The following is a 123,474-nucleotide window of genomic DNA, read 5'->3' on the forward strand; positions in this document are numbered from 1 at the left end:
AGGACCGATGCAGTGTCTGGGGACAGGCACAAGTTGAGACACCAGAATATCTGCAGGCATCCTGCAGCTCACAGCACCTTTCCCTCCCTGCTACAGTTGACATTGGATGGAGCAGCAGCGTGTGTACAGAGTATGGAGCAATAGTGAGTGCAGAGCATGGAGCAGCAGCAGCTTGTGTACAGAGAATGGAGCAGCAGCGTGTGTACAGAGAATGAAGCAGAAGCGTGTGTACAGAGCACAGAGCAGCAGCCTGTGTACAGAGAATGGAGCAGCAGCGTGTGTACAGAGCATGGAGCAGCAGCATGTGTACAGAGCATGGAGCAGCAGTGTGTGTGCATAGCACAGAGCAGCAGCCTGTGTACAGAGAATGGAGCAGCAGCGTGTGTACAGAGCATGGAGCAGCAGCATGTGTACAGAGAATGGAGCAGCAGCGTGTGTACAGAGCACAGAGCAGCAGCCTGTGTACAGAGAATGGAGCAGCAGCGTGTGTACAGAGCATGGAGCAGCAGCATGTGTACAGAGCATGGAGCAGCAGTGTGTGTGCATAGCACAGAGCAGCAGCCTGTGTACAGAGAATGGAGCAGCAGCGTGTGTACAGAGCATGGAGCAGCAGCATGTGTACAGAGAATGGAGCAGCAGCGTGTGTACAGAGCACAGAGCAGCAGCCTGTGTACAGAGCATGGAGCAGCAGTGTGTGCAGAGCATGGAGCAGCAGCATGTGTACAGAGCATGGAGCAGCAGTGTGTGTGCATAGCACAGAGCAGCAGCCTGTGTACAGAGAATGGAGCAGCAGCATTTGTACAGAGCATGGAGCAGCAGCATATGTACAGTCAGAGCATGGAGCAGCAGCGTGTGTAGAGAGAATTGAGCAGCAGTGTGTACAGAGCTTGGAGCAGTTCTGGGGAACTTAATAGATTCAGGTATGAGCACAGCCCTGGCCCTGCTGTGTGAATGCTTTACTTTCCCCTTCATTACCAATGTCGGCTGTCCTCATTTTCTGTATCCAAACTGCTCCTGATCGATCCTGTTGTCGATCGGGAGCAGATCGGACATTTAGGAAGTAATTGTCAGATCCTGTCAGGGGGATGGGAAATTGCATTGTGTGTACCCAGCATGGCGTGCTACCTTATTATTATACTGTATTGTGCGTGGCTGAGGGAGAGCTTCAGGAAACCCCCCTTGAAAATTCTGGGTTTACCCCTGATGCTGTTGCTTATCTTTTAGAGCAGAAAGGAAGTCTTGAGTTCAGGTCCACTTTAAAAAGAAATCTTCCTGTTTGGCAAATTGGTACCTTCCAATATTGTGACATAAGAAAAACAACAACGTTTATTGTTAGCTTGTAAAGGAAATGTAACCTTGACCTGAGGCAAAGTTACCATAGATAAGCCTAGAGGTAAGTTCATGCTGTATCCACCTATATTTCTATGTTGTCTGTTCCTCCTCATGTCCCAAATACCTCTGTGTTTACCTCAACTAGCTTTGCCTCAGGCCATGTATACTTTGATTCAGTATATTTTCTTTATTCAGTTAGCAGATTGGCACCACTGTGTACCATGCTAAACTCAGCAGCTCATCTCATCCACTTCTTGTTTCACCACGAAAAGCACTAGCGATTTTGGAGCGATTTTATAGAGACTTTGGTGTAAAATAGCCCATAATATTTCATTGCCCAGGTGCTTTTCAAAACTCTGTAAAGTGCGAACGATCAGAAAAGCTCTTCAAGTGTTCTTGGTGTGAAAGAGCTCTGCTATTAAATACAGTATTTTTCGGACCATAAGATTTTTTCCCCTCAAAAAGAGGGGGAACATGTTGGTGCATCTTATGGTCCAAATGTGTTGCCACAGACCGTGCTTTCCCTAAATCCCTGGCAGTTTAGTGGTTCCCGGGATCCCGTCCTTCCCTACCCTCTGGAATTGTAATATCCCCAGGCTAGATTCGGATTGGCTTTCCTCCCTCCCTCCAATGCATACCAATGTCCCTGGGCTAGACTCAGCTCTCCTCTCACCCTCCGCTCCGCACATGGAAATGTCCCCAGGCTAGACTCGGCTTGGCTCTCTTCCAGGGCCGGGCTGAGGCAGAAGCAAGAGAGGCTCCAGCCTCAGGGTGCAGTGTAGGAGGGGGTGCACAGCTCAGCTATCATTCCCCTACTGTGTTTGAAGCAGGTAGAAATAAGAAAAGGGGATACATAGCAGTGACTGCAAGCCAGATAACGAGATTACGGTGTTGAGGTTTGAGGGCCCTGGGGCGCCTGTTAGTCTGATACAGTGGGATGCGAAAGTTTGGGCAACCTTGTTAATCGTCATACTTTTCCTGTATAAATTGTTGGTTGTTACGATAAAAAATGTCAGTTAAATATATCATATAGGAAACGCACACAGTGATATTTGAGAAGTGAAATTTTGGATTTACAGAAAGTGTGCAATAATTGTTGAAGTAAAATTTGGCAGGCGCATAAATTTGGGCACTGTTGTCATTTTATTGATTCCAAAACCTTTAGAACTAATTATTGGAACTCAAATTGGCTTGGTAAACTCAGTGACCCCTGACCTCCATACACAGGTGAATCCAATTATGTGAAAGAGTATTTAAAGAGACTTTTTATTTAAAAAATGTGCTTAACATCTTTGCCCTAACTAAACCGCCGCATTCCCGCCGCTGAAATCTATCTAAATCCCCCCCAAATTCTCCCTCCCTCTCCCCTGCAAAATCTACGACTTTCTTGGTTGTGGATTTTGCTGCTGTTGGAGGCAGAGCTATGAGCAGCAGCTCTGCCTCAATCCCCCGTCTATTAGCAGCGGATCTCCGCCTCTCCTCGCCCCTCTCAGTGAAGGAAGACAGAGGGACGGGGGAGAGGCGGCGATCCGGGCTGACAGACGCACTGAGAGGCAGAGCTGCGGCTCATAGCTCTGCCTCTCACGGAAGCGCTGCCCGGATTGCCCCCCCCGGCGAGTTAGTTAGTGTACAGTGGCAGGAATGCGGGGGTTTAGTTAGGGCAAAGATGTTAAGCACATTTTGTAAATAAAAAGATTGTTTTCAGGAGACTTCAGAGTCTCTTTAAGGGGGTCAATTGTAAGTTTCCCTCCTCTTTTAATTTTCTCTGAACAGTAGCAACATGGGGGTCTCAAAACAACTCTCAAATGACCTAAAGACAAAGATTGTTCACCATCATGGTTTAGGAGAAGGATACAGAAAGCTTTCTCAGAGATTTCAGATGTCTGTTTCCACAGTTAGTAACAGACCAAGAAAAATCTTGGATAAACAGAAGCAACGAATGGTGAGAACAGTCAGAGTCAACCCACAGGCCAGCACCAAAGACCTACAACATCATCTTGGTGCAGATGGAGTCACTGTACATCGTTCAACCATTCGACGCACTTTACACAAGGAGATGCTGTATGCAGGAGTGATGCAGAGGAAGCCTTTTCTCCATCCACAGCACAAACAGAGCCGCTTGAGGTATGCTAAAGCACATTTGGACAAGCCAGCTTCATTTTGGAATAAGGTGCTGTGGACTGATGAAACTAAAATTGAGTTATTTGGGCATAACAAGGGGCATTATACATGGAGGAAAAACAACACAGCATTCCAAGAAAAACACCTGCTACCTACAGTAAAATATGGTGGTGGTTCCATCATGCTGTGGGGCAGTGTTGCCAGTGCAGTGACTGGGAATCTTGTCAAAGTTGAGGGAGGCATGGATTCCACTCAGTATCAGCAGATTCTGGAGACCAATGTCCAGGAATCAGTGATAAAGCTGAAGCTGCACCGGGGCTGGATTTTTCAACAAGACAACAACCCTAAATACTGCTCAAAATCCACTAAGGGAGTCATGGAGAGGAACAAGTCCACGTTCTGGAATGGCTATCTCAGTCCCCAGACCTGAATATAATTGAAAATCTGTGGTGTGAGTTAAAGAGAGCTGTCCATGCTCAGAAGCCATCAAACCTAAATGAACTAGAGATGTTTTGTAAAGAGGACTGGTCCAAAATTACCTTCAAGCAAAATCCAGACTCTCATTGGAACCTACAGGAAGCACTTAGAGGCTGTAATTTCTGCAAAAGGAGGATTTATTAATTATTGACTTAATTTCTTTTTTGTGGTGCCCACATTTATGCACCTACCTAATTTTGTTTAAACACTTTCTCTAAATCCAATAAACTTCATTTCACTTCTCAAATATCACTGTGTGTGTCTCCTATATGATATATTTAACTGACATTTTTTTATCGTAACAACCAACGATTTTTACAGGAAAATCATGACGATTAACAAGGTTGCCCAAACTTTCGGATCCCACTGTAGCAATGTGTGACGGCTGAGGTGGGAGGGATGTAGAGGCGCACTATGGTGTCTCAGCCTTGGGTGCTGGAGGACCTTGTCCAGGCTCTGCACTCCTCCCTCCCTCCACCCTCCCGCTGGTGGAAATGTCCACAGGCTAGACTCGGCTCTCCTCCCTCCCTCCGATTGCACAGCAATGTCCTCAGGCTAGACTCGGCTCTTCTCCCGGAAGCAGGAAATTTGGGCGCATGAGGCAGGTGGACAAAAAGGGCGCCGCCATTCACTCCCATAATAAATATCGTTTAATGGGCGCCCAACAGGAAAAAAGGGCGCCGGAGAAAAATAACGTTTTAAAAGCAGCGCCCGGAGACTTTTATTGTTTTATAACTGCTTCTCATGATTACACATTATTTAATGATTTATAATTTTTAAACATTATTTTTAAACGAAAAACAGTGCAATATTTTTTAAAACATTATTTTTAAACGAGAAATTGTACACTTTTTTTTAAAAAACATTATTTTTAAACGAAAAACTGAACAATATTTTTTAAAACGTTATTAATGTTTATCACAGGGGGTCTTAGGTTTAGGCACCACCAGGGGGGTCTTCGGTTTAGGCACCACCAGGGGGGTCTTAGGTTTAGGCACTAGGGGTTAGGGATAGGTACAGGGAGGGTTCTGTGTGAGAGTAGGGTTAGAAATAGCTTTAGTAACATTCTTATTAATGTTTTATAAAACGTTATTATAAATTTAACTTTTTAAACAGGGAAGATTAACGTTTTTACAATTGCCGATTTCATACACATTATTTCATGATTTATAACTTTATAAAACATTATTTTTAAATGAAATATAGCACAATTTTTTTTTAAACGTTATTCATGCTTATCGTTTAAAACCCTGCGCCCTTTTTTCCCGGCGCCCTTTTTTAATGTACGCCTTCTCCCTCCCTCCAATGCACAGCAGTTTCCCCAGCCTAGAATTGGCTCTCCTCCCTCCGATGCACAGCAATGTCCTCAAGCTAGACTTAGCTCTTCTCCCTCCCTCTGATGCACAGCAATGTCTTCCAGCTAGACTCGGCTCTCCTCCCTCTCCCTCTGATGCACAGCAATGTCCTCAGGCTAAACTCTGCTGAGCTTTTCTCTCTCCCTTTGATGCACAGCAATGTCCTCAGGCTAGACTTGGCTCTCCTCTCTCCCTCCGATGCACAGCAATGTCCTCAGGCTAGACTCGGCTCTCCTCTCTCCCTCCGATGCACAGCAATGTCCTCAGGATAGACTCGGCTCTCCTCCCTCCCTCCCTCTGATGTCCTCAGGTTAGACTCTGCTGGGCTCTTCTCTCTCCCTCCAATGCAAAACAATGTCCTCAGGCTAAACTCGGCTCTCCTCTCTCCCTCCGAAGCACAGCAATGTCTCCCGGCTAGACTCGGCTCCGCTTTCTTATCTCCCTCCAATGCATGGCAATGTCCTCAGGCTAGACCCGGCTCTCCCTTCGATGCACAGCAATGTCTTCAGGCTAGACTCTGCTGGGCTTTTCTCTCTCCCTCTGATGCACAGCAATGTCCTCAGGCTAGACTTGGCTCTCCTCCCTTCCTCCCTCCGATGTCCTCAGGCTAGACTCTGCTGTGCTCTTTTCTCTCCCTCCAATGCAAAACAATGTCCTCAGGGTAAACTCAGCTCTCCTCTCTTCCTCCGAAGCACCGCAATGTCTCCCGGCTAGACTCGGCTCTCTTCTCTCCCTCCGAAGCACAGCAATGTCTCCCGGCTAGACTCGGCTCTCCTCTCTCCCTCCGATGCACAGCAATGTCCTCAGGCTATACTCTGCTGGGCTTTTCTCTCTCCCTCTGATGCACAGCAATGTCCTCAGGCTAGACTTGGCTTTCCTCTCTCCCTCCAATGCACAGCAATGTCCTCAGGCTAGACTTGGCTTTCCTCTCTCCCTCCAATGCACAGCAATGTCCTCAGGCTATACTCTGCTGGGCTTTTCTCTCTCCCTCTGATGCACAGCAATGTCCTCAGGCTAGACTTGGCTTTCCTCTCTCCCTCCAATGCACAGCAATGTCCTCAGGCTAGACTCTGCTGGGCTTTTCTCTCTCCCTCTGATGTACAGCCTCCAATGCACAGCAATGTCCTAAGGCTAGACTCGGCTATCCTTCCTCCCTCTCTCCGATGTCCTCAGGCTAGACTCTGTTGGGCTCTTCTCTCTCCCTCCGATGCAAAACAATGTCCTCAGGCTAAACTCAGCTGTCCTCTCTCCCTTAGATGCACAGCAAGGTCCTCAGGCTAGACTCGGCTCTCCTCTCTCCCTTCGATGCACAGCAATGTCCCCCGGCTAGACTCGGCTTTCCTCCCTCCCTTAGATGCTCAGCAATGTCCTCAGGCTAGACTTGGCTCTCCTCCCTCCCTCCGATGCACAGAAATGTCCTCAGGCTAGACTCTGCTCTCCTCCCTCCCTCCCTCCAATGCACAGCAATGTTCTAAAGCTAGACTCGGCTCTCCTCCCTCCCTCCGATGCACAGCAATGTTCCCCGGCTAGATTCAGCTCTCCTTCCTCCCTTAGATGCACAACAATGTCCTCAGGCTAGACTCGGCTCTCCTCCCTCCCTCCGATGCACAGCACTATCCTCAAGCTAGACTCACCTCTCCTCCCTCCGATGCACAGCAATGTCCTCAGGCTAGACTCTGCTTGGCTCTCCTCTCTCCCTCTGATGCACAGAAATGTCCTCGGGTTAGACTCGTCTCTCCTCCCTCTGATGCACAGCTGTTTCCCGAGGCTAGACTCAGCTCTCCTCCCTCCCTCTGATGCACAGCAATGTCCTCAGGCTAGACTCAGCTCTCCTCCATCTGATTCACACCAATGTCCTCAAGCTAGACTCGGCTCTCCTCCCTCCATCTGATTCACACCAATGTCCTTCTTACCCAATTTGATCTGATACTCTGGGGGGTAGAGCAGGAGTTACTTAAAAAGGCTTTTCTGTATCCCTTTAGATGTGCATACCTATATACTGGTATACAGAAGAGCTCCCTCTAGTGGCTGCATGCATATAAAGGAATGCTAGAGAAGCCTGGGCAGAAAAAAAACCCTGACTCATGCCCACCCCTTGTGGGAAGACTCGTAGCTTCCTGCCTGATCTGCTCCACTGCTGGTGAGACTTACTAAACAGGGCTTAGTGAGTTGAAGCATGTTTTTTCAGTATATTTTTGAGCTTCTATTGTATGCGGGAAATCTTTGTGAATTTGGAAAGAAAAGTGTAAAATGCCGAATGCAGTATTTTACTGACCTAAATTATTTTAACGAACTGCCCTTAGTGAATTGAGGCCAATATGTTCATAGTTTTCAAAATCTGTTGGCTCTCATACTGTATGGAGATAATAATATTGGGCAACAATGGACCAACGACAACTGTATGTATGTACGCACGCACCCTAAGAAAGTCTTAATGTTGAGCTTCTTGGGCAGCCAGCAATAGTGAATAGAATAAGTACTTGTGTTTTCTTTCTTTGCTGCTGGTTTTAACTTCACTTTGTGATTTTTAAGTGAAAATAAGCTTATGAAATAATGAATTGTATGTGTAGTATGGATGATAACTAGAACATTAGAAGTATAGAAAAAGAGTCACATATTTTTATTTTCAGTTTTACAACTTTATTTTTAACATTGCGTCAGACTGTCACTGCTGCTGTTTAGAATCCACGCTCTGCTTTATTTAGCAGCTGAAAAGGATACAGAACTAATGACCCTTTGAATTTTCCCTCAGTAAAACCTCATTAAAAACCTTATCTCACTGTTTTGGTTTCTATTCACTGTTCAGGAAATCAGGTTGAATTTACAAGCTGTAACAAGCTCTTTTGCATGGATAGCGACTCAAGTTTTTAAACACTTCCTGTACTGGAAAACAGAAAGGAACTTCTGATAATTTCTTAGTAGGGGTAGTTCTATATGTGTATATGTTTATTTCATATTGTCACATGTCACTTGGGATACACTTTAAATTGTACCTTGATTAAGACATCACACATACATCACACCTAAATATCTCTTCTTTTCAAAAAACATTTGTTCACCGATCTCTATCAGCAGTGCAATTTTAGGCCATGCTGCACTAGAGAAAAATATGTGTTGTTGGTCTATTATAACTTGCATATAGACTCCACAGCTTTCTGTCGTTGAAAATGTTCCTTGGTTTGTACAGTGAAAACACAATACAAAATTAAATATTTAAACTATGTCTGGTCTAAATGTAGAGACTGCAGAGAAAGGTGAGATATCTGAGCATGTAGTGAGTGTTGTGGCTCTCCACCAGACTCACTACATGGAAAGCATCCTTCCCCCATTCACCATCTCCTATTGCTTCTAGTTTGGTCCACAGGTGTCTAGCAGCAGCAGACAAGGCAGAGATACCATACATGAAGCAAGATTCATGTGTAGTGTACTACTGTATGCTGTGCTAGGTGTTGTGCACACAATTGCTTTATGGTACATAAGCATGATGAAAGTCTCTTGGACATGTTCAGATATTATGTTGCAGAGCTGCGTTCCTAGTGATGGAAGTGCACCTAGATTGAATCTCCTGCAGTGAAGGCCTCTGGGGAACGAGGGGCGGTATTTTGTCACCATCTGAAGAAACAGATGTGCTGGGTGATCTTTGCTCATCAAATCCCGAATCTTTCCTGTGTTTCTCTTCTTCAAATTCAGGTTTATTTAATTTCTGTTGTGGACTCAGTTCATTGCAGTTGTAGAGCGAGTTTGGACTTAATGGATGAGCAGGATGTGGTGTCTGAGAAGAATACTTGGCTGTCCACAGGTCTTGCTTGCACCATTCAACATAAGACTCTCTAGGCTTGCTTGAATCTATTCTGGCTCTGGTTGGAGTGCTGAAATCTGGTTCATCTATATCAAGGTCTTGGAGACCAGACAACGATCTTGACAGGGTTTTCTGTAATCTTGGCTTTTGGATTTTCTCCTCTCTCCGTTGTCTTGGTTGTTCTGGGCTTCGATCATTTTGAACACCATTCACTGCGTTGAATAGATTGGGCGTGGAGCCAAACCTTTCAAGGTTGTGTGTCACCTGTAAATTCTGGTGAGGGTTCTTGTAGGGTTTGAGGAACATGGCCGGAGTGTATCCAAATCTTCCATTATAACTGAAAGAGATAACATTTATTTCCAGGAAAAAATTAAAACACAACATTTAATGCAATGATTTTATATTTTTCAACACAGCCTTTGGGACTACATGACTCTGCATAATCTGTGCATAAGACCCCAGACTGTGGTTGGGATGTCCAGCACTGTGAGCCAATCAGACTGCACTGCAATGTGAACATATCTCCCAACTTTTTGAGATGAGAAAGAGGGACACTTTTAGACACGCCTCTAACCACACACCTGCCACACCCCTAGACATTCATACCATTTAAAATTCATAAGATAAATATGTAATTTTAGAATTCAAACCACACTGGTCCTTTCTATCATCACTAGTGTTCTTTCATATTAATATTTGAAATTAAGAAATATTTATCAATTTAAATTGAGCCAAACAATTTTTTTTCAGGAGTAATATATATATATTTACATAGATCTGTACATCAGTCCTGAAGGAGGGGCAAATGAAGATGAAAGAGGGACAGAGGGATTTGGTTCGCAAAAAGGGACTGTCCCTCTGAAAAAGGGACCGTTGGGAGCCATGTATACTATGTAGTTATTTTACTTTTAAGCGGCCCTGAATTAAGAACTTACTCTCTGCTCTAAAAGATAAGCAACAGCATAATGACCTTTAAAGAAAAAACATTTATTTGTTACAGCTGACACAAATCCTAAAATAAACCTTTTGTGTTTCTACTTCCTGCTTTCAAATGAGTTAATCTGCTGTGGCAGTCAGATGACACAGGAGAGACATCAAATTACAACTGATGACAAGACACAAATGAGGGGAAATTAGACAGGCTAAACTCTCTAAATACACACAGGGTGCATTTCCCTCTGTTTTCCTTCTGCCCTGTGCAAGAGTTCAGGTCCACTTTAACATGGAGAACCAGATCACAGAAGAAGAGAGCACAGTGAGGGCCTTGTCAGTGGGCTGTGCTCCTTCCAGGCTCAACCAGCAGGTAGGGAAAGGCTATTTAGCACAGCATCCTAAATGTCATAGATCTGTGTGTAGACAGTTAAAACGTTGTTTTTTTCCTGTTCCTGATTAACTATTAGGAAATAAATCACTTGTAAAATGCTTGGTTAGCAGCCTAGCCTCTATAACTGTGTTAGCGGCCACAATGCTAAGCTAGTTGATTTTTAGATCTGGGGCCCCCCCTCTTCTGTTTAACCACTTCCCGACCGCGCACTCATAACGCGCGTCGGCAAAGTGGCAGCTGCAGGACCAGCGACGCAGTTCTGCGTCGCCGGCTGCAGGCTAATTAATCAGGAAGCAGTCGCTCGCGTGAGCGGCTGCTTCCTGTCAATTCACGGCGGGGGGCTCCGTTAATAGCCTGCGGGCCGCCGATCGCGGCTCGCAGGCTAAGTGTAAACACAAGCGGAAATAATCCGCTTTGTTTACATTTGTACAACGCTGCTAACAGTAGCAGCGCTGTACCAGATCAGCAATCCCCGGCCAATCAGCGGCTGGGGATCGCTGTCACATGACAGGCAGGAGCCTGTTAGAGGCTGCACAGGACAGATCCGTTCCTGTGCAGCCTCGGATCTCCGGGGAAGAAAGGGAGGAGAGGGAGGGGGGCTTTGAGGTGCCCCCGCCGCAACACCCAGGCAGGCAGGAGCGATCAGACCCCCCCAGCACATCATCCCCCTAGTGGGGAAAAAAGGTAGGGCGATCTGGTCGCTCTGCCTGGTGTTTGATCTGTGCTGGGGGCTGCACAGCCCACCCAGCACAGATCAGCTAAAACAGCGCTGGTCCTTAAGGGGGGGTAAAGGCTGGGTCATCAAGTGGTTAAAATAACTTTTCAGCACTCTGCAATTGAATAAGTACCAGAAAGTAGGTGGAAAAGTAATATCAAAATTACTCTATTTTCTCGCTTGCTGATGGCTTAGAAGTTAGAAGGTGATTGTTTTTATTGATAAGGTGTGAAAATATCACCTGCACGCCTCCAGGACTTCTCAAGAGCTGCTCCAACACTATGGAACTCCCTACCTCCACCCATTAGGGCAGCCCCCTCCTTCAACATCTTCAAGAAAGCCCTCAAAACTCACCTTTTCACTCTGGCCTACCCCTCACAAGTGCTCTAAGCTAGAGTGACCATATTTTTGTGGGTCCAACCTGGGATGGGGGGGGGGGCGGCGCGCTTAGCGCACCGCGGCGAAAAGTGGGAAGGAGTGAGGAGCACGCAGCGGCGAAGACTGGGGGAGGGGTGGGCGTGGCCATGACATTGTATGGGCGGAGCTAACGTAATGATGTAACAGCGAGGCATAAGAAAGCAGTGTTTACGCCATGATGTGGACAAACGAGACTTTGTATCATGGGTGTGCAGAAACTGTGTGATGCTAATAGTATACCGTAACCACAAAGCAGCAAACATAGCCATCTATGACCATTAAATAATAAATGCAGTAACAGTTACCCCGGACACCAGAAAATAAACGCAATAGGCAACATGTCAGTATAAAATAAATGCAATGCGGGCAAACATGTCAGTACAAAATAAACGCAATGCGGGCAACATGTTAGTACAAAATAAACGCAATGCGGGCAAACATTTCACCAGACAATAAACGCAATGCGGGCAAACATGTCAGTACAAAATAAACGCAATGCGGGCAACATGTCAGTACAAAATAAACGCACTGCGGGCAAACATTTCACCAGAAAAGAAACGCACTGCGGGCAAACATTTCACCAGAAAAGAAACGCACTGCGGGCAAACATTTCACCAGAAAAGAAACGCACTGCGGCCAAACATTTCACCAGAAAAGAAACGCAATGCGGGCAAACATTTCGCCAGAAAAGAAACGCACTGCGGGCAAACATTTCGCCAGAAAAGAAACGCAATGCGGGCAAACATTTCGCCAGAAAAGAAACGCACTGCGGGCAAACATTTCACCAGAAAAGAAACGCACTGCGGCCAAACATTTCACCAGAAAAGAAACGCAATGCGGCAAACATTTCGCCAGAAAAGAAACGCACTGCGGGCAAACATTTCGCCAGAAAAGAAACGCACTGCAGGCAAACATTTCGCCAGAAAAGAAACAATGCGGGCAAACAATAACATTTCACTAGAAAAGAAACAATGCGGGCAAACATTTCACCAGAAAAGAAACAATGCGGGCAAACATTTCACCAGAAAAGAAACAATGCGGGCAAACATTTACCGGAAAAGAAACAATGCGGGCAAACATTTCACCTGGAAAAGAAACAATGCGGGCAAACATTTCACCAGAAAAGAAACAATGCGGGCAAACATTTCACCTGGAAAAGAAACAATGCGGGCAAACATTTCACCTGGAAAAGAAACAATGCGGGCAAACATTTCACCTGGAAAAGAAACAATGCGGGCAAACATTTCACCTGGAAAAGAAACAATGCGGGCAAACATTTCACCTGGAAAAGAAAGCATTTACTCACCTGGCAGAAGTGTCCGGCCTCTGGCGCGCTGCTCCGTCCCGGGACCGTCTTGTTCCTCCTGCTCTGGTCTCCCGCGCTGACAGGGCTACGGCAAGATGGCGCCCGAAGCCCTGTACTAGTGACACAAATAGGTCTCCAGTACAGGGCTCCGGCAGCCATCTTGCCGTAGCCCTGCTCGCCTGCTGGTGTCGGAAACAGACACCGGAAGAGGAGGCTGGAGCGGGGCTGCGGGCAATGAACTGGCACGGCGTCTATAGACGCCGCTGCCAGTTCATTGAGGAGAGAGTGGCCAGAGTCCCGAGGCCGGGACGTCCCGCTGCTGAAAGCGGGACGTTTCCCGGGACCTCATTAAGCCTGGGACAGCGGACCCCGAATCCGGGACGTGTCCCGGGCAATCCGGGACGTCTGGTCACTCTATCTAAGCCCACAGCTGAACTCTGGTCCCCTACCTTCCGTGTCCTTACCTCTCCCTCTAGATTGTAAGCCTTTGGGCAGGGTCCTCCTTCTTTTGTGTCCTACCTGATCATGCACCTCCATTACTGTGCACCCATGCTATGCATCTGAGGGAACCTAACTTGCCTAATCTCCATGCTCCCCTCCAGTGACTAAGCATTACCATGTGCTCATACTGTGCTGCATGATCTGGTCTTTCTTGTATTCAGGTGTTGTCATTTTGCTGTATGTCACCCCTAAATATTGTATGTATCCCTATTTATTGTCCAGCGCTGCGTAATATGTTGCCACTTTATAAATACAATAAATAAATAGGAGAAAACTTGGAGAAAAAGAGAATTGGATTGGGCCCTTGGTTTCTCTTGGTATGCATATGTCTCTGATATCGTGCCACTCTTCTGATGGTTCTTATCCCTACTGATCTTGTGTGTAAAGCTGGATACAGACATTAGACTGGTTGTGGCTAGCTTGGAAAGACATCTTATCTCAAGCACTTAACTGAGTTGTAGTTTACTTGGCTGACTGCTGTTGTTTTCCCCATAGCCAGGTTCCTCTTTGCTGCCTTCCCCTTCCCTGCTCCATGCTGGCTTCATGCTAAACCGTCAAGTGTATTAAAGGGAAGCTTTATCACGTGACATGATGAGATGGACACAGAGCTGGATTAAGGCTAAATGGGGCCCTAAGCAAAGTAACTGATTTGGGCCCCCCATCATGTCGTAATAGAATCAGAAGATGCAGCTGCACAGCAACATGCTGCACATACCGGGGCAGCCGAGCTACTGGTTGCTATGGTTCAACAGCCCGCTTTCCTATGTGGGTGCACAATGCAGGGAATAGCAGCGGCAAAATGCAGAGGGAGAGATGAATGGCGGGGACATTTGCACTCAGGGGCTGGGGCACCCCTGTGAAGAGGGCACCAGATATCACAGCAGCAGCACTTTTCCCCCTGCATCTCCAGCCTGGCAATAGCAGAAAGCTCTGGACACCGCCAAACCGGAAGCCGTTCCCCAGACAGAATTACATAACCACCCCCACCACCGAACAACCGATTTCCTCCCAAACTAGACAGCCACCATGCAGCCTCCATCCCAGTGAATACGATAGTCCAGCAGAGAAGGCAGCCGCAGCGGGGGAGAAGGACAGCACCAAATGACTCACATTCACCTATTGCGATCCAAGTAATAGAGGTCCCGTCATCTGGAGCCCATCTGTCTCCTCTAGAGTGCTGCCGCTCTGTTACTACTACTATTACTACTTCCTGTCTGATCTGAGAATCAGGAAGTTCAGAGCGAGCGGCTGTACTGTAGAAGAGACAGATGGGTTTCAGATGACGGGATCTCTATCGCTTGGATCATGGATAGGTGAGTGAGCATTTGCCATCTGTTGCTATCATTCTTGCTGCAGCTGTGGTTCTCTGTGGGAAGGGAGGGAGGAGTGGGCAGCAGCAGAGCGCACAGTAGCAGGAGGGGGATCTAGGAGGAGAGCCTGGCTCTGAAGACAATCAGCAGCGCACGGCATCATTTGACAAGACAAGACAAATAACATTTATATCGCGCTTTTCTCCTGGTGGACTCAAAGCGCCAGAGCTGCAGCCACTAGGACGCGCCCTATAGGCAGTAGCAGTGTTAGAGAGACTTGCCTAAGGTCTCCTACTGAATAGATGCTGGCTTACTGAACAGGCAGAGCCGAGATTCGAACCCTGGTCTCCTGTGTCAGAGGCAGAGCCCTTAAAGGGACTCCGAGCAGTGCCTGTGGGTATGCCTTTAAGCATACCCACAACAAATTAATTACATCCTCACACCTACCAGCATGATGTTTCTAATTATATCCCCCTGGGTTCCTTATATTTCATTGCATTGTGCTGAATCGAGCTGCCGACTTTGGAGAAAAGTCGTCCTGTGGCCGTGATTTCAATCGCGAAAATAGCGAAAACTAAAAGGCATAGGGTGACCGTTTATATATCATTGGAACGAGGAGAAAGAGAGCTTTAAAATGATATGCATCTTTCCATAGTTACTACACTGCTCAGAGTCCCTTTAACCAGCCACCGCTGACAGGATGGCGAGGGCTGGTTTAGGTGCTGATGGGGCCCCTTTGACTCTGAATGGGGCCCCAAGCGACTTTGTTGCCTGGTTGGTAATCCGGCCCTGGATGGACATGTGTATGTAGTGGTGCTCAGCAGAGCTCGAATATTCGAGTAGCTCGAATATTCGAGCTCTTTTTCAGCTATTCGAACTCGGTATTCGAGCTCCGAATAGCTGCAGCTATTCGAATGGGCTATTCGAGTAAACGCGAATAGCCCATTCACTATTCGAGCTATTCGAGCAAACGGCGCTATTCGAGCTCGAATACCGAGCTCGAATAGCGTCATAGCCCAGATTGATGTCCTTAGAGCCAATCAGAGGGCTCCCAGGCCCTCTGACGGCAGCCAATCACAGAGGGGGACCCTGGCCAGCCCCTACCCTATAAATAGCGGCCGCCATGTTCCGTTTCTCCGTCCTTGCCTGAGACTTGCATAGAGAGAGAGTTGCTCCTTTGTGCTTTGGCTTAGCAAGAGCTCTATTGTGGTCATTTACCTAGCGTTTTTGCTCACATACACCTCCTATACACACCTATATTGTTGTTAGTTAGATAGAAATTGTATTTTAGTTAGTAGCTTTTGTGTTACATAGAGAGAGACTCAGACAGCTGCTGCAGGCTTACAGCTTTAGGCCTCAGGGCCTTGCCTGTGTGGGCAGCTGTCCTCCTGTCCTCTGTTAGTTTATTTCTCATTAGTATTTAGACAGTATTAGATAGTATTAGACAGTATTTCTGCTGTCCTCTACTACTTAGTGATTGTATTTTGTATTGTAGTTATATACTGTAACTGTACTAGGACACTCACTGACTGTCACTGTTCATAGGCTAGCTCCTGCGTGTGCTTGCACTCACTCAGTGGCGTAGCTAAGGAGCTGTGGGCCCCAATGCAAGTTTTACAATGGGGCCCCCCAAGCACTCTATACATAACAATTTATACGGCGCATCAAAATCTGCCAATGGCAACTACAGTGTCAGAGGTGCAAGAAGGAGATGGGGGACAGTTTGTTAATGATTACCACTATTCAAAGTATCTACAGAAGTCATTATTATGAGCACAGGACCAATAGAGAGCTAATTCTGTAGTTAAGGGAGGGCCCTTCGGGGCCCCTCTGGCCCAAGGGCCCCGATGCGGTCGCTACCTCTGCACCCCCTATTGCTACGCCCCTGCACTCACTGTCTGTGTACACACACTCTATTTCCTTCTGAATAGTTATATACTGTAACTGTACTAGGACACTCACTGACTGTCACTGTTCATAGGCTAGCTCCTGCGTGTGCTTGCACTCACTGTCTGTGTACACACACTCTATTTCCTTCTGAATAGTTATATACTGTAACTGTACTAGGACACTCACTGACTGTCACTGTTCATAGGCTAGCTCCTGCGTGTGCTTGCACTCACTGTCTGTGTAGTACACACACTCTATTTCCTTCTGAATAGTTATATACTGTAACTGTACTAGGACACTCACTGACTGTCACTGTTCATAGGCTAGCTCCTGCGTGTGCTTGCACTCACTGTCTGTGTAGTACACACACTCTATTTCCTTCTGAATAGTTATATACTGTAACTGTACTAGGACACTCACTGTCACTGTTCATAGGCTACTAGCTCCTGCGTGTGTGTGTGCACTCACTGTCTGTGTACTGTACACACACTCTATTTCCTTCTGATTACTGATTGATTATTGTAAATTCTACTTCCTGACAGTTACTACTTACTTACTGTAGTAGGGACACTCACTCAGTCACTGTTCATAGGCTAGCTCCTGCACGTGTGTGCGCGTGCCTGCACTCACTGTCTGTAGTGTACACACACTCTATTTCCTTGTGATTACTACTGATTATTGTAACTTCTAGTTGTACTTCCTGACTGTTACTACTTACTTACTGTACTAGGGACACTCACTCACTCTCTGTTCATAGGCCAGCTCCTGCGCGTGTTTGCGCGTGCGTGCACTCACTGTCTGTAGTGTACACACACTCTATTTCCTTGTGATTACTACTGATTATTGTAACTGCTAGTTGTACTTCCTGACTGTTACTACTTACTTACTGTACTAGGGAGTCGGGACACTCACTCAGTCACCTCACCCACCAACCCACTCCATTAAAGTACCCCACTTTTCACCGGCCCTTTTCAAAAACTTTTGTGTTTACGCCCAAAACATCGAAGATGTCTGGAAGTGGCAGCCAGCGCGGTTTGGGCAAGGGGAAGGGCAGCAAGGGAATCAGGAGGAGAGGGAGCAGCATTGTGGCAAGCCGCGGGCGCGGGCGCGCCACCATGCACAGTTCTGCAGCAGCAGCAGCAGCAGCGTCAGTGGCTAACATTCCTCCCATAGCCACTGGCCGTGGACGCCTTGGGCGCCGCCCAGCAGGAGCATCTGCAACTCACGCTGCAGAGACACAGCAGCAGCAGCAGCAGCGTGTAGCACCTGCTCCGATTTTCCTCCAGCCGGGTCGGAAACGTCCCATTGAGGAAAAGGATGCAGACACTGTGGTGCAACTGATGACGGAGGATGAGCAGCCCGCCATCAGCTCTGCATCCGAGGCCTCCACCCTCACCACCACCACCACCACCACCCCTGTTCGCAGCAGCCGCCCAGCAGGGCCTGGGGAGGAGGCCAGTTCACCGTCACTCGCCGACCTGTCATTCAGCAGTCTTTTGACCCCAGGCATCATGAGTAAATTGTCTGCTGTTGTTGGCGATCTTGAGGAGGAGATGCTGATGGGCACTTTGGGGGATGAGGAATTGGACAGCAAGACTGTGGCGACAGTCAAGCAGCCCATCCATGCATCAGGAGAGGAGTTTGGGGGGTCATCATCCCAGCAGGACATGTTTCAGGAGGGGGAGGATGATGATGACACGGTGACAGACAGAGACTGGGTGCCACCACCTCCAGGGGATGTCGTCCTCAGCAGCTCTGAGGAGGAGGATGCGCTTGTGGGCCTTGCAAGGAGGCGCATCATTGCAAGCATTGGCAGCAGTAGGCAGGTCCCACAGCCTGCTGGTGTCTCAGGCTCAGCAGCAGCAGCAGCAGCAGCATCTGCCAGTACCACCACCAGCCGCACCCAAGCCCCCCCCCCCCCAACCACCACAGGGAGACAGGCAGCAGCGGTTCCATGCCGTAGGGGGTCGTTTTTGTCACCAATCTGGCGTTTTTTCACCATGCCCACAGTGTACAGCAAGTACGCCACTTGCAACCACTGTCAGCGGAAGTTGAGCAGAGGTGCAGACCCCTTAAAGTTCAGCACCAGCTCGCTCATCAACCACCTTGCTGCGAAACATTTCCACCAGCATGAGGAGTTCCAGAGGCTGAAGGCATCTGGTGCTGGCAGTGGCACCACACCCATCACTGCACAGCCTTCAGCAGCAGCAGCAGCAGCAACAGCAGCCACCCGCCCTCCTGCTCCTCCAGCAGCACCAGCAGGAGTGCGGAAACGCACTGCTCCTCCCCCCTCTGCAACTCCTGCCGCCGACACTGAGGCCTGTTCTGGCAGCCAGTCCTCAGTGGCCTCCTCTGCTGTGTCTGCTGATTCCCGTGCCAGCAAAAGGCCACGCCAGAGCCTTTTGAGCGAGTCCTTCCAGGGGGTGGTTAGGGCTCTGCCTCCCAGCAGCCGTCGCGTGCGGCAGCTGAACGGCTTGCTGGCACGGGCCATGTGCTCCCAACTCCTGCCGTACACGCTTGTGCAGGAGGGGAGCGACATTCGTGCGCTGCTTGCTTGCGCAGCCCCAGACTGGCAGCTCCCCAGCAGACACTTCTTCGCCCGCAAGGCCATTCCTGCACTGCACCGCTTTGTGATGGCCAATGTGGAGCGAGGGCTGGAGCACGCGGTTGGTGAAAGGGTCCACGTCACCATGGACTCCTGGAGCAGCCGCTTCGGGACAGGCCGCTACCTGTCCTTCACTGTCCACTGGGTCAGCTTGGTGGAAGGGGGTGAGGATGGGAGAGCAGCAGCGGGCACAGCAGCAGCAACACAGTGGGTGGTGCCCCCCCGCAGGGTCAGGGGAACTGCAGCAGGTTCCTCCGATCCTCTGCCATCCTCCGGCACACCTGGCCAAACCCCCCGCCTCAGCAGCAGCGTGAAGGCCCGCCACTGCCAAGCGCTGCTGCACTTGGTCAGCCTTGGGAAGACCAAGCTGACGGCAACCCATGTGTTGGCCAAACTCCAGGAGCAGGAGAGGATTTGGCTGACCCCCAGAGGCCTCAGAGTCGGAGAGGTGGTGGCCGACAATGGGGCCAATCTGGTTGCCGCAATAGACAGGGGAAACCTGACCCACATCCCCTGTCTTGCCCACGTGCTGAACCTGGTGGTGCAAAAGTTCTTGCGCACCTACCAGGGGATGGGCGAACTGCTGGAAACGGCAAGGAACGTTGTGCGTCACTTCCGGCGCTCGGCTGCAGCCTGTGCGAGCCTGGAAGACGTGCAAAAGGAGCTGGAGCTGCCACGCCATCGGCTGATCCTTGACGTTCCGACTCGCTGGAACTCCACCCTGGTGATGTTGGAGCGTCTGGTTGAACAGAAGCACGCTGTCAACCAGTACCTTGCCCTGGCCACTGTTTCCGCCGCTCGGAGAAGGGACAAGACCAGCAACATCCCGTCCATCGTCCCCGATGATGACTGGAGGCACATGCAGCAGGTGTGCTTAGTGCTGGCTCCCTTTCTGCAGGCCACTAACATGGTGAGCAGGGACCATGCTATGGTCTGCGAGTGGGTGCCCCTGGTTTGTCTGCTGAACAGGGCCATCGATGCTTTGCTGGAACAGGGAGCGGCAGCCTTGGACCAGCAGGAGCGGCAAGCAGCTGCACAGTCCACCTCTGAGGGGGAGGAGGAGGAGGACTTGGTGGAGGTCCCTGACCTTGCTGCTGATGAGGGGGATCAGCACAGCGCAGCTGAGTTGGTGCGGGGGTGGAGAGAGGATGAGGCGGCAGAGGAGGAGGATGAGGAGGACAGCACTGCCGTTGATGTGCCAGCACACGTGGCCCGCCTCTTCCCAATGGCAGCGCACATGCTGGCGTGCCTGCGCAAGGACCCCAGGATGATCCAGATGAAGCAGAGGGAGGACATCTGGATCAGCATGATGTTGGACCCACGCCTCAAGGGGAAGTTGAGCCAGTTCCTGCCGCCTGCAGGAGGAGACCCAGCGCAACAAATAAGGAGCTTGCAGCAGGCCCTTGTTGAGCGCTTGGAGGAAGCCTTCCCCCAGCCTTCCACCCCCACTGTCCAGCAGCCAGCACAGAGGCAGCAGCAGGTGCCTGCATCCAGCAGCAAGCGCCCCACAGACCTGCTGTCTCTCAGCCACGAGCTCTACAGGACTGTAGAGGCTCCGGCAGCAGTGACTAGAGAGGAGGTGCATGATGCAGCAGCATCCTCCTCCGGTCACAGCCAGCGCCTGACCCGCATGGTGGCTGACTACATGGGGTCCTACAGCGGGCTTGACAGCGATGCCCCTGTTGATCCCATGGAGTATTGGGTCAAGCGCCTGGAGATCTGGAGCGAGCTGGCGCAGTACGCCCTGGAAGTGCTGTCCTGCCCCCCTTCCAGCGTGCTGTCCGAGCGCTGCTTCAGTGCAGCTGGTGGCGTGGTCACCGAGAAACACTCACGTCTGTCTCACAAGTCTGTGGACAGACTGACGTTTCTCAAGATGAACCAGGCGTGGGTGGAAGGCGAGTTCCTGGCCCCTGTTGTCGGCGAGAGGGGGACATGAACTGGCTAAGAACCATCGTTAATGTGCCTTACCACCCTTTACCACCTCCTGGCTCCTGCTCACTAAGCCAGCCTGGTTCAGTTTGACTATTACGTCGCCTGCAGCCACACATTTTACACCTACAGTGGGCTGCTGTGTACTGCCCTTCTGCTGTCTGTCTGTGTTTCCCACTGCCAGGGTACACAGAATTACATTCTGCTGCCACTCTGCCACCAGCTATTACGTCAAACAATAGCTATATATCTGTGTAATTGGTTGTACAAACAAAACCAAAAAACCATTAAAAAAAAAAAAAAAAAAAAAGGTTTAATTTTTCTGAGGTGCCCGGGTTGAAAACTGTGTTGTCCCAGTTGTGTATTGGGCACGATGTGGGCTGCACGACCGCTGTCTGGGACCTCCTGTTGTGTTTATTTACAGCCCTGGTATCACCGCTAGGTACCAGGGTTATTATGTTACATAGTTACATAGTTACTTTGGTTGAAAAAAGACATACGTCCATCGAGTTCAACCAGTACAAAGTACAACTCCAGCCTGCTCCCTCACATATCCCTGTTGATCCAGAGGAAGGCGAAAAAACCCTTACAAGGTAAAAATTCCTTCCCGACTCCAGATGGCAATCAGATAAAATCCCTGGATTAACATCATTGGCATTACCTAGTAATTGTAGCCATGGATGTCATTCAACGCAAGGAAAGCATCTAAGCCCCCTTTAAATGCAGGTATAGAGTTTGCCATAACGACTTCCTGTGGCAATGCATTCCACATCTTAATCACTCTTACTGTAAAGAACCCTTTCCTAAATAAATGGCTAAAACGTTTTTCCTCCATGCGCAGATCATGTCCTCTAGTCCTTTGAGAAGGCCTAGGGACAAAAAGCTCATCCGCCAAGCTATTATATTGCCCTCTGATGTATTTATACATGTTAATTAGATCTCCTCTAAGGCGTCTTTTCTCTAGACTAAATAAACCCAGTTTATCTAACCTTTCTTGGTAAGTGAGACCTTCCATCCCACGTATCAATTTTGTTGCTCGTCTCTGCACCTGCTCTAAAACTGCAATATCTTTTTTGTAATTATGTCACGCTGCCTGCCTCATTGACTGCCTGCTGCCACACACTCATCCTCCTCCTCCTGCTGCTGAATTTACCTCCTGCTGTCTGTGTGTTTCCACTGCCAGGGAGCACATACAATGGCGCTTCCAACATGCGTGCGCCACCAGCTATTTGTTACGCTCAAAAATAGCTGCATTTCTGTAAAAAAAAAAATTGAAAAGAGAAATAAGTGAAGAAGAAGAAGAAGATGAAGAAGAAGAAGATGAAGAAGAAGAAGATGAAGAAGAAGAAGAAGAAGAAGATGAAGAAGATGAAGATGAAGAAGATGAAGATGAAGAAGATGAAGAAGAAGAAGAAGATGAAGAAGAAGAAGAAGAAGAAGATGATGATGAAGATGATGATGAAGAAGATGAAGAAGATGAAGATGAAGAAGAAGAAGAAGACAATATAGAAGAAGAAGAAGATATAGAAGAAGATATAGAAGAAGAAGATATAGAAGAATAAGAAGATAGAAGATGAAGAAGAAGAAGAAGAAGAAGAAGAAGAAGAAGAAGAAGAAGTATATACAGTACTGAACAAAATTCTGGACACAACTTCTCTTTTCACCTTTTTTTTTTTAAAGGAACATCCCCACATAATCACTTGCTGTTGTTACTTGGAAAAAAAGATGTTTCTTGCATCATTCACCCTCAAAACAAGTGTTTGGAAGCTATTTAAGGCCAATTCGAATAGTCAGCTCGAATAATGAGCTCGAATACTGACTCGAATAGTGAGCTCGAAGTCCGAGGTCGAATCGAATAGTAAAAATTATTCGACTCGAATATTCGACTGACCTCGAATAATTTACTTTTCGAATTCGACCAAACTCGAATTTTAAAAAAGGGTATTTGAGCACCACTGTGTGTATGTACAATGCCCAGCACACAAAAAACTAGGCTGTGTTCCTTTTCTTATTTCTCTGCCTGAAAGAGGGAATATTCAACTATGCAGCTGACAGTTTTTCTAAAGTTGGGATCCACTCGGACTATAACGTCCTGATAAGGAATTATAGGAGAGGAGAGATATAAAGGTCAATAGTTCATATATTTTAGCACTCTGAGACACAGGACAAACAATAAATCTGCTTTTTAAAGTTTTTTAAACATAACATAAAACTGTGTGATATCTAAAAGTCATTTTCAGAAGTAGGATGATAGCGTCAGTTGTTTATTGAATCACTTTATTTTCATTTAAATTGGACTTGAACTCTTGCAAAGGGCACAAGTAAAACAGAGAGAAATGCTCCCTGTATGTATTTAGAGAGAAGAGCCTGTCTAATTCCCCCTCATCTGTAAGTAATCACAAGTGTGATTTGATCTCTCAGCTGTGTCAGCCCAGAAATTTGGCAGTCCTTGGCAGACACAGCTAATATGTATACACAGAATGTTAACCCTTTGTCTGCTTTCATGAAAGCATGAAGCAGACACACTGTAGATTTATTGCAGGAGTTCTGTAAGCTGTAACAATGTAATGTTTTTCTTTAAAGGTCATTATGCTGTTGCTTATCCTTTAGAGCAGAGAGGAAGTTTTGAGTTCAGGTGCACTTTAAGTTTCACTTTAATTAGGTATGTTCTTACCAGATCAGCCACCATCCATCGTCAGACTTCTCTATCACCTCCACAACAACCCCAATTTTAAGAGCAATTTCATCCACATTCTGGGCCTCGAATGCCTTATGTGCATAGTAAAATGACCCTGGGAGAAATATAAATGTCACATATTAATATCACAACGTGATTGTTCTGATTATAAAAAGTCTGTTAACATCGCTGAACCAATGATTTCTTTACTTGGAGGTCAGCAGATTGGGGATACCTCAGAAGCTGCAACCAATATAGACCCACAGGACTCAAATCTGGATTTACTATACAGCCAGCAGAGAATAATCATTTGTTAGGTTGAGGTGCCCAAAAATATAGAAAATGGAAGAAATATCCTGTGGAAGCAAGAGCAGCCAGAGCCGCAAATATAACTCTTGAATTTTCAAGCGTTTATTACACAAAAATAGGGTCAGACCGTCAGAGCGTCTCGAGTCTGATCTATTCTAGCCAGTAGGCACTTTTGTTTGTGTTTTTTTTTTTACCTGATGAAGTAAGAAATGCCAGAGAAACGTGTTGTCTGACTCTACCTTTGTGTAATAAACTCTTGAATATTTAATCGAGTTTTATTTGCTGTTTTAGCTGCTCTTCGTTCTGCAGGAGAGGTAAGCCATTTGCACCTCTCTTTTCTAAATGGTCTACCTAACAAATCACACCTCTGTTGGGAGGTTGTATTTCTTAGCATAGTTCTTACCCCTAGGACCTACCTAAACATTGGGAGGGTGATCTCTGAGGATCCCCGCAAGCCCGAACGGGGGCAAGAATTCCTCCGTAAGCCTTATCGGTGATTGCAGGTTATATACAACCAGAAATTTGTGAGTGAATTTCTTTACACATATACATCGTATTCTGTTTTTTGTTCTACATATTGCCCTGTTGACTTCTGTTGTCTTTTCTCTTTTGTGTCTTCCCGGTCCATTGTTCACCTTGGCCTACTTCTCTCTAATAGAGGATAATAACTTAGGCTGCACTACTGCATCAGTACTGTCTGTCTCTCACTTTTTGTTCCAGTCATGTATCTGGAAGTGCAAGGGGTATGTAATAATCATCGAAAAATAGCAATTGTGGGTGAAATGCTACTTAAAGTGGTTCTGTGGCGCTTGCACAGTAAGCTCCCGATGACGCTCGTGGGAGCGAGCATTATTCGTCTATTTAGACGGATATTAAACCGGGACCGGCGGCGGGGAACCAAGGATCGTAGGAGGATGGCGCAGGACATTACAGCTGCAGGGGGGCAATAGATGCAGTTTATGTTATTTTATGTATGCCACAGAACCCCTTTAAGTATAAATAGAAGGGTTTTGGGGGTTCCAGGCAGCAGTCATAACTTGGTCACCTTTATGGAATGATTTCTTCTTTGAATTATTTTCTGCAGATATTGGCTTCACTAAATACGGTGCTGGGAACCAGGCCAGGCACTTCTCTTCATTCTCCACCAACCACCAGCCTATGGAAAGAAAAAATATTTGTCTATATAGATGATATTAAAGGACACTTGAGGTGCTCCAAAGTGTTAAATTTCCACATAAAGTAGATCTTGCCTTACCGGTAGAGTCCTTGATGATGACATCAATTTGCTCATTTTTCTTGACTTTGAATGGTCTGTTCTTGGTGTCTTTGGTCTCATAGGCGTCAATGCATAGGTAGGGTTCTGATAAGATGGGCTGTGATGTAGGCTGATCAGACCTTGGGATGGTCACCTCCTGCTTCTGGTCACTCTCTGATGGTAATATCACCAGACTGCAAACACAAGACACCGGTAATCATATTCCATCCAACATGCACAGAATCTTATAGTGTAATAGTCATAAAGCTGGTACACAGATCAATGGGACATGTCCAGCATGTCCGGCCAGCATCCGATTGAGACAGGCAGACAGACGATTTTGAGATCGATATTGCAGAAAATAGATCCTTTTCTCAACTGGAAGCAGATCGGACATGCTGGAAATGATCGAATGATGGAAATTTTTTTATTTATAATTTAAAAAAATAAATACTAAAATAGAATCACAGAGGATGCCTCCATCCTACCCAATACCTCCTTTAGAGGCAATAGCTTTGCAATTGTTCTGGAAAGTCTATTGCAATACAGGAGAGCGACCATCCATTATCCGGCCGGACCGGTACTGAGTATGGACGGTTAATTCCATACAGTAGGGATGTTCGGAAATGCCAAAATCCGCTTTTCGCCATTGCCAATTACCACTACCGCTTTCCGCTATCGATTTTCTCAAAAATTACAAGGTCTTTTTGAAAAAAATGTTCCTCTTGTTCCCACTGTTCTGATTAACATAACCTGAAAATTTGGTTTTCTAGCTCCTACAGGGGGCTTTGCTATTAAAGAGACTCTGTAACAAAATTTTCAGCCTTATTTCTTCTATCCTATAAGTTCCCATACCTGTTCTAATGTGCTCTGGCATACTGCAGCCTTTTCTATTTGCACTGTCTCTGTAATATATCTAATCTTCTTTTCTTTGTCAAGCCTTGTCGAACCAGAGAGGAATGCATTGCCTCTGCTGTGATAGGGAGAAGTTATGCATGCTCCCTCCCACCCCCTGCAGGCTCTGTGTGTGTGCTTTGTTTATTAGTCACAGACAGCTCTCTGCTCTCAATTTCAGCTTGTCTGAGGGGGGAAGGAGCTTCCCATGCTGAGAAACTGAGAATCCCTGACTGGAGTTCACTATGTAATAAACACTTGTAGTATACTGTAACATGATATATACATATACAGTATATATATATATATATATATATATATATATATATATATATACACACAAACATCACTTCCTGGATAGCGGCCTTTTTTTATGTTTGTAAACACTGCCTAAAACTGGTGATTAAAAGCCAGGATCGTGGCGGGGAGCTGCGGAAATGGCAAAGAGGGATCCAGGAGATCACAGTGACTCAATTGGTATGTTTTTTATTGTACAAATCAGACAGTACAGATTCTCTTTAAACACTAAAGTCAGCGCCCATTGACTGTAATGTAAAATGCGGAAAATCCGCATTACGGATATGCAGTAATTTTATGACAGGAGACTCAGAATGAATAAACCAATCAGAGAATGGGGATTTAGGCAGAAATTTCCGCATTCTCTGATTGGTTTATTCATTCTGAGTCTTCTGATTGGCTTAAAATTACCGCATATCGGGTAGCCGGCGACTTTAGCGGTTAATAGCAAAGCCCCCCATAGGTGCCAGAAACACCAAATTTTCAGGGTATATTGAACAGAAGAGTGGGAACCAGAGATCTTTTTTGCATTTCCGCGGAATCCGAACAAGCATGGTTGCAGGAACTGCAACCCACCTTTGTGAGTATATATCTATATACTTTAATCCTCCTTATACCAAACAATACTGCACCATTGGGCTCCCAGTCACTGCCTAAAAGATTCCCCAAAGTAAAACCCTACATGGTGTGTACCAGGCTGGCATTATACCGAAGCCCATTACGGTACTTGGGAAACTAGACAAGCAATAGCTATGTTCTGAGGCCTAATCTGAACTCAACTCTACTGAGACAGAGTGGTTGCTTTTGTGGGTGCTGCCACAGATATTCATACAGTATATGTGAATAGGCTATGGCAGCAAATCTGATGACCAGGCTCTCATAAATAGCTATTATCCAAAGAGTCCTCATTTCTTAAAGGGAACCAGAGACGAAGCACCCTTGTGTATTTTACCATGTATATCAGTAAGAACATTAGAGAAAACACTTACCATGCTGTCTGTTTCATCCTCACTGCTAAAAGTGTCTGTTATCAGCAGTCACAAGAATCCCAGACTGAGCAATTAAATCTGGCTTTGCTGGGAATGATTATTGCTGAGTCATTATAGCATAGCCACAAGGGGGCAGGCTTGGGCTTGAAATAACACCACAGAAGACAGACTTAGCTATAATCTTTCTGTAGCAAAGCTAGACGGAGCAGCCTGACTTCTCAGTCGGGGATTCTTATCAGAGGTGATAACAGTCAGATTACACAGAGAACAATGAAACAAAGGGCAGATTAGGTGTTTACTGTCATGTTCCCACTGATTTATAAGGTAAAATACAAGAGGGTGCTTCATCTCTGGTTCTCTTTAAGGTGTCCAGTCCACTAATGATCCAATCTTTTTTTATCCAATTTTACCATTTCTATGTAATAAGGGATTGCCTACAGTCTCTATTCAATATCTTCATTCAGTTTATTCTTCTACTACATAGATTTGGTAAGATTGAATGAAAAAGATTGGCTTATTAGTAGCCAGCTTTACATAGACCTTGGCCATTGTATGGAGGTTATTGAGCTGAGAACTCTTCACTCTCTGTGGAAACAATAATAACAGACTCATATGGGTGAGCAATCAAAGATCGGACCTGTTTTCAGGGAAGGATGGGGTCAGGTCCTGGCTGTTGGGGGAGAAGTACTGGATGATGTCCTCACACTGGGAGATCTTGGAGTCAGTTTGGAGAAGCTCCTGAGAGTAAGCTTGCACAAGGCGGAGTCGCTCCATATAACGAGAGGAGAACCTGGTGCGGAACCACAGTGGGACATCTAAGAGAAAAAAAAAGTAATAGATTATATTGATTCCCAATTACAAAGATGCCACCAATCTATTTGAATATAACAATAATTAATTAATACAACCCATAAGAAATGATTCTGCTAGAGTCCTTCCAGCCCAGACACTATCTGCCGAAGGTAACGTTTTCATGTTCTCTCTGTGTTTGTGTGGATTTCCTTACACATCTCATTCAGCGTGCCTGATCTTCCAACACCCTAGAAGCCTCTTATTGCTTGGTTCTCTCCACGCACTCACGCCTGCCGCTCTGAACTATTCTTCTGTGCATCGCATGTCATAGTTCCGTCTCCCTCCATAGCAACCGATGCATCACTAGCCAGCAGGCTACTGACACGTCTGTATAACATCAGGCCTGAAATGTCCAAGGGGCCAATTCTGATCCTCCCTTGGCGCCAGTCCGTGTGCATGCATGCAAGACTTTAGACTGTGGCGGAGAAGGGATTTGATTTTAGGAACCACTGAAGGACACTTGGTAACAGGACTATGGAGGAGCGCTGCACACATTCTTATTGCTATAAAAATACATGATAATAATTTTACACTTGTTTTCACATACAGTTTGGAATCTGATCAGCTTTTGTTATATACCCCGGTTTTATTGCCTGATGAAGCAGGTTATACCTGCGAAACGCGCTAACACTTTTTGGGGCGTATATCAACAAATGTATGTAGTTTTGAAATTTACAGTTTTGTTTCTGCTTTTAGGAAGTGAGTCCACCTCTACCTTCCAAGTAATTTTAAATATTTTAGTTTATTTTGTTCTTTTCTTTTCCAGAAAGCTGGAACCAGATCATTTGCCTGTCTGCACCCACAGATCATGGCCTGGCTACCACTAAAGCTAGAGACATATTTTCCTTTATTGGCAAATTATTACAAATTCCAGTTTACTTTAGAAGTGTAGTAGTACTTTAACACAAATACAGGTACATACTTAATAAATCCAGCCTGGCGGTATGGACGAGCTCAGCTCGTCCATCATCGCCGGAGGCTGCCGCTCAGGCCCTGCTGGGCCGATTTTCTTCAAATAAAGAGCAGCACACGCAGCCGGCACTTTGCCAGCCGCGTGTGCTGCCTGATTGCCGCCGCTCTGCGGCGATCCGCCGCGAGCAGCGGCGAAAGAGGGTCCCCCCAGCCGCCTGAGCCCAGCGTAGCCGGAACAAAAAGTTCCGGCCAGCGCTAAGGGCTGGATCGGAGGCGGCTGACGTCCATGACGTCACTCCGCTCGTCGCTATGGCGACGATCTAAGCAAAACAAGGAAGGCCGCTCATTGCGGCCTTCCTTGTTTATTCTGGGCGCCGGAGGTGATCGGAAGAACGCCTCCGGAGCGCCCTCTAGTGGGCTTTCATGCAGCTAACTTTCAGTTGGCTGCATGAAATAGTTTTTTTTTTATTAAAAAAAAACCCTCCCGCAGCCTCCCTGGCGATCTTATCAGAACGCCAGGGTGGTTAATACAAAAATCTAGGGTTCCGAGGTTAGAGTTCCTTTGGATGTTAATACACATGAGAATCACATAGTATGGTATTCACCCCCCCCCCCCTTTTTTTTTTGCAAAAACTTGCATGTATATTTGCAAGCCTCAATAATTATTTATATAGACCATATGCCTTGTTAGGAGGCAATCTATTCATAATTCATCAGGCTCTCAGCTAATTGCATGTGTATTACTGTACCTACGGTGATCACTGGGGAATGTGGTGGGTGTTCATAGGTTGCTAATATACACCTTTATATTAGGTTCCGGGTTTTGGTAAGTATGTTGCATGCAATGGGCATGCCCACATGATTTATTAGATAAATGAGAAGAGTAATGGTTCTATGAAATAATGGCACTTCACTTAATTACAAATATTATGATGTGTGGCTAATGGAGGGGTTATTTTTATGTTTATAATATATGATCACATAAGTTAATGATTTATGCATTTATTTAAAGGTGGGAGAGATCGGAATAAGCAAATATTATATGAAGGGGGCAGCAGCAAGAATTCATGTAGGATGGTTGTGTGAAGGGTGCTGTTTTTTTCTTTGTTTGTTTTCTAATGTTTAATTTTTTCTATTTGATTGATTCACCTATAGACAGCATGGTTTGTTTGTTTGATTTGGATAGACAACATTATGGACATTTTGGATGTAATCTGGAACCTTGAGGGGTTGAAGTACAGGTTTACTTTTGAAGTGTAGTAAAACGTTAAAATGCTTTTCACCATGCCACCACCAGAGGGTGCAAGCTACCACATAAACAGAGCGGTTACTGCCAAGGTGCACACTTGATAAAGGAGGAAACTGAACAGCACACACACAAAAAAACAGAACAGAGGGTGGAGATGCTGGCAAAAACTAAAAGGAAACAAGTAATAAAAATGGTGCAAATGCAAAAATACCGCAGTCCCAAAACGTATGCCAATGAAATGACATTGGCTTAGTAGAAACATTGTCTGCCTCTAAATCAAACACAAATAACAACTTTCACACAGAAAACGCACTACGGGCACTTTACATTCCACAGAGAAAGTGAGATTGTTTGGCTAGAAACCTTATTAATTACACAGTGGTTTGTTTTTATTAGCCTGCTTATTTCCTTTAAAGGGGATCTGTCAGCCATACTATCTCAGAACCCCCCACATATATAAGTAGATAAATACTTGCTCTACTTACATAACATATGTATTGCACTGTCCATGTTTAGATTTTATGATTTTAGTGATTTTTCTACAGTAAAAAAACTGAAAATTCTTCTTTGCATTTCCTATTTTAATTGTGGCTATTTTGAAGCCAATCCTGATGTCATTTCCTTTCTTACTTTTCTCTTCCTGATTTGCTCGCCCTTCACTATAGAAAGTGCATTGTCTCAGCATGAGAAATATCGGCCAATCAGAGAGGAACAGAGGTGTGGGAGGGGAAAACAGGAGGGAAAGGGGCTTCAGCCAATCAGGCTGTATTAGTTAAAGTGAACCTCCGGAATAAAAATCGACTCAGCAGCACTGAAAAGGCTTGGTGTTTCTTTAACAGTTTCACAGCATCAGAACTTTGTTTCTCTTATACTAGCCTCATTTTTAGCTGCACAGAAGAAAACTGCCCGGGCTTTTTTCCCCTGATGCTGTGCAAAGCATGATGGGATTTCTGATGTTGTTGCTCTCGTTCTGCTGTTTTGGTGCAATTTTTTATTTTTTTTACATTTTGAATTTGACATTTGAAGCCTAGCGCAAGCAGCTGGGAGGGGTAATCAGGACACAGGACAGTTGGAACTGTGTCTCCTGCTCCTTGTCACCTCCTTTCAACCAAAAAGATGGCTGCCCCCATGACAAAGATGGCAGCCCCCATGAATCACAAACATTTGCCTGTTCTGTTAAAACAGGGTGGGTAAGAGATTATATTACCTATCTATTCTAATTAACATAACTAATGTAACTTGATGACAGTATGTTTGTTTAGGCTGAAGTTCACCTTTAAGTCTGAGGGGAAATAGAGAAGCAAAAAAGGACAACCCAGCATGCCCTGCAACTTCCTTTTTGTTTACCAAATTTTGTATGTACCAAATAAGTGTCAGGTAAACTGGGGAATGATCATTTATCAACAAGAAAAGTAATAGTGATTTTAACTTCTTAATTGCCTGGTTAGCATCCTTATTACTTGTTTACCAGATACAAATAAAGAATTGATTTTTTATTTTATGCCCGACAGTTACTACACTTTAAAACAAACCTGAACTGAAAATGAAAAGTCAAGATAAACATTAACACATCATACTTACCCCCCCCCCCCCCCCCCCCCCGCCCCCCCCTCCGCCACGGTAGTTTATTCATCATTCTCTTTCTCCTCTCCAGTGTCCAGTTTGTCCACTGTGATCAGTGGAATTCTCAGTCCAGCATTTTGAAAACGGTTGCCCACTTGAGCCATAGGGAAACATACTATCGCATCTCCAGCACAAATAATATGTGGAACTCATGTGTGTTTGCATTTGCTTTTCAGCTCTTGCTGCATCTGTGCTGAAGAAGCAATCACACAGTTGCTGAGAAGCCTTTCCTGCAGCCATATACAAGTCAGATTCTGCTTGGTTTTAGCATTTGCCCTTTCTCTTGACCAATCCCTAGAGTCCACCTCAAAACCTTTGGAGCCAGAAGCTTCTTTTATGCTGTCCTTACCCTTTGGAGCTCATTGCCACACCCAATCAAGACAGCTCCCGCCCTGGAGGCTTTTAAATCAATATCACATAACTTTTTCCCCAGTAACACATTCCAAACCACAACTATGCACTGACCTGCCTATGCCCTTTTCAGTCCCATGGGAGAAAAGCGCTATACAAATGTTTTTGTTGTTGTTCTTTCCCCATAATTGATAATAAGTAGATATGGGAACTTACAACGTGTGGTGCATATAGCACAGTGGCACAGGACCCCATAGTAACCACTATGGTAGTTTCTGTGCTGTGCAATGGGGAACTGGACACATGTAAAGGCCCTATTCACTATATATCATATTTGTAGTCAGATGTGCAATTAGATAACAGCATTGATTGAATCAAACAAAATTGGTTACAAATAAGTAGAGATGATCAATGAGATGCAAATACTTCTGAAATTATGCAAATTTGTATGCAAATATATGCAGCTTGAAAAAGGACCAATCAGTTAAAGAGAACCCGAGGTGGGTTTGAAGATTATTATCTGCATACAGAGGCTGGATCTGCCTATACAGCCCAGCCTCTGTTGCTATCCCAAACCCCCCTAAGGTCCCCCTGCACTCTGCAATCCCTCATAAATCACAGCCACGCTGCTGACAAACAGCTTGTCAGAGCTGGCTGTGTTTATCTCTATAGTGTCAGTCTGCTGCTCTCCCCGCCTCCTGCAGAACTCCAGTCTCCGCCTGCATCCCTTCCCTCCCTGCTGATTGGAGGGAAGGGACGGGGGCAGGGACTGGAGATATGCAGGAGGCGGGGGAGCAGTTGAGACTGACACTACAGATGTAAACACAGCCTCACAGCACGGCTGTGATTTATGAGGGATTGCAGAGTGCAGGGGGACCTTAGTGGGGTTTGGGATAGCAACAGAGGCTGGGCTGTATAGGCAGATCCAGCCTCTGTATGCAGATAACATTCTTTAAACACACCTCGGGTTCTCTTTAAAGGGAACCTAAACTGAGAGGGATATGGATGTTTCCTTTTAAACAATTCCAGTTGCTTGGCAGACCTGCTGATCTCTTTGGCTGCAGTAGTGGCTCAATCACACACCTGTAACAAGCATGCAGCTAATCCAGTCTGACTTAAGTCAGAGCACCTAATCTGCATGCTTGTTTAGGGGCTGTGGCTAAAAGTATTAGAGACACAGGATCAGCAGGGGAGTCAGGCAGCTGGTATTATTTTAAAAGGAAAAATCCATATCCTACTCAGTTTAGTTCCCTTAAACATGGGTTTAAATTGATTGGTCCATTTTCAAACTGCATATACTTGCATCACAATTTGCATACATTTGCATCAACTCGGAAGAATTTGCATTTCTTTGATCATCCCTACAAATAAGGAGTTGAGTCAATCAATTCTGATGATTGATTAAGGCTGCTTACACACAGGGACGTTACAGGCGCACGTTAGTGCAGCCTGTAACGCTCCCCCAACGCACAGCACTGTAACACAAGTGGGCTGTTCACACTACCCACGTTGCGTTACACGTAACGCTGCACGTTCTCCCGAAAGTGCAGCATGCTAGGGCAGTACAGCGGCTTAAGCCGCGTTAGACTGTTTGCACATGCTCAGTCAGGTTGGGGAGGAGCGGAGAGCGGCCAGGCACATGGCTAATTAATATTCACTGCACGTTGCGACGTGCAGTGCTTACTTCCTGGTGGTGCCACTCTGTGCGGCGATTGGCCGGTGGAACCACGTGATGCCGCATGCGTCCAAGAGTACGCATCACGGCATCACGGACGCCAGAGTGAGCTGCACAACGCGGCTCACTCCGACGTTCACATCGAAGAGCACCAGGCCTTGCGTTAGGTGCACGTTATGTGATCTTAACGTAGCACCTAACGCAACGTCTTGGTGTGCAAGTAGCCTGAAAGTTTATTGGACAAAGGCACAGTTTCTACAGCTGTGCATGGAATAGAGATGGCCCAAACCTCAGACTTTAGGTTTGCAAACCGCGCTCGCAAACCTCCGCAAACGTTTGGTTCGCGAACTTTCACAGACCGCAATAGACTTCAATGGGGAGGCGAACTTTGAAAACTAGAAACATTTATGCTGGCCACAAAAGTATTGGAAAAGATGTTTCAAGGGGTCTAACATCTGAGTTATTGCATGGGTGAGTGGGATAGACGCCAAAAGTCCTGGGGAAAAATCTAGATTTGACGCAAAGCATCGTTTTAAGGGCAGAAATCACATTGCATGCTAAATTGGAGGCCTAAAGTGCTTTAAAACATCTTGCATGTGTATACATCAATCAGATAGTACAATTAGAGTACTGCTTCACACTGACACACCAAACTCACTGTGTAACGCACCGCAAACAGCTGTTTGTGTTGTGACGGCCGTGCGGGACTAGTAAGCACCATGGCGAGAGTGCAGGTGATAGCGGTTTCCAAGCCCATATGGTCGCCAGGCTGAGGTAGCTCAATGACAGAACAACAGTGGATGTCCAGCTGATCGTATTTGGTCTGTCCACATTGAAGCAATGACCTTATTATCTTTGGTGTGCCACCCCCCCCCCCCCCCCCCCGTCACACTCATATAGCCGGCGGTCATTGCTTCATTGTGATACGCAGGCTCCTTCACCGCGGCAAGGTAATGATCACAAAGAGGAATTGACACATATACATGCCTTTTGTTTTGTTGTTTCAGCCGCAGTGCAGCCAGCAAAATTAGGCAGGCATGTAGACGCACCAGAAAAATTAGTATAGCAGTCGCTGCTAATAGCGGCCTTAAAAGTTCAGGAATCCGCCTGGAGGCCTGGACCCTGTTGGTGGTGGCGGAGAAGGCAGTCTAGCGGCCTGCGGGCTGAGATGCTGTGTGGGGAGCGACTTAGTCATGGGGCAGGCAGTCACACAGCATGCAGGCAGAGATGCTGTGTGTGGGGACTGACTTAGTCTTCGGGTGGGCAGTAGCCCTCCGGGATCCATGCCTCATTCATTTTGATAAAGGTGAGGTACTGAACACTTTTGTGACTTAGGCGACTTCTCTTCTCAGTGACAATGCCTCCAGCTGCACTGAACGTCCTTTCTGACAGGCAGTCGAACATCAGGAGGGTCGAATTCCAGCGAGTCTGGCTATCACAAATCAAGCGTCTCACCGGCAAATTGTTTCGCCATGGCTGTGTAAGACCGCCTGAAATGCCCACACACCTTCCTGGACTGCTTTAGGACGTCCTGTAAGTCTAGGTACCTAGACACACATCTCTGAATTACAAGATTGAGCGCATGTGCCATGCAGGGTACATGTGTCAACTTTCCCAAATTCAAAGCCGAAATGAGATTGCTGCCTTTGTCACACACCACGTTGCCGATGTCCAGTTGGTGTGGGGTCAGCCACTGATCCACCTGTTTGTTCAGAGCAGCCAGGAGAGCTGCTCCAGTGTGACTCTCCGCTTTGGGGCAAGACATGTCTAAGATGGCGTGACACCGTCGTACCTGGCATGCAGCATAGGCCCTGGGGAGCTGGGGCTGTGTAGCTGGAGAGGAGATCGCAGCAGCACCGGTAGAGTTGAACTGCCACTCAGCCCAGGAGGAGGACGACAGCGAAGAGGATGTAGCAGGAGGAGAGGAGGTGGCAGCAGGCCTGCCTGCAAGCCGTGGAGGTGTCACAAGTAGGTCCGCTGCACAGCCACGTACTCCCTGCTTGTCAGCGGTCACCAGGTTGACCCAATGGGCTGTGTAAGTAATCTACCTGCCCTGACTGTGCTTGGCAGACCAGGCATCCATTGTCAGATGGACCCTTGACCTAATGCTGTGTGCCAGAGATGACATCACTTGCCTCTCAACTTCATGGTACAGTTTGAGTATCGCCTTTTTAGAGAAATAATTGCGGCCTGGTATCTTCCACTGCGGTGTCCCAATGGCCACAAATTTACGGAAGGCCTCAGAGTCCACCAGCTGGTATGGTAACAGCTTTGCGAGCTAACGGTTCCGCTAAGCCAGCTGTTAGACGCGGGCACTGGCAGAAATTGGCTTCTTCCGCTCAAAGATTTCCCTCATGGACACCTGACTGCTGCTGTGGGCAGAGGAGCAGGAACCGCTCAAAGTGAGAGGCGGAGTGGAGCAGGGTGTCTGTGATTGTGAAGGTGCAAGGGAGAAAGCGGCTGAAGATGCTGCACCTGAAGGAGGAAGAGGAGAAAGAGGGTGGCTTTTCTTTTGTGTGCTGCTTTTTCTCTGGTGCTCTTCCCATTGCAGTTTGTGCCTTCTGAGCCCCCCTGGGGTGATGGCACTATGGTGGCATCAGCAGCTGAAATTGAAGGGCATGTTGGCTGGCTGTCCATAGGTGGCAATACATGGCGCCGGACACTGCCACCAGCTGTTTCTGACGACGAGCTTCCCCTGCTTCTTTCAGGGACTCGTCTCATACTCCTCTCTGACTCCCCCTCTGAATTGTCCCCTTGGTCATCTTATCTCTTAGGATCCCACGTGACATCCGTATCCTCGTCATCATCATAATCATCCTGCCCAGCTTCGCTTGCCTCAGACACCTAGTGTCGCCTAACTCAGACAAATGAGGTGGTGTAACTTGCTTAGCGCCTTCATCTTGTTGTAACAGTAGTTGCTGTGAATCAATTAATTCCCCACCAAATAACTCCTGCGAAGTGTCAAATGGAACGGATGTGGTGCTAGTAGTAGTGCTAGTGTCTGCGGAAGATGATGTGTTCTGTGTTAAATAGTCAACCACGTCCTGACAATCTTGGGAGTCGATGGGACGTGCCTTCTTCTGAGCACTGTACTTTGGTCCAGGGCCGCACAAAATCACATGAGCACGACCTCGAACAGACCTGCCGGGTGGCCTTCCTCTGGGTCTGCCTCTACCTGTTTTGTCCATATCGGGGGGGATGAAGTGAAAGGTGTGCACTGACTTGACTAATACAATGTGCAGTCACACAGGTGCAGTTAACAGGTATGCACGGAGTGGTATATCACACTGCGTGTGCTCAAGTAGGTAGGTGGGTGCACTGAACAACAGGTAGGTGTATGCAGTGATGGGTATTACAAATGTGCACCTGTCACACACACGTACCGTGAACAGGTACAGTGACTGGTGGTACTAAATATCACCCTGCGTGCGCTCACGTGGGTGGGTGCACTGAACAGGTAGGTAAGTATATGCAGTGCTGCTGGGTATTACAAATGTGCAGCTGTCTCACACACATACCGTGAACAGGTACAGTGTCTGGTGATATTAAATAGCACACTGCGTGCGCTCACGTGGGTAGGTGGGTGCACTGAACAACAGGTAGGTGTATGCAGTGATGGGTATTACAAATGTGCACCTGTCACACACACGTACCGTGAACAGGTACAGTGACTGGTGGTAATAAATATCACACTGTCCTCTCACGTGGGTAGGTGGATGCACTGAACAACAGGTAGGTAGGTATATGCAGTGCTGCTAGGTATTACAAATGTGCAGCTGTCTCACACACGTACCGTGAACAGGTACAGTGACTGGTGGTATTAAATAGCACACTGCGTGCTCTCACGTAGGTAGGTGGGTGCACTGAACAACAGGTAGGTATATGCAGTGATGGGTATTACAAATGTGCACCTGTCACACACATACCGTGTACAGGTACAGTGACTGTTGTTATTAAATAGCACACTGCGTGCGCTCACTTAGGTACAGTACAGACCAAAAGATTGGACACACCTTCTCATTCAAAGAGTTTTCTTTATTTTCATGACTATGAACATTGTAGATTGACACTGAAGGCATCCAAACTATGAATTAACATATGTGGAAGTATAGTACATAACCAAAAAGTGTGAAACAACTAAAAATATGTTATATTCTAGGTTCTTCAAAGTAGCCACCTTTTGCTTTGATGACTGCTTTGCACACTCTTGGCATTCTCTTGATGAGCTTCAAGAGTTAGTCACCTGAAATGGTTTTCACTTCACAGGTGTGCACTGTCAGGTTTAATAAGTGGGATTTATTGCCTTATAAATGGGGTTGGGACAATCAGTTGCGTTGTGGAGAAGTCAGGTGGATACACAGCCGATAGTCCTACTGAATAGACTGTTAGAAATTGTATTATAGCAAAAAAAGCAGCTAAGTACAGAAAAACGAGTGGCCATCATTACTTTAAGAAATGAAGGTCAGTCAGTCTGAAAAATTGGGAAAACTTTGAAAGTGTCCCCAAGTGCAGTCTCAAAAACCATCAAACGCTACAAAGAAACTGGCTCACATGCTCGCCCCAGGAAAGGAAGACCAAGAGTCATTTCTGCTGCGGAGGATAAGTTCATCCGAGTCACCAGCCTCAGAAATCGCAGGTTAACAGCAGTTCAGATTAGAGACCAGGTCAATGCCACACAGAGTTCTAGCAGCAGACACATCTCTAGAAAAACTGTTAAGAGGAGACTGTGTGAATCAGGCCTTCATGGTAGAATATCTGCTAGGAAACCACTGCTAAGGACAGGCAACAAACAAAAGAAACTTGCTTGAGCTAAAGAACACAAGGAATGGACATTAGACCAGTGGAAATCTGTGATTTGGTCTGATGAGTCCAAATGTGAGATTTTTGGTTCCAACCACCGTGTCTTTGTGCAACGCAAAAAAGGTGAATGGATGGCCTCTACATGCCTGGTTCCCACCGTGAAGCATGAAGGAGGAGATGTGATGGTATGGGGGTGCTTTGCTGGTGACACTGTTGGGGATTTATTCAAAATTGAAGGCATACTGAACCAGCATGGCTACCACAGCATCTTGCAGCGGCATGCTATTCCATCCGGTTTGCGTTTAGTTGGACCATCATTTATTTTTCAACAGAACAATGACCCCAAACACACCTCTAGGCTGTGTAAGGGCTATTTGAACAGGAAGGAGAGTGATGGGGTGCTGCGCCAGATGACCTGGCCTCCACAGTCACCAGACCTGAACCCAATCGAGATGGTTTGGGGTGAGCTGGACCACAGAGTGAAGGCAAAAGGGCCAACAAGTGCTAAGCATCTCTGGGAATTCCTTCAAGACTGTTGGAAGACCATTTCAGGTGACTACCTCTTGAAGCTCATCAAGAGAATGCCAAGAGTGTGCAAAGCACTAATCAAAGCAAAAGGTGGATACTTTGAAGAACCTAGAATATGACATATTTTCAGTTGTTTCACACTTTTTGGTTATGTATTATACTTCCACATGTGTTAATTCCTAGTTTGGATGCCTTCAGTGTGAATCTACAATGTTCATAGTCATGAAAAAAAAGAAAACTCTTTCATTGAGAAGGTGTGTCCAAACTTTTGGCCTGTACTGTAGGTGGGTGCACTGAACAACAGGTAGGTATATGCAGGGATGGGTATTACAAATGTGCACCTGTCACACACACGCACACGTACCGTGAACAGGTGCAATGAGTGGTGATATTAACAATGTGGGCGCTCACGTATGTAGGTAGGTAGGTAGACTAAACAGTGAACAGGTGCAGTGATTGGGATTACAAATGTGCAGCTGCCTGTCACACACACAGGTAGTCTGAATGTGCTGGGCCTGGCAGTGGCACAGTAGGAATTAAGAGGCCAATGGCCAGCTGCGACTGACTGACAGGACTGTATATAAATATAATGCAAGTGGGCCACACACACACACAAAAAAAAAAATAGATCACAAGAACAAGATTAGCTCTCAAAAGCTGTTGTGGGGTGCTTTTTTAGCAATAAGAATCAGCAAGGAGCAAGCTAACAAGCCTACAAGAGTCTAACTAAGCTTTCCCTATAGATTCTCTGCAGCAGCTCTCCCTACTCTAATTACTGCAGGCACACAAGTGAGTAAAATGCCTGACGCTGCCTGCCTTTTATAAGGGGGAGAGTGACTCCAGGAGGGAGTGTAGCCTGTTTGGCTACAATGTGCCTGCTGACTGTGATGTAGAGGGTCAAAGTACTATGGGGGTGAATCGAACTTCCAGAAAAGTTTGCGGTTCTCCGCGATCACGAACCCTGGAAGTTCGCCGGGAACCGCTTGCCATCTCTAGCATGGAAAGGAGGGCTGTGTAAGTACTGCCCGTTAAATAGTTTGCTAATGATCACCACTATACAGTGGTGTAATCTTTACCACTTTAACATAAATGCCCTATGCCTAGGTGACTACCATCCGATTCTATTACTATAATTGAATGAAAATCTGTGCCACCAAGCAGAGCAGGGACAAGGTCCTCCAGCACCCAAGGCTGAGACACCAAAGTGCGCCCCTCCCACCCTAGCCGTCACACACTGATTGCTATTAGACTAAGAGGGCCACAGGGCCCACAACCTCCCCAACACCTTATTTTCTAGTTATCTGGCTTGCAGTCACTGCTATGTATCCCCTTTTCTTATTTCTTTCTGCTTCATACACAATTAGGAATGACAGCTGAATGAATTGTGCGCCCCCTTCTACACTGTGCCCTGAGGCTGGAGCCTCTCCAGCCTATGCCTCGGCCCGGCCCTGCCACCAAGAGCATACCTGATTGACGATGTGACCAATTTGGGACCAAAAATTAGTCGCTTGTATCGATTGGACGTGTTGCAAGATGGAGGGCTGTCATGCTTGATCGGGTGCACAGCGGTAACAATATTGGAATGAGCAATGAACGTGATTGTATCCCCAGCACTGTTACCCCTAGTGTAAAATGTGCCACCCAATGCGCTGAGTAATTATACTTTACCTGCCGGTGCTCTGTACTTCGTCCACATACATGCTCCCCATGTGGATGCTGACGTATACGTGGGCGTGTGTGGATGGAGCATGGAGCCAGCGGTGGACACCGACAGGTAAAGTATACTGCACTGGGTGCTGAGGGGCACATTTTACCTTAAGGAGAACAGCACCGGGGGCGGCAAGAGATGTTATGCTGAATATTGACCGAGAAACGGCCTGCGGCGTATGGGTAGGCAACAAATCTCTCCATGATCAGATTTGATCAGAGTGAGATCTGTTTCGGCACCTTAAAACCTCCCTGGCGTTCTATTAAAGATCGCCAGGGGGCAGCGCAGCGCTATTTAATAAAAAAAAAATTCAATCATGTAGCTAGCCTAGCGCTAGCTACATGATGCCCCCCTCCCTTCCGCATCCCTCTCACCCCTCCGATCGCCACCAGCGCTGTTAGCCATAAGGAAATCCCGTTCTGAACGGGATTTCCTTTAGGGCTTCCCCCGTCGCCATGGCGACGATCGTGATGACGTCATCGACGTCATCAATGTCGTGACGTCATCCGGAGTCCCGATCCACCCCTCAGCGCTGCCTGGCACTGATTGGCCAGGCTGCGCAGGGGTCTTGGGAGGGGGGGGGAGGCCCTTACGCGGCAGGTAGCGACGCATCAGCGGCGATCGTCTACAACACGCAGCAAGCAAAGTGCTTGCTGCGTGTTTTAAAACAAATTATGAAAATCGGCCCAGCGAGGCCTGAGCGGCGTCCTCCGGCGTTAATGGACGTAATAACTCGTCCATACCGCTAAGGAGGTTAACACTCACCTGTGTCTTGTGCCTAACTCCAACCTTCTACTCCAGTACCTAACACTACCCTTAGGCCTTAGGGCAGGTTTCCACTAGCGCCAGCCGTCCGTCTCTGAGACAGACACCAGCACTTGTGCGCGCTGATTACGCATCTGAATTGCTGGCTATGGGGATCCAGACAGGTTGTCTGGAATTCTAAAGCAGTGCTTCAGAATTTTTTCACGTGCACAAATTCGAAGGCTGAGATTCCAGAACCTTGAGCGTGAAATCAGGGGCACAAACCTAATGGAAACGGGCCCTTATTTCTTTTCAATTGCTTAATTTCGGCCTTAACCTGAAAAGTGCCCAACATTACCCCACCTCTGTTTCCTATGCGTACCTATTATTCAGCCGCCGGGAGATTTGGGCGCAGGGTAAAGCCGATAAACAGCTTACCCTGCTCCTGCACAAGTCCTGGTGGCATGAATTACTATTCCTTCTCCAGGTCGCCATGGATAGTAGGGAATGATATAATTTGGCTTCCAGCTATTGCTGCGGCTGAATTACAGTCTTTTTGTAGTCATTTGTGCTCTGTCTTTATTCAGAGCACAAATTACTCACTGGGCGCTGCCGGAGTCATAATTTCTATTATGACCTATGGTGATGCCGGCTGCGCCCAAGTCTCCTGCGCTGTTTTTACAGCGCTCCTTTCCTATGCCTACCTCTAGCCTCCCCATCTCCAGTGCCCAGCACCATTCTTCCTCCTGTCCTATGCCAAACCCTAAAGGTCTATACACCCGCTATACAAAAATTGCTGCAAATAAACAAGCAATGCCGTGTAAATTACTTTACCCCCAATAAAGATAAATGACAACAGTCGTCTGAGTTGATCCACTAGAGAGATTGGGCAAAATGCACAATATTAGTCGCTTGTGGGGGGGGGGGGGGCCCTCCCTACCGACGTGCTACCAAGCTCTCCCCTCATGCTGCGACCCCTCCAGTGCCCCAAAAACGGCCCTGACCGGGCCCCAGGGGGAGCGGGCCCCCGCGAGAACATGGGCTGCATCCCCTATTGTTACGCCTGTGCTGGTGGAGAAACACAAACCCGACTACACGCAGGTGAGCAGCCGGGCTGGTACAAAAAGTTCTAGATGGTTGCAAAGGTGGTGTTAGGCCACCTGGCCAAATAGAATACCCCTCCCGAAATCTGTAGTTTGTCTAATGTTTCCCACAACCTTTGTATAGCTTATGTACATAACTTAACTCCACTTGGTCTGTTAACTGATTTGGCAATCTTTCAAGCATTCTAAAATGAACTGTGGTAACCAATGCAGCATAGTATTCTAATGTGGCAATATTCCGCTCACAGTTCATTTTAGGATCATAAACCAGAACAAATACTGGTATTTGGCTAACTTTTAGTTTACTCTTTGATTGCATAATATCCCCTTGCATTCACGCATAACTTAGGTACACAAGTAATTTCCTGTAACCCGGTGGACTTACATTTAATTAAATCTCTCCTTTGTTTTTTAACCAACCAGCTGTTTTAGCCAATTGATCAGCAGATACTTGTCTTATTTTCTCGGTTGATCTGCCTAAACATCGTCTAATGTATGAGCAGCTTAACACTAGTATCCTCCCCTCTGTTTTTGCCAAACTCCAACCTTCTAGCTCCAGCGCCTAACACTACCCTTAGGGCGTATTTCCACTAGCACCAGCCGGCTGACTCCAAAATAGACGCCAGCACTTGTGCATGCTGATAACACATCCGAATCCCTGGCTATGGTGATCAGGTTGTCTGGAATTTTAAAGCAATGCTTCAGAATTTTTTCATGTGCGTGAATTCAGAAGCAGCCTACTGATTTCAATAGACTGAGATTGGAAACGGCCCTTACTCCTTTTGATCTGCATCTGCCTAATTTTGACCTTAACTTAAAGGACTACTGTAGGGGGGTCCCCCGCAGACATCCTGTGCCGCGCACCCAATCGCTGATGCTCCGCCTCCAGTTCACTTCTGGAATTTCAGACTTTAAAGTCGGAAAACCACTGTGCCTGCATGGCTGTGTCCTCGCTCCTGCTGACATCACCAGGAGCGTAGTGCACAGGCACAGACCATACTGGGTGACGTCAGCGGAAGGGAGGGCGCACTGCGCAGGCGCAGTGGTTTTCCACCAGAGGGTAAAATAAACTAATGAAACAAACAATTGTACCTATCTTCCTTATCCTAAAAATGACTTTTTAAGATACTCCACAGTTTTATTTTATGTTTAAATCTACTTTTTAAGTTGTAACGGTTTTATTGTTTTTGCTCAATGACACATTCATTGAAGTATGCCAGAGCTAAAATCTATAAACAATTGATCCTTTTTATCTCTTTCCTGCTCTCAGAAGCCATTTTCTGCCAGGAAAGTGCTTTATAGTTGGAATTTCTTATCAGTGAGGGTCACACTGTAGTCACTTCCTGTCTGAGTCAGGACTGAGTCAGCCCCTTGCATACCTGATATTTAACTCTTTCATGCAGAGAAAGAAAAAAAGGAACACAGCCTAGTTATTTGTGTGCTAGGCACTGTACATACACATGTCTATCTCATCATGTCACATGTCACCTTGGGTATCCTTTAAAGCTGAAAATTCCAGAAGTGAACCAGAAGCGGGGCCCGGAGCAACGGTGAGTGGATACGCGGGCACAGGACGTCTGCGGGGGATCATTAGAAGCCTCAAGTAAGTTCAACTCATTTTTCCCCGACCCCCCTACAGTAGTCCTTTAAAGAAATGCCTAACATTACCCTGCTCCCTTTCCTGTGCCTAACTCTAGCCTCCTGGGACTGCATTGGAGGAGGCAGATGCGGAGCAGAGCACAACCGGCAGCTGCAGGGAGAGAGGGAGGCGGGCGAGATGCCACTCCAGCCACACTGCTGTCTGATGGCAAGGTTTCACCTGGAGTCAAGGCTGGCCCGGCGATATCCCCAACACTAAAGGTCAGTACACGCTATACAAAAATTTCCGCATATAAACAAGCAACACTACAGAAATGACTTTACCCCCAACAAAGACAAATGATCTTTCCAATGATGATGATGTCTGCATGCCGATATTGCAAACGACCAAGTCATACTGTGGATGCAGCCAGAATCAAATTTTGCACTAGATGCGTGCATGCTGTAGAATTATGTCATTTAAAGGACAATGTACACACCTGGCCAACTGCACCATATCTGCACAACGGTTGTCTGTGTTGATCCACCAGGTAGATTGGGCAAAATGCCAATATTTGTCACTCGTCATTGTTTGGCTATGGCTACATTTTTTGCAATGATTGACACCTGATAAAGAGAAATCTGTGGTTTGATGTTTCCAGCAACCTTTGTATAGCTTATGTGCATAGCTCAACTCCCCTCGGTCTGTTAACTGGTTTGGCAATCTTTTAAGCATTCTAAAATGAACTGTGTTAACCAATGCAGCATAGTATTCTAATGTGGCCTTATTCCGCTCACAGTGCATTTTAGGACCAAAACAAGTACAACAACAATAAAACATTTGTAAAGTGTTTTCTCCCGTAGGACCCAAAGCGCATAAGCTTGGCTCAGATGAGTACATAGCGATGTGTACAGGGAAAAAAGTTATGTGATCATTCATTCCAGACTAAGCAGGACGCTTTTCAGTTTTGATTTAAACTTGTCCAATGTTGGAGCTGTCTTGATTAAGTTTAGCAAAGCATTCCACAGGGTAGGAGCAGCATGTCAGAAAGCTCTGGCTCCAGTGGTTTCTAGTTGAATTCTGGGCGTGATGAAGTTATTGGATCCTTTTGATCTGAGGTTATGGGAGGTGTGACGCAGATGCAACAAGTCCTTCAGGTATCCAAGGCCTAGGTCATGTAGGGATTTGAATGTTACCATGCCAATTTTGAAAAGGATTCTCCATTTTATGGGTAGCCAGTGAGGTGAGCCAAGGATTGGTGTTATGTGGCAATGGCTGGGTTGGCTTGTTAACAGTCTTCCGGCAGTGCTGGTCTTTGTTTGGCTGGTATATTTGGCTGACTTTTTGTTTACTCATTGATTGCATAACATCACCTGCATTCATGCATAGCTTAGATACACAAGTCATTTTCTGGTTGTAAAGATTATACAGTGACCCTGCAAAATTACATCCAGTTAAATCTCCCCTTTATGTTTAAAGTGTAACTGTCGGGCATAAAATCAAAAATCAATTCTTTATTTTTATCTGGTAAACAAGTAACAAGGATGCTAGTCAGGCAATCCAAAAGTTAAAATCTCTGTTACTTTTCTTGTTTATAAATGATCATTCCCCAGTTTACCTGACTCTTATTTGGTACGTTGCCACACAAAGGAAGTTGCAGGGCATGCTGCTGGGTTGTCCTTTTTTGCTTCTGTACATTAGTTAAATCTGAGGGGAAATAAAGAAGCAAAACAAGACAACCCAGCATACCCTGCAACTTCCTTTGTGTGGCAACGTACCAAATAAGAGTCAGGTAAACTGGGGAATGATCATTTATAAACAAGAAAAGTAATAAAGATTTTAACTTTTGGATTGCCTGATTAGCATCCTTATTACTGGTTTACCAGATAAAAATAAAGAATTGATTTTTGATATTATGCCCGACAGTTACACTTTAACCAACTAGCTGTAAGCCAATTGATCAGCAGATACAGGGTTTACTAGACTCAATGTTTCTCTCATTCTGGCCCAGTGGAAATGTACAGGTTACCAAATGGTTTATGGCATCTGGCTTAAAACTGGTGGTCAAGATTTTATTCCTGGCTATTTCCTTATGATTACCCCTCCAACCCCCCCCCCCCCCCCCAAATACATTGAGATATTGGAGTAAATAAGGCGAACCCTAAAGAAAAAAACACAGAGAGGCCAAAAGCCCAGATGGTGTAGAGTGCTGCGAGGATGTTGAGATGAAATTAATAGGAACTGTGGTACTCACAAAGGTGGGATGCAAGATAAGCAACCATTAACTGCACTTGTGGAGGATAAAGGCCTCCAAACGGGTACAGATCACCACCTGTATAGGTTGCTCTCTGCAGAAAAAAGACTTGGAGCCCAGGGGCCAGAGGAGGACATCCCTCTGGAGGGTGGGTGGATATGTGGAAAGACACACGGTGGACAGGCATCTATTGGGCGAACAATACTAGATGATTATCTTCACCAAGCACAGTTAATGGCCTGATGAAGTTAGTTGGATCTTACGAAATGCGTTGCCTTTTGTTAAATAAACTATTTTTCTTACTATACTGTAAGTGGTGTCCTGAATGAGGTAAGTGACCTCATTTTTATTTATAATTTTTTAATTATTTTATACTCTTGGGCGCCTCTCCGCCATCTGTCTACTGCTATACCTTAATGAAATACAACTTATTCCTTATTCAATCCCTCAAAGCTCCATGTTTGATTGATGTTATGGAGAGGCATCCCCCCAGTGACTTCTGTAAGGGGACCACTGCATCCTTGTAGGGCCCAGTCTCCTGTCTCTTCTGGATGAGGATGATGCTGTGTATGCAGGATTCACCCTCTCTTTTGCAGGATTGGCACTAGTGTGGTGGAGGAGTGGGAAGACATGGCTGTTACAAACTCCTTGTCTATACTTGCGTTGTTGCTATTGTTTTACAGAATCCCTACATTTAAATTATTTACCAGGGGTGTAACTAGAAATCACTGGACCCTCCTTGCGAAACTTTGGATGCATCCATTGCGGGGGGATTGTTAAGCCCCAGTTATTTGCCACCAAAGCAGCAAAAGACTGGAACAGAGCAAGGGTGCCTGTTAGGATGGCTAGTATAATCTGGCTTATTAGTGCGCAGTAATGTAGAATGCAGGAGAAACAGATTAATGGTAATATGGCTCTCTGGGCTAATATAAACCAAGATTAACTAAAAAGTTTAACCACTTCCTCTCCCCCGGGATGAGTAACTACATTCCTGCAAAATCCCATATCTCCTTGCAGGGACGTAGCTACTATGTTCCTCCCCACCGCACGCTCCTGCTCACCCCCCCCCCCCCCCCCAAGCCCCCCACACTCATTACCACCCCAGATTGTTAGCTGGGAGATCAATGAATGGGAACACAATTCCCATTCATTAATCTCTGTCCCCGTATGAATGACTGCAGCCATCTATGAGACAGCGCCGTCATTCACAAAAGCCGATACTTACACATCCACACATAACTTCCTGATTGCATAGTAATACTACACAAAGGGAAGTTATGCGCGAGGACATCTTGTGGCCAAATAGTAAAACTACGTCTAAAAACTTTTTTTTTTACTAACAGACTTTTTTTTTACATTTAAAATTAACTCCTTACCTTCCACACTCCCCAATAGCCCCCCCCCCCCCCCCAAAAAAAATGTTTGTAAAAAAATTCAATAAAAAAAAATACAAATAGTTACCTTAGGGCAGCCATTCTCAACCGGGGTTCCGCGGAGCCCTGGGGTTCCGCGAGAACCCTCCAGGGGTTCCTCGTCAATTTGACACTTCTGCGGGACATTATAGTCCCACTTCTCCATAGGTTTGCAGCAGCAGAGCAGAATGATTCCTTCATGCTGCTACAAGTGATGCGGCGGATGGATCTATAAAGCAGCCGCATCACCCGAAGCCAGCTCTATAGTTCCGGCACGCGCGGGAGTTGTAACAGGATCCCAGCTTCAAGGAAGGAGGAAAGGACGTCAGATGGTAAGTATGGGTTTTTTTTTCCCTGCACTCCCTGACACCAATGACAGCAGCCAGAGAAAGGGGGAAGAAAGCAGCACACAAACAGGCAAAGCAGCCACAGAAACGGGGGACAAAGCAGCCACATAAAGGGGGGACAGCAGCACACAAACAGACAAAGTAGCTACAGAAAGGGGGGACAAAGCATCCACAGAAACTGGGGGCAAAGCAGCCAGAGGAAGGGTGCAGAAAGCAGCACACAAACGGGCAAAGCAGCCATAGAAAGGGGAGACAGCAGCGAACAAACGCATAAAGCAGCCACAGAAAGGGGGGACAGCAGCACACAAACAGACAAAGCAGCCACAGAAAGGGGGGACAAAGCAGCCACAGAAAGGGGGGACAAAGCAGCACACAAACAGACAAAGCAGCCACAGAGAGGGGGGGCAAAGCAGCCACAGAAAGGGGGAACAAAGCAGCCACAGAAAAGTGGGACATAGCAGCCAAACAAACTGGGGGAACATAGCAGCCACACTATGGGGAGCCATAATTTCTAACAAGTGGGACAAAAGGGGCCATACCTGTTAAGGGGGACATAGTGGGAAACGCTAAATAAAGAGGGCACAGGTGCCATACTATAGAGGGGAAATGGGTTAAATTTTAATATAGAGTACATTATATATATATATATATATATATATATATATATATATATATATATATATATATATACATATATATATATATATATATAATTTTCCGAAGGGTTCCTCGGGTCATAAAAGGTTGAGAAAGGCTGCCTTAGGGACTAAACTTTTAATATGTATGTGAAGAGGGTATATTACTGTTACTTTATAAATTATGGGCTTTTAATTAGTGATGGACGTAAAACTGAAAAAATACACCTTTGTTTCCAAATAAAATATTGGCGCCATACATTGTACTAGGGAAACATTTTAAGCATTACAATAACCGGAACAAATGGGCAAATAAAATGTGTAGGTTTTAATTATGGTAGCATGTATTATTTTAAAACTATAATGGCCGAAAACTGAGAAATAATTAATTTTTTCAATTTTTTCTTTTTCCTGTTAAAACACATTTATAATAAAATAATTCTTAGCAAAAAGTACCCCACAAGAAAAGCCTAATTGGTGGCGAAAAAAACAAGATATACCGGTAGATTGTTTTGTTGTGATAAGTAGTAATAAAGTTATAGGCAAATGAATGGAAGGAACGAGGACAGGTAAAATTTGATCTGTTTTTTTTTTTTTAAGGGGAAAAACCCTTGCAGGTGAAGTGGTTAATTTACAGCTTCTTTTACAGACACGGGATGTAATAGAACCATTGTTACTAGAACACACCTTCACCCTGGAGTTATAGCTGGTAAAGCATACAAAATATACTGTTGTTGCTAAATATACATTCCAACAGTACCAAACTATACTACCTGCTACCCCATGTTTATACCCATATCTTATGCATTATGATTTTTTTTTCCACAGTCGTCAGGAGGTTATAGTCAAACCAGTTGCATATTATGGAAATAGAAAGCTTTGTTTTCTTGTTTTGATAAGCATCCTTAGGTATGTATACTTTTCTATACATTGGACCTAGTAGAGGAGCATGCTGGGAAATACCTATATCATGGAGTTGGCCTGTGCTGTTTGTCTTGGAAGAGACAGAGATATAGTGTGAGATATGTAGTAAGTGCTCTCTGACTGACAGAGCTGACACATTCATGAGGTGCAGCCAGGCATAGCGTTTGCATGCTTTATGTAGCATGTCCTCATTATGTCCATTACCTCTCAGTATAGGAAGAATCCTCTCCGACTTATTGACAAGGCCGGACTCCAGTGGAAATTTCCTTGCAAGCTGTTTCTGTTTGAATAGATAAGAACACCGGTTAAAGCGCACCTGAACTCAGAACTTCCTCTTTGCACTAAAAGATTCGCAACAGCATAATAGCCTTTAAAGAAAAACATTTCTTTGTTTCAGCTGATATAAATCCTGAAATAAATCTGTACTTCCTGCTTTCATGGAGGCAGACATATTGTTAACATCCTGTGCTTTCAAATGAGCTTATTTGCCTTATCTGCCGTAGTAGTCAGGTGACACAAGGGAGAGATCAAATTACAACTTGTGACTAGTCACAGGTGAGGGGGAATTAGACAGGCTAAACTCTATAAACACATACCGGGTGCATTTCTCTATGTTTTCCTTCTGTCCTGTGCAAGAGTTCAGGTCCACTGCAATCGCTCCTCACATATCAATTTACTAGAGCTGAGCAGGCATGAACATCAACAACACAAGTCTGGAGAAGGGTTTGGCCTTTTTTTTAATTTTGCACAGGAAAATTAATCATTTATAGAGCACCGATCGGTATGGTGAAGTTTAAACATGATAAGGAGACTAAAGAGAAACTTTAACCAAGGATTGAGCTTCATTCCAAGTAGCTGATACCCCCTTTCCCACGAGAAATATTTACCTTTTCTCGAATAGATCATCAGGAGGGTCTGTATGGCTAATATTGTGGTGAAACCCCTCCCACAGTGTGATGTCATGACCATGGTCCTGACAGTTTGTGGTCTACGAACCTCGTTGCATTGTGGGAAGTAGTGCCTTTTTTCCAACCGCCAAATAATAAGCAATATCTCCCTCTGTGCATAGAACTCTCAGTAATGAACATTCTGCACAGATCACCTGGCAGGACTAAAGATGTCACCACCAGTGATAAATTTCTGAATGTAAATTAGGGAGAGGAAAGATTTTGCATAAATGAATATTGTAAAAAAAATAGGCAATTTTATTCATTAAGGTATTTTCGCTACAGTTCCTCTTTAGAGTAAGGCTCAGTTCTTACTTGTGTAGAAAACATACGCATTCAGTACGTTTTCTGCCACTTCGCTAAATGTAGGAAGCAGATCCTATTATTAAAAATAAAGTCTGCTTCCTCTCAGAACGTAGAGTCCAAAACTGAGGCATTTTTCTGGAATTGAACTTAAAACGCTGGGTGTACGAACACAATTAAAGAGACTCTGTAACAAAATTTTGAGCCTTATTTCTTCTATTCTATAAGTTCCTATACCTGTTCTGATGTGGTTTGTCTTGCTGCAACCTTTTCTAATTGCACTGTCTCTGTAATCAATCTTATCTCCTTTCCTCTGTCGTGTCTGTCGGGCAGAGGCTGGAATGTGTGGAATGTGCAGCACTGCTTGTCATTGGCAGAAGCTTTACACACCCCCTCCAAGCTCTGCATGAGTCAAACAGTAAGCTGTTCTCAGCCTATCATACTCTGGTTAGAAGCCAGGTCATTTGTTTGTAAACACTGCCTAAAACTGTTAATTACAAGCCAGGATTGCAGCAGGGAGTGGCAGAAACAGCACAGAGGGGCACAGGAGAAAATAAGGAATAGTATGGTAGGCTTTTTAGTGTAAGAATATTAGAGTACAGATTCTCTTTAAAGCCTATGAGAACAGACAGTCCTGGATTTACCTCACAAGAGCCTATAGGCACAGATTTCCTGGCACCTTAGATTTCGCCCTCCATGAACCTACACACCTCGCTGACCCGCACCACAAGTGTGCTGGCTGTACTAGCTGTCACTTCTCCCTTACTTTTCTTACTCATCATAGGTAGCTACATGTGCCCCTTAGTATTAGGTAGCAAGACGTACCCTCCATATTAAGTAGCTAGAGGACCCCCTAAGTATTAGGTATCTAGAGGAACCTCAGTATTAAGCAGGTAGAGGTGTTTCTGACTGAAGGCAGATCGCTTCGGTGAAATGCCAAGAGTAAGGGTGAATAACCTCATTTACATTCTCATCAGGACTCTGCATAGAAAAGGAGGGAGAGAGGTGCTCTGGGAGGGAAGTGAGCTGCCCTCTCATCATCAAGCGCCTGTAAGCACATGTCTACAGTGCCTTATAGTAAATCCAGGCCCTGAGAACAGACAATGTTGGTTCTCACTAAGCTGTTCACCGTGTCTGCTCCGCCCGCTTCAATAAACCGTGTTCAATCACAGCTCAAGTGTCCCCCTGTTCCGCTGCTGCTGACTCCTGCGCTCGGTACCGAAGAAATTGGTGCCGGGCAGAAGCATTGGGATCCCTATAGGCCTGTAAAATTCCAATGAAAATCCAACAACCACAGAACTTGGGGGCGCAAGCATATCAGCAATCGCTATCAAAACCTACTGGCAGAGCAGATGCAGAACGGACAGTGTGGATGTGTGATGGAGCGCTGCACATCCGCTGAGCAGATGTGCTTACTGTGCCATTTTGCAGCTGTTCCAAGTGGGAACCGAGCCTAAAGCAATAAAAAGGAGGTTTAAAGGGACCAGACCATTAAAATGAAAATCGGCACTTACCTGGGGCTTTCTCCAGCTCTCCGTAGACCGTGAGGTCCCTCGGCATCCTTTGGGTCTCCTCCGTGGTCCGGCTGGTGGCCCCATTAGACTGTCGACTTCAGGTAAAGTCTCGAAAGACTGAACCACGCAAGCACTGGGCGCTTACAGTGACGGGCGCGCAATCGAGCTGGGCTCACGGACGGGCCGCGCATGAACAGTTGTGCACAACTTCATCCAAAGTCGCTGGGCTAACAAGGCCACCAGTGAGACCACTAGAGTGGGGCCGAACCTCCGATTTTCGGTTCGCGAACCGGGTTCGCGAACTTCCGCGGAAGGTTCGGTTCGCGTAAAAGTTCGCGAACCGCAATAGACTTCAATGGGGATGCGAACTTTGAAAAAAAAAAATTATGCTGGCCACAAAAGTGATGGAAAAGATGTTTCAAGGGGTCTAACACCTGGACCCCCAGGTGGAGGAGTGGGATACATGCCAAAAGTCCCCGGGAAAAATCTGGATTTGACGCAAAGCAGCGTTTTAAGGGCAGAAATCACATTGAATGCTAAATGACAGGCCTAAAGTGCTTTCAAACATCTTGCATGTGTATACATCAATCAGGTAGTGTAATTAAGGTACTGCTTCACACTGACACACCAAACTCACCGTGTAACGCACCGCAAATAGCTGTTTGTGTAGTGACGGCCGTGCTGGACTGGTGCGCACCATGGTGAGAGTACAGGTTTTGGTGGCTTTACAGCCCATATGGTCGCCTGGCTGATGTAGGTGAATGACAGAACAGTGACTGTCCAGCTGATCAAATTTGGTCTGACCACAATGAGGCAACGACCTTATTATCGTGGGTGTGCCCCCCGAGACACTCATCTAGGCGCCGGTCATTGCTTCATTGTGATACGCAAGCCCCTTCACCCCTGTACAAAGGGGAATGGGCGCATGTACATGCCTTTTCTTTTGTTGTTGCAGCTGCCCGCAGTGCAGCCAGAAAAATTAGGCAGTCATGTACACGCACCAGAAAAATTATTACAGCGGCCGCTGCTAGCAGCGGCCTAAAAAATTCAGCAATCCGCCTGGAGTCCCGGACCCTGTTGGTGGTGGCGGAGAAGGTAGTCAAGCGGCCTGCAGGCAGACATGCTGTGTGGAGGGACTGGGAGCGGCTTAGTCTTTTTGGGGCAGGCCAGGCAGCCAGTCACACGGCGTGCAGGCAGAGATGCTGTGTGTGCGGGGACTGACTTAGTCTTGGGGCGGGCAGCAGCCCTCCGGGATGCATGCCTCATTCATTTTGATAAAGGTGAGGTACTTAACAGTTTTGTGACTTAGGCGACTTCTCTTCTCAGTGACAATGCCTCCAGCTGCGCTGAAGGTCCTTTCTGACAGGACGCTTGCGGCAGGGCAGGAGAGAAGTTGGATGGCAAATTGGGACAGCTCTGGCCACAGGTCAAGCCTGCGCACCCAGTAGTTCAAAGGTTCCTCATCGCTGTTCACAGCAGTGTCTACATCCACACTTAAGGCCAGGTAGTCGGCTACCTGCCGTTCCAGGCGTTGGTGGAGGGTGGATCCGGAAGGGCAACGGCGAGGCGTTGGACTAAAGAACGTCCGCATGTCTGACATCACCATGGGATCGCTGGAGCGTCCTGTCTTTGACTGCGTGGACACGGGAGGAGGATTAGTGGCAGTGGTACCTTGCTGGCGTTGTGCTGTCACATCACCCTTAAAGGCATTGTAAAGCATAGTTGACAGCTTGTTCTGCATGTTCTGCATCCTTTCCACCTTCAGGTGAGTTGGTAACAGGTCCGCCACTTTGTGCCTGTACCGAGGGTCTAGTAGTGTGGCCACCTAGTACAGCTCATTCCCCTTGAGGTTTTTTATACGGGGGTCCCTCAACAGGCAGGACAGCATAAAAGACGACATCTGCACAAAGTCGGATCCAGATGTACCATGCATCTCCTCTTGCTCTTCCTCAGTGACGTCACGTAAGTCAACCTCCTCCCCCCAGCCGCGAACAATACCACGGGAAGGTTGAGCAGCACAAGCCCCCTGTGACGCCTGCTGCGGTTGTTCTCCTGCCGCCGTCCCCTCCTACTCCTCCCCCAAAGAAACACCTTGCTCATCATCCTCTGAGTCTGACTCGTCTTCTGCACACGACTTCACTTCTTCCTCCTCCTCCCCCCTCTGTGCTGCCGCAGGTGTTGAGGAAACAGCTGGGTCTGATGAAAATTGGTCCCATGCCTGTTCCTGCCGTAACTGTTCCTGGTCACGCTCATTCGCAGCTTCATCCGCCACTCTACGCACAGCACGCTCCAAGAAGTAAGCGTAGGTAATCAAGTCGCTGATGGTGCCTTCACTGCGGCTTACCAGGTTGGTTACCTCCTCAAACGGCCGCATGAGCCTGCATGCATTTCTCATCAGTGTCCAGTTGTCGGGCCAGAACATCCCCATCTTCCCAGACTGTTTCATTCTACTGTAGTTGTAGAGGTACTGGGTGACGGCTTTCTTCTATTCTAGCAGGCGGGAGAACATGAGCAGGATCGAATTCCAGCGAGTCGGGCTATCGCAAATCAGGCGTCTCACCGGCAAGTTGTTTTTCCGCTGAATTTCCGCAAAGCGTGCCATGGCTGTGTAAGACCGCCTCAAATGCCCACAGAACTTCCTGGCCTGCTTCAGGACATCCGCTAAGCCAGGATACTTTGACACAAATCTTTGAACAACTAGATTCATGACATGTGCCATGCAGGGTATGTGTGTCAGCTTCCCCATATGCAAAGCGGCAAGCAGATTGCTGCCGTTGTCGCACACCACGTTGCCTATCTCCAGGTGGTGCGGGGTCAGCCACTCATCCACCTGTTTCTTAAGTGCAGCCAGGAGAGCTGCTCCAGTGTGACTCTCCGCTTTGAGGCAAGACATGTCTAAGATGGCATGACACCATCGTACCTGGCATGCAGCATAGGCCCTGCAGAGCTGGGGCTGTGTAGCTGGAGAGGAGAACTGCCACTCAGCCAAGGAGGAGGAGGACAGCGAAGAGCATGTAGCAGGAGGAGAGGAGGTGGCAGGAGGCCTGCCTGCAAGCTGTGGAGGTGTCACAATTTGGTCCGCTGCGCCCTGCTTGCCATCGTTCACCAGGTTGACCCAATGGGCTGTGTACGTAATGTAGCGGCCCTGCCCGTGCTTGGCAGACCAGGCATCCGTGGTCAGGTGTACCCTTGACCCAACGCTCTTCGCAAGAGATGACACCACTTGCCTCTCAACTTCACGGTGCAGTTGGGGTATGGCCTTTCTAGAAAAATAAGTGCGGCCTGGCATCTTCCACTGCGGTGTCCCGATGGCCACAAATTTACGGAAGGCCTCAGAGTCCACCAGCCGGTATGGTAACAGCTGGCGAGCTAACAGTTCCGCCACGCCAGCTGTCAGACGCCGGGCAAGGGGGTGACTGGCCGAAATTGGCTTCTTCGCTCAAACATTTCCTTCACGGACACCTGACTGCTGCTGTGGGCAGAGGAGCAGGAAGCGCTCAAGGGCAGAGGTGGAGTGGAGGAGGGTGCCTGTGAAGGTGCAAGGGAGAAAGCGGCAGAAGCAGATGATGCACCTGAAGGAGGAAGAGGAGAAGGAGGGTGACTTTTCTTTTGTGTGCTGCTGCTGCTTTTGCTCAGGTGGCCATCCCATTGCTGTTTGTGCCTTTTCTCCAGGTGCCTTCGTAAGGCACTTGTCCCTACGTGAGTGTTGGCCTTTCCACGGCTCAATTTTTGTTGGCAGAGCGAACAGATGGCTTTGCTCCGATCTGAGGCACACACATTAAAACATTTCCACACCGCTGAGCCACCCTGGGATGTGGGCACTATGGGGGCCTCAGCAGCTGATGCTGAAGGGCAAGTTGGTTGGCTGTACATAGGTGGCGATACATGGTGCCGGACACTGCCACCAGCTGTTTCTGACGAAGAGCTGCCCCAGCTTCTTTCAGCAACTTCTCTCCTCCTACTACTCTCTGACTCCCCCTCTGAACTGTCCCCCTCTTCATCTCCTCTATTGGGAACATACAGAGGATCCGTATCATCGTCATCATCGTAATCATCCTGCCCAGCTTCGCTTGCCTCAGAAAAATCCAAACATGCACCATCAGTAGGTCCTTCATCCTCCTTACACGTTACATCCATAGTGTTGCTGCGTAACTCAGACATATGAGCTGGTGAAAATTCATCTGCCTGTAACAACAATGGCTGTGCATCAGTGATTTCACCACTAAATAATTCTTGCGAAGTGTCAAATGCAGCGGAAGTGGTGCTAGTAGTAGCGCTGGTGGCTGAGCAAGATGAGGTGTTCTGTGTCGCTAAATACTCAACCACGTCCTGACAATCTTGGGAGGTGATGGGACGTGCCTTCTTCCGAGCACTGTACTGTGGGCCAGGTCCACACGAAATTACATTTACACGACCTCGCACAGACCTGCCGGGTGGCCTTCCTCTGGCTCTGGCACTACCTCTTCCTCTACCTGTTTTGTCCATATCGGGTATGCACGGAGTGGTATATCACACTGCGTGCACTCACGTAGGTAGGTGGGTTCACTTAACTGCACAGGTATGCGCACTGATGCGGTGGGTTCACTGAACAGAACAGGTATGCAGTGGCGGGTATACTGAACAGAACAGGTATGCAGTGGCGGGTTCACTGAACCGGTATGCAGTGGCGGGTTCATTGAACAGGTATGCAGTGGCAGGTTCACTGAACAGGTATACAGTGGCGGGTTCACTGAACACAACAGGTATGCAGTGGCGGGTTCACAGAACAGGTATGCAGTGGCGGGTTCACTGAACAGTACAGGTATGCAGTGGCAGGTTCACTGAACAGAACAGGTATGCAGTGGCGGGTTAACTGAACAGGTATACAGTGGCGGGTTCACTGAACAGAACAGGTATGCAATGGCGGGTTCACTGAACAGAACAGGTATGCAGTGGCGGGTTCACTGAACAGAACAGGTATGCAGTGGCGGGTTCACTGAACAGAACAGGTATGCAGTGGTGGGTTCACTGAACACAACAGGTATGCAGTGGCAGGTTAACTGAACAGGTATACAGTGGCGGGTTCACTGAACAGAACAGGTATACAGTGGCAGGTTCACTGAACAGAACAGGTATGCAGTGGCGGGTTCACTGAACAGAACAGGTATGTAGTGGTGGGTTCACAGAACAGGTATGCAGTGGCAGGTTCACAGAACAGGTATACAGTGGCGGGTTCACTGAACAGAACAGGTATACAGTGGCAGGTTCACTGAACAGAATAGGTATGCAGTGGCGGGTTCACTGAACAGAACAGGTATGTAGTGGTGGGTTCACAGAACAGGTATGCAGTGGCAGGTTCACAGAACAGGTATACAGTGGCGGGTTCACTGAACAGAACAGGTATACAGTGGCAGGTTCACTGAACAGAACAGGTATGCAGTGGCAGGTTCACTGAACAGGTATGCAGTGGTGGGTTCACTGAACAGGTATGCAGTGGTGGGTTCACTGAACAGGTATGCAGTGGCAGGTTCACTGAACAGGTATACAGTGGCGGGTTCACTGAACAGAACAGGTATGCAGTGGCAGGTTCACTGAACAGGTATACAGTGGCGGGTTCACTGAACAGAACAGGTATACAGTGGCAGGTTCACTGAACAGAACAGGTATGCAGTGGCGGGTTCACTGAACAGAACAGGTATGTAGTGGTGGGTTCACAGAACAGGTATGCAGTGGCAGGTTCACTGAACAGAACAGGTATACAGTGTCAGGTTCACTGAACAGAACAGGTATACAGTGGCGGGTTCACTGAACACAACAGGTATGCAGTGGCGGGTTCACTGAACAGGAATACAGTGGCGGGTTCACTGAACAGAACAGGTATGCAGTGGTGGGTTCACTGAACAGAACAGGTATACAGTGGCAGGTTCACTGAACAGAACAGGTATGCAGTGGCAGGTTCACTGAACAGGTATGCAGTGGTGGGTTCACTGAACAGGTATGCAGTGGTGGGTTCACTGAACAGGTATGCAGTGGCAGGTTCACTGAACAGGTTTGCAGTGGTGGGTTCACTGAACAGGTATGCAGTGGTGGGTTCACTGAACAGGTATACAGTGGTGGGTTCACAGTACAGGTATGCAGTGGTGGGTTCACAGAACAGGTATGCAGTGGCAGGTTCACTGAACAGGTATGCAGGTATCCAGTGGGCTCACTGAACAGAACAGGTATGGTGGGCTCACTGAACAGAACAGGTATGCAGCCAGGAACAAGCTAAGCCTAACTAATCTTTCCCTATGAAAGACAGTCTGCAGCAGCTCGCCCTACTCTCACTAACGCAGGCACACGAGTGAGCTTAATGGCCGCCGCTGCCTGCCTTTTATTAGGGGGGGGAGTGGCTCCAGGGGCTAGTGTAGCCTAATTGGCTACACTGGGCCTGCTGACTGTGATGTAGAGGGTCAAAGTTGACCCTCATGGTGCATTATGGGGCGAACCGAACTTCCGCAAAACTTCGCCTGCGGGACGCGAACGCGAACCACTGAAGTTCGCATGGAACCGTTCGCAGGCGAACCGTTCGGCCCAACTCTAGAGACCACAGAGGGAACCCAAAGGATGCCAAGGGAACTTGCAGGCCGTTATGACTCTTATCAGGCGACGAAACACTCCAAGTAGCTAGTGATGCTTATTAGGCACCGCAATTCCTCTCATGTTCAACTTCAACCATGGTTGCGGGGACTAAAGGTTAACTAGCAGGTAATGCAGCCACATTGTATATCAATGTGCAGTTGCATTAACTGATGGTATTGCATAAAGGATCGGGATGCATGCCGAGGCACCCCTGAAAGGTGCCCGAGGCGCACCAGGGTGCTGCAGCACCCAGTTTGAGAGCCCCTGGACTATGAAGATGACTGGGGCCCGGGAACAGTGGGGGGTGAGGACCTTGAGGAGCCCAAGCAGCACCAGGACACTTCTTAAAGGTAATCTAGCCTACCATGGGCATCAGTCATTTTTTTCCCCCAGTTCAGGGGCACTTTGACACCACTTCAGGACCAGAGCAATTTTCACATATCAGCACTGCACCCATTCATTCACTAAAAACGTTATTACTACTAATCACACATAAATGATTTATATATTGTTTTTCTTTTCAGGACAAATTATTGGGTGATATTTTTATTTAGTAATTACCTTATTTTCTATGCATTTCAAAAGGGAAAATAAGGTGTATGTATTAGTACGCCACGGGTGAGTTGGGCGCCGGAAGAGCCGAATGATGGCTCTCCCTGCTGCTGCTGGGACGCTATTAATGCTACTGACGAGTTACTGTTTGTCCCCTATCTTACTGCCTGATGAAACGGGCTGTGCCTGCGAAACACGTTGCATCTTTTGGGGTACCAATAATAAATTTATTTATTTAATTCAGTTTATCGTGTCTGCTTTCAGGAGGTAAGTCCACCACTGCCTCCCAGAAACTTTTAAAACTTTTAATATATTTTATCCTGCTAGTGTTTCTGTTATTCAATAAAAAATACTGTGACAACCCCTGGTGGAAGGGGGACCCACCCCTACTTTTCCTATGTACAGAGAGCGACATCTTTTCCAATACATAGTACACTATATTGGGCTCTCTGTGTTTCTTTTCTATTTTACTTGCTATTCTACTACTAACTCTATAGTTGTGCACTGTGCCTGAATTGAACGGTAATATGGGGGGAAGAAAACATAAGCATTATTCTTCTAGAAGGTAAAAAATGAGGTATTAGATATCCCTGATACTAAGTATCATTCAATAATACTTATGATTGTATTGTGGTGGTTAGTCCCCACAGATCCAATTATCGAGATCTCTCTCACAGAAGAGAGATTCAAGATCACCCCCGAGAAGAAGACAGTCAAGTCGACACTATGATTTACAAGATCAAGGTGCATCATCTGCACCCCAAGATTACAGAAAGTCAAGATCCAGGTCACCAACTAGACCTCGTGATACCCGGTTACAGATGTCAGAGTTGAATCCTTCACAAATTCCGTGTCAACAAAGAGATAACGAAGACCTGATGGCATTTATCAGGCAAGCTATTAGTGAACAAATAGGGACGAAAGATCAGAATGTGGTCCCACAACCATCTACTTCCATGGCGGAGGAATAAACAGCTGCAGCTACTCTTTCGCATATGCAACAACTGGAACATGAAGATTTAGAGGAGGTTATTTAATCAAACTTTGATTTCGCTTTAGTAGAACCATTAATATTAGCTGTTAAAGAGAATCTGTAACGTCAAAATTTCCCCTGGGGGGTACTCACCTTGGGTGGGGGAAGCCTCAGGATCCTAATGAGGCTTCCCACGCCGTCCTCCGTCCCTCAGGGGTCTCGCTGCTGCCCTCCGTACAGCGGTGACGTCAATATTTACCTTCCCGGCTCCTGCGCAGGCGCTCTGATGGTTGTCGGCTCCGAAGTAGGCGGAAATACCTGATCGCCGTCGGGTCTGCTCTACTGCGCAGGCGCAAGTCTCCGGCACCTGCGCAGTAGAGCGGACCTGACTGAGATCGGGTATGTCCGTCTACTTCGGAGCCGAAAGCAGCCACAGCGCCCCCGCTGGAGCCTGCACACGTAAATATTGAATTGACAGTCGGGTCTGTTGCCGGCTGTTCGGAGGGCTGCAGCGAGACCCCCGTGGGACAGAGGACGGCGTGGGAAGCCTCATTAGGATCCCGAGGCTTCCCTCACCCGAGATGAGTACCCCCAGGGATATTTTTGATGTTACAGTGTCTCTTTAAGCAAGCAATAGCATGGGATAAGCCGTCAGAAAAACCCACAAAAGTCAGAAAGTATTATCTGCATTTAAAGAAGAAAGGTTCTGTTTTTCCACTGATGGAAGAAATTAAAGAACCTATTACTGACGAATGGTATAAGCCAGATAAAAAGACTTCCCTACAGAATTGTTGGTCCAAATTGTATCCCATACCAGAAGAAGAAGCACAGTTCTTGTTTTCTTTCCCTATTGTAGTCGATGCGTGACGTCTGTTTCAAACTTGGTGAAGCACCTTACTCTACCTATAGAAGACTCAGTAACCTTCAGAGACGGTCTAGATAAAAGAATGGACAATGATTTGAAGAAATTATATTTCTTAGCAGCAGGCGCATGCAAACCAGCTATAACATTGACTTCAATTTTCTAAGGCGGTTAAAGTTTGGACAAAAAACATTGAAGAGCTAGTGCTTAATGATGGTTCTAAGGAGGATATCCTATCCGCTGTTCAAGACATTGCAATTGCTTCAGATTTTATGTTGAGGCTGCGATTGACGCCATAAGAGCATCCTGCAAGGTCTATGCTTTACTCTGTGACTGCTAGACGGGCCTTATGGCTTAAGGAATGGACGGCTGATAACTCATCAAAGCAAGTATGGTGCAAGATTACATTTGACGGGAAAAATGTATTTGGCCCAAAGTTAGAAGAGGCAATAAAAAGAGTTTCCGGTGAAAAGTCATCTCTTATACCACAAGACAAGAAAGTAAGACGACAGAAGTTTTTTCTTAAAGATACCAGGGTCAATGAAGGTTTAAAGATATGCGTACATACAGACCAGGACGGGAGTTTTGCAGAAATTAGAAAGTGGGTCAGGCAACTACGTTAAAGACAAACAAACAAACTACATCGTCTTCGCAGCAACCCACAAAGTCATTTTCACAGTGTCTCTTCCCAATCCGGCACAGTAGGGGCTCGTCTAGTGGCCTACAGACAGATTTGGGAAGAACAAATAGGAGACCCATGGGTTCTAAAGACAATAACTGAAGGCCATACATGGACATTCAAAGCGACTCCTCTAAGCAAGTTAGTTCTTACAAATTTACCAACAAACAAAGACAAAAGAGACATTTTATTGAATTTCAAAACGATGTTACTTCACGGAGTTGTGTGCTAAGTACCAAAACTCGAAAAATTCAAGGGAGTGTATTCTCCTATTTTTCTGGTGCCAAAAAAGTCCGGGGGATGGAGGCCGGTCATAGATTTAGGATATCTGAACAAGTCAATAAAGTTGGAAAAGTTCAAAATGGAGTCATTACAAACAATAATAGCAATAGTACAGCCTCAAAACTTTATGCTGTCCGTGGATCTCCACAACGCATACTTCCACATTCCCATTCATGACAGATACCAATTGGAGATACTCACCTACAATTCAAAGCCCTTTCTTTCGGGCTCTCCACCTCCCCACAAACTTTTTCAGAAGTATTGCAGGCCGTGGTAGCCTTACTGAGAGAAAAGGGAATATGTCTCTACAATTATTTGGACGATCTGCTGTTGTTAGCACAGTCCGAGGAGACAATACTGGAGCATCGCAAAGTGGTGTTGAACACTTTAGAGCAGTTCGGGTGGCTGGTGAATCTCGAAAAGAGCCAGTTTTCATCATCGAGACGTCTGACATATCTGGGGGCTCAGTTCGACGCGATTCAAGATACAGTGTCTCTTCTTCCAGAGAGGATGCTATCACTTGTGGACAGAGTAGGTTTCCTACGGGAACAGAGACTATTATCAGCAAGGCAATGCCTGCATTTAATTGGTCTACTGACATCCACTATACCTCTGGTGAAATGGGCTCGGTGGCAACCAACACAGTTTTCTGTCTCAGTGGAAGAAGGCGAGTTATCATCAGACAATTGTGATGATGGAATTCATGAGAAACTCCCTGGATTGGTGGCTGAACAAGGACAACTTAAGGAACTTCTTTTCGTTACGCCCCCAATGTTGGATTCTATTAATAACAGATGCTTCGCTCTCAGGTTGGGGTGCAATTTGCAAAGATCACGCAGTACAGGGAACTTGGTCACAGGAAGTTGCAAATGTGTCAAACATTCTAGAGTTACAGTGTAACGATTGTGGAATTCTTTTCGTGGTCAGCGCACAGGATGCGCGCTGACACTGCGGAAATCCTCGACTAGCGTATAATCTGAGAGAACCCAGCAAAAGGTGCAATGCACCTGTAGAGGGGAATTCCTGCCGGCAAATGGAGCCGTGGAGTGCAGAGGAACAGATCCTCTGCACAGTCCCAGATGTCAGATAGGAATTGTACGAGGGGAAGCAATGCAGGGCAAGATAGCCCTTAAAGAGAGAGAGCACAGCGACAGAGCGTATGTGTGTGCACCAATCTAGTTGCCAACCCGCGAAGGTGAACACACAACAGCAGAAACAAAGTAGGAACGCAATCGCGAGAGAGACGATTGCCCGTAGTGACACAAGACTGAGCAAGACAGAGCACGAGAGTAGCAAAGGCACACCAAACAACAATGAGAAGATAAGGAAAATGACAAACGCTAGCTAAACACGAACACCGCACTCGTTCGCAACAGTGAACGTGTTTACGGCGCGGTCTCAGAGACAAGCACGCCACCCTAACTAACCAACGCCACACAAACACGAAACAGAGAACGCGAACGCTTGCTTAACGGTTACCCCACCGAGCCTACAGCAAGCGTTCGTATCAGTCGAGACAGAGAGAAGCAGCAGCCAGCAGCAACCGCAGCTCTGGCCTACACTCCCAGACAGAGTTCAAAAGGAACCACCGCTGCTACCGCTAGAGCGAGTGCGATCCACACAGACAAACGAACAGAAACAGGAATAGGTCAGATACAATCCACCACTCTTCCGCCAGAGCGAGTGCGATCTAGGTTCAGGGACAGGACAGGAAGGATCCACTGCTCTTTCCGCCTGAGCGAGTGTGAACCAAGTAGGGAAACAGAGTTAGCAGGATCGATTCAAGGAGTAGAAGGTTGCCGGCACTACAATGTCTGTAACCGTACCACTGGGAGTAAGGAAGGAGAGATGTTCTAAAGGCCACCTTGTTATTGTAATAAATACTGCGTGTTCATGACAATGAATGGAATACACACATTGGATCAGCATCAATAGGAAAAAACAGTTGAGTCAGGCACTGCAGTGATTGCTGTTTTAATGGTGTTTCAGGTTGAAGTAAAGCACCATAATTGTATCAAAAATTGTGACATTTAAAAGGTAGGTACAAAGCATCATCATCAATGAAAAAAGTCGTCAAGTGCAAAATTCGTCAGGTGCAAACATCTTGTGCAATCAAACAGTTGCAAGAGGAGGATGTCCTACCATGTCAGAAGGTGGCGGTGGTGGGTGCAGGGCAAAAAACGGTAGCCTAACGGCCGTTTCGCACCGCCGAGGTGGATCAGCCTCGGAAGAAGCACCGCCGTGCGAAACGGCCGTTAGGCTACCGTTTTTTGCCCTGCACCCACCACCGCCACCTTCTGACATGGTAGGACATCCTCCTCTTGCAACTGTTTGATTGCACAAGATGTTTGCACCTGACGAATTTTGCACTTGACAAATTTTTTCATTGATGATGATGCTTTGTACCTACCTTTTAAATGTCACAATTTTTGATACAATTATGGTGATTTACTTCAACCTGAAACACCATTAAAACAGCAATCACTGCAGTGCCTGACTCAACTGTTTTTTCCTATTGATGCTGAGCGTTAGCAGGATCCACTGCTCTTACCGCCAGAGCAAGTGTGATCCAAGTACAGAAACAGAGCTTAGTAGGATCCACTGCTCTTTCCGCCAGAGCAAGTGTGAGCCAGGTTCTGGAACAAACGATTCACCATCGCCAACCGCTGGCGACAGTGCAATCGCAAGGACAAACAGAAGACAGAACAGGCAATACAAATAATACAACCTGCCTGTACTAGAGGGATGCCTAATGCAGTCCCCAGGAACACTCTAAGATAATCTTTAGCAAACAATAGCAAGGCTGACACTACAGGAGTGTTTCAACAGTAACAAACCATGATGACCAGAAAAAGATTGTGGGATCACATGGTATTTATGCTGCAAGCCTTCAAGGGAGGCGACTAGGCAATTTGCATAATCAGTATATGCAAATTCCTCAGCAGAGCAGGTGTGAAGCTTGCAAAGCAAAGACAGGTCTCTTATCCAGAGACCTGCATCCCACAGACTTAAGGAATGGTCAAACAGCTGTCTGCTTGCGCAGCCAGCTGAGCGGATCATTACATACAGGCAGTTTTTCAAGCCTTCAAAGCCTTTCAACCATTAATCTTTCAACAACTGGTATGTGTAGAATAAGAGATCAGAACAGTGATTGCATACCTACAGAAACAAGGCGGAACACGAAGTATAGCTTTTCTCAAGATACTATCTCCAATAATGGCTTGGGTACAAGACAACCTAAAAGATCTGAGAGCTTATCATATTCCAGGAAGTCATAACACACTAGCGGACAGATTATCAGGGAAGACTGTAGACAGTCTCGAATGGTCATTGAAACAGGAGATATATGTGAATCTGATGATGCAGTGGGGTCAGCAGTTGGTGGACTTTTTCGTGGAAGAGCCATACACTACTTTTTTCAGTGATAGAGTGGTTCTGAGGCCCCGACCAGAGTTTCTACCTAAAGTGGTATCGAACTTCCATGTAAACAGAGAAATTTCCCTTCCTGTATTACGAACAGAGTCGGACACTAATTCAGTATTACCAGACACTATGTCAACTCTTCATCCTCTGGACATTGCTGATGTTCTAAAGACATACATAGAAAAAAAACTAAAGAATATAGGAAAACGGGACATTTATAGCTTATACCTGCAGGCTACAGAAAAGGTCAACAGGCATCTTCACTAACAATTGCCACATGGATTTGGGGGCTTTTAGGACCATTGTAGCCCCTCACACACTTCAATGAGTTCTGGTTCACCATGAGCTTGCTGGTTAGTCTAAACTAATTCAGATAGCATACAAAGATGCTGGTTTAACTCCTCCAGAAGAATTCTCTCTGCACACTCGACAAGAGGAATTGCTGCTTCCTGGGCAGCACATTGTAGAGTTTCAGCAGAGACCATATGTAAAGCGGCCAGTTGGGCCACAGTGCACACATTCATCTCCCATTACCGGGTAGATCCTTCAGCCCTGACGTCTGCAGACTTTGGCAGAGCAGTACTATCTGCAAAATAATTTAATTTTCTTTTTGATTTGTGTGTTTATAAAATTTCTTGATCTTTTGAAACATATCCCTCCCTGGGCATATGTATTTGTTGCGTGGTACACCCCATTAGTATGATGCCATGGAGGCAGCAGGGAAAACTGAAAATTGTATTCTTACCTACGGTCATTTTCCTTTCCTGGTGCATCTCCATGGCATCATACGTACCCTCCCTTGTGGAGAGATAATATTTAAAAGAATGGCCGCAGGCCGCGGCTTCAAAAGATATATACATACATGGTCCTATCAGGATTGAGGGGCGGAACTACACCCATTAGTATGATGCAATGGAGATGCACCACGAAAGGAAAATTACCATAGGTAAGTATACAATTTTCCGTTTTAATGTTGGATTGAATTTGTCCCTACCAATTTTTTATGTGACGTGTGTCCAAGCTTTAAAACACACCAAAATGTGCCAGATTTAGTAACAAACTGGTGGTGCACTCTTCACAACAACACTGATTGTCCAGCTGTCATTAAGTGGTTTTAGTAACCCAATATAGTGGTATTAGGAGGCTCTTCTGATTTGCCAGTAGCACTAGCCAATGAGATTTGAGGGGAAAAAAATTAGCACTGATTAAAGGAGGAGAAATTGTTTGAAATGTAGCTGTCTATATTCTATGAAGGAATATTGCCTTGCTTTAGTCTCTGAACTAAAGCTGATGTAACATAAAAAAAAGCCAAAAACCCTTTAAACAAAACACAAAAACCAGCTATTTAGGGACAACCCACACTCAAAGGTTTCGCATTTCAGAAATCTGAAACTCATAAGAACATTTTCCTGGTTTGAGTGACTATGAATGAACGTTCTTGGGCTTTGGTGGTCACAAAGAATAATTTAAAAGAGCAATGAGTTTCTGACCAGCATTACCACCAGCAGAAAACCCAGAATTTCTGAAGCAATGTCAGCTTTTATACTTTATTTCTTTCATCGGTTGCATACTTTGAAAGGTTACAGTCAGAGTACAAAACAAACAGTTCAAGTCTGTCAAGTGAGCTTAGAGTATATTATTTCTTTCACTTTCTTTTCTTTCCATCTCTGGAGTTTTTCTCTGGTATTTCTACAGTATCTACACAGGTGACTCTTACAAGGTAACTTCACTTTTGGTAGGAAATGTAATATGGTATGACATACATTGCTCAACAAACAGCTATTCATTAATTTCAATTTATAAAAAATGACTTTTACATTTTAGTCTGCAGGCATTATAACTTCCTTACAAGTAGAGGAAAACCACAGCAACGGTATGTGGTTTAGACAAAGGAGATATAAACCCTAGTCTTGTCTCCTTTGTTACTTCCAGACTTGAGCTGGTGCCTTATTTATTTACAGTCATCTACAGTAGTCAGGGCTGGCCTTAGGTTTCACAGCGCCCTGAGCGAAACTAGATTTTTGTGCCCCCCCCCCCTTTCATCCTCTTCGCACATGCGCTCTCACACACGCACGCACACGCACACACACACAGACCCATATGCAATTCACCTTTTCTCCTGAGATATCTCCCAACCTTTTTGACGTCGTGACACATCATGCCAAATGCTTAGATCCCCGTGACACATCACATACCGTGTTTACCCGAAAATAAGACACTGTCTTGTATTAATTTTTCTTTCAAAATATGTGCTAGGGCTTATTTTCAGGGAAGTCTTATATTTTGTATATAAATTTATATAGGCAGATTCCCTCCCTCACCCGCCCACCAGCTCGCTAGCCCAGGGCCAGCAGCTAGGCACAGATGTGGTAAAGCGGGCGGGCGGGGTGGGGGTGTTAGATCGGGGTGAAGTGAGCAGGACCCCAGCGCCGACCATGTCCCCCCCCTGGTCCACAGCCACTAAGGCTTATTTAAGGAGGATGTCTTATATTTCGAGGATCCCCAAAATATAAGCTAGGTCTTACTTTCAGGACATGATTTATATACGGGGAAACACGGTATGTATAATAGAAAAAATACTATTAATAACCATGAATGGATGGAAAGAGTGTGTTATCCTGAATATACTTAAAAATTAAGGCTAGAACCTTTCAGGAATATTAATAAAAACTATCAGTGGGACAGTTAGCCGCCACCCCCTATTTAGAATGATAGCACAGCACTGACAATTTGCACCATGCGTTATAGCTGCAGTGCGTCCCCCCAAAAAAACACCCTCAGACTCAGTATAGGTAGGTAGCCAGGCATAGGTGCCCCCAGTATAGGATCTCATGTGTTAGTGCCCTCAATATAGGTTGTCAAGCATAAGTGCCCCCAGTATAGGAAGTCAGATGAAGTTCACCATCCCCCCATAGGTAGCCAGGCATAGGTGCCTCCAGTATAGGGGTGGGTGCCTTCAGTATAGGTGACCAGCTATAGGCGCCCTCTTGGAAGCCGGCGCCCTGAGCGACTGCTCTGGTCGCTCAGGTCAAAGGCCGGCTATGACAATAGTATATGGTTTGGTGTACAGGACATCTCAGAATTCTCAGCACTCTGTTGATTCAGGACTTACCAAGAGGTATGCACAAGTCAAGAAGTAAAGTTCTAGGTATCCTAATATCTCAAGGATAATGGGGCAATATCCTTGATATACTGGGATGCCTGAAACTTTACTTCCTAACTTGTGTATACCTCTGAGTAAATTCTGAATCAACAGAGTGCTGAGAATTCTGAGATGTCCTGTACACCAACCCATATACTATTGTAGAAGACTGTTAATAAGCAGTGCAACAGTTCACGTCTGGAAAGTAACAAAGGAGACCAATACAGAAGGAAAAAAGCTAAAAAATGTATGCCAATTGCAGGGACGCCATATTGCAAAGCTTGACATGGGCATGCCCACAGTCCAAACAGCACCAGGGCTTACATAGAGGTAGGCTGAGATCCATTGTGACTCCAGAGTCAGAGAAGGGGATGCCACAACATTATGGTCGGTAAAGCACTGGGATATATAATGGGCTCCACATTTGCCAAAGACCAAAGTTTATCTGAAACCTTCCCTGTTTATCTGAAACCTTCCCTAATTATCTGAAACCTTGCCAAAGTCGTTACAGTCAGCCGACCTGATGAGATTATTATACATTTTGGCAAAATTGGACGGAGTTATAATATAAATTGGTATTACTTACTGAGAGATCCTTAAAGCTGTCATATGTTCTATATATGATGATGTCATTGCGATCAGACCATAGGATGGACAACATGTAGAGCTGCAAGCAACCGATCGCACAAAAGGTTGGGAACCATAAAAAAAAACAAGAGAAAACAATTGATATTATTACAATTAAATAGGTAAGGCTTAAAGGAAACCTGAAGCAAAAATAAACCGATGAGATTAACAATTGTAACTTTCCTCCTATGACCTTTTTTTTTAGAACCCCACAGTTTTATTTTTAAAAGCTAAAAAATAGGGTTAATGTTGTATTGTCTCATATGAATGATAGTTTTTCACAGAGTCTCAGAGCTAAAATATACAGTATGAATAACTGACTTTTAAAAAAATCTATTCCAGGCTGATCTTTTCCAGGCACGAGTTTTATGGCGGTAGTTCCTTATTCGTAAGGCTACCTGCATTTTGTCGTATGATCTGTGCCTACCGCACGGATTATGCAGTCAATGGGTGATGCAGTGTGTGTTATTGACGGGATTGTGGTGCGACGTAGCATTCATGTGCAGACTAACAGGATCCCAGTGATGTACTTCCTGCCCAGCAGGGAGTACGTCACTGAGCGGGGGTGGCACTATACATATGACTCTGTCACCGCAATGTGGTGCAGGAACATATGAAGGCTGGTTTCTGTGATGCAATGCGATGCTTGTACCGCATTGCACTACTACCAACATGTGTAATATTGGCCTTAAAGTGTACCGGCAGCAGAAAAAAGTGCCCCATTTAGATACTTATCTCAGGAGAGGGAAGCCTATGGATAATCAAGATGCTTTCCCCATTCCCCCTGGCCCCAACAATCCAGTGCTGGGATCCCCCAAATCTCTTTGACAAGGGCTTGTCGAGAGGTGCATGTGGCTGCGCTCCTGTCTGTGAATGGGCCCAGCCCCAGTGTGCAGGCTCAGGAAACCTCATGCAGGCACAGTAGCACAGAGACACTTGGTTTGGCTTTTTTCCGCCAAGCGTCTTCATACTACTGCATAGACGTGAGGTGTCCTGTACCTGCTCTGTGCGGTCACGCTCATTCACTGATGGGGGTGCAGACAGGAACTTCCAAAGAGTCCCAAAGCTGGATAAGTGGTCTCGAGGAGGATGGCGGAAGCCTCTAGGGGTTCCAGCAGCTTCCCTCTACTGAGATAAGTATGTGACTTTCCCTCCTTTGAAGGCTGGATTCAAACCTAGATGTGTTGTGTTGAGTTGCATCATGTAGCATGCTTTTTTCAATGGGGTGCAACGCAAAGCAACGCATCTCAATGCAATGCAAAGCAACACATCTCAATGCAACGCAAAGCAACGCATCTCAATGCAATGCAAAGCATCTAAGTGTGAATCCAGCCTTAAAGGACAACTGAAGAGAGAGGTATATGGAGGCTGCCATGTTTATTTCCTTTTAAAGAGACCCAGATACGAGATGATACTAAATTTATACATACCTGGGACTTCCTCCAGCCCCATAAGCCTGGATCGTTCCCACGCCGCCGTCCTCCGCTGCCTCTGTCCGCCGGTACCGGGTCCCGTAATTTCGGTCAGTCGAGCCAGTCGACGCGAGCACAGTGCGCTCCCTCCGCACTGCGCAGGCGCGTGCGTACAAAGCCGGAGGGAGCCCCTGTGCATGGGTACAACTGGTCGCGTCCGGCTGAAGTGATGGGACCCGGTACCGGCGATAGAGGCAGCGGAGGATGGCGGCATGGGAGCGATCCAGGCTTATGGGGCTGGAGGAAGCCCCAGGTATGTATAAACTCTTTTTTCATTTTTCAACTAGCCTTCGTCTCTGGTTCCCTTTAAGCAATGCCAGTTGCCTGGCAGCCCTGCTGACCCTGTGCCTCTAATACTTTCAGCCATAGACCCTGAACAAGCATGCAGCTGATCAGGCATTTCTGACATTATTGTCAGATCTGACAGATTAGCTACATGCTTGTTTCTGGTGTTATTCAAACAATTCTGCAGGCAAACAGACCAGCAGGGCTGCCAGGCAACTGGTATTGTTTAAAAAGAAATAAAGATGGCAGCCTCCATAGTCTTCTCACTTCAGTTGCCCTTTAATTACAGGTTTGCTTTAAAGCCTAGCTAACCCTAAAAATATTTTGCTCCGTTTCTCCCCAGGGTTGGTGCCTTCGGTGTATTCTTGCTATATGTATCACCCGAATGGGAAGATTGGTTCTCTTTTTGTCACACCCATGAGTGGAACAAGTAATTTGGGAAACAGAGCCAAAGATCACAATAAAAAACAAACCCATTCTTGCTATGGTGGAGAAGAGTACTGTAGTCTGTGTGCCTGATGAAGAGGTCTCAGTATAAGCTCTCTATTGGTTCTGTGCTCATAATAATCACTTCTATAGATACTTTGAATAGTGGTAATCATTAACAAGCTGTTCCCCATCCCCTCCTTGCACCTCTGACACTGTAGTTGCCATTGGCAGGTTTTGGTGCGCCATATCAATATGTATAGAGTGCTTGGGGGGCCCCATAGTAAAACTTGCATTGGGGCCTGCAGCTCCTTAGCTACGCCACTGTCTTGGGATGTACCTATGGGGAGAAACGTTTTCATTTACCTCTCCAGTTAGTGTCTCTCTGGTTCCCTCTGCTCCACCACTTGGATCGAACCTCTCCTCTCCACCCATTTTTTTTTTTTACAATTAAATATCTATTGTTGCATCATATATCTCTGGGTACTGTTATAATTTAAGTAGGCCTCAGTTATTTGGACTGAGTTAGTCAAAAAGGCTTGATGAGCAGACCTGTCCTTTAAGGGGATTTTCTCTGTAGAGAGAAAATCTGCAGTTCTGTCAGCAGAACTAGAACATACCAAGAAGCTGTTCTGAACAAGGCCGCGGGTCTCTCTGACCTGGGCATGTACCACCACCAGAACAGAAAACATTGTCCATGTTTACAAAACATCCACATTCCTGTAAGTAAAGGAAAGGTGACATTAAATATTAATCGAGTAGGCGTGTATGATGACACCACGAGTAGGGTCCACCAATAATCTGATCTAGGGGTGGCGAATATGATGTCACGTTTAACTCTTTCCTAGTCGGTATTAATAGCTGGACGAGCTGAAAAGGGGCTCTCTCTCTCTGATTCCTGCTATGCTTCAAATACTGACTGGAACCCAATTATTTCTCTAAGTATGTTCTTCCTTTCTGTAATCTGATATAATGTATGCTGTACATAGGTAGTCTAGATGTAACATAGAGTAGATACAAGAAGACCTGGGTACTTTCAGAAGGAAGCTACTCACGCTGCTGTAACGCAACATGGAAGTCTGCTTTGCAAGGAGATGATAAACTGTATCTATCTGTATTTCTGTTACTTGAATAAATACCGTAAACATTGAAGGAGCCTGAGAAAGTCTATCTCCTGCTTGCTGTGTGTGGAGAGTCAAGTGATCTCACAGTCTGTGAGACGCAACTGTAAGAAGTTAATGGTGTCGAAGCAAGGTGATATAGAAAGGTTCTAACAGTGGTGCCGTGAACCCAGCGCTGCCTAGCAGAAAAGGCAGGCAAGGACCGGGCCAGATGTCAGTCTGTTATCTAGTTTTCCAGGACTTCCACACTAACAAGCGGAGGAGACGCTGAGACGCTCGCTAGAAACTTATCGAGAAGAGATAAGTGGTGCTGCCAGGCTGCGAGGAAGCCGGGCGCACGGAATGACGTTCGAGTAATTACAGTGGCGAAGGTTCGTGGACTGAATAATATAGGTGTGATTGTACACATGCCTAACGCCAGAATCCAGATCGTGGGCTGTCCCGGGCGGCGGCTTGGGGTGCAAGTGCCGTAGTGGTGGTCGATCTGCTGAACGAAGGAATCAGTAGCCCGAGGGGGTCCAGAACTTCGCGAGCAAAACTTGACCGATGCTGTAACGAATGGTCATTTGGGGAGAACGTCTCAAGACACTGGCAAGTATAGTGTTTCATTTGTTTAATTCTAATGCAAGTGTTTGGTATTACATGTTGACAGTTTGTTCCAGCAGTGTTTTCTGTACCTTTTCAAGTGTGTGTTCGTACTGGTTTTCCTGTGTAGGTTTTTTTTTTCTCTCTCTCGGATTGTGCTAGTGGCTGCTGCGTGCGGTTTCAGGGTTTTTTTTCTCTCCTTTCTCTTTCTCCCGTGTGTCTGGGAGGTTTGCCAGATATGGGAGTCCCCCGCAGGAGAGATAAGGGGGGGCTAAGGCTTTCGAGTAGTAGAGGGGGGGGAGAGGAGAAGGAGAGAGAGGTAAGAGAGAGGAGACTGGCAGTGAGGAAAGTGAGAGAGAGACAGCTGTGCAGTTTTAGAAGGGTTTAAAGCACTGTGTTAGCTGTCGGAAGTATGTTTTTTTTCTCTTCTTGGGGAGCTATACAGATGCACGCAGCCCACGGACCTGGGTCGCTTTGAAGGTATGCAACAGTTAGAGTGACAGCTGAGATAGTGGGTGGTGCTACTGTATGGGGCTCGGACGTAGTTTTTGTCTTTTTTTTGTCAGCAGGGGTGTTCGGGAGATGTTCTGCTGGGTAGAGTCTGTGGTTCAGAGATAGGAGACTCCACGGTGGAATTTCTGGTATTTCTCTTTTGGGATGTTTTTCCATCCGAGAGTGTGTAGAGCGGTATGCTTAGCTTGGGGAAGAGCTTTTTCTGCTGAAATGTTTAGTGTGCATATACATTGTATGTATGTTCTGACTGTGTTTTCTCCTAATGTGTATAGGATTAAGCGGTTGCTACGGGAGATTGATAGCAGCCATTTTGGCTGGCATGCCATGACTCAACATGGCGTCGGGTTTCTGAGAAAGCCACTCCCATCTGCAGGATGTATCAGCAGGGGAGGGGGCGGGAAGCGCCCACTGATAGGCACGCCCCGATGGCAGGGGGGAGGATGTGCTGGGGGGGATCCCAGGTCCCACGTCACAGCTGGGCACAAGGCGCCGTGCACGGAAGCAGCTGGTGGGAGGGGGGTCCAGAGTGGGGACAGTAGAGAGATTCTACTGGGTTTCTTGGCTTCCAGATGATTTCCTCAGAAGAAGTCTGGACACAGGGAGTGTCCGCATACGTGAGCCAAGCAAGTTGCAGGCTCACAGATAGGAAGTGTTTCCCAGCTAGGAAAACACGTATAAGTCAGATAGTCCCCAGGGAGTGATTTGCGAGTGCTGCGCAGATCAGGGAAGTATCTGTACTGGGTTGCTTATGGGATTATTCCTGTAAGGGAGGCACCTTGATGGGCGGGGCAGCATGAGTTCCCAATAGATAAGGGGGGACAGCGCATCAGGGGGGGTGCCGGAGGTGGAAAAAAGGGAGTTGACCAATACGGGTTTCCGTCGCCGCTGATGCAGAGCGGTAACGTTTTTTCCGGTTTTTGTCGTGGACAGGGCCAGAGCTTGACTGAGAGGTCTATGCTGGGCTGTTTTTTTGTGCGGTTTTTTTTTTCCGTCCACTGATTGGTCAAATATGTTTTTTCCAGCTCCTATCAATTATAGCACAAAGAACAAGGACTGACAGCAGTTCATGGGGCAATTATACAGATGATAGAATTGCCGTTTACAGAGTGACAGTGTGTCAGTACGGTGTTTTCCATGTGACTACCTACCAAGTGGGCATTCAGGGATCTGCATACAGGCATGTGACGCTGGTATGCTTAGCCCTGCACCCTGTGTAGGTTAAGTGCAAAGTGCTCCTTCCTACAGGGAGGCAGCAATTTTTTTTTGGTAGTTTAGGTAGTGGCACGGCAAACATTGATCAGAGGGTACAACACACAGAACTTCTAGCAGAGCTGGTATCGCGATGAAGTTCTAGATAAGTAAATGCGATAATGAGTAAGAGCATTGCAGGCTCACCTGCAAAGCAGCATCAGGTGTGGCATCCGTAATCTGTGCATGCGACGGCCGCGCATGGACAGATAAGGGGGGATGTGGAGTGAGCAGCAATGGGGGGAGAGCTTCCAAAGGTGAAGCGAGCTTCCATAGGTGAAGTCCGCGGGAGCATATTTTAAACAGGTAAGTACTGAAGATAGTACTGAGGTAGGGGGGTGAAGTTTAACTCCAATCTACCAATAAGAGTAAACAGAGTTAATGAGAACCATAAAGCAACGAGATCAATTACGGTATATATTGATCAATTTAAAGTGTAAAGAGTACAAGCCGCAGGGCGAATCCCAATTCATTAATAAGAATTGATTTGTTTGTATTTCGATTTCAGGTGTTTGGCAATATGGAATTGAGACAGCTGCAGTGCTGGCAGCAAAGATGGAGATGTCAGTCGGATAAGCGAAAGGTTCCAGATGCCAATCTAAGCTTGGAGGAACACGAGATTCCTGAAATCGAAAAGAGACTAAAACACGAGATTCCTGAAATCGGAAAGAGACTAAAACACGAGATTCCTGAAATTGGAAAGAGACTAAACCACGAGATTCCTGAAATCGGAAAGAGACTAACAAAACTGTCGGAGCAAAGCATAATGCAAAGTGCTAATGTTTTTCTTTCCCAGGGTGGTGCTTTTATAATGAAGTGTACCATGCTGATGGTGATCCTAGGTTGCCATTCCGTCCTAGGAGAACGAAGAGAGGACATTCTCATGTATAATAAGGGGTTAATGAGAATGCAAGGCCCAAGCATGTTAATGTTGGGTGACAAAGGTACTGATCCTTTCACACCTCCCTCCGCTTGGCACAGATGGACCATGCAGGGACGGAGGAAAGGAGCACTTGTGCCAGGAGAAAGCAAATTTCATGGCACAATGTGGGTGAAAGGTCTGAAGGGTCAAGTGTGCGGGCAGTGGGAATTTAATGGCAGTGTAAATCTGCTATTGAATGCCACACTCCCAGAATCAATGCACCGATCCAAAGGTTTGTTAAAAGGTACATTGCAGTATAATGGGTACATGCAAAAGGTGGAGTGTGTGATTCAGGGGTACCTTGTCTTGGTTATGCAGAGTGAGATGGGTCCAGATTGGAGAGGAACGAGCAGGAGGCGTCAATTCTCTTACCAGAGAGACGCAGGGGACAACATCACACTCTGGAGCTACCAACAGAGAGTGCCTCTGAAACAACTATACACACGTAAAGGCTGGAAAGCCAAGGGTGGGTGGTTCTCGAAACAAGAAGTAACAATCGAGATCAAGCCACATTTCCAGGTGACAAAGAGGGTGGGGAGAGCGGTCCCGGGGGAGGGAAAGCCAACACAGGGAACCCCATCCACACTACACGGGTCACAACAGGGGACGATATTACACAGTCCATATGCAGCAGCTTATCCTCATGATAGTTGGGTAAGTGAAGAGGTACTCTTAATCGAAAGATTGCAGAGAGTACAGTCTTCCCGACTTCAGGTACATATTGTGCCTCAGGACGTAAGGGGGGAAGAGGTCCAATCAGGACAGCTGGGGACATATTTTGTCAGCGAGAGATTGGACAAGGGGAGGTATATTACTTTTCCTGGAGAAGGATCTTTTGCATGGCAGCTTCGAGATGTTTGAGTGAACAAAGGGAAACGGTGCAAGATTCCTTTAGGCACCGCCACTTCCTTAGTTCCCACCTCAACCCGTGTCTCACACCAGGACCTGAGAGGTCAACCTTTTTTGGTGCTAGACGGGGAGGTGAAGCAAGTAGAGTTGTCCTCATGCGGGCAATTCTTGCAGAAGTACCTGCGTTGGCCGGGGCAAGTCAAATTTAGGGAAGATGCCTGCAGGCTCAATAACGCAGAATGCGAGGCTACCATTCAAAGGATCCACCCTGAAGCCCAACCGATAGTTCCGGTGGCTGAAGGAAGGGTTTGGTTTTTTAACATAAGGTCTAATGATACATTCAAGGTATATTCTCATAATTGTTCCGATAAGGGGGAGATTCCAAGGGGAACATATTGTGGGAGCGGAGATCCCATAAGGATCCTGTCATCTAGGTTGGATGACGTTGTTTCTCAAATTGTTAAGAGAACTCTAAAGGTCAAAGTTTCACGGGTAGTTCCCGTCCTGAAAGAGAACCCGACATGGGACAAAGGGGAACGGGGTTTGATCCCAGACGACCACATTTGGTTACAAAGGTTAAACAAACAGTACACTAAGGTAGAGGTAAGATTTCACCATGATCCAGGTGATCTTAACGAGGTAGAACACAAAAATGAGCAGGTGAGTGCCAGTCTGACCTGGTGGACACAGGTTCCGGTGATGTTCCAGGGACACTCGGACTGGGCCTCTGCAGTTCCAAAGTTCTTTCTACACCCACTGGTCGTCTGGATGGGGATGACAACGTTAGGCATCATTATCCAGGTGAGGTTGCGTGTTAAAAGTACGTAAAACAAATTAACCTGGTCCAGAGATTGGTGCCTCATAAACAATCTCCGGAACCAATATGTTTAAATTAAGGGATATGCAGGGTTACGGGTATAGGTTTAGTAGTACCTAGGAGCTGATTGTATAAAGGCGCTCTTTTAGAAGGCACCTGGCACTGCTCCGTTTTGTAACAACCAAACGAGTTTCACTTTTCTGTGGTCATGCAAGTTTGTGAGTGATACGCAAGTGACGCAAATGCTGAGCATGTGGTGTTGAGGGACTTAGAAGTAGGGCTTCCCCAGAGAGCCTGGGTACAGGAAGACCAAGAGGTCTTGCTCTCTCTCTTCCCGGGGTAACCGCCTAGAGCAGAGAAGTTGTGTGAGCACGAACATCGAAAAGTGAAACATACAAGAAGAGAAACAGGTACTGGGAGGTTCAGACGCTGGGATCTGCGGGTCAAGCCGTTTTAGGGGGGATTGTTATAATTTAAGTAGGCCTCAGTTATTTGGACTGAGTTAGTCAAAAAGGCTTGATGAGCAGACCTGTCCTTTAAGGGGATTTTCTCTGTAGAGAGAAAATCTGCAGTTCTGTCAGCAGAACTAGAACATACCAAGAAGCTGTTCTGAACAAGGCCGCGGGTCTCTCTGACCTGGGCATGTACCACCACCAGAACAGAAAACATTGTCCATGTTTACAAAACATCCACATTCCTGTAAGTAAAGGAAAGGTGACATTAAATATTAATCGAGTAGGCGTGTATGATGACACCACGAGTAGGGTCCACCAATAATCTGATCTAGGGGTGGCGAATATGATGTCACGTTTAACTCTTTCCTAGTCGGTATTAATAGCTGGACGAGCTGAAAAGGGGCTCTCTCTCTCTGATTCCTGCTATGCTTCAAATACTGACTGGAACCCAATTATTTCTCTAAGTATGTTCTTCCTTTCTGTAATCTGATATAATGTATGCTGTACATAGGTAGTCTAGATGTAACATAGAGTAGATACAAGAAGACCTGGGTACTTTCAGAAGGAAGGTACTCACGCTGCTGTAACGCAACATGGAAGTCTGCTTTGCAAGGAGATGATAAACTGTATCTATCTGTATTTCTGTTACTTGAATAAATACCGTAAACATTGAAGGAGCCTGAGAAAGTCTATCTCCTGCTTGCTGTGTGTGGAGAGTCAAGTGATCTCACAGTCTGTGAGACGCAACTGTAAGAAGTTAATGGTGTCGAAGCAAGGTGATATAGAAAGGTTCTAACAGGTACCTTAAACAATGATGGCATGTTATAATATCTATTATTGAACATCCTATAATTTTATATTTTAACTGTGTTCACCTTATACAACTATATTGCAATATATTGTTTGAATAAATTGCCTGTTTATTTTTCTTTGCTTGCTTTCACAAAGACTGGAAATCCTGATACAGTGTCCCGATACAGATTGAGCAGTTTTGATACAGCAGTTGTAGGCAGGGAACACACTCGTTCTGGCGATTTTGCGTCCGATTTCGACGTTATCGGCACTCTGCAGTCACGTGCATGATTTTCCGTGTTCATCCACAATTTTCCGATTGGTGGTGGTGGAATATGCTGCAATTGCGAACGCACGCGTCGTGTAGAAAACAACATAACATCTGTAGAGCGCTTCTCTCCCTGAGGACCCAACGACAGAAGGCTCTTTGGTATTAAAAAGCAGGAAAAAAGCATGAATAGGAACATAAACGCATGCAAAAATTTCCGATTCATGATCTGACTGAATTAGCCGGAGAGCTCCGAGAAGCTCTTTTGCATATATAACAAGTGAAGTTTTCTAACTCCTCCTGTACTGGAAAACAATACGAGACTCATATCTGTGCTACTAACGTTCTATTTCTTAGCTGTACTACACATACAATTAATTATATCATACGTTTATTTTCACTTCAGATTCCCTTCAATAAAGCACAGTCAGGCCTGGAACTAATCGCAAGCGCTAGCATTTTGTATGAGCAGTTTGTCAGCGGTTTCATGAGCGTTTTAGGATTTTACAAAGTGTATCAATTTGCCAGCGATTGTGTAGCGATTAGCATTTTAAAATCTGATTGGTCCTTTCAATTAATTTTAATTTTGTTACAATGTGTGGTAAGGTTAAAACGCTAGCAAAATCGCTCCATGCAGGTTTTAATGAGCGATTGAGCCAGCGTTTATATACTTTACATTGAAGCGCTAACGCTCCCAAAATGCTGCATGTCCTGCGTTTGCGATTTGAGGAATCGCAAACGCTCCAGTGGAAGTTGCCCCATCCATTAACATTAGCTGAGCGTTTTGGCAAAACGCTTGCGTTTTGAATCGCTCCAGAAATGCTCACAAAACCTCTTGTGGGTCCCAGCCCTCACAATGCGACTCATTGACAGATAGCTGATGTGCCTCACCTGCTGTCTCCCATGCTGGACCAGTCCAACAGCTTTAGCTTCTACGGGGTATCTGTTCATCTCTTCTCCACTATCACTTGCCCTGCAATTACCTGCTCACCTGTGCAGAGCTGCATATCATACACAGGGGGTAGGGCCTGACCATCATATAGCAGCCACTGAGCACACAACTCTATCACCCGGCCCTCCCCTCCTCCCACTCTCACAATGAGACACTATTATGTGCCTTGTCACAAGGAGGTTGGTTTTTTTTTCTTTAAGATTAGTTCAATAAATGTCACATGTGTTTGCTAAATGCTACCGTAAATGTTTCTGCCAAGTTACACATCATAAAGGTTTCATATAAAGTCTCTGGTGTAGTTGAAATATTGTGTTTACCGTAGGATTTCCCATTTCTGATAAAAATCTGAAACATCCACATTGTGGCATAACTCTTGTGGTCAGATTCAGATCATACTCAAGGCAATTTTAGGCTTCTGCCTAGGGCCTGGAGAGTGTCTAGGGGCTCGGTGGATGTTAGCCCCCACTAAATCTTACTAAAAAAGCCAAGTGGCCATGAGCCCTGGGCATACAGTGGTATCTTGCCTAGGGCCTCTTTTCATCGTAATCCTTTTTTTTTTGTTTGTGGCAAGTTTTTTGGACATAGGAAAGAGGGACAACTATAAGTACAAAACGATTAAGTCCGTCTTCACACTGCGGATTGGCAGTAGTGTTGGGCCGAACAGTTCGCCTGGCGAACCTCTCTGGGCCTCTTACTACTTCCGGGTCGCAATGACCCGGAGTAGTACGCCTGCGCTGCCCGGCGGAGCGCGTCCTAGATCGCGCTCCTGTTGCCGGGCACTCTCTGCACATGAGCGTGACGTCACTCATGACGTCACGCTCATGCGCAGAGAGTGCCCGGCAACGGGAGCGCGATCTAGGACGCGCTCCGCCGGGCAGCGCAAGCGTACTACTCCGGGTCATTGCGACCCGGAAGTAGTAAGAGGCCCATGGATTTAGAGATGTTCGCCGGCGAACGGTTCGGGAACCGTTCGCCACATCTCTAATTGGCAGTACGCACCGCCAAAGGCAGGCCTTCAGGGATTAACGCATTAGAATGCGGTAATCCCCGCCTGGCAGCCGGCCAAGCAGGAAATGACGATCACTACCTGTGGCCAAAGCGAACACGTGGTAACGTATGTTTATTATTATTATTTTTAGTATGTATATATGTATCTTCAGCAGTGCTGTACAGAGTATATTGTCTTGTCACTAACTGTCCCTCAGAGGGGCTCACAATCTAATCTCTACCGTAGTGCTATGTCTATGTATGTATCGTTTAGTGTATGTATCGTAGTCTAGAGCCAATTTTAGGGGGAAGCCAATTAACTTATCTGTATGTTTTTGGGATGTGGGAGGAAACTGCAGTGCCTGGAGAAAACCCACGCAGACACGGGGAGACCATACAAACTCCTTGCAGATGTTGACCTGGCTGGGATTCAAACCGGGGACCCGGCGTTGCAAGGCGAGAGCGCTAACCACTACGCCACCATGCTGCCTAGGTTTGCCCCCACGTCGGGGATGCAACAAAAACGTCTCTTTCGTTGCACCACGTTGCACCGCGCCAGTATAAAAGGCCCCATAGACTAACATTGGCCTGCGGTGGGTGCGGTAAAAATGCCACACAGCACCGCACCGGTGTGAAAGAGCCCTTAGGCAATGACCTTGCTTGCTCTCTCCAACCCTATAACATCTCTACTTAAAGAGAACCTGTACTGAGTAAAAATATATAAAATAAACACATGAGGTAACTTCAAATGAACATTACATAGTTACCTTGCCATCAGTTCCTCTCAGAAGCTCACCATTTTCTTCTGACAATGATCCCTTCCAGTTCTGACAACATTTTGTCAGAACTGAAATATATCAGTTGCTGTCAGTTGTATATTAGTTGCTGTCAGTTACAGCTGAGAGGAGAACTGATGTGTCCATGTTTCCCTATGGCTCAAGTGGGTGATATTACAGTGTAACAGTGTGCTGACCAGAAAGCTGTTATGGTGTAATGGCCATTTTCAAAATGGAGGACAGAGAATTCCATTGATCACGGTGGACAAACAGGACGCAGGAGAGGAAAAAGAGATTGAGGAGTAGACTACGCAGCAGGTAAGTATGACTTGTGTATGTTTATTTTGACTTTTAATCTTCACTTCAGGTTTTCTTTAAGACAAAACTCAGAATACTAGAAAACATACTACACCTAAAAACAAACAATGGAATAATTTCAAGGTGGCATGTAAATATTCATATAGACCTAACTGTTAACTTAAGGACTGCAGTCTTAAAACCCCTTAACCTTCCTGGCGGTAAGCCCGAGCTGAGCTCAGGCTATGCTATGCAGGAGGATTTCTCAGGCCCTGCTGGGCCGATTTGCATAATTTTTTGGGGGGGTACACGCAGCTAGCACTTTGCGAGCTGCGTGTACTGCCCGATCCCCGCCACTCCACGCCGAATCGCCGCTACCTGCCGCGCCGCCCCCCCCCCGAGACCCCATGCGCTGCCTGGCCAATCAGATCAGTTCAGCTGATCGGGACTCCCTTTGACGTCAAGACGTCAATGACGTCGGTGATGTCATCCCGCCCGTCGCCATGGCGACAGGGGAAGCCCTAATGGAAATCCCGTTCAGAACGGGATTTCCGGATGGGCTTGATCGCCGGAGGTGATCGAAGAGGGTGGGGGGATGCCGCTGCACAGCGGCTGTCATGTAGCTAGCGCTAGGCTAGCTACATGATTTAAAAAAAAAAAATTGAATAGTGCTGCGCTGCCCCCTGGCGGTTTAAATTGACTGCCAGGAGGGTCAAGGAGAAACTCCGACCAAGAATTGAACTTTATCCCTATTACATGAGAAATCTATTCCTTTTCACAAACAGACCATCAGGGGGCGCTGTATGACTGATATTGTGGTGAAACCCCTCCCACAAGAAACTCTTGAGTACATACTCCTGGCAGTTTCCTGTCTGTGAACCTTGCTGCATTGTGGGAAATAGCTGTTTACAGCTGTTTCCAACTGCCAAAAAAACATGCAGCAGCTACATCACATGCCAACAGTAAAAATGTCACCATGTAATAAATGTCAGAATGTAAATCAGGGATTTAAAAGATTTTACAATGGACTAAATCATTTATACATAATTATTGTAAAAATGAAGCACTTTTTTTATTACATTATTTTCACTGGAGTTCCTCTTTAAGGACCAGATGCTTTTTTCCCATTCAGACCACTGCAGCTTTCACGGTTTATTGCTCGGTCATACAATCTACCACCTAAATGTATTTTACCTCCTTTTCTTGTGTACAGCTTTCTTTTGGTGCTATTTGATTGCGGCTGTGATTTTTAGTTTTTATTACATTCATCAAAAAAGACATGAATTTTGTCAAAAAAAATATTTTTTTAACTTTCTGTGCTGACATTTTTCAAATAAAGCAAAATTTCTATATACATTTTTGTCTAAATTTATTGTGCTACATGTCTTTGATAAAAAAAAAATCCAATAATTGTATATTTATTGGTTTGGGTAAAAGTTATAGCGTTTACAAACTATGGTGCAAAAAGTGAATTTTCCCATTTTGAAGCATCTCTGACTTTTCTGACCCCCCTGTCATGTTTCATGAGGTGCTAGAATTCCAGGATAGTATAAATACCCCCCAAATGACCCCATTTTGGAAAGAATACATCCCAAAGTATTCACTAAGAGGCATGGTGAGTTTATAGAAGATTTTATTTTTTTGTCACAAATTAGTGGAAAATGACACTTTGTGACAAAAAATAAAAAAAAGTTTCCATTTCTGCTAACTTGTGACCAAAAAAAAAAATGAAATCTGCCATGGACTCACCATGCCCCTCTCTGAATACTTTGGGGTGTCTACTTTCCAAAATGGGGTTATTTGTGGGGTGTGTTTACTGACCTGGCATTTTGGGGGTGCTAAATTGGGGCAGGCATGGCGGTGCAGCACAGGGGGAGGCATGGCGGTGCAGCACAGGGGCAGGCATGGTGGTGCAGCACAGGGGCAGGCATGGCGGTGCAGCACAGGGGCAGGCATGGTGGTGAAGCACAGGGGCAGGCATGGCGGTGAAGCACAGGGGCAGGCATGGCGGTGAAGCACAGGGGCAGGCATGGAGGTGCAGCACAGGGGCAGGCATGGCGGTACAGCACAGGGACAGGCATGACAGTGCAGCACAGGGGCAGGCATGGTGGTGCAGTATGTGGGCAGGCATGGCGGTGCAGCACAGGGGCAGGCATGGTGGTGCAGCACAGGGGCAGGCATGGCGGTGCAGCACAGGGGCAGGCATGGGGGTGCAGCTCAGGAGGAGGCATGGCGGTGCAGCACAGGGGCAGGCTTGGTGGTGCAGCACAGGGGCAGGCATGGCGGTGCAGCACAGGGGCAGGCATGGCGGTGCAGCACAGGGGCAGGCATGGCGGTGCAGCACAGGGGCAGGCATGGCGGTGCAGCACAGGGGCAGGCATGGCGGTGCAGCACAGGGGCAGGCATGGGGGTGCAGCTCAGGAGGAGGCATGGTGGTGCAGCACAGGGGCAAGCATGGTGGTGCAGTATAGGGGCAGGCATGGCGGTGCAGCACAGGGGCAGGCATGGCGGTGCAGCACAGGGGCAGGCATGGCGGTGCAGCACAGGGGCAGGCATGGCGGTACAGCACAGGGGCAGGCATGGGGGTGCAGCTCAGGGGCAGGCATGGTGGTGCAGCATAGGGGCAGGCATAGCGGTGCAGCACAGGGGCAGGCATGAGGTTGCAGCACAGGGGCAGGCATGGCGGTACAGCACAGGGGCAGGCATGGCGGTGCAGCTCAGGAGGAGGCATGGCGGTGCAGCACAGGGGCAGGCATGGGGTTGCAGCACAGGGGCAGGCATGGCGGTACAGCACAGGGGCAGGCATGGCGGTGCAGCTCAGGAGGAGGCATGGCGGTGCAGCACAGGGGCAGGCATGGGGTTGCAGCACAGGGGCCGGCATGGCGGTACAGCACAGGGGCAGGCATGGTGGTGCAGCACAGGTGCAGGCATGGCGGTGCAGCACAGGGGCAGGCATGGCAGTGCAGCTCAGGGGCAGGCATGGGGGTGCAGCACAGGGACAGGCATGGGGGTGCAGCACAGGGACAGGCATGGATGCACAGCACAGGGGCAGGCATGGCGGTGCAGCTTAGGGGCAGGCATGGGGGTGCAGCACAGGGGCAGGCATGAGGGTGCAGGACAGTGGCAGGCATGGCAGTGCAGCACAGGGGCAGGCATGGGAATACAGTACAGGGGCAGGTATGGCGGTACAGCACAGGGGCAGGCATAGCGGTGAAGCTCAGGGGCAGGCATCGCAGTGCAGCACAGGGGCAGGCATAGCGGTGCAGCACAGGGGTAGGCATGGGGTTGCAGCACAGGGGCAGGCATGGGGTTTCAGCACAGGGGCAGGCTAGGTGGTACAGCACAGGGCAGGTATGGCAGTACTGCACAGGGGCAGGCATAGCGGTGCAGCTCAGGGGCAGGCATGGGTGCGCAGCACATGGGCAGGCATGGGTGCGCAGCACATGGGCAGGCATGGCGGTGCAGCTCAGGGGCAGGCATGGGGGTGCAGCACAGGGGCAGGCATGAGGGTGCAGCACATGGGCAGGCATGAGGGTGCAGCACATGGGCAAGCATGGTAGTACAGCACAGGGCAGGTATGGCGGTACAGCACAGGGGCAGGCATAGCGGTGCAGCTCAGGGGCAGGCATGGCGGTGCAGCTCAGGGGCAGGCATGGCAGTGCAGCACAGGGGCAGGCATGGGGGTGCACCACAGTGGCAGGCATGGTGCTGTGCTGTCCATGGCATGAGCCATGCCTTCACCCCTCTAGTTACACCACTGTGTACCGCACTTGCTTCCCAAACTGTTGCCCAGGGGTTCAAGGCCTGATCCCTTCGGGAAACAACCAAGCTGTATGTGTATGCTCCTTAAAGGGAATCTGAAATAAAAATAGACTTATGATATAATGAATTGTATGTGTAGTACAGCTAAGAAATAAGCCAAAGAACAGAGTTTTTGTATCATTTGCAGTACATGAATTGTTAAGAAACTTCACTTGTTATCTATGCAAAAGAGCTTGTCTGAGCTCTCTCACAACCTGGGTGGAGACAGACCTATTTTCTGAAACACTTATACATCAAAGAAACAGTGTGAGACAGCTTGAGATTAGATTTTACTGCAAGGGAGTTCAAAGGGTCATTCACTCTGCTCCGTTTCATAGTTTAAAATACAGAGTGTCATTTGTAAACTGCAAATTTGATAGATGATGCAATGATATTAAAAAAAAAAACTATAGAGCTGAAAATATAAAATGAGACCATTTTCTTTCCTACTAATGTTCTATCAATTATCTGCACTACACGTACAATTCATTATATGATAAGCAGGGCCGGATTTGTACTTTTTACCACCCAAGGCCAATGTCACCAGCCGCCCCCTTTCAGTATAGGTAGCGAGATGACCCCTATCCCCTTCCCTTCAGTATAGGTAGCCAGATGACCCCCCCCCCCCCTCCAGAATAGGTAGCCAGATGACCCCACCCCTCTTTCCCTCTAGTATAAGTAGCCTGATGACCCCTTCTCCTCCCCCTCCAGTATAGATAGCCAGATTACTCCCTGAATCAGTACAGCTTGCCTCCACACTGCAGCAGCCATCAGTGTTACTCACTTCTCTGCTTATCTCCAGTGTATAAGCTTCCTCTTCCCCTCCGTCTCCAATGCTGCCAAAGTCCGTAGCCATCCGCCACAATGCCAACGTGCACAGAGAGCATGGTGGCTGCTGCACAGATAGCTGGCAGCAGAGTACTCGCGGTCAGAAGCCCGACTGATCTCCCTGCATTGCAGCATTTGCAAGCTTGTAAATGCTGCATCAGATTAGTCTGCTGCTTTGGTGCCCTTGCTCCTGTGGTGCCCTAGGCCATGGCCTAGGTGGCCTAGGCCTAAATACGGCCCTGATGATAAGTGTATGTTTTCCGCTTCAGTGTCACTTTAAGAAATCGTAAGCAGAATAAAGTGACTGTCTGAAGTGACCCTGACTACTGTGTAGGATGCTTGTGCAAACAGCAGCTATTTGAAGAATGCTTTTCCATGTCAATGATTAAAAAAACAAACAGAATGGTAAGAGCTGATTTCCGAAGAAACACATGCAATTTAAAATAGTCTGCTGGAAGTCTACCAGCTAATTTAAAGGCACAGCAATGTGTGCCCAAATCTACAGTACAAAATTTTGCAATGGCTGAGCCGATTACACTATCTCCTCTACGCTATAAGGATACATTCAGTTTCCCATAATAATATAATTACATGGTAATAGGGGCAGCACAGATAGCCCCATACTCAGTATAGGTAGCCAGATGTTCCCCCCCAGTATAAGGTAGCCCCCCTCCTCAGTATAGGTAGCCAGATGTTTCCCCCATTATTAGGTAGCCTCATTCTCAGTATAGGTAGCCAGATGTCCCCCCCCCCCCCCAGTATTAGGTAGCCTCCCTCCTCAGTATAGGTAGCCAGATGTTCTCCCCAGTATTAGGTAGCCACCTCCTCAGTATAGGTAGCCAGATGTTTTCCCCAGTATTAGGTAGCCTCATTCTCAGTATAGGTAGCCAGATGTTTCCCCCAGTATTAGGTAGCCTCCCTCCTCAGTATAGGTAGCCAGATGTTCTCCCCAGTATTAGGTAGCCTCCCTCCTCAGTATAGGTAGCCAGATGTTCTCCCCAGTATTAGGTAGCCCCCTCCTCAGTATAGGTAGCCAGATGTTCCCCCAGTATTAGGTAGCCCCTCTCCCGTCCTCAGTATAGGTAGTCAGATGTTCCCCCCAGTATTAGGTACCCCATCCCCAGTATATTTAGCCAGATGTTCCCCCCAGTATTAGGTAGCCCTCTCCTCAGTATAGGTAGCCAGATGTTTCACCCAGTATTAGGTAGCCCCCTCCTCAGTATATTTAGCCAGATGTTCCCCTAGTATTAGGTAGCCCCCTCCTCAGTATAGGTAGTCAGATGTTCTCCCCAGTATTAGGTAGCCCCTCCCCCATCCTCAGTATAGGTAGTCAGATGTGCCCCCAGTATTAGGTAGCCTCCCTCCTCAGTATAGGTAGCCAGATGTTCCCCTCAGTATTAGGTAGCCCCCCTCCTCAGTATAGGTAGCCAGATGTTCCCGACAGTATTAGGTAGCCCCCTCCTCAGTATAGGTAGCCAGATGTTCCCCCCAGTATTAGGTAGCCCCATCCCCAGTATATTTAGCCAGATGTTCCCCCCAGTATTAGGTAGCCCCCCTCCTCAGTATATTTAGCCAGATGTTGCCCCCAGTATTAGGTAGCCCCCTCCTCAGTATAGGTAGCCAGATGTGCCTCCAGTATTAGGTAGCCCCCTCCTCAGTATAGGTAGCCAGATGTTCCCCCCAGTATTAGGTAGCCCCCCTCCTCAGTATAGGTAGTCAGATGTTCCCCGCAGTATTAGATAGCCTTCCTACTCAGTATAGGTAGCCGGATGTTCCCCCCAGTATTAGGTAGCCTCCCTACTCAGTATAGTACTTAGCACCAATAATGAGTTAATAAAGCAGTTGAGGCTTCCCTCTACTGAGGTAAATGTTAAACTTTTCTTTTTTCCTCCCATTAGGTTTGCTTTAACCACTTTCATACCCTTGCTATGCATATCTACACTCCTGTATACATCACTTGTGGATCAGGGTTGAAGATATGTGTATTGCTTACTTACCACTGGCGTTCGCGATCGACGCGTCTCTCCCATTCAGATTTGCCGCAATCCTGCTCTTCCAGGATCAGGTATGGGAAACAGCTGTTCCCAAACCCGATCACCGTGCCTGTGATGAATCAGAGCCCGCAGCAGCTAGATGCAGTTTCTCATTCAAAAAGCCTGATGTAAACACTTGCTTCCGTGTTCTATTTATAGTAGTGTAGCAACATCTTGTGGCCAAAAAACATAAAAAATACACCCAAGTACACCATTATACACTCCTACATAGAAAACACAAACTCTCTCTCTCTCTGTATATATATATAATTACCCTTTCCACCCCTTAAAGAAAACCTGAACTGAAAATTAAAATCAAAATAAGCATACACAAGTCATACTTCCCTTCCATGTAGTCTACTTCTCAGTGTCTTTCTCCTGTCCCGCGTCCTGTTTGTCCACTGTGATCAAGGGAATTCTCCGTCCTCCATTTTGAAAATGGCTATTACCCATAACAGCTTTCTGGTCAGCACACTGTTAAACTGTAACATCGCCCACTTGAGCCATAGGGAAACATGGACATTACCAGGTACATCAGTTTTCCTCTCAGCTATAACTGGCAGCAACTGATATTTTACTGACAGCAACTGATATATTTCAGATCTGCCAAAATATTGTCAGAACTGGAAGGGATTATTGTCAGAAGAAAATGGTGAGCTTCTGAGAGGAACTGATGGCAAGGTAACTATGTAATGTTCATTTGAAGTTACCTCATGTGTTTATTTTAAATATTTTTACTCAGTACAGGTTCTCTTTAAACACTAGTTTAAAAAAAATAACGTCATTTAAAAAAAACCTACATAAATAGTGGTTGCCATGTTCATAGTCAGAGATGCAGTAACGCCCTGGCAGTGAACCCAGTCGCCATTGTTAAGCCTCATTTAGTCACCGCATCGCTCTACAATGTCCGCTCTATAAACAATAAGACAGCCATTATTGCGGACGTTATTCAGACATTCGATTTTTCATGCATCACTGAAACTTGGATTGATGCCAATGCGGGCCCCACATTGGAAGCAACCATCCCATACAATTACTCAGTCCTAAGTGAGGGAAGATGAGACCGCAGAGGAGGGGGTATAGCAATTGGTGGCAAAACAACTCTGCAGCTCAGAGCCCTGAATGTTGGCTCAACAAAGTCCTTTGAATGTATAGGTGCCCAGATCTCAGCTGGTAAAGGCTTCAGAATTTTAGTGGTTTATCGTCCCCCCGGAGATGCTGACCCATTCCTACAGGAATTCTCAGAACTTCTGGCAATGCTAACTCTGTCTTATCCGAGTTGGATTATCCTTGGTGACTTTAACCTCGGGGCTGACGCCACTCAATCAAAAGATGCAAACGAACTAATAAATCTCATGGGTGGACTAGGCTTCACACAAGTTGTAAAATCAGCTACCCACAGAGGAGGGCATACCCTAGACTTACTGTTCCACCTTGGAATGGACATTAGTAACATAACAGTAACCCCAGTGGTATGGTCAGACCATCACATCATACAGTTTACTATTGAACATCACCCTATCAAGCAACACCCTAAGGAAACAATCAAAATCCGTCCCCTGAATAAATGAACACCGGAGAGGATAACTGCCAACCTGGATTTTACAAATCTGCTCCATAGTCAAATGGACCCCAACACTCTAGTAACCCAGTACAACAACACGATATATGAAACACTTGAAAGTACTGCCCCATGGCGCACCAAATCAGCAACCAAAAAGCAGAAAGCTAATTGGTTTGACAAAACCATCATGGATCTAAAAAAGAAAGGGCGCAGACTAGAAAGACAGTGGCATAAATCAGGGTCTGAGGAGCACAAATCTAGTCTAGTTCAACACCTCAGGCAATACCAACAAGCAATAACCAAGAAAAAAATCAGACTTTATCTCGCACAAAATATCTACAGCCAACAACAGAGCTGCTCAACTCTTCCACACAGTGGAATCACTCTGCAATCCTTCCTGCCTAAAAGCCCCAACCACATTCTCCAGGGAAAGGTGTGAAGAATTCTCTGCCTTCTTCACAAACAAGGTGTCTGCCATCCGTGCCAGCATTACACCAACAACATCAGTTGACCACTGGACTTTGCATATGCCTACTACCGTACCACCATGGCAAGTCTTTGACACTCTGAGTGAAGAAGATTTTGGAATTCTCATTCAAAGTCTCTGCCCCACTACCTGCGACCTGGATCCTGGCCCAACTGGATCCTTAATGCAGTGCCCAGAGCTGATCAGACCAGCACTTCACAAAATAACTCAGTGCTCCTTGCAAAGTGAACTTTTCCCGGAAGAACTAAAGAAAGCACTGTTTGCCATTGTCCGTTATTCCCCGAATATCGGGGCGTTTGGGTTCGGCTCGAACTCAGCTGAGCACTTCATGGTGCTCGGCTGTACTGTTTGGGGGCCTACTCAGGGCTGTTTTTGGGGGGCTGGAGGGGATGCAGCATGAGGGGAAAGCCATGGCCACAGTCGGCGGGGAGGGGGGACGGTCCCCCCCCCTCCGTCACCTCAGGGCTCTCCCCTCTGCGCTCCCCTCCTTGACAACAGCTGGAGGGGAGCGCAGAGGGGAGAGCCCCAAGGTGAGGGGGGGGGGAAACCGTCCTCCCTCCCCGCCGACTGTGGCCATGGCTTTCCCCTCATGCTGGAGGGTTCTGTGTGAAACCTTGGGGTGATCCTGGATGGAGAGAGAGAGAGAGAGAGATTGATTTTTGTGTCATTCCGGAAAATTCCGCGGAAATAATAAAATTTCCGCGGAATTCCGTTTAAAAGGTTTAGCAATTCCGTTCCGACCACCGGAATCGGAAATGACCTAATTCCGGCCGGAATCACGGAATTTACAATTCCGCGGAATTCAGCGAGCATCCCTAGTTGCCAGTAAAATGAAGAATCATTTTTAAGATCTGCCTGCTGACATTCAAGGCCCTAAACCAAATGGGACCCAAATACATAGTGGATCTATTGGAACTTTATGCACCCTCCGCTTTGCCAACAAGATGAAGCTGGTTATTCCTAGGATACACTTAACATTTGGTGCTCAAGCCTTTTCCTATGCAGCCCCTACTCTATGGAACTTACTTCCACAATCAGTACGAGAGGCTCCTTCTCTGGACAGCTTTAAAAAAAGGCAAAAAAACTCACCTCTTTTCCCGAGCCTTTGAGACTGCATAATGCAGGGTCACAGCACTTTGAGTCACCAGGGAGAAAAGTGCTATAAAAATATTATGGTTATTGTTATCTTAGGGACTTTTTGAATATGTAAGTCATGATGGTATATTACTGTTGCTTTTGTAAATAAGGCCTTTAATTATTGTTATAGTATAAAAAAAACACTAAACAGATAAAAATACACCTTTATTTCCAAATAAAATATTATCTCCATACATTGTACAATGGGCAAATAAAATGTGTCTATTTTATCTGCAATAGCAAATTTTATGTTTAAACTACAATGGCTAAAAGCTGAGAAATAGTGATTTGTGTGTGTGTGAAAATTGCTCTGGTTTGAAGGGGAAAAACCTGTGGTACTGAAGAGGTTAAAATACCCATGAACTGAGTATTTATGAACATACTTTTAATCCCGTCTCATGAGTGCAGATCACAGCACAATCCACACCCTCCAACACCTCCTGTGGCCCCCGCACTGCTCAGCCGAAATAATCAAATTAGCAGAATGTCAATAATGGGCGGGGAGGTGGCAGTTCCCCTCCCTTAGTACGTCCCTAGGTACGCCCCCTTTACTCCCTGCTGATGGTTCCCAGTATTAATGTAACGGCACATGGCGCACAGGAGAGCTGCGAATTGTGTGAGCTTGGGGATATTGAGCTTGGAATGATAATGTACTAATATAGCTATTACTTACACTGTCTTTCACGCCTCAATTTCACAATGAGTTACCATAGCAACACACAGTATTCTGGAAACGTGGGTTGCATGGGTACCAGAGGGTGCATCTGGTTTTGGTAAATTTGCCATGGGCAGGGAGCCGTTTTACCACCTGTATGTGAATCCGGTCCTGTGTAACATGAAAATAGGTGTCTTCATGAACCAGAATTTTTGAAAGTACTTTTAGAGTTAGGCTGTGACATGTTGCGTTAAGTAGCGTCAGACAATATAATTACAATGGTAACACAATGTAATTATATTGTAATGGCACATTCACAGCAAAACGTTAGAAGTGTGGTGCAGTGGAATCTGTCAACATTAAAGGGTTAGTTTTGATCTAAAAAAAAAAGCAGTTTAACTTACCTGGTGCTTAATTTGGGTAAAGAGGAACCCCAGTGTGGATAAAATTGGATTAAAAACAAGATAAAAAAAATGCAGTGGCTTACCTCAATGATGAGATCTTTGTGTAGACAAAGAAACATTTATTTAGCACAGGCAACGCGTTTCACGGGTCTAAGCCCACTTCCTGCCAATAACAGTGCCAATTGCGAATAGCCGATCAGCAAAGTGAACCTCTATTGCTTCTTTCAGCCCTCTGCAGTCATCCTGTGCCTGCGGCATCCTTCTGTGACCCTCTCGCCATCAGCAGTGACCCCCTTTAAAGCTGGTCATTGGTGGCCAGTCACAGGGTTGAGCTCCATTTCACCGTACATGCAATGAGGAGGCGGGTGGGTGGCCTGCTTTGTGTAATGCATATTTTTTTACCTCAGTTGGGATCTGTTTTTTACAGGCAATGCACCACAACATATCACTGGGAGCCTAATAGTTAATCACACTGCATGGATTAAAAATGACATGGAGGTAATATAACCACTGAATAAGGCAATAGTTAATGATCAGGCTTGCAAATTGCTCCATTAAACTAAAAAAAAGCAGAAGAAGGTGCTGTTGTGCCAACTCATTCAGCTGGAACAGATTGCCAACTCATTTCCATGGCTGATCTGACATTGCAAGTTTGTGCTCATCAGTATGTGCAGTAATCGGGGGTTGGTAATGGATGGCTGCTTGACGAAATGATATCATTATGTCTCAGAGACTAATGCTACATACACACTTGAGATAAAAGTCTTTGGAAAAGGCAAGACCAATTTTACCCCCTTCCATGTAGTATGAGAGCCATACCTACACAGTCTATTCTATGGAGCTGAACTCCTCATCAGATAAAAATCTTTGCAAGATGATACACACAAAGATGCTGTACACATTCAAAAGATCATTATCTGCAAAAGATCTGTTCCTGCAAAATGCATTCATAGTCTATGATATCTGCAGATCATCATACACACCTTGTTTAAGGGCTCATTTCCACTATCGCGAATTTGCATGCGTTTTTCACATGCAAATTCGCATAGCAATACAAGTGAATGGGACTGTTTCCACTTGTCAGGATTCCTTTGCGTTTTTCTGTGCAGAAAAAATTCGCATGGCAGAGCCATCAGAATTTGCATGCCGCATACCGCTATGCGAATCGCATACAATGTATTTAATAGGAAATTCGCATGAGGTTTGGGTATGCGATGCCATGGTTAAATTCGCATGCATCATCATCCATGCGAATTCGCATGAAAATTCGCATGGACCCGCATGCGAATTGCGCATCCGCATGCAAATTTTTTCGGCGGCGATTCGCACCGCACCAGTGGAAATGCAGCCTAACAGGCATTCATCTGCAGATCAGATCCACCAGGATGGATCTTCAGATCTGACTGCAGATGATTGTAAGATCTGCAGATGAATGTTTGTTAAACAAGGTGTGTATGATGATCTGCAGATATCATAGACTATGAATGCATTTTGCAGGAACGGATCTTTTGCAGGAACCCAGGGGCCTAGCTCCCACTTTTTTCTTATCCCCATTCTTCATCCTACCCTGTCAAAGAAGACAGGTGGCCAGCAGGGGGAGGCAAATATGCTATGTTGCCTAGGGACTCATTTCATGTCAATCTTTCTCTGTCTGGGATTCTACCCATCCTACTCTTGCATATAGCTTAAGGGTGGGGAGTGGCTGTTACTGCCACTAACCTCCCTTGTACATTCTGTACAGTGATGGTAGTATAGTTTGAAGGGCAACAGGATGGGTGGGCTTGCATCTCAACTTCTACTTTGCTGTTCCTTTAAGCGTACATATGGTGATGTGAATTCATGGGGCCCCCTGGAAGGTTAGTAGATCCCCCCCCCCCCCCCGAGATCACAGGGCTGCTCCCCTCTAGTTATGCCCCTGGTCCAATGGGCTAAGGCAGTGTTCCCCAACCCTGTCCCCAAGGCCCACCAACAGTGTATGTTTTGTGAAAATCCACACAGGTAGTTAATCCGATCTGCTCCTACCCCACCTGTGGTGATATATTGGGGTGTTGATGATGTTAAGGATAATACAGGAACATATTCTTTCATTTTTCTGCCTATGTCATGTGTACGTCTGATCGAAGCCAGCTGGCTTCAGAGTAATTGGTCACCTGGCCAGAGGAAAATGAATGGTAATGTGATGGTCTGTATGTCAATAGGAAGTTTCGCAGGTGTGGTCCCCTCACAGAGGCGCTCACTTCTGCATTTAGACCCATTGAGTTATACTCCTGTTTGCTTGATGAAGCGGGACCACACCTGCGAAACGCATTGCACTAAGTGGAGTTAAATAAAAAAAATTTGTATTGATATATTGTGACTCAATTGAGTTTTAGATTTTTGAGGGAGGTAAGTCCACCTGAACATTCCCCTCTTTTAGAAGTTTTTTAAACGTTTTTATTCTACTCTGGCGCCTCTGTACACCAAGCTTTGCTGAAATCTTGATTCCACCCTCGGTGGAGGGGTGCTACCCCGTTTCCTATCTACAGAGAGCGACATCTTAATAACCTGAGTGGGGTCAGGTTCTAATACTCCCCACCTGCACTTGAAGTGGTTGCCTATGGGTAACCCATGTTTGTGAGTATATCTAAGATTTTTTTGCTTTAAACCACAACCAACTTCACAATACTACACCATACTGGGCTCTCGATTTCTATTTGTTTTTACAAGGATTTTATTGGTTCATGTTCAAGCTGCATACATTTGTATAATGCTGCATCAACTTAAAAATATTTTCATCACATTGACCATCCATAAATGGGACTTTGTCAGTAGCCATGAAGTAGGTAGGAAGAATGAGACTTACATATCATTATGCCTGCCTCCCAATATGATTAAGCCTAGTACCACTATCAACATATAAATGGATACACAGATTCCCCACTTACAAACAGTCAAGACACAGAACATTTATATTTTGCTTTTCTTCTGGCGGACTCAAAGCGTTGCAGGGCTGCAGCCACTTAGGGCTTGCTCCAGGGGTGGCGAGGAGAATTAGGAAGAGCCTTGCCCAAAGCCTCCTTACTTTTTTACATACTGGCTTGACCCAGGATTCAAACCCTGGTCAAAGGCTGAAATCTTACATCAATGGCAACAGGCTTACCAGTACGTTACCCAGCTGTTACAGCTGAGGTACAAACTGCTTGTACATGTACAATAAGTTGTTTGCAATGTACTAAATGTACTGTGCTGTTTTGTTATTATTTATTTTGTTAGTGAATAGGTTGTTTAAAAGAGACATCCGAGGAAATGTACAAAAAAAAAAAAAAAAAGCTCAGCTTACCTGGGGCTTCTTCCAGCCCCTGGCAGCCGTCCTGTGTCCTTGCCGCAACTCCGCTTCCAGCTGGTGACCCGGGGGTCCCTTCCAGTGTTGATGCCGACCTCGCCAGGTCGGCATCCACTGCGCCTATGCGAGAGCTGTTTGCAGTAGTGCTGACGTCATCTGGCGTGTACTGCGCAGGAGTAGTAGTTCTGTGCCTGCGCAGAACACTCCAGATTACGTCAGCGTGACACCGAGCGGCTTTCGTGCAGGCGCAGTGGATGCCGACTTGGTGAGATTGGTATCTGCAGCGGAGGAGACTGAGAGCCAGCGGAGCTGCGGCGAGGGCACAGGACTGCTGCAAGGGGTTGGAGGAAGCCCCAGGTAAGTTGATCTTTTTTTTTTTTTTATTTCCCCGGACATTCCCTTTAAAGCACATTGACCACAACCAAGAAACAAATTTAGCTGTACTGTTAAAAATTTGCTAACAGCTAAAGTCCTGTTCTACATTTAGACCACTAGGTGTCATTAGTATTCAATAAAAAGGAACAATGAGATGCTCCCAATGCGAGGGACAGACGTTCACTTGACAGCTGCAATATAGTAAATCGATTATTTTGTACATGAATTTATTTGTATTTAGTTTTCATTTTTTATTTGCATTTATTTTTCTATATAGAATTGAATTCACCCTAGGGGACTGAAGTGAGTAGTCTGGAGTTCTTCTTCTGGAGTTTTCCTTTAAGAGTGTGACTGGGAAGAGGCAAATCACTTTTTCCTGAGACACGTTGTGCAGAGGAGTAGCTATGGGTGGGCAGGGGGGACATATGTCCCAAGGCGCAGCACTGTGAGGGAGCTCAGCGCAGCTGCCGCACCCCCACATGTGTTAGAGGCGGCTTGCTGGCCACCTGCAGTGCTAGTGCTTCTCTACTAGAGATGTCGCGAACCTCCGATTTTCGGTTCGCGAACCCCGTTCGTGAACCTTCGCGGAAGGTTCGGTTCGCCGAAAAGTTCGCGAACCGCAATAGACTTCAATGGGGATGCGAACTTTGAAAAATAGAAAAAATTATGCTGGCCACAAAAGTGATGGAAAAGATGTTTCAAGGGGTCTAACACCTGGAGGGGGGCATGGCAGAGTGGGATACATGCCAAAAGTCCTGGGGAAAAATCTGGATTTGATGCAAAGCAGCGTTTTAAGGGCAGAAATCACATTGAATGCTAAATTGCAGGCCTAAAGTGCTTTCAAATATCTTGCATGTGTATACATCAATCAGGGAGTGTAATTAGAGTTCTTCACACTGACACACCAAACTCACTGTGTAACGCACCGCAAACAGCTGTTTGCGAAGTGACGGCCGTGCTGGACTGGTGCGCACCATGGCCAGAGTGCAGGCCGTGTCGTTTTTCAAGACCATATGGTCGCCGGGCTGTGGTAGCTCAATGATAGTAACAGTGACTGTCCAGCTGATCAAATTTGGTCTGACCACAATGAAGCAACGACCTTATTATCTTTTGTGTGCCGCCCCCACCCGAGACACTCAAATAGCCGGCGGTCATTGCTTCATTGTGATACGCAAGCCCCTTCACCGCAACAAGGTAATGATCACGAAGGGGGATGGGCACATGTACATGCCTTTTGTTTATGTGTTGCAGCCGCCCACAGTGCAGCCAGAAAAATTAGGCAGGCATGTACACGCACCAGAAAAATTAGTGTAGCGGCCGCTGCTAGCAGCGGCCTTAAAAATTCAGGAATCCGCCTAGAGTCCTGGACCCTGTTGGTGGTGGCGGAGAAGGCAAGCAGACTGCAGGCGGAGATGCTGTGTGTGGGGACTGACTTAGTCTTCGTTCGTGCAGTAGCCCTCTGTGATCCATTCCTCATTAATTTTGATAAAGGTAGTTAGATTCAGTGAGCTGGGTTCACTGAACAGTAAACGTACTTAGATGCAGTGAGGTGGGTTCACTCAACACAACAGGTAGTTGGATGCAGTGATCTGGGTTCACTGAACAGTAAAGGTACTTAGATGCAGTGAGGTGGATTCACTCAACACAACAGGTAGTTAGATGCAGTGAGCTGGGTTCACTGAACAGTAAAGGTACTTAGATGCAGTGAGTTGGGTTCACTCAACACAACAGGTAGTTAGATGCAGTGAGCTGAGTTCACTCAACAGTAAAGGTAGTTATATGCAGTGAGGTGGGTTCACTCAACACAACAGCTAGGTATATGCAGTGAGGTGGGTTCACAGAACACAACAGGTAGTTAAATGCAGTGAGCTGGGTTCCCTCAACACAAAACTAGGTATATGCAGTGATGAGGTGGGTTAAGTAAACACAACAGGTACTGGGTATATGCAGTACTGGGTAGTACAATGTGCAGCTCCCTGTCACACACACAGGTAGTCACTGAATGTGCTGGGCTGCTGGCAGTGGCACACACACTATGAATTAGCAAGGCTGTGCATGCAACTAAAGTGTCAGTTTGACACAGAAAAAAAAGTACAAGATGAGCTCTGAAAAGAGCTGTTGAGGGTTGCTATAAAAGCAATAATAATCAGCCAGGAGCAAGCTAAGCAGCCAAGAATCTAACTAATCTGTCCCTAGAAGAACAAGTCTGCAGCAGCTGTCCCTAGTCTGTCTCTAGCAGGCACACGAGTGAGGCTAATGGCCGCTGCAGCCTGCCTTATATAAGGGGGGGGGGGGGGGGGCTCCAGGGCTTAGTGTAGCCTGAATGGCTACAATGTGCCTGCTGACTGTGATGCAGAGGGTCAAAGTTGCCCCTTATAGTGCATTATGGGGCGAATCGAACTTCCACAAAAGTTCGCTTGGTCCAGGCGAACGCGAACCCCCAAAGTTCGCCTGGTACCGTTCGCCGGCGAACCGTTCGCTACATCTCTATTCTCTACCTCCCTCTGCAGAGGAGTGAGTAAATGTTAATAACACCAGAAGATTCACCGTCTCTGACGTTCTGGCGATTACCTCATTTCTCTTCTTAAGGAGGGGACGCTGGGGACACTGCAGAGGACAGATGATGACATTGCTGGAACGTTGGAATCTTCTGCTGTTGCATCTGGAATCTATAGGGGGCACCCTAGCTATCTGAATGGAGAAGGGGGCACATTTTGGCTATCTAAACAGTATTTGTACATTTGGCTCCACCAGTGCTAGTAAAAAAGGGTGCACAGGCATAGTGGACAAAAAGGGCGCTGCCATAGACTGCAATGCAAAATATCGGCTATCCGGCGCCCGACAGGAAAAAAAGGCGCCCGAGAAATAGCGGTTACAGGGATCGTGTTAACAAAATTTTTCGTTTACAGAATAATGTTTATAACAAATATCGTTTACAAGTTTGTTTTGAGTTTGTGTTATACATATTTTTTCATTTTTAAATTTCGCTTATATCAGTTTTTACTTATTATTTAGTTTAAAAATTTCGCTTACAAAAGTATAACAACTAAATTTTCGTTTACACTTCTTTGATCATTTAAAAATTTGTTTTCATATGTATAATGCGTAAAAACCGTTTTCAACCTTATTGTATTAGAAATACATCGCTTTTGGTATTACCTTTGTTTTTACACTTATAATGCGTTGATTATAGTTACTAAAATATCGCTTTTAATATTACTGTTATTTTAAGATTTCTAATGCTCGTAAGGCTATCTATTATATTGTATATATTTATATATACTTTTCTCTATTTATAATATTAATGTATACGTGATTTTAAGGCTATTTTAAGGCTATTTATTCTATTACAAATATATAAATTATTTTCTTTCATGTTATTTGTAGAGAAGTATTTTAAGGATTAAATATATTATTGTTTATATGTGTTTAGGGTGTTTGTGCGGTGGGGATGGTTAGGTTTAAGCATTACAAGGGGGGGTCTAGGGGTTAGGGATAGGTACAGGGAGGGTTAGGTATAGTTACAGTATAATATATGCAATCAGGGGGTGATTAGGGTTAGGCACCACCAGTGGGGTGGTTAGGGTTAGGCACCACCAGGCTGGGTGGTTAGGGTTAGGCACCACCAGGGTGGTGGTTAGGGTTAGGCACCACCAGGGGGGTCTTAGGGTTAGGCACCACCAGGGGGGGTCTTAGGGTTAGGCACCACCAGGGGGGTCTTAGAGTTAGGCACCACCAGGGGGGTCTTAGGGTTAGGCACCACCAGGGGGGTCTTAGGGTTAGGCACCACCAGGGGGGTCTTAGGGTTAGGAACCACCAGGGGGGTCTAGGGGTTAGGGATAGGTACAGGGAGGGCTCTGTGTGAGAGTAAGGTTAGGTATAGTTACAGCACAATAGGGATAGGGAGAGATCTGTGTGAGCCTACAGTTTGGTATAATTACAGTAAAATATCTGTAAAACCTACCATTGCATTGCTATGCTTAATACAAGTGTAAATATCGTTTTTGTTATAGACGATATTTGACGTTTCTTTTCAGAATTCGTTTGTTGTTATAGACGGTATTTTGCCATTTCATTTCCGTTTATTTAACCTATTTAGCACAAAATTTTCATTTACAACCCCTTAAAAGAAAAATATGGTTTTGCATTAAAACTTAAAATTTCGGCTATACCCCGCGCCCTTTTTTCCAGGCGCCCTTTTTTGATACACGCGGCTCCTCCTAGCCAACATTCGCATGCATGGTCACTCCAATTTTTTGGGTAAGCGGGTGTAAAAACTGTCTTTGCCCTCGGGTACTGAAAACCTTAGCTACTCCTCTGACGTTGTGGACCTGCTGATTGGTGGTATACATATATAGTAGAAGAAGGACAAGGGTGGGGTCGCCTTCAGAAAACCATACGTATGTTAAGAATATCTTATTAAAGCCATTCATATTTATTCCGTTGACACTGCTAGATACTTTGCCGGAGGTTACATCTGACAGGATATTATGCTGTTTGTCATCTCCATGGCTGGACCGGTTAGACATGCCTTTCACTGCAGATATGCAGGCCTGCTTTCTGTCATAAGTAAAACTTCACAAACTCAAAAGAGGAATTCTACATCAACCCTCACCTCAAAAGCATATTTATAATGTGAACATGTTAGTAATACGGTAACTTACATAACCAGTCTCTAAATCAAATACAGGAATGTAAACACTATTTTTAGCAAGATGCAATATAAAATATATAAATTAGAACAGATACAAATTTACAGTGGATTCCAGAGGAGGGGTGAAGTATGTGAGAAATCTTGTTACCATCAAAAATGCACCAACTTAAAATAATTTGCCCCTCACTAACCATCCCTAGCTTATTATCAATGACCGGCAAGTATCAATAATGTAGATATTACCAAAGACAGGAAAATTCCAATGGCATGCACTTAAAGGGAACTTAAAGTAAGAGGTATATGGAGGCTGCCATATTAATTTCCTATTAAATAATACAAGTTGCCTGGCAGTCCTGCTGATCTTTTTGGCTGCAATAGTGTCTGAATCACACACCTGAAATAAGCATGTAGCTAAGCCAGAGCAGGATTAAGGCTGAATGGGGCCCTAAGCGGACTTACAGATTGGGCCCCGCCACCCGGTATCACCCCCCCCCCCCCCCCCGACATGCAGCCAACCGAGGAGCCAGCATCTTACCTACTATCAGCCGCTCCCTGGCTGGAGCCCCTCCATGCTGCAACTCCTCTCAGCACTCTGCTGACGACGCAGCAGCATGTGATCCAGTCCAGAAGAACAAACAAGCAAGCAGCGGCCGTTGCTATGGTGATGTGGCCACATGCGAGCCCCGCTCTCTCCAGCCCAGCCTGTGCAGTCAGACGCAGACTGATGATGCCAGCAGCGTGACGCACGCTGCTGACATCAGTCTACGTCTGACTGCATAGTTTGGGCTGGAGTGAGCAGAGCTGGCATGCGACCACATCACCATAGCAACAGCCGCTGCTTGCTCGCTCATTCGTCTAGGCTGGATCACATGCTGCTGCATCGTCAGCAGAGTGCTGAGAGGAGTTGAGACTCAGAAGGGCTCCAGCCAGGGAGCGGGTGATAGAATGTAAGATGCTGGCGCCTCGGTTGGCTGATGGGGCCCTTAGACAGGGCTTGATTTGCCTGGTTGGTAATATTTTTTTCAAAAACACTTGATCTGCATGCTAGTTCAGGGTCTATGATTAACCATCTTAGCGGTATGGACGAGCTCAGCTCGTCCATCACCGCCGATGGCTGCCGCTCAGGCCCTGCTGGGCCGATTTTGTTCAAATAAAGAGCAGCACACGCAGCCGGCACTTTGCCAGCCGCGTGTGCTGCCCGATCGCCGCCGCTCTGCGGCGATTCGCCGCGAGCAGCGGCGAAAGAGGGTCCCCCCAGCCGCCTGAGCCCAGCGTAGCCGGAACAAAAAGTTCCGGCCAGCGCTAAGGGCTGGATCGGAGGCGGCTGACGTCAGGACGTCGGCTGACGTCCATGACGTCACTCCGCTCGTCGCTATGGCGACGATCTAAACAAAACAAGGAAGGCCGCTCATTGCGGCCTTCCTTGTTTATTCTGGGCGCCGGAGGCGATCGGAAGAACGCCTCCGGAGCGCCCTCTAGTGGGCTTTCATGCAGCCAACTTTCAGTTGGCTGCATGAAATAGTTTTTTTTAAATTTAAAAAAAACCCTCCCGCAGCCGCCCTGGCGATCTTAATAGAACGCCAGGGTGGTTAAAGGAATACTTAAGTCTAGAAAAAAAAATGACATTTACTCACCTGGGGCATCCCTCAGCCCCCCGAAGCTGGATGGTGCCCTCGCAGCCCCGCTCCGATCGTCCTGTCCCCGCCGGCGGCTACTTCCGGTTCGGCGACAGCCGCCGACAGGCTGGGAACGCGGCTGATTTTCCGCGGTCCCAGCCGCTGCTATCACTCTCTATGCTGCTATAGCGTATATATATACGCTATAGCAGCATAGAGAGTGATAGCAGCGGCTGGGACCGCGGAAAATCAGCCGCGTTCCCAGCCTGTCGGCGGCTGTCGCCGAACCGGAAGTAGCCGCCGGCGGGGACAGGACGATCGGAGCGGGGCTGCGAGGGCACCATCCAGCTTCGGGGGGCTGAGGGATGCCCCAGGTGAGTAAATGTCATTTTTTTTCTAGACTTAAGTATTCCTTTAAATGTATTGGAGACAGAGGACCAGCAGGACAGCCAGGCAATCTGCATTGATTAAAAGGCAATAAATACTGTATGTCAGCCTCCATATCCCTCTCACTTTGGGTGTCCTTTAAGCAAACACAACACCAACAATGGGTAAATAGCAATGCCAGTCTGTAGATAATATAAAAGACAGTAAGATAATATCAATCAAGAGAAACTCATACTAATGACAGCCAGGCAGATATCACAAATAATGGGCAATTCATATTAATGACAGTCAAATTTGATAGTAATTATAAAACTGCCCCATTACCGCTTTACTGCCCCATTTATTGACCTCTTCATTATAATGCCCTTGTTTTTGCGCCGTTCATTATAACACCCCACCATTCATTACAAAAATATCCAGACATTAGTGCCCAGAATATTTTGAGCCCACAATACGTCCCATTCAGTAGTATACATTTCAAATGCTCTTTAGTAAAAAATAATAACATTCACATTGGCAGTCTAAAATGTTAAAGGACATCCGAGGTGACATGTGACATGATGAGACATGTGTATGTACAGTGCCAAGCACACAATGAAACTATGCTGTGTTCCTTTTTTTTCTCTGCCTGAAAGAGTTAAACAGCAGGAATGCAAGTGACAGTTTCTGTGCAGTCAGGAACTGGTCGGGACCTCACTTGTCCCATTGCTGAGGCACAAGGAGCCCTTCCACGTTTATATTTTCCATAAAATATGGTGGTGTAATTTAAGGAGGTCATACTAATGAAAAAAATAGAAAGACTAAAAAATAGAAAGACTAAAAGAAACAGCTCTCACTGTGTGTACTAGAGGTGCATCTCCCCCCCCCCCTCACACACACACACACACACACACACACACACACACACACACACACACACACACACACACACACACACACACACACACACACACACACACACACACACACACACACACACACACACACACATATACAACTATGAATCAGTTGCTTAAAGGAACACTATCAATTAATTATATATTCAATTACATATTAATACTCTATATTAGGGTACACATTACCACTAGTGCGAGGGGCCCTTTATTTATTCACCCAGTTCTCTCTCCCTCTCTCCTTGCTTAAAAAACATCTTTCATTCCTCACACAGCTCACAAATATACTTCACTGTGTTTCAGCATGCAGGAGACATGAGGAGGCTGATCTGAGGAGGTAACATGTAGCTAGATGTGCTGTATTATTACTGTAATATAACTAGCAGTCAGGGGTGATGTATATACAATACTCCTGACTGACTGACTGACTGGCTTGCTTGTGATTATACACTCAAGGCTGAATCTAGTTCATAGGCTGCTATGTGGCGTGTGCTGAGAGGGAGAGACATTGTTTACAAAGCTTTATCAGGATCTTTATCAGTCAGAGAAGCAAAGATAATAAACACACATTGCTGGAATCTTTAACCCCTTGCCACCATCTGAATAATTCTAGGTACACACGATACAATGTTCTGTTAGATTCACCTGCTAGATCAATTTTTTTCAACATGTCCGATCTTAATTTTGATCAATTTTCTGATCACATTCACTACTATGGAAATCGATCAGAAAATCGATCGAAATTAAGATCGGACATGTTGAAAAAATCAATCTGGCGGGTAAATCTAACAGAAAATTGTATTGTGTGTACCTAGCATAAGATTCTTTCAGCAAAGTGATTATTTAACTATACACTGAGGAGTTGACAGCAAACCCCCCTGTGTAGGAACATGGTCTAACCATGCAGAGCCCGACACTTTCATATCTAAAACTGACGGATGATTTTACAGCAGAGAGGCTGAGCTGTGTGAGGAAATAAATTGCTCCTTGTACTTGTGGTAATGTGTGCCCTAACATACAGCATAAAAAAAGTTGTTTTAATAGATTGTATGAGATTAAAAACATCTCAGGTTCTACACTTACCTGGGTACAGCCCAGTAGCTTGGCCGAGTCATGCTTCCTCGTGCATTTGTGGCCCAGCCGCACACTCCCCTGCCGCTCTCCCGTTGCTGGGAGCGTTCTGTATCTGCGCAGTAGTACTGTAAGCGCAGAATGCTCCCAGCAGCTGCATCGCGACGAGGGAGCAGAGGACAAGAGCCACTCGGGAAGACAACGAGGGACCGAACGGCCTCAATGGGGCTTCAGGCAGAAAACGTCCCCACCACTCTACTTACCCGGGGCTTCCTCCAGCCCCTTGCAGTTGACATGACCCACCCTGCAGCTCCACGCTCAGCCGTCGGCCCGTGGTCCACGTCGGTGCAAAGGGCAATCTTGAGGTCGTCTCTACTGCACCTGCATGAGCGCCACTGTCAATCAAGCCCAAGTTGCCCGCGGCATACTGTGCAGTACACTGCAAACAACGTGGACTTGACTGACAGCGGTGGTCGCATAGGCGCACTAGAGGAGGTTTCCCTCTAGCCCAGCGGGGCCCTGGGCCAGTGGCTGAGCATGGAGCTGCAGTATAAGACATGTCAGCTGCAAGGGGCTGGAGGAAGCACCGGGAAAAGTAGAGTGGAGGGGAACGGTTTTTGCCTGATGACTCCTTTAAGGAAGCCCCAGGTAAGTATGGTACCTGAGATGTCTTTCATCTCAGATACACTTTAAGTATTATTATTATTTATTGTATTTATAAAGCTCCAACGTATTATGGAGCACTGCACAATAGATAAATGGGTTAACATACAAGGTAGCACGTACAAGGAACTCACAACAAAACAAAATCATGCAAATTCATTTTAATTTGACTATCACTTTAGGTTGTCCTGGACTAGAATGCTCAGCTGGATTTAGTTACACAATTTGTAGATGAGTCAGATTTGCCTCCAGCAAAGTCTACCCTACCTCCAGCTGCTTGTTGCTTTGGTAAGCGGTGGTAACGTTACACTAAGCAGGAGTCTGATGGAGTACATCAGAAGGGCACGGGTGTTTGCTTGGCATTTCAGTTTGCAGTTTGATATTTGAAAGCACTCAACATTTGTTCTTATCTCTTGGTGCTGTACACACCTGTGTACATAAGGGGTCACGTTGCTTACCAGAATCACAGTGAGTCATTAAATCAAGGCTCTGGCTGCCAATTACTGGATGCTATAGTTTCCCAGGTACAGGCCAGATCTGAATAACATTTCTTGTATCTCTTAAAGTGGTCTGATACTCTGACATAACATTCAATAAAAATGTGTTTTGCTACTTTTTATTACTCATACAGATATCATATTTGCTTTTGTGCACAAATAATATTGTCGGTCTACAAATTACAAGTCTACAACGTGTAGTTTATCTTGCCCTGAAAGCTGCCATAGCATTTTATTACACCTGCTTTTTATTATATATTAAAATCTTCTAATGAGCTGTTTTGAACTGTGTGTATGGCTGAAGCAGAGAGAGCTCCCCAGAGAATGCTTTTTACTTGTTACACACAAATGTATCAACATTGGAATGTAAACAAAGATTATTATCTCCAGTCTGGATGCGGATTTGAAGCTGAATAGCCTTTGCATAGCAGGACAAAGTGATGTGTTTAACCATTTCAGTGATGTTCTGCTACAACTTTTTTGGGATAGTAGCTTTAAAGCCGTAAGGAATCTTTTAGAGCAAAGTAGAAATGCTGACTTTCAGACCCCATTAAAGCGTACCTGAAGTCAGAACTTCCCCTCTGCTCTAAAAGATAAGCAACAGCATAATATCCTTTAAAGAAAAACATTTCTTTGTTACTGCTTACAGAACTCCTGCAATAAATCTGCAGTATCTACTTCTTGCTTTGATGGAAGCAGACAAAGGGTTAGCATCCTATGTTTACATATTAGCTGTATATGCCGAGGACTGACGAATTTCTGTGCTAACACAGCTGAAAAGGTCAGCACTGCTGGCAATATATTTATTCATTCATATGTTCCATAGGTTCCAATAGCCTGATGGCCGTTTCACACTTTTGTGCTTCTACGAAGGCAGCCTCCGTAGAAGCCCGTAAGTGTGAAATGGACATCAGGCTATTGGCACCCAGCACCCACCTCATTAGATTGTCACCGAACCTGCACTGGTATGTCACCTTTTCTCTTCTCACTATTAAAGCTAATTTAAACCAAAATCTAGTAGGTTGTGGTGGGTAGCCAGGAATTTTAATGCTGTAATGTTACCCATAGATTCCCTGAGAGATCGATGACACCTAAAATCATATCTGGTATAATAGTGTTTCAGGGATATAATGTAAAAAAATCTCTCTCAGTCTGGCCTCCCCAATGCATGTTGCAACTGTGTCCCAGATACTACCCTACTCAGAATCTCCACCCTGCAAAATACATGTTCTCTAACCTACTTCAGCCACCTCTTGTGTCCATGATTGTTCACGTGTCTCTTCTCTGCTGTCAAACTCCCTGACACATTTTGTTTACCTTTCTTAAACCACAACCTAAGGCCCGGTTCACATTAGCGTTCGCTATCCGGATTTTCCGGATCTGATCCGGACCGCATACTGTACAAACGGAACGTACGTTCCGCATAGCAATGTAAAGTCTATGCGGACGTTCACACGCGTCCGTTCCGTACAGTACGGAGCCGGATCGGATCCGGACTCTTTTCCAACATGCGCTATTTTTTGGGTCCGGATCTCCGGCCCACGCACCCGGACCGGAGCCGGACCTGAGCCTGACAGCCCCATCAGGAGCACAGAAACCAATGGGGAACGGAAGGCACAGAACACACTGCCTACAAAAACCTGACGTTCTACCCCACTTCCTATGCGTATGCAAGCGGCCATTTCGGATGGGGACACATGGGCCAAGCATGTCTGGAGTGGAGCAGCAGTGACAGACGTGCTGGAGCTGTTTGGCAGAATGTCGGAAGTGGAGGTGAGGCCTACAGCGGAGGAACCTGATTCTACACGTGCACCAGGTGCACCTTCTGCTGACCCCAACATTTTTTTTTCAAATTTCGCTATTTTTTGCCCACGGATCCGGATGGCAGCCTGATGCATGCCTGATACAAACGGACTGGATCCGGATTGGAATCGTACGGTTCTGATCAGGATCAGGTCAGGATCCGATCAGGATCCGGTCCGTTTATTTGGCAAAACGCAAATGTGAACGGGGCGTAAGACGTCACGTGTCCATCCAAGTACAATTTAACTACCGGTAGTTATTATCCTGCCATTTTATAATCCTCTACCATCCTGTAAGGCTGATCCTACCATGAAACCACCTGAAGTGGTGGCCATATTGCTGCTGCTGTGACTTGTGGTGCTACATTGTGCAGCAGGCACCCCTTTGCAAACTCTAGTGATCCTATTGGCCAAAGGCCCCCTTCCCCTCGCAGTACCACCTCCTTCCATTGAACCGCAATGAGAGGGGCTGGGAGGTAGCTCAGCCACACCTCCAACCATATTCTGATTGGGAGGGTGGTGAGACTTCCCCTCCAGAATGCAGGATGGCGTGCTCAGGGGCACTGCAAGAAGATGTAGCAGTGGTCACATGACTGCCACACTTGATATCGCAACCACAGTACTTAGGGGATTTTATAGGAGTTTAGTTTCATCTTACAGGCTTAGTGGAAGGGGGAGGGATTGAGTAGTATGATAATCTATTTTTCCTGGAGCTGAGCTTTAAATCCCAGCTACACTTTCTTGTTTTCCAATCCCCTGATAGTACGTCGGACCCCCTTCCCGCAAACACCCACTGTGGACTCACAGAGAGTTATTAACAATAACATTTGTAAAGTGCTTTTCTTCCATAAGACTCGAAACATCCCAAAGTTTTAATTATGATGTCATGCTGGTTTACCCATTCAGATCAACCATTAGTTTGTGGAAGTGGGTCAACATCATATGGCCTCCCATAGTCACTTCTAAGGAGGGGTTGCTCATGCAATTCAACCCCTTCCTTTGCTGCTGACTGAAGGGAGTGTGTGTGTGTGTTTGGGGGGGGGGGGGGGCTGACACACATAAATCTGCACATTTCTAAACAGGTCCAGTACTGTACTTTCAGTTTTGCATCAGTTTTCTGTTTTACCTGACTGGACCGGAAATGAACACCTTTTATGTCTGAACCATAGCCATAGAAACACCTATAAAACTGATGCCAACTGTCAAAAACTGACAGGACAGGACTGGACTCCTTTTTATATGTGAGCCAAGCCTACGGCTAGGGAGCCACTGCCGGCACTTCACTGCAGGAAATCTCAAAAATGCCCACCACTCTCAAATCACAGAAGGGTCAAGTGCCAAGTGCAAGTGCAAAGGTCCAAGTGCAAGGCCCAAGTGCAAAGGGCCAAGTGCAAGTGCCATGGGCCAAGTGCAAAGGGCCAAGTGTCAATTGCAAAGGGCCAAGTGCAAGTTCAAAGGACCAAGTGCCAAGTGTCAAATGAAAAGGGTCAAATGCAAAGGGCCAAGTGCCAAGTGCAAAGGGCCAAGTGCAATTGCGTGCAAGTGCCAAGTGCAAAGGGCCAAGTGTCAAATGCAAAGTGCAAGTGCAAAGGGCCAAGTGCAAGTGCTAAGTGCAAAGTGTCAAATGCAAAGTGCACTTTGCACTTTGCATTTGGCACTTTGCATGGCACTCTGCACTTGGCACTTTGCACTTGGCACTTTGCATGGCACTTTGCACTTTGCATGGCACTTTTGCTCTTGGCCCTTTGCACTTTGCATTTGGCACTTTGCATTTTGCACTTTGCATGGCACTTTACACTTTGCATGGCACTTTGCTCTTGGCCCTTTGCACTTGCACTTGGCCCTTTGAACTTGGCACTTGACCCTTTGCACTTGCACTTGGCCCTTTGTACTTGGCCCTTTGCACTTGGCTCTTTGCACTTGGCACTTGCACTTGGCCCTTTGCACTTGCACTTGGCACTTGCACTTGGCCCTTTGCACTTGGCCCTTTGCACTGGCCCTTTGCACTTGGCCCTTTGCACTTGACCCTTGCACTTGGCCCTTTGCACTTGCACTTGGCACTTGGCCCTTTGCACTTGGCACTTGACCATTTGCACTTGGCACTTGGCCCTTTGCATTTGGCCCTTTGCACTTGGCACTTGGCCCTTTGCACTTGCACTTGGCACTTGGCCCTTTGCACTTGGCCCTTTGCACTTACACTTTGCACTTGGCCCTTTGCACTTGGCCCTTGGCACTTGGCCCTTGGCACTGGCCCTTGGCACTTGGCCCTTGGCACTTGGCCCTTGGCACTGGCCCTTGGCACTTGGCCCTTTGCACTTGGCACTTGCACTTGGCCCTTTGCACTTGGCACTTGACCCTTTGCACTTGGCCCTTTGCACTTGGCTTTTGCACTTGGCCCTTTGCACTTGGCACTTTGAATTTGACACTTTGCACTTGCACTTGGCCCTTTTCACTTGGCCCTTTGCATTTGACAGTTTGCACTTGGCACTTGGCCCATGGCACTTGCACTTGGCCCTTTCTTTTGATATTAGTAAATTTACACTACCACTAGGTTTGCTACAGTAACTGTCATTTGCTGCATTTAAATGTACTTTTTTCCTTTGAAACTTTAAAATCGATTTTCTCGAAAACTATAAGGTCTCTTTGAAAAAAAAATGTTCCTCTTGTACCCACATATCTCCTTAACATACCCTGCAAATTTGGTGATTCTAGCTTGTAAGGGGGCTTAGATATTAAATGCGAAAAAAATGGACGTTAGGCGAAAATTAAGGCAAATTTTCGCCTTTCGAAACGAAAATAGATTTTCATGAAAATTCTATGAAATCGAAAACGGGATTTTCACGTCGAAAATGACTTGCGAAAATTCATGAGCAACACTGCCATAGACCTGGCTACCTATTCTGGGGACGCCTATAACCCTGGATACCTGGACAGGCAACACGTATAGGCCTGGTTACTTCCACCGGGGATACCTTTTGACCTGGTTACCTATACTGGGGGCACCTATTTTGGGGGAACTGCTGCTTCCAGATTATGTGTATTTTGGGGGAACCACTGCTGCCAGATTACATGTATTTTGGGTGATCCGCTGCATATTTTGGGGAACTGCTGCCAAATTATGTGTATTTGGGGGAACGGCTGCTTCTAGATTACGTCTATTTTGGGGGAACGACTTCCATATTATCTGTATTTTGTAGGAACTGCTGCCATATTGCATGGATTTTTGGTGAAATGCTGTCAGATTACATGTATTCTGGGGGGAAACACTATGGCAGAGTTCAAACTTCCCGGCAGACCTTTTACACAACTGCTAAGGTCATGTATATTTTGCCCCACCCATGACCACGTCCACATTCTGTTGCGTGACCACACCATTTTTTTCGGCGCAGGGTTTTTTGTCAGTGTAAGATATCTGTTGGCAGTAAATTATTATATCTTAGTCTGTAAAAAATAACATGGAATGTGGCTGAACACTGGTACGGGGCCCATCAATCTCCTATTGCCCGGGGGCCCCATGAGTTATAGCTGCTCGTTTATGCAAATAACTTCCTTGTTGCGGTGGAATTGACTAGCGGCTCTTGTCACACATTCTAATGAAACATATTCATTATATAACCCAAACTCTTTGCCTCATCTTGTACAGTAGAGGATTATTGCATATACTTATATAGAAATAATAAAAACATTAAAACTATTATGAAATGAAGATTACAATAGAACATGAATTTACTCTATCCTGACGTAACATCCCACATCACATTTAAAGCAGCCATCCACATTTTTTTATTGCCAATAACAGTCCATTCCCCACCATTTCTCCAGTGCATCCCATACGTCCTCCATTAGGGCTGGTTCACACGGGCGTCTGCTGAGCTTTCGCTTGGCGTCGCGTTCAAACGCCATCATTTAAAAGCTAACTGGTATCTGCTATGGTTTCCTGGCGTTTACCGCCTCTGAAAGCAGCATGTTGCTTTCGAGACTAGACGCAACGCCAGGATCAACCGACAGGCTTTCATGAAAGCCTGCAAAAGCAAGCTCTAAACACTCCCATTCACTTGAATGGGACAGTGGTAGATCACACAAAACGTCGCGTCAGAAACGCTGCGTTTAATGCCGCAAAAGCATCCGTCTGAACCAGCCCTTACACAGAGCCCATCCACATCCACTAACTTCCCTTCTGCTCATATTACTGCACAACTCACTGTGCGGATGATGCAAAAATATGCCACAGTGATTAGTGACTGTGTATGTGTGACCCTCTCCCTCACAACCCCCCTCAAAGAGGCTTAACGGCCCTTAGTTAAATTTGATCAAAATTTATAATTTATGATTTATACCCCATTACTCAGTGCATAACTGTGGCGCGTGTTGTATCATACCCCACTACAATCATCTATCATAGAACATGTGTCATATGTCAGTGCACCAATCAATCTTAACCCTCCCATTAAAGAAAACCTGAATTGAAAATTAAAAGTCAAAATAAGCATACACAAGTCATACTTACCTTCCATGTAGTCTACTCCTCAGTGTCTTTCTCCTGTCCCACGTCCTGTTTGTTCACTGAGATCAAGGGAATTTTCTGTCCTCCATTTTGAAAATGGCCATTACCCCATAACAGCTTTCTGGTCAGCACACAGTTAAAGGGGAACTGAAGAGAGAGGTATATGGAGGCTATCATGTTTATTTCCTTTTAGACAATACCAGTTGCCTGGCAGCCCTGCTGATCCTCTGCCTCTAATACTATTAGCCATAGCCCCTGAACAAGCATGCAGCAGATCAGGTGTTTCAGTGGTTCAGAATTATAAGTCTGATCTGACAAAACTAGCTGCATGCTTGTTTCTGGTTTTAATCCGATACTACTGCAGAGAAATAGACCAGCAGGGCTGCCAGGCAACTGGTATTGATTAAAAGGAAATAAACATGACAGCCTCCATATACCTCTCTCTTCAGTTCCCCTTTAAACTGTAACATCGCCCACTTGAGCCATAGGGAAACATGGATTACCTGGTACATCAGTTTATCTCTCAGCTATAACTGACAGCAACTGATATTTTACTGACAGCAACGGAAATATTTCAAATCTGACAAAATGTTGTCAGAACTGGAAGGGATTATAATCAGAAGAAAATGGTGCGCTTCTGAGAGGAACTGATGGCAAGGTAACTATGAAAATGTTCATTTGAAGTTACCTCATGTGTTTATTTTAAATATTTTTACTCAGTACAGGTTCTCTTTAAGTGTGCCTACCCACCTTGTACTGTGTGAACCCCTAATCAATCTTAACCCTCCCATTGAGCGTGCCTCCCGCCTTGTACTGTGTGAGGGCGTGGCCTCAGGCACTGCAGCAGCAGAGACGCGAGATCGAGCGGCCAGTGAGGACGTCCTATGTTTTATATGCGCATTTCTACTATTCACATGTGAGTGCAATTTTATGATCCTTTTAATGATAATAAACGGAGTTATGCTATGGAGGCTCTGTTTTTGAGTTTTTAAGGAGGACGGTTTTATTTATGAAGAAAAGCAGTGTGTGTAACATCACTTCAAGCGAGTTTAGCTGATCTGTACTGGGTCAGCCCAGCTATCTGGTGAGCGCTTACTTGTACTATTCTGCATGGTTATTAAGTTATTACACGCTGATCCCCTGACACTCTGTGGCAGTTATAACACGGTGGAGAGCACGGCGGGCGGAGGAAGTATTTTGCACACTGTATGCAAACTAGATTACACTATGTACTCTCCCATTTCCTTCTGAGCCATATACAGGGAGAAGTTTTTATTTCTGGGTCAAATCTGACCGTTTGAGCGAGCCTTGCTGATATATAATGCTAGGTCCAGGGCTTGCCCACACTTCCCTTTAGGTGACGCATGGTGGTTTGGGGGCCCCAGCGAGTGAGAGAGACCTGGGGCCCCCGGGCTGTCATGTGGACCAGTGTTTGTGATATATAATGCTATCAGCCACTGGACATTGGTGAGAGTATAATTGCTGTCAATACTTGTGAACATACCATCATTTAATGTGGATCTGTATACTGAAACTGACAAGCTACAAGGAAGTGACTCTCTCATAGGATTTGGACTTTTGAAGATACCGCTATATCATTGTATATAATAGTGTGAGCGCTGTACACACAACCATACATACTAATACAGGGAGGTGATACCCCCCATTTGTGTATAGCGACCTACTAGGAGAGTGTGAACTAGGTTGTCTTGTTTGTCTAGGAGGAGTATTCATACCACCCTTTATAGACCCACTGGGATAGTGAGAACTAGGTACTCCCTATAGCAATTCACTGGGGTAGTGTGAAGCAGGTATTTGCATATAGCGAAAAGTATTGTTTAAAAGGAAATTGATGGAACTATTTCCAGACTTTCACACATTAGAGCATGAGAGAAAACTCTACATTCTATTAGGAGAAGAGAAATCCACAGTGACAATCGCTGCACACTATGTCACAGCATGCCACAGACTGAGAGGAGCATAAAGGAACTGTAATCCCAAAAATGTCCATGAACTGCTAACCTACTGTACCCCTACCCCACCCCATGTCCCCCATTACCCCCGCTTTGGCAATGCCTGTATTGAAGCTTGGTCATGCTAATAAAGTTATCTTTGATTTGATTGATTGATTTGATTTGAATATGGCAGCCTCCATATTCTCCTCACTTCAGTTGTTTAACATGACTTCTGGATTCTGTTTCAGCACCATGGACAGCAACACCAGGAATATTACATGACAAGCAATGTGGAATCTAATTCAGTACCATGGACAGCGTCTGTCTTTCAGCTATATGACATGACAAGTCTATTGCAATAAAGTCTTCTAGGAAGTTATCACTTCATTTTCTTGCCTTATTTATGTGAAATATTTGTATATCCAAAAGTCAAATATTTACTGAAGTAAAAACATTTCCAGAAAAGTGATATCAGATTTTATTTGGAGCAGCTTATCTTGAGTACTGCGGCTGCTGAGCCTTTGAAAAGTTATTACATAGATTTATTTATTATTTATTTATTGTATTTATAAAGCGCCAACATATTACGCAGCGCTGGACATTCGTTTAGGTTACAGACAATATTTAGGGGTGACATACAGCAAAATGACAATACAGGAATACAAGAAAGACCAGATCACGCAGCACAGTATGAGTACCAGGTAATGCTTAGTCAGTCACTGGAGGGGAGCATGGAGATTAGGCAAGTTAGGTTCACTCAGATGCATAGCATGGGTTCACAGTAATGGAGTTGCATGATCAGGTAGGACACAAAAGGAGGAGGACCTTGCCCAAAGGCTTACAATCTAGATGGAGAGGTAAGGACACGAAAGGTAGGGGACCAGAGTTCAGCTGTGGGTTTAGAGCACTTGTGAGGGGTAGTAGGCCAGAGTGAAAAGGTGAGTTTTGAGGGCCTTCTTGAAGATGTTGAAGGAGGGGGCTGCCCTAATGGGTGGTGGTAGGGAGTTCCATAGTGTTGGAGCAGCTCTTGAGAAGTCCTGGGGGCGTGCATGGGACTAGGTGATGTGTGGGGCGGTCAGGCGAAGTTCATAGGAAGAGCGGAGTGAGCGGCTAGGTGTGTACCTCTGAGTAAGATCGGAAATGTAGGTTGCAAAAGTTTTGTGGATGGATTTTTAGGTCAGACACAGTATCTTGAATCTGATTCTGGACTGGATAGGAAGCCAGTGCAGGGATTCACGGAGGGGAGCCGCCCTGGTGGAGCGATGGGAGGAGTGGATAATTCTGGCTGCCGCATTCATGATGGACTACAGTGGGGCTGTTCGGGTCATAGGGAGACCAGACAGCAGGGCATTGCAGTAGTTAAGGCAGGAAATTATGAGGGCATGGATGAGGAGTTTGGTGGTGGCAGAGATAGATAAGGTGAGAAATGAGATAAGAAGTGATAAGTGCAGTGAGACGCTTTAGTGCATCAGGGCCAAAATAATGCCAGGAACTGGGCACAGTACCAGTCACAGCAGGCGCAGTTACTTTGCAGTTCTCTTGAGGCAAATTGCCATAAAGGATTTATACTTACCTGGGGCTTCCTCCAGCACCCTGTATTCTGTCAGCTCCCTCTGAGTCTGTTTGGTCCACTTCCTTCCCTTCTCAAGCTGCCGACAAGCTCCTTGTCTGCAATTTCAGAGCAGGATCAACCACCAGGCAACCTAGGCAGGTGTCTGGGGCCTAGTGGGTGTCAAGGGGCCCACCAGCCACCTTCTCTGTCTCTCCACTTCAGCTTATCAAAAAGACCACAAGGGGCGCCAAATCTACCACCTTGCCTAGGGACCCATTACATCTTAATCCATCTCGGGAAGGGGGGGGGGGGAATGAAATGGCCGGTTGGATCCAGAAAAGCGCAGGAAGGACAGAGGCATGTGATGAAATCACTAACTAGGGATGATCAAAGATATGCAAATTCTTCTGAGTTGATGCGAATGTATATGCAAATATATGCAGCTTGAAAATGGACCAGTTTCAACCTGGGTTTAAATTGATTGGTCCATTTTCAAACTGCATACATTTGCATAATAATTTCGGAAGCATTTGCATCTCATTTATCATCCCTATCACTAACATGCTTCTGTTTTCAGAAAGACAAGACACTAAACATTTATATCACACTTTTTACCTGGCAGACTAGAGCTTCCTCTAGGACAGGGGTCTCAAGCTCGCGGCCCGCGGGCCATTTGCGGCCCTCTATACAATATTTTGTGGCCCTCGCCGGCAAAAGCTTCCTTATAGTTCGCTTCAGTGCTCCCAAGTAATCCGCCGCATCCCCGCCGCTAAACGAGAGCTGCAGAGCGCCCAAATCCCCCGGGGGGCAATCCGCCGGCATTTCCTGGAAGGGGCAGAGCTTTCAGCTTCAGCTCTTCCCCTCCTGACATCAAACGCCGCACGGATCGCTGCCTCTCCCCGCCCCTCTCTGTGAAGGAAGAGTGAGAGGGGCGGGCAGAGGCGGCGATGCACCGCGATTGTGAAATTCCTTATGCGGCCCAGCCTCATCCTGACTTTGCCTCCTGCGGCCCCCAGGTAAATTGAGTTTGAGACCCCGGCTCTAGGACATGCTCAACAGCAGTGTTAGGTAGTCTTGCTACCAGGTAGTCACTGAATAGGTGCTGGCTTACTGAACATTAAGAGCTGAGATTTGAACTCTGGACTCCTGTGTCAGAGGCAGAGCCCTTAACCAGTACACTTTCCAGCCACACATTAGTCACATTGTGCCTCTGGTATATTTTAACAAACTGCGCATGCGCAGAATGCTCCCAGCCATGTGCACAGCCAGGATTGCACATGTGCAGTGTCCCATGACTCAGCCAAATTGTAGACTTTACAGGGCTGACAGCGACAATACCGTGGGGACCAAGAGGACAGAGAAGGTGCTAATGAACTACAGGGAGCTGGAAGAAGCCCCAGGTGTGTACAAAGTCCTTGCTGGAATTTATCTCACTTTAAACAGCACAGCACCACTTCTAGAGCTGAAGATTAGGTACAGTTTTACTGTATTCAATAGAAATTAGAAATGAGTTATGTATAAAAAGTTTTGTAAAATGTTTGCAGTTTTTGCATGGTACAAAAGTAAGATACTGACTGTGTCAACGCCTAAGCAATTTCCAGCTGCCTACTTACATATCATCATCTGTTTTTATGAGCAGAGTATTATCTCCCCTTTATTTGCTCACTAATTACTTCACTAGGAGTATATCTGGTAATTTTTCCTGTAGCAATGATTTCAGTTAGCTTCAGTGAGGTGTAAGTATGCATTCAAAAGACATCAAAAGACCACAGGCCAGTCTTATAGTTTTTCAAATTCTTTTTTAGTGTGTTTATTGTTTTAGAGGGCAAAATTATTTTATATATAATCCCACTTTAAGAAGAATACCCCATCCTCATCAACTCCTATTATAAATGCTGTAGAGTAAAGAGGCCAATGGATGTGAAAAAATACTGCGCACAAAAGGTAAATTTGAAATTTTTATTTAGTCAGGTCCACGTGAATAGAATTTCTATCAACAACAATGTATCAGTCATCAATTCATTACGTTCAGTATAAAATAAATGTTAAAATAATGTAATCAAGTAAATAAAATATGCAAATGGATTGCCAATTGTACCCAATAAACAAAAACCCCAACTCTAGAAGAATTCTAAAACAGCTGTTTCTCTGAGGTCAGGTTACTCCAACTTCAGTCTGACTCCTCCTCTTCTCACTTAGCATAGTCAACCAGACCCTCAGGTTTACAATGCCGCAGAGTGGGTGCTTCCATACATACAGGGAGTGTTTGGCTTTCTTATTAAAAGAGAAAAATAGCATGCATTGCAAACTATCATGCGCACATGCACAAAGGTTTAATTGTGATATAAAATTATACACAAAAAACCCTCCAAAACATAAAAATGATATAAAACTACAGATAGCCACCTTGTAAACTATTAAACAAGTAAATTGACCAAAAACTGTTACTGTTAAAAAAGGACCGCGCAAACTACTTTTAGCATCATAAAAGGCTCCATAAAATCAGATCAGTATTTACAAAATACAGCAAAGTGCCCATTATGCAGAACTCAGGCATCTGGAAGTCTCAACTAACCAGCATGCCTGAGGGGGGTAACGGAGGGAGACCTTTGGCAGTTTGCAGGGCAGAAATAACTTACTGATCCTCCGGGCGGCATCTTCCACGCATCCTGTAACTCCCAGCGGCTTTTCAGGGTCCATGCACATCTCCAGATGTGTCACCTGACCTGATGCGGGTCAGGTGACATGCCAGGAGCCTACACAGAGGACGTCAAAAAGCTGCTGGGAGCTACAGGAAGTGTTGAAGACCAGTAAGGATCGGTAAGTTGCTTCTGCTGCATGGAGGGGAAGTTAACATTATTTTCGTCTAGTTGCTCAAGCAATCGGCAAGCACGTGTATCCAGCATCAGGCAATCCCCGACTTTGCTGTAACTATAAAGCTTTCAACAACAAAAAATAATTGTATTGGACTCTCACGCCTTTATTAATTTTTCAGCACAGAAATTACCGTAGTTTGACGTTTCAATTCCTCTCAACAGCTCTTTGTTGTCCTTAGAGGGAAATATAGGTAGCCATCTTTATTTCCACTGAAAGCGTACAATGTGCCTGACTGTGTATACAACCTCTGAATCAATGACTCAAGATGAGTACATCAATCAGGTGATCTGCCTTCTCTGTCAACATACTTACTGTAGGTGCTTGAGCCTAACACAACTAAAGTAGAGCGCAGTGCCCATGTGTCTCCCAGTCCAGGCTTTTTGGAAACTTTCAAGTAAGATATACATGATGGTCGGTGCAAATAAATATAAGCATGTGCTAAAAGGGGTGGTTCAGTATGAAACTCCTATTGGCTGCATTAGTGTGTTGTGACCATGAAATGCATGAAATATTGAAAGGAGGACTCTGCAGCATAGAAGACAGTCCCAACCCAACTACTGATACAGCCCTAACCAATTATCTTTTTAATAGCTCTTCAAGACTTCCCTGTGGCCTATCTGCAGATTTGGTTAGCAATTTTACAAAAAAACTCTCAGTAACCACATCACGCAATAAGTGTTGGCAATGAATCATGAAATGTTACTAAACCACTAAATCAAAAAATAAAATAAGGCATTATATTCAGTAACTCAGTACAAATGAAATCAATGGGAATTTAGCCCGAGCAAGCAGTCAGATTTAAAAAATATCATACAGTCACCTCTCTGAAGGTGATGTCTGATTGGGTCCATTGAATGACTGTACTAGGAACCAATCAGAACCCAGCCCTGCAGGGCAGTCAGAACAACGAAGATTATTTCTAAATGGTCACTAAAGGTTTTGCACTTTGGTCTTCATTTGATAGGCCATGTCCATCCAAAACATGCTGGTGTCTTCTTCATATATTGACACCAGAAACTTGGGGGGATCCAGCAGGAGTCCTCCACTTTGACTTTGTGAAAGGGGCAGAGATACAAACTTTTGCTGGGAACTTTCTTACATATGTGAAGTTAGTAGGTGGTTTTACCCACTGTCATCCACTCAAAACTCACACATGAGATCAGGGTGGACATGGCCTTACAGGAAACCTACTGGCACAGAACAGCCTGCCTTTTAGTCAAGAATAAGAAATAAAGTGTTACATGTAACATATTAGGTAGAGAAAATTCTACTACAGGTGTAGCTTTACCGCTAGGAGAACCTGTGCCCAGATGGCACACTTTTCTGGCAAACTTTGGCAATAAAATCAGAATTATTGACAGCTGAGGAAGGAGATGAGGCTTATGCCAGTTTTCTATGACTTCCCACTAATCAGTTCTCTGATTTTGACTCCCTGAGGATGACTAGAGTTGTGCAGTGAATAGTACTGAAGTGATGCTGTGTTCATCCATTCATGTGTAGAGAAATATATAACATGACTGGCTGTCTGACATGAGCATAACTTGACTTAATTGTTTCGCTACAAGAATAACTCCTCCACAAATCCACTTCATTGTGATTGGAAAGAATGGTGAGACAGTGCCTTCTTTCTTCAGAGGAGGTTCCAGCAGGGCATAGAATAGTTAAACATATGGGGCCTCTCAAATAAAATCCATTCCAGTGGCCCCCTTTGAGGGAAATGTTGTTCTAGTCAGCCATAGCCAAGTTTTCTTTCAGTTACTATATTAGGAAAGCATGGATTATAATGAACTTTATATGAACTCCCCATGGTCTCCTTTCAAATGCATGTCTTTAAAGGGAACCTGAAGCGAGAACTGTATGGAGGCTGCCAAATTTACTTCCTTTTATGGAAATTCCAATGCCTGGCAGCCCTGCTGATCTAAAATGAATTAAATTAGTACATGGCAAATAAATGTTTGGTCAGCTGCTCCCACTTAGCAGCCTTGCTTTTGTTGTGTATGCAGAGCTTCTGTTTGGGTTCAAGGTGCGTTTGCAGTTTCTGGGGGGGGGGGGGGCTCAGCGCATCTCTGATTGTAGGCCATTCAGAGGCGGCCTGGTGATGCGCTGATCCACCTTTTGCGCAATTTTTAATTTTCGATTTTACTTGGTAGCGCACCCAGGCTATGCATATGCATAGGTTAGGATTTAGTTAGTGTTAGGTCCCCTCCCATAGGGGGATGACTTCTCCGCAGTGGGAGGGACGAGTACTTAACAAGTTGCATGCAAGCTGTTACAGGAAACCAACATCCTCCAGTGGTAGACAGGTTATGTGTATGCTAGGTGTGTATTTTATGCCACAAGTGGGGCTTGCATTCTCTTGCAGGTATAAGTCCAATTTGCAAAGTGAACACAGCTCCACTCCACCACTTCCACTGCAGTGCTCGACCCAGGTTGGCAAGACCAAAGGATGCAGTACAGAAGGGATGGTCCGCACTTATCAGATTGAAGTAACCTTTATTAAGGACATATCCAGATTAAAACTCGGCAGGCATCATAGCTGACATGTTTCGGACTCAAACGTCCTTAATCAGCTATGATTAAGGACGTTTGAGTCCGAAACATGTCAGCTATGATGCCTGCCGAGTTTTAATCTGGATATGTCCTTAATAAAGGTTACTTCAATCTGATAAGTGCGGACCAACCCTTCTCTCTTGCAGGTAGGCACTTGCCTGTTTTTAAGTAGCGCTGTTCATTTCTTTGCCAAGCCCTGCTGATCTACTTGGCTGCAGTATTGTCTGAATCACCCCAGAAAAAAGCATGCAGCTAATCTTTTCAGATCTGGCAATAATGTCAGAAACACCTGATCTGCTGCATGCTTGTTCGGGTCAATGGCTAAAAGGATTAGAGGCAGAGGATCAACAGGACTGCCAGGCAACTGGTATTGCTTAAAAAGAATTAAATATGGCAACCTCCATATACCTCTCACTTCAGGTGTTGCTGAGAAAATGCTGCATGTAGCGCGATTGTGATAGCGCCGCAATCGCTGCAGTGTGAGTATTCCCATAGCATTGCTTGTACTTCAGCGCTTTGCTGATCGCCGGTGATCAGCAAAGTGCAAAACGTGGGCTGAAAAGCCTGAGTGAGAATGGGGCCTTTTCCTTACACACCTGGGGCCATATGCAATTTGCTTTTTCTCTTAAGTTTTCTCCTAGGTGATATTTTAACACCTTATCAATAAAATGCCATTTAAGCCACCCGCAAGCAAGAAAATACTCTAAATAATTTTGATAGTACTTTTTCACCAACTTTAAGGTACCTTTTCAATTGTAAAATGCTTAAAAGTTATTTTAAAGAGAATATGAAAATGATCTCCTAGGAGATAACTCAGGAGAAAAAGTGAATTGTGTATGGGCCAATTAGGCTCGGTTCCCACTAGAGGCCGGCAGCAGCATGAGGCTCTCCATAGGCTGCATTAGGCCAAATCTCCCTAGCAACTGGCAGAATTTTCATTGGTCCACCATGAACCAATGAGAATTCTCCCTGTTGCTGAG

General features: G+C 46.2%; 1 protein-coding gene across 3 annotated transcripts; it reads right to left on the reverse strand.

Moving 5' to 3' along the window:
* Positions 1–7,941: 7,941 nt before the first annotated feature.
* LOC137525575 (NADPH oxidase organizer 1-like) lies at positions 7,942–102,747 on the reverse strand. 3 transcript variants are annotated; one of them, XM_068246719.1, is made up of 8 exons: positions 102,663–102,747; positions 70,062–70,142; positions 50,403–50,478; positions 28,140–28,317; positions 25,323–25,516; positions 25,113–25,223; positions 23,756–23,873; positions 7,942–9,421 (listed from the first exon to the last, which is right to left on the reverse strand). In XM_068246719.1, exons 2-8 carry the CDS (start codon positions 70,134–70,136, stop codon positions 8,791–8,793), a joined length of 1,383 nt encoding a protein of 460 aa, XP_068102820.1. In that variant the 5' UTR covers positions 70,137–70,142; positions 102,663–102,747; the 3' UTR covers positions 7,942–8,790. The 3 variants fall into 3 exon arrangements, with proteins under 3 accessions (XP_068102820.1, XP_068102819.1, XP_068102821.1); XM_068246718.1 differs by lacking the exon at positions 102,663–102,747 and adding an exon at positions 80,747–80,846; XM_068246720.1 differs by lacking the exons at positions 70,062–70,142; positions 102,663–102,747 and adding an exon at positions 50,795–50,876.
* Between the last annotated feature and the right edge of the window lie 20,727 nt (positions 102,748–123,474).

This window comes from Hyperolius riggenbachi, chromosome 7, assembly GCF_040937935.1.
Source record: "Hyperolius riggenbachi isolate aHypRig1 chromosome 7, aHypRig1.pri, whole genome shotgun sequence".
Lineage (NCBI taxonomy): Eukaryota > Metazoa > Chordata > Amphibia > Anura > Hyperoliidae > Hyperolius > Hyperolius riggenbachi.

What these genes read in the sequence shown, in the direction of transcription:
- LOC137525575 (XM_068246718.1), bottom strand. Translation starts at nt 80,806, where the DNA reads ATGAACAGATACCCCGTAGAAGCTAAAGCTGTTGGACTGGTCCAGCAT. An exon ending in TCCAGCATGGGAGACAGCAG is followed by an intron (nt 70,143 to 80,746) that starts GTGAGGCACATC and finishes GGTTGCTTGCAG; the next exon opens with CTCTACATGTTGTCCATCCT. An exon ending in GAAGAAATCATTCCATAAAG is followed by an intron (nt 23,874 to 25,112) that starts GTGACCAAGTTA and finishes TATTTCTCCCAG; the next exon opens with GGTCATTTTACTATGCACAT.